Source organism: Cyprinus carpio, chromosome A11 (genome assembly GCF_018340385.1).
Source record: "Cyprinus carpio isolate SPL01 chromosome A11, ASM1834038v1, whole genome shotgun sequence".
Lineage (NCBI taxonomy): Eukaryota > Metazoa > Chordata > Actinopteri > Cypriniformes > Cyprinidae > Cyprinus > Cyprinus carpio.
Window position 1 is genome coordinate 10,630,135 of NC_056582.1, and position 111,554 is coordinate 10,741,688.

At 35.9% G+C, this 111,554-nt stretch overlaps 1 protein-coding gene and 1 long non-coding RNA gene across 3 annotated transcripts; one reads left to right on the forward strand and one right to left on the reverse strand.

Annotated features, from left to right (window-relative positions):
• Positions 1 to 3,938: 3,938 nt before the first annotated feature.
• Positions 3,939 to 101,158, reverse strand: LOC109055013 (succinate--CoA ligase [GDP-forming] subunit beta, mitochondrial). 2 transcript variants are annotated; one of them, XM_042766190.1, is made up of 11 exons: positions 101,034 to 101,158; positions 79,493 to 79,634; positions 62,323 to 62,422; positions 61,201 to 61,291; positions 58,176 to 58,328; positions 56,941 to 57,030; positions 54,348 to 54,444; positions 49,943 to 50,104; positions 47,983 to 48,125; positions 10,152 to 10,272; positions 3,939 to 4,608 (listed from the first exon to the last, which is right to left on the reverse strand). In XM_042766190.1, exons 1-11 carry the CDS (start codon positions 101,115 to 101,117, stop codon positions 4,493 to 4,495), a joined length of 1,299 nt encoding a protein of 432 aa, XP_042622124.1. In that variant the 5' UTR covers positions 101,118 to 101,158; the 3' UTR covers positions 3,939 to 4,492. The 2 variants fall into 2 exon arrangements, with proteins under 2 accessions (XP_042622124.1, XP_042622125.1); XM_042766191.1 differs by lacking the exons at positions 3,939 to 4,608; positions 10,152 to 10,272 and adding an exon at positions 32,603 to 32,734.
• Positions 100,991 to 106,061, forward strand: LOC109054954. Its single transcript, XR_006161106.1, has 3 exons — positions 100,991 to 101,129; positions 102,092 to 102,213; positions 104,078 to 106,061. It is a non-coding gene; the product is annotated as an uncharacterized LOC109054954 (long non-coding RNA).
• Positions 106,062 to 111,554: the final 5,493 nt, after the last annotated feature.

Consider the following 111,554-nt stretch of genomic DNA (forward strand, 5'->3'; position numbering starts at 1 on the left):
GGGTCACTTTTAAAAGATGCAAGCTGGTTGTCCAAAAAAAAAGGTTAAAAAAAAAAAAAAAAGGTTAATCTATAGTCAACAGATCAGAATTGGGCATCAAGACCTGCAGTGTAAATGCAGCCAAAATGATCCTGGATGCTAATGGATAGAGTTCTTCAGGTATAAGCCTATAGGAACAGTATAAACATAACAGAATTGAAATTTTAACCCAAAACATTTACATTTTACAAATAGCTAGCAGATTATCATAGAAGACTTCAACAGTTCGATTAGTTAAACCACTGAATTTTATTTGGATTTCTCTAGCCATCTGATCTGAATGCATCAGCAGCGTGTCGGCTGTTTTTCCAGTGCGTTTTTTGTGTTGCGTGTGTGTTTATGTCATCCTCGCACCTGCTCCAAACTCCACCAGGACGCTCTAATATCTCATTATCGGGCCGTTTTAAACCAAACCCTCCTGCTTTCACTTCTGTTTTAATTAGAGAGGCTTTTTCAGAGGTCACATGAAATGAGCTTTTAATTAGTGTCAGCCATCAGTTGATTTCCTCTTTATTGAAGCCGTCTCTCTGGATACCTCTTTGTAGTTAATTGGATCAGAGAAGCACTCACAAATACACATACAAATCACTGTCAAAAATCTGCAGCAGAAGAAAGTTTGTCAAACAAAAAGAAACTAACAAATATTTGAAAAGACGGAACGGTTGACTGCCAGCAGTTTATTCAGTCAGCACCTTTTGTTGCATCGTCGTTTAATTAATAAAAGACCATTAAGCGCTCATTAACAAAGGGGGATAATATACAGCCCCAGCTGGTGAGGGGGGAGAGAATAAAATCAGAGAATGAGAAAGGAGAGACGACCAGTTGGAAGTTTTACAACATAAATGAGGTTATAGAAAAAGGGCAATAATGAAACTATAAGAGCAGGAGTAGCTGAAAAGACTGACTCTAACTCAGTCAGACATGGACAGATAAAAGACATGACACATAAAAAATTATCCAAGGAAAAGTTAAAAAACTCAACCATCAATAAAATAAGTATAGACTAAGGGTAAAGTAACAAAATCATCCATAAGTTGAATATGGAATCACCATGATGTTTGAATGCTTTTTTAAAGTTTTTGTTGTTGTTGTTTTATTAAATCCAATTTGAATACAGCACCAGAATGGCTTTGTGATATGGCTTATATATGGTCACACTTGGCTTGGGAGCATGAGAAATGACTTTAAATCCCTTAAAACCCCAAATTTTGGCAATGCACAAAACCTACATACACCAAAATAAATGAATTAAGTATACACACACACACATTATCATTATCTTGTTAACTATATTAATTTCATCAAACTGGCATACAGCAAAATATTTGACATATTAATTTCATCAAACTGGCATACAGCAAAATAAAAAAAAAAAACAATAAATAAAAAAAAAATCAACACACACAAAAACAAAATATATATATATATATGAATGTCTTTTTTTCATCCAAGTTCTCTCCACCTAATATTCAGCATGAAATCATCATCATCATCATCATCATCATCACCACCTTATATGTATAGATTACAGCTATTTGCATTTTGTAAAAGTTTTGATAAGAGGAAAGCATGATCAAGCCACACTGATGATGAACAAATATAAAACAGAAATAACTGCAGTCATTGCATCAAACAAAAATAAAAAAGCTGGAATAGAGAAAGGATTGTCAGGTCTATTATTCCAGGCAGAAAAAGTGAGTAAAACTTCAGCAATTGAAAACAAAAACAAAATTTTAATACAAAGAATAAATGTCAAGGTTTTGTAATTTTGACTTCCTTGTCATCCTCCACCTTAAAACTCAACTCCTTAAGGAGACAAAGACAGTAATTTAAATCGATCCTAAAATGCTGCAATTACAGAATCCCAGGCTGCAATTCTATAAGAGGGAAATGGATTTCTCTGCCCATCTGTGCTATATGGCCAAACCATGAGACCTGAATATAAAGCACTGACTCGATAACAAAATCAACCACCTGAGAGCGCTTTCGGCTAACGTTTTCCCTTTAGCTTTGTTGTAAAACATGTCCATCGTTGTCTTTTATGGCTCTCTGCAATAATGCCGCACAGACTCCACGAGACAAGCCTCTTCGTGAAGCTTAACAATGACGTCCTTTAGACGACGATACCTCCTAAAGCTCAAGGACAGAGAGAGGTCAGGAAACCATGGCAGACTTATTTCTCAGGCAAGTTTTCAGGAAACTTCTACCTGACCTTGAGAAGTACCGAACAGTATTAAACTCATATGAAAGAGCTCTAGACATCCATTTTAGACTCCCACAATAATGTACTGAACTGGCAGCACATAATGAGTGAATAGCCCATGTGTCTGACAACCCAAATACAAGAGCGACACGTCATCTACAAGCACATTGCTGGTTTATAAACTAATAAATTTGTGGCTGTTACCTCTAAACGACACAATAAATAACCAATATTCCTGAATGGATGACTTGACCTTACTGTCCAGGGAGAAAATTGCGCTTTTCACCAAGATGCTGGCGATCAGTTTCACGTTAAACTCAAAAGACAGATTCCCAAAGTGGCAATTACCGTTTTGACATCCATTTTGAGGGGAAAAAGTGAACGCAATCCTTTCAAAACTCCAATTGAACAATTACAAGGCTGTATAAAGAAAGATGGCTCTTTAAAATGCAGTTTACGTAATGAGACCAGGATACAGAATAGCTTTTAAACTACTATATGACAGCTAGCTATTATTATCTGTTGTCTTCACAGTCAGTATCATCTTTAGGGTTTTCAGCTCATCTATATTTATACAAGAAAGCGGTGTTAATTTTGGTCATTACATTTATTTTCCCCGACAAACTTTCGATGACCTCTGAATTATACAATGATGCCACAAGAGCATATTCTAAAAAGACTCCACTCCACAGTCTAATCCATCAACACACTTGTATTTGACATGGTGAAGGAAGAGCTTGAAATAGGCAATTATAGAACCATCTCCTCGATTTACACCCATCCGCACTTCACCTTCACATGTAACTTTGTGGATACGTGCGACATGACATGGCATCGCTTGGTCAAAAATCAGCACTTTGCAGGCCGCGTAGGTTGGTTTCGGGGTTCTCGCGGATGCAGATCAATTTGACTGTGGAAGAGTGAGAAGTGCACGTACGTAAGGTAGAATGAAAAAGTGCAAGATGACAAGGAGAAAGTGAGACAGAGGTCTGTTGCTCGAGGCACTTGATCCGGTCCAGGTGTCCTCTCGGATCAGCTGACAGATAATCCATTAAATCTTCCAACCCACTGACAGGGATAGATTTCAGTAAACGCCTCTGAACACACACTCACACACACAGCCTAATGCTGTAATTATCAGTAGTGGTTTAAAAACACATTTCTATTGAGGTACTCTCATTTACAGACAATTACTGTAAAGCTCAATCAAAAATAAGATTAAAATAATAATAATAAAAAAATCGTTTTTTTTTTTATTGAAATAAGTTTTATTTTCAACAGTTAACTCATTTTTAAATATACATTAACTTTGAAAATGCACAGTATAAAAACTACACCACTCTGTATTTTAAAAAAACTAAATGCAAGTGAAAACATCTTCATGACAGGCACAGTATAAAAACTACACCACTCTGTATTTTAAAAAAACTAAATGCAAGTGAATATACATTATGATGCATATACGAATCACATATTTTTTTTAAAACATGTAATAGAGATTTTTTTTCAGTATTGAATTTACTGTTCAATCAATTATCAAGGCAGAAATATTGTAGACAAACAATACTTAATCTAGAGTTTTACATTTTATACCCATAAAAAAAGTCTTATCACATTCTTATAAACAAAATAAACCTTAAATCAGACTGGGACGGCGATATCATATGGAGATTAAGAAATCAATATCAGATTTGAGACTTATTTCACAGTTCAATCATATATAAAAAAAAAAAAAAAAACCTAGATGCTCTTCCACCATATGACACTTTTAATAGTTCATGGTTTACTTAAGGCAATAAAGATTTATTGTTGGGGATTAATATGGAATGCAATTAAGCTATTTAAGTTTAATTAGAAAAAAAATAAATAAATAAATAAAAATAAAAATAAATCACACTTATGATCAATAAAGGAAACTTTCCATTAAAAGGCTTAAAGTAAGGCAATGAATATAACACAGTTATTTATTGAACAATTAAAAAGTCACATCCCCAAGACTGCCCCATATTTAAGACCCTTTGAGAAGTTGAGACCAGTGACAACTATTGTCACACTATTGTCCCTGGAAAAACTGGACAAGATGCCCAATGACTCTAGCAGGCTAGTACTGTATGTTTCTGTGGTTCACCCGGAAGCTTTTCAGGTGTGTGTGTGTGCATGAAGTGTGTAAGGCTCTGTTTATGTCATGGTGACTCTGGCCACAGCTCTGTAGGTGAGGTGTATAAGAATGGTGTTTATGCATATATGCCTTTATTTCTTGGCAATGGCGGCAACAGCTTTCTTGGCGGCATCATCGAGGTCACTGGCAGAGGTGATGGGCAGCCCACTCTCAGACAGAATACGCTTCGCCTCCTGAACATTGGTTCCTGAACATCAGAACACTTTGGTTAATGGGGATTTTTAAGCCTTCACTTTCATTTTGACTCACACACATTCTCAGAACCAGGGATGCATGATATATTCCATTGGATATTTTTTTTTAATTGGCATTGGTAAATACTGGATATTTATAATATCCACTGTTGGATATTTAACTGGACTCCCACTTCCCATGATAGTTAAAACTGGGTTTTCGCCATTGTGTGCTCAATCATGTTTTTTAGCTTAAACATACATATGAAGTATTTTCATCTCAGGTTCTCAAATAATACAAATTGTAGTAAGCATTTAAATAAATATATATCTTTATAATTATTATCCAATCCAAAGACAAACTTGAATAGTTTGTATAATACCAGACTGTTCATTAAAATCAACTGCTTATATCTAGGTCCACACAATATGAAATATTAGAAAATAAAAACATAGATTTGTGTGTGTGTGTGTGTGTGTGTGTGTGTGTGTGTGTGTGTGTGTGTGTGTGTGTGCGCTTGATATGTTTTTATTTAAAAAAATACGTTTAGGTCTAAAATATGATGAATGACATAATTCAAAATATAAATATAACAAAAAAAAATAAAAAAAAAAAATAAACAAAAAAAAACCAATACAAAACCCCCAAAAACCAAACAAAAACCAAACCTAAAATAATTTAGTTATGTCTAGACCTGCATATTATAAAAAAATACTTGCAAATAAAAATACAAATTTTTGTCTATAATATCACCCATAACATAAAATAAATATTATTCATGTTATATTAAAATATAAATATATATAACATAAAAATATATAAATTCAAATTTAAAAATAAAATAAAATAAAATAAAATAAAATAAAATAAAATAAAATAAAATAAAATAAAATAAATCATGTTGATCAGTATCCATCCTTACATTAAGGCCTAACAAAGAAATCTGGCTAAAGTTAAAGAGAAAAAAAGTCACTGTTTTCTCAAAATGCTATGCCTGGCAGGGCTGAGTTTGGGGAGTGTGTCTCTGCTGGTTTGAAGGAGCAGAAGTGTTGAAAATGCTTTGGGGTCGTTCTATTGGCTGAGAAGGACAGGAAATGTTCCATTGGCTGAATTGTAATGGGGCTGTTCGTTCCATTGGCTGGAAATGCAAGTGCTGCGTTCACTGGCCGGGGGGACATGTTGGTGCCAGCTGCAGACGTCCCGACTGAGCAGGCACTGTATCATTTTGCTTGGGCTGCCCTTGTGGTCTCTACAGTAACTCTGAATGTCACTGAACTCTGGCCCCCACAGGACCAGGGCCTGGGGCCAACACCATAAAACAAATCAGAAAACTAATCCACAGGGGTCAAAAGGATGAAGATAGATTGAGAAGAAAAGGCAGAAGGACAAGAAGTAAAGGGAGCGGAAGTTGTGAGATGTAAGTGAAGGAATAACAGACACATGTGAGAGGTGTGTGACTTTGCTGAGCATCACCGAACAGCTGTAGATGACAGACGTGCTGATTTCACAGGTGACTGTGGAGCTTAGGGAGAAAAGCTCTCACTCACATAATGTGTGTGTCAAAAACAAGCCTATAAAAAAAGATTAATTTCAATTTTTTTTTTATATACTTTAAGCCTCGTACACACCAGGACAATTATCGTGCGTGCTTATCGCAGACGTTTTTCGACGCGTCTTTTGTGTTCATACCCAAGAGATTTTCGCTGGCGATGAGCCAAGCGAACGTGCAAAATTTACTTTTAAAATAATAATAATAATAAAAGAAATCATATTTAAACATTTTCCATTTACTTTTAATTTCTGTTTACTTTCAATATTATTTCTATAGACATTATATTTTGTTTTAAGTTCATCGACACTTATCTTAAATATAAATTTGTAAATGTATTTTTGTTTTTATGTATTTATGAATTAAAATTTACATTATACAGTTTACATTGTAAGGTGCTAGTGTAGATAATGAATAAATACATAAATGAATTAATAAATAAATAAATAAATAAAAGAAAAGGGGGAATAGGATCAGATCATAATGCGAGTCAGGCTAGAACTTGCATCGTCCACATGAGCGCTTCAACACCATGGATCTACATGCAAACTGCTAAACCACGACTCCAAATATCCATTCTTTTATGACCCATGTGGCCGTAAAAAGTGTTTGCATGAATGCATCATCCTGCATATTGGCCTGCATAAAAATCTGAACCTTATCAGATTGGATCTGCAATTCTACATGTGCCAAAATATGTTTTGTTTTTTATTTGTTTGTACAGTATATCTGAGTTACAGTAAGTTTAAGCTACACACTTATAAATCTAAAATATCTTTATGCCAATGTACAAGTACCACTAAACGTACAGGTGTGTGTGTGTGTGTGTGTGTGTGTGTGTGTGTGTGTGTGTGTGTGTGTGTGGTGTTGTTGTCCTGCAGTGTAATTATGACAATACTCGCTCTCTCAGAGGAGAGAGGATGTTCTAATCAATAGCAGTTTCATGAGGAATTCAATTACCAGCACCACTTAACTACTGATATTTCAGTGCTTTTGTCCACTCGCACAATAACTCATTTCTAACACGTCTCCCACATTTGGCAGCACAAAACAATCAATTGTATAATTTCATTAGCGAGCAGGGCTGGGAGTATAGAATATCTGCCGACCGCCTCTGCTTGACAATGCTGAGTCGTCTGAGGGCAGCGAGAGCAAACCTAAACAAAAATACTCATACACACACACACACACACACACACACACACACACACACACACACACTGAAAGGTATTTTTTTCTTGGACTGCTCTGACTGGTGGATCTTAGATGGCCTTTTGTGAGTCAAATCTCTGCATGCTATGAATGTGTCTGAATAAGTTCTGTATGTGGTAATGTCTCATATACTGTATTGATCTCAGCATCTAGGATCTGACACACACACAGGTCTGTACTCGCTCACTGCCACTAGGTGCTGCAAGAGACTAACTTTACACCAAAACCAAGCAGAATGAATCAGTATGAACTGGCCTATGCCTCTGAACAAAGCTTACATTAGAATATCTAATGTTTAAACATACATACTCATTATGGAACTGACAGAATATGATTATGAATAAGCATGCGCATATAATAATAATGAGTTTTGAAAGAAGCTTTATCAGAAATCTACTGAAATGTGAGTTATCGTTTTAATATATACAGTATTATCTTGACACTACCATTCAAATGTTTGGGATCAGTAATTACGTTTCAAGCAGCGCAACTGTTTTAAACATTGATAATTTATGGATCATGTGACACAGAAGACTGGAGTAATGCTAATGAAAATTCAGCTTTAATATCACAGTAATGAATTACATTTTAAATATATTAAAATACAAAAACAGTTTAAAACTTTAAACTGTAACAACATTTCACAATGTAACAAATTTTTACTGTTTTTAACCTTCAAAAAACATTACAAAATCTTACCAATCTCAAACTTTTGAATGGTAATGTGTGTAAATATCTACTAAAATGCACAATACTGTCAAGTCTAAACAAATCCAAATTTCATTATATCTGCTCTGTTATGATTGAGATAGAAGCTTTCTAAATATTTTTTGTCCTCTTTTAGTCATATGTGACCCTGGACCACAAAACCAGTCTTAACCAGTCTTAAGTGAGATTTATACATCATATGAAAGCTGAATAAATAAGCTTTACATTGATATATGGTTATATATCCTTGTTAGGATAGGACAATATTTGGCCAAGATACAACTATTTGAAAATCTGGAATCTGAGGGTGCAAAAAATTTAAATATTGAGAAAATAGCCTTTAAAGTTGTCCAAATGAAGTTCTTAGCAATGCATATGCATATTACTAATCAAAAAAGTTTTGATATATTTACGGTAGGAAATTTGCAAAATATCTTTACTTAATATCCTAATGATTTATATTCAAAAAAAAAAAAAAAAAAAAAAAAAAAAAATAGAAGAAAAAAAAAAAAAAAAAAAAAATATATATATATATATATATATATATAATATATATATATATATATATATATCATTTTGATCCAATGCAATGTATTTTTGGCTACTGCTACAGATATCCCCCAGTAATTAAGACTGGTTTTGTGGGCCAGGGTTACATATATACATATGTAGAGAATACTATTGCTGGTAACCAAAATAGAGTTTTGGACCAACTGTAATAATAATAATAATAAACTTTATTTTCGATTACTCCTTTAAATGTAAATCTCAAAGCGCTTTACAAAAACAAATAAAACAAAGACACTGTATAAAATAATACAAGAAGCAAAAATATGAAAAGAATTACAATCAAAACAACGACAAATAAAACAATATAAAATAATACAAATGTTTAATTAAAAGCTACCCTAAAAAAGCCATTGATCCAGCATGTCGAAGAACAAAACCAGGATCTTATACCCAAACAGGATGCTCTTTGTGTGTCTATATAAAGGAGCTGATTGTGGAAAAGTTGGAAGATGAGAGTAAGTAGAGGTACATGCACACACACTCATATGTACCTGAAGTCTTTCTTGGAAAGGTGGGGCTTATGGAGACTCTGGGGCAAGAAATGGGCCTGAATCAATAGGGAGCTAATACAACTAAACTCTAAGCTGGGAACCATCTTATAGCGATCTGTCAGACATCAACAACCACAGACAGAGAGACAGAATAGATGATCGATCTGTAAGCAGCATGCTGCCTCTTACACCCATTACTGAGGCCTTTCAGGCCACTGTGGCTAATTCACTTTTCCATAGAGGGCAGGCGAATTTGAGCCACTATTGCTTCAAGGCATTTTCATTTGGATGGAAAATGTTTTGTGAAAATTGGGTGCCAGTAATTACTTTTGCACTATGTATAATATCAAGGCTTTTAGCCATTTAATTTAAAGGAGTAATTCACCCTAAAAAAGATGAAATTATTTGTAATAATTTAATTTAAATGCATTATTACAATTATTTTAATTAAACTGAAATAATTCCATTATTAATTAATTATTTATATAAATAATGAATACAAATATATTTATTAAAATATTCAAAAGTGTAATATTCTGAAAGTGTAAATATTATCAGAAACTTCAAACAATACGCATTTAATGGTGCTTAATATCTTAATGCTGCTCTTGTCCTATATTTAAGCGGTCCTCAGAAAGACAGGGTACAGTATGGACAAACGAGGGGCAGAAAATTAATGGAGTGGAGTATATGTCTCTCTCCGGGCAAAATGACTCCGCTGTTTTCTGCCAATTATCCTAATGGCCAGATGGGAGCAGGCCGAGGCCCAGTGTCACATGAGCGCATAGCATTAGCATACACAGGTGAAAGGTGCCTGGCTCCTCTGCTCCTCTCACTGCCACCAGCAAATGCTGTGGCGTGATACGTTTGCTAACCAAAACCAACAAACTACACACTTGACAGACACGGGCTTGAATACAGGCAATGGTTTTAAAGGGCACATTTTAAAAACTAAGAGTTACATGACAAATTTTGATTCATAAATTGCGAATTTTGATATAAATGTTATTGTTTGGCCACACCCACCTTCAAGCCTGACCACCAGGGGAACCTTGAGCTCCAGTTCTCTGCAGGCCTTGGTTATACCATTAGCAATGATGGCACAGTTAACAATTCCTCCGAAGATGTTTACCAAGATGGCCTCTACCTGTGGAGAAAAAGGTTGAAAAAAATATGGATCAAGACATGTTAGCAAATATTATTATTATTATTTTTTTTTTTTAAATGCATTGTTTAAAGGGATAGTTCACCCAAAAATGAAAACTACCCCATGATTTACTCACCCTCAAGCCATCCTAGGTGTAAATGACTGTCTTCTTTCAGACGAATACAATCGGATTATATAAAAAAAACGTCCTGGCTCTTCCAAGCTTTATAATGGCAGTAAATAGGGGTCGAGATTTTGAAGCCCAAAAAAGTGCATCCATCCATCATAAAAAGTGCTCCACACGGCTCCTGGGGGTTAATAATAAAGGCCTTCTGAAGTGATTCGATGCATTTGTGTAAGAAAAATATCCATATTTAAAACTTTATAAACTGTAATCGTAATCGTCATCCTACGTCATCCGCTGGAGCTCCACTCTCTAGTGAACATGTGTACAACAGTTAGTGGAAGCTACAAATTTTGGTTTATAAAATTCTAAATATAGATACAATATTTTTCTTGCACAAATGCATTGATCTGCTTCAAATGACCTTTATTAACCCCCCACCCCCAGAGCCGTGTGGAGTTCTTTTTATGATGGATGCACTTTACTGGACACTAACACCCATTCACAGCCATTATAAAGCTTGGAAGAGCAAGGACATTTTTTAATATAATGCCAACTGTATTCATCTGAAAGAAGTCATATACACCTATGATGGCTTGAGGGTGAGTAATTTTTTATTTTTGGGTGAACTACCCCTTAAAGAAGATAAAAGGCAAAAAGCAAAACCTTCAGGGTTCTCACATATTTTAGCCAGCAAATGTTTTAAAAATCATAAAAATAAATACATTTCAATGCAATTAAACAGTTTAGAGTTGAGGATAACAAGAAAAGCTTATATTCGAGATAGCCAATCATGGAAAATTCATGAAAAATTATAAAACTTTCTATTATTTATAAAATTTTATAACAGTTCTAATATTTTCAGGATTTCCATGACTGGAGAAAGCCCTGAACCTCATATTAATAAAGACCAGCTGCCTAATAGGCTATTAGCACTAGCATGCTAAAAACCTTCATGGGGCTGGAAAAAAGATTTGAGGTGCTTAATTAAGTCCTGAAATGAGCATTCCACCTGAGGAGAAACTAGATTTTTGAGTCTAGCGCTATATTAGCTGTGCTAACAATGCTATATAATGTCCATAATTCCTCAAAAGAAAATAAGCAGATTATACTTCACACAATCCAACAACAATTTACATAAATTTATAGCATCAATCAAAGGGATATTAGCGTGTGCAAACACACATGTATGTCCATAGATGTACCAAATTGTTAACAGCTCATGAATGTGTTATCCTGGTGTGAATGTGTTACTAGGTAACAATTTAAATTGACAATTCAATTCATTTCTGTTAAATTAGCAAGTCAACAGATCGGATTAATTTGGCATGTTTACTCATTATCTATGCCAATCTGTGGCAGTGACTCTGGCTGCATTCGGTTGAAATGATGTTTACATGGTTAGAGAGGAAATCTGAGGATCAGAGAGATACTGGCAGATTCACCCATAAATCCTGTTATTCGCCTTGCTGGCTAGAAACTGGAGTTCCTTATTTTGTGAATTTGTATATTCTGAACATGAATTCAGGCACTAGGCAAGGTTTTCTAAACACTGCGATTTTATGAACAATTATTTGTTGCACTATTACTATGTCACACATTACATTAAATGCTTAAACATTTTAATTGAGCACTGTTTCTGCATTACGCATCATCGTCATAGCTATATAAAAGGACTGCAACATTATTAACTTATCCTGCATTAAGTAAAATTATCAGTAAAAATGTAATAATAATAATAATGTATAATTAAAAAAAAAAAAGCAATTATTCCATTATGGGGTGTGTTTATTTTGCATTGTCAGTAAATCTATAATAATAATAATAATTAGTGCTGTCAAATGATTAATCGTGATTAATCACATCTAAAATAAAAGTCTGTGTTTACATAATATGTGTGTGTGTACTGTGTATATTTATTATGTATAAAAAAACACACATGTATTAAAAAAACAAATAAAAATTTTTAAATAAAAAAAAAAACATTTATATACACACACAAATAATAAAAAATATTTATGTGTATATATATATATATAGATATATATATGCGCTGAAACAGTGCTGGGCCATGGATATAAAAATATACAGCACACACACATGTATTATGTAAACACAGACATAAATATACACAGTACACACACATATATTATGTAAACACAGACTTTTATTTTGGATGCCATTAATCACGATTAATTGTTTGACAGCACTAATAATAATAATAATACTAATACTACTACTACTACTACTACTACTACTACTACTACTAATAATAATAATAAAAAGTAACAACAATATAAAAAAATAAATAAGATGAAATAAGGCAACTATAAACTGTTTTTAGACAAACATTTGTTACTTTAAAATAATAACTGTGTATTTATTATTATTAATAAGAATAATAATAAACATAAAATGTGTAATTAAGAAGATATTATTGTACCATTGTGAAATTAAACATTTATGTCACTGCGCACATTACAGTAAAACAAAAATAATAAATATAAAAATGAAAAACATATCCTAATTTTAATAACAACTCAGATTACTGTATAATACATAACAAATCAAACACAATTAAGGTTTAATGCTTTCCAATACTAAACATTTTAAATAACTAAATATAGTGACTAGATGATGCACTTTTTTTTTTTTTTTTTGCATTGCATTGCATTCTGAGAGGTTTTAGGCAGGTTCAGTGCAATGCAATCATCTTGACAGCCCAGAATGGCAGACTCCCTAGTCAGTGGTCTTACTACTGACTAAGACAAACCCAGGCACAAAACAATAAAAAAAAAAAAAAAAACAACATCACAAAAAAAAAAAAAGTGGAAAAAAAAAAAAACAAAAATAAACACGACAGACAGACAGAAAATAGAGGTGAACAGACTGAGACAGAAATAGATACAGGCCGAGACCTGCAGACAAGCAAGACAATACCTCCACCAACAGGTACATCCCCACCTGGCTGAGCTGCCAGATGGCATATCCACATCTTTACATCCTGAGATATTGCAGGCATCTAGTGTTTCATTGTCAACTTGTGATATAAATAAATCCACACTAAAACAAATGAAGGAAAACATGTCTGCTGTAGTGTTGCTGACAGAGTAAAGGGCGCCCAGTGTCAGAGTTTCCAGCATGTGACCCTGAAACAGCACATTCCCTCTCACACAGCAGATGAGTGTGGGGTCTGGTAGTGGATCTGACAGGCTGGATGGAGACCGAAAGAGAAAGTGTCTGTAAATTCCAGCTTCCGATGCTGGAACTGGCAGGCATTTACCATGACTGCAGAATGTCTACATCTACTGCGTCTTCCCCATCAATGATAACATCTGAGCTACTGCAGTTTACACATTAATGCACAACTCTAACAGGATACGGACAGGAAGAAGCATGATATGTAGAGATACAGTCACTGCTTAGCCAAAGGGAGTAATACTTGACCCAGACCTTTCAATTCAGAGCTCTGCTCAATCTGAGATGTCTGAAGCATGTCACCCTGACTGTGTGTGACAGACTACAACTATTACAGCATTAAAATCACCAGGTTTAAAATGTCTGAAAACAAATATGTATTCATTTTTTTTTTCTATTACAAACGATATTATCAGCACCCCAAAATGAAGTGAAAAGCTGATTCAATTGTATTATATTATTGAAATGAAATAATTAAAATTAACAAACTATTTATTAGATACAAAATTAAATCCCAGATTTTCAATTTGTTGTCTCAAGACTTTTGGGTCCAACTGTACATAAAATATCTGACTGAAACACAGGTATATAATTAATAATAATGCAAACTCAAGGTAACAATAAAATATTAAAATATCAAATGAAAATAAATAAAAAGTGATGAAATTTGTGATGTAAATTAATAAAATGAATGTGGAGAAAAATAGGATGGTCAAAATTAAGGAAATAAATTGAATAAAAAAATATGTTTTTGAAATACAGGAAATTTAAGGTGAATGCAAATTGTTAGAATACAAAATAAAAAAAGAATAAAATATGTGATTAAAGTAAGGTTATAGTATGTAGAAAAAATTATTTGTCACATTGAAATACAGTTAAATAACAATTAAAAAATTAAGGTGACAAAAATATATATTTTTTTAAATTAAAAAAAAAAATAGAAAATTTGAAATGCATGAATGATACAAATATTTTACTGAAATACAGCAAATTAAAGATGAATGTAAGGTGAATATATATATATACATAGAGCGAGAGAGAGAGAGATCATAAAAATGTATGTTATTCAAATCCAAGCAAATCCAATTAAACCTGATTTGTGATGTAATTTCGTGTCACATTTGAGTCACATAAGCTCTTTGTCATTCCCAGCAGCTTTAGGTTTTGCTGCTCTTCAGGTTTTCCCTACACTCCTCAAACTGACACTAGAGGGCAGCACAGATCCAGGAGCAACAGCACAAGGCCTCATTCTCCACACAATAGTGTCTTCAGCAGCAACAGCGCATTTTTCAATTCAGCCTTTATTGTGCACAGTCATATTTCTTCCAGTCATGCATTTTCTATTGACATCTATGTATATTAATGATACAGTAGGCATGATTTATGCTTTCTCGTACATGAGTAAATGCTGCTTCGTAAAAATATAGTGCACTTCACTCAAGCTGCCAGTGGGATTTAGAAAGAAAAAGAACAAATGCGATAGAAACTGTCTGAGGGGCAGGATTTTGTTTTCTTATTTTTCGCAAACAAACTCATTTTGCTGTTGGAATGTCAGACTGCACCTCCAGGCTCCCACATTCTGAAGCAAATTTCTAGCATAATGCATTAATGGTGAAGTAGAGCATATGCAACTCTGAAAGCTTTGCTTATGACAGTGACATGAAAAAATGTCTGAATGCACTACAGGTAATGACACTACGTAGCAGACCACAGATTGATCTAGAAAATAACTTTGGGTGTGCATCTCAATAAAATGGAATGTCGTGGAAAATTTAATTTATTTCAGTAATTTAACTCAAATTGTGAAACTCGTGTATTAAATACATTCAATGCACACAGACTGAAGTAGTTTAAGTCTTTGGTTCTTTTAATTGTGATGATTTTGGCTCACATTTAACAAAAACCCACCAATTCGCTATCTCAACAAATTAGAATACTTCATAAGACCAATAAAAAAATAAATTAAAAAAAAAAAACATTTTTAGTGAATTGTTGGCCTTCTGGAAAGTATGTTCATTTATTGTACATGTACTCAATACTTGGTAGGGGCTCCTTTTGCTTTTATTACTGCCTCAATTCGTGGCATGGAGGTGATCAGTTTGTGGCACTGCTGAGGTGGTATGGAAGCCCAGATTTCTTTGACAGTGGCCTTCAGCTCATCTGCATTTTTTGGTCTCTTGTTTCTCATTTTCCTCTTCACAATACACCATAGATTCTCTATGGGGTTCAGGTCTGGTGAGTTTGCTGGCCAGTCAAGCACACCAACACACTGGTCATTTAACCAACTTTTGGTGCTTTTGGCAGTGTGGGCAGGTGCCAAATCCTGCTGGAAAAGGAAACCAGCATCTTCAAAAAGCTGGTCAGTAGAAGGAAGCATGAAGTGCTCCAAAATGTCTTGGTAAACAGGTGCAGTGACTTTGGTTTTCAAAAAACACAATGGACCAACACCAGCAGATGACACTGAACCCCAAATCATCACAGACTGTGGAAACTTAACAATGAACTTTAAGAAACTTGGGCTATGAGCTTCTCCACCCTTCCTCCAGACTCTAGGACCTTGGTTTCCAAATTAAATACAAAACTTCTGAAAAGAGGACATGGAGCACTGGGCAACAGTCCAGTTCTTCTTCTTCGTAGTCCAGGTAAGACGCCTCTGATGTTGGCTGTGGTTCAGGAGTGGCTTAACAAGAGGAATACGCCAACTGTAGCCAAATTCCTTTGACACGTCTGTATGCCTTGACCCCAGCCTCAGTACATTCCTTGTGAAGTTCACTCAGATTCTTGAATCAATTTTGCTTGACAATCCTCATAAGGCTGCTGTTCTCTCGGTTGGTTGTGCATCTTTTTCTTCCACACTTTTTCCTTCCACTCAACTTTCTGTTAAACATGCCTGGATACAGCACTCTGTTGTGAACAGCCAGCTTCTTTGGCAACGAATGTTTGTTGCTTACCCTCCTTGAGAAGGGTGTCAATGATTGTCTTCTGGACAACTGTCAGACCAGCAGTCTTCCCCATGATTGTGTAGCCTAGTGAACCAAACTGAGAGACCATTTTGAAGGCTCAGGAAACCTTTGCAGGTGTTTTGAGTTGATTAGCTGATTGGCATGTCACCGTATTCTAATTTGTTGAAATAGTGAATTGGTAGGTTTTTGTAAAATGTGAGCCAAAATCATCACAATTAAAAGAACCAAAGACTTAAATTACTTAAGTGTGTGCGCATTGAATTTATTTAATACACAAGTTTCACAATTTGAGATGAATTACTGAACTTTTCCACTACATTCTAATTTGTTGAGATGCACCTGTATATGCTAAACATGAAGTTGTCTTAAGTTTATTTTGCTAATGTCAGCTGTCCACTTAGATAACAAACCAGTTCTTGCTATTCATATCTGCAGTAATCCAATTCATCTATTCTTTGTGCAATCTCAATTTAGATTCAATTTATAGCCGATTAAGCTAGTTTGAAGTTAAAAACATGTTTGTTCAATCAAAATAAGCAGTACAATACAGTAGCACAAAGAATGCTTCAGAGTAAAAAGCTTCAAAACCATTGATTTGTCTTCTCTACCTCTCTATAAATTCTTTTTTTTTTTTTTTTTTAAAGTTGCACAGTAAACTATCTCTGCTGCTCTCAGAGTTGCTGTTTGTCTGCATTAGCTGCCAGTGGGTCTAGTATCACATGCTTGTTTTAGTTTACATGAATCATGACTTCTAAGAAAGCTGTGAGAGACTGCATCAGTATAGTGTCCCTGTTGGTTTTCACTTTTAAGAAACCAGCCTACTTTTGATTAGGCCTTTTCATCTTTGTTTGCTTTGGAGTATCTTTTGTTTCAGGGAACGTTCTCTGTGACACGAGACAGCTCTGGCGTTGGCAGCGGGTTTGGCCAATTGCTTGAACATACGCACCCACTGGTCTGTCATTAGTTTCGTCCAACGTCCCTCTGTGATGTGTTTTAAAGCATTGGAACAATAATCCCAAAAACAAGATGAAACAAAAGCCGTTTGATTTAAAAAAGGAGGCAAATCTCCATTAATAAGCTGCTCATTATAAACACCGTAGTGCCGCTATCAGCGCCAGGACGCCTGTGGTGTGCTCGGGGAGCCCTGGCATTATCATCCAACCACACATTGGCAGCTGTGCTCTCAGAGAAAGGGCCGTCTACCACATTGACCAGTGCTAATCAATCTGTGGAAGTGCATCGGTCTTTTGTTAATGCTTAAAAGAGTGAAAACGTCATACCATATTAGCACCATTGTTCTGGTTTATTTGCGCAACACAGGTTTCTTGCGTTAGCTTTCGGATGTTTTTGCACCTTAGTCTCTTAGTTGATGTGGAACACTTCAATAAGCTAGAAGTCAGAGGTTAAAACCCAACATTTTCCAATGATGAGGGGCAGCTGAAAGGAGGAGCGAAGGGGGAATTGTTTGTTTGTGCACATTAGAGAGGCAAAATAATGGCGTTTCTATTAATGTGTAGACGGTTATAGATGGATATCATACAAATTGCTTCCTTAGCATTAAATATTAACAGTCAGAGCTTTTGAGGAAAAAAGCCACGTTATCAGAGCTGGGAAACACTTCTAATGGACAAAATGCTCTAACATGTGCCATGTGAACAGATTGGGCTTCATATCTCTTCATATCAGTCACCCAAACTTGGCATAGTCATAGAGATATGAAAATAATATTCACATATTTTGGCAAAGTGTAAGCTTAGTGACAGCAAAGACAGATAAGAAATTTAATATGCTTTTTCCTTTTTGATATCTCCGTCTTTTGGCTCTCTTCATTTGGCACAATCTTATCAAATCTAGAGGCTATTTTTCCCCTTCTGCTAATCCATTGCCAGTGATTCTGCCATTCCTCTGTTGCAAAGAGAAAGGGAAAAAAAGGGATGGGGGGACAGAAAGACGTGGTTTGGCCCCAGGCTGTTATTGAGGGCTCAGATTAGGCCTGGCACAGGGGATAAGAGAGAAATAATTATCCAGCCTCCTGAAGCATGACAGCTTCTCTCTTCACCCAGAGTGAAGGAGACGAAGCATTATGTCAAAAAATCAGCTCGCAAAACACAGACACATCTTGACACAGCTATTCCGAGTATCACTTTGTGTTAGGAGACACTTGAGAACTGCCGGTCAACTTTTTTTGATTGACAGCTTTAACGGGATCTTTCTTCCAACTTGTCCTGCTGGAGCTGAACGTATCGAATGCATCTTGGTCAACACAAGTTTCAGGATGTACAATCGCATGGGAGAAATGGTCACATTTGGGATGGCCCATCTTTCTCAAAAACACAGATTCATGTTGGTACCACAGTGACTCTTATTACCCTATGATTTCCATAATGCAAAAAACATATTTATATGGATGTTTGGGAAGAAATAAAACAGATTTTACAGGGTCCAATTGTATCCTGAAGGTCCCTCAATTTTCTTTGTTCTAAGAATCTTTCTTCTCCGTGAGACGTCAATAACTCGCTCTTGAAACGAAATTAATTATTTTTCCTTCTCAAAACTGAAAAATCAACAGCGGCTATGGGTTCCCACTGTGCTAACATCTTTCATCCCCCCACCACATGAAGTTGCGGTCAGACGTGTGTGCCTGCTCTCTCCATCTTTGCAGGAAAGAAAGAAACCAATCAAAGCTGAAATGGATTTGCAGCCAGAGACTACAGACATTGACGGAGGGGTATGTGGTGTGTCCTAGTGAATTGAATCCTGGCGATGGCCATATCCGCTTCAAGGTCTGTGTCTCTTGTGCCTTAGTGGCGGGGTTGTGAACTGTGACAGCTACCGTTTCAGGTTGAAGCATATCAGAGATGAGCTAGACTATCCTTTCAGACGGCACGCCATTCAATTCTCTCTCAACACACACGACTCAATACGGTCAATAGAGAAAAGGACAGACTGAGCTTCATGAGGACGGGGACACTCATAACGGTTTTGATAACTCAAAATGCACATGCATAAACACTTGAGACGATGATAGCAGCAAGTTTCAACTCTGTTGGTAGAGAGATCTAATCGTGGAGATTTGAATCATTTTACTGGAAGATCAATAAACTGGCCTTTTCCTCAGACCTGTAATTTTTCAACTTTTGACAAGAATGGTCTCTCATCTAAAGTCACTTTCGACTGCTGATATGATTTTCTGTTATATGCACCCAAGAAAATAAGATCTAAAACAAAAGTTCACCCAAAAGAAAGACTTTTAATTAAAGTGACAGTTGACCCAAGCTGCTTTTCGCTTTCAGTGCGGACACGCCTGGTTAGGACATCATGACTTGTGCTGTTTGGCATAAAGGGGCTATAAAAGCATACTGCTGTCTGTGTGTCTCTCTGTGTACAAACACACATACCCTACTATGAAACACACATACCCTACTATGTCTGTGCTTTTAAGTCTTATGTTTTTAAGTCTTATGTTTCTTCCTGACCACCTAAAAAAAAAAAAAAAAAAAATGCACGGAAGCCAAGCGAATGCCCATCAAAGCTCAATTTAAAATCTGAACTTGGATGCAGGTTCATTTATGAGAGAAATCTAGAGGTCTCAAAGGTCTCGAAAGACAATGTGCTGCAGATATGGAGGTGGAAATGGAGAAATGGAAAACTGATTCAAAATTCATACATCACTGCTCTTTTCCAAAATCCAAAATAGTGAGCTGTCTAGTGAGATGGCATTTTGAGATATCGAGGGTATGGCGTAGCCTTTAAGACAACTAATTTTGGTTCACTTTTAAGCCAAGACAAGTATCCTTTGTGTTGGAGACAATCCCAGAATATACTGCAATGAGCTCTGTAAAAAAATAATTCTATTATGGTGGATTAAGTGAGAAAAATAATTTTTAAAAAATCAGTTCAGCATGATTAAATTTGTTTATTTTATATAAAATTTGTGTAAAATATCATAGGCATTTCAAGACATCATGGATACAGTGATGTGAAAGGCTCTTAAACACCCAATTTTAGTCAAATTTTAAGCCAAAATGAGTAACCTTTGTGTTGGAGAAAATCCCTGAACACACTGCAACAAGCTCTGCACAAAAAACAAAACAAACAAACAAAAAAAAAAAACCCTGTTGGTGGACTCAGTGAAAAATTCTAACTAAATACTGAAACGTAAACAAAAAAAGTTCAGTGTTATTAAAATTGCATTACTTTACATAATATTTGCGTATTCTACATATTTTTATTGCATATTAGAGTATCAAGCTGTTAGCTGTTAAACATGATAACAACAAAAACTATTGAATATTAATAATAATTTAGAAATGTAAAAACTTATAAAAAAAGTCATCCTGTGGCCCCAAGTTTTCAGAGTCGTCTTATTTGAGAACCACTGATGTAGAGTCCAAATCAGTCACTTAAAAGGGTTCCATGGTGGTTATAATGCTTCCTTAAAAGGCAACTCCCTACTGTATGTAGCCACTAGGCAGCTCACTATGATTTGGGACAGAACATCTTTCATACAAAAGCTGTCCTGATATTTCATCAATGAAAAAATGAGAGTGGAAAAATTGTGACACTCAAAAACATGCAGTGACACTTTAAAATATGCAGAAATTATAAAATGACGGGACAAAAAATGATAGCGAGCAACCAAGCATGGCGAGAAAGCTGACACATGTCAGTCAAGACGGCAGATTTCATTTTCTCTCATGAAGACTTTCGCTCATGCTCACACACACAGAGACGCTGTGTTGAGCGGCTGACATCAGCAGACAGTGGCAGGAACATTATTCATCCCGGAGAGAGACAAGTCGTCAGGGACAGACAGACATAAATATCTCATAACACCCTCAGAGGGGTTAATGTGTGTCGATCAGAGAGCATTGAGACAGGGGAACAGAGATGTTCAACAGACAGCAAATGTATCACAAATGAACACATGCAACATCACAATATTGTTTGTTGAATACAGGAGAGCAGAAAAGCACTGTGGAAAAGAAATCCTGCTAAATATAGGAAGATGCATGCAGAATCAACTTACACATTCACAGACCTAAGAAGTCCTTCAGCCTTGGGATCTCACTAAATTTGAACTGACTTGAATTGTACTTCGTATCAGAACAGCTATGGTATCTGACTCGCTGTCATTTCTTTAATTTAGGAACTTGTTGATGGTATTATATCTCTTACTTTAGTATATATAGGTGGTTGCACACTACAGTTGCATGGCACAACTACAGAAAACAGGTGTTTTACCACATGGAGAGATGTAAAGTGAAGTAAAGTATCACACAAATTACCTTCTTGATACATATGACATGACTTTCCTTTTTTACTGACATCACCTGGCCCAGTTGTAACTAGAGATGGGAATTGTAAAGAATTTAAGAGATTCAGTTCCTTAATTGTTCCATTGACATTTATTTTAGTACTTGTACTGATGATAATTAAAAAAAAATGAAGAGGCAGTTTTTTGAAATTTTTAGAAAGTAAAATACAAAGAAATATTTTGTAATTTTGTAAAAGTATTTACTGTCACTTTTGGTCAATGTAATGCACCCTTGCTGAATAAAAAAAAAAATATATATATATATATTTAGATTTAAAAAAATAAAGATTTTTGGCTCCAACTGGACTGGTGCCATTGGTTTAGTTAAAATACTAAATCTGAAGAAAAAAAAAAGAAAAAAAAAATAGCTGCTATTCACTAATCAACAACCTGCATTTGACTGCAAACTCTAAAACATGAAAGTCTGCTTCTTACATTCCTGGTTGATAAATGAAGTCACATTATGAAAGTAAAGTGATTTGCACATGCTGTTTGCTGTCGACATGGAGGTGCATGCACCTTTGCATCTAACTCACCTAAACCTTCCTGAAGTGAAATTTATCAACTACTACACCACACATGAAATCTTTGTGTCAGACAACCAAATTCAGTGCAGACAGACTTAACCGAGGCCACACGGCCCTCGCACACACACCGCATACTGCTGGCCTTGAGATCTGCTAGCTGTACTGTAGCTTACCTGTGCGTATACAGACTGTGTGCGTATACAGTTTTCCCTTGATAGGCCTGGGAAGAAAAATTTATAGCAGTGCATATCCGCATAAGACATCCCCAACATCTACTTCAATCATAGAGTTCTGCCGCAAGTAGACTGCGTTACTGAGCTTTGCTGCGAGCCAGAATTACTTTATTAAATTGAGGAAATGCATAATGCACACAGAATGGCATACATAATCACCTCTGAGATTCATCGCAACAAACCAACACTGCATATAAAAGACAGTCCCTCCTACTTTGTTCGCGACGCTCCGTGGCCAATCAAAATTAATTTATTCTAATGTATTCGTGCAGAAGGTCAATTATCCAAATGATTCAGATTCCAATTGCTCCGGACCTTAGGAGCCAATGAGGCATCTAAAGGGCAGCTGTGTGCTTTTTTGCAAGGCAAATCAGCCTCTTTTAGTTACAGTTTAGAGACATGTCTCAGCCTTTGTAAAAAAAAATGACACTTGCTAATGGCCGCAGCACCAGTCTTTAACAACAGCCGTAAAAGTAAGCCTATTAGCCATTAGCTGGAAGTGGTAGCTATTGCCGGACAAGGACGGGAAGCGACAATCAATTATGTTCTATTAAAAATGTATGAAATGAGTTTGTGAAGTAGTAAATAGTATAAGATACTTTGTGTTTATTAAGTCTACACAGTTCTTCTTATCTATAGTCATATATGGATTATATATTTCACAAGGTGCATTCAATAACCTTTCCCTCATAAACTTCCAAGAGTTGCACTTTTTATTTATTTATTTTTTTATATTATAAGTTTTTTTTTTATGTAACTAATAGAGGTTGACATATAGATGACCACATAACCAACCGAATGCAACTCACTATATCATAATACATTTCCTGTTATTGGACATTTGAGGGTAATAAGTAATTAATAATTAATAAGAGCAAGTCTAAGGGCATTAATAGACTTTTTAATATATTTTTCAAATATACTGTAATCCCTCACACATACAGTACGTGTGTGTGTGCACACTGTGTTTGCCATATGCATTTATAGCCATGATGATAAAGCAAAGAAAGAAAGTGTGCACAGGGACTGGATAACTCACTTTACTGCCACTGTTTAGCATGCAAGGCAATTTAGCAGGGATGAAATAACCCCAGAGCGTTTTAATCCAGATAGATGGAATACTATTTTGATATGGAGCTTTGGCCCTCAGCAGAGCCCACTCTAAAAATAGGACCTTTTAAGACCACTAATTTGTGATTCATCTGTGTGAATCACTGTATCACTGCACTTATTGAAATGCAGTGACTGGTTTCTGCTGCCTCTCCACCCAAACCAAATGAGTAATTTAAAAATTGATAGAATTTTCTCTCTTTCACTCACCGTTCCCCCTCCCTTTTTCCTTCCTACCCCTTTCTTTATCACAGGCTGCTTAAGGCATACAGAAATATCACAAAACATGTTGATCCATAAACATCAAATCTTTGAAATAATGGACACACCGATTGCATGTGAACTCCTATCAGTGCATCAGAAAATGTCATGTTAACACACTGGCACAAGGAAACATCACCATTTGACATTTTTCCACACCACCAAATTCTGAGAAAACTTATTGATGCTCTGACCTTCCTTTGAAGCCTTTTGACTTTGTATGTCTTTTTTTTTTGTATGAAAATATATTTAAAAAGCATATTTCTTTTGTTTAAAAAAATTACAGAAATGTACAGAAAATTGTGCTTTGACCAATAAACATCACTAAGCAACATTAACCTCGTAAGACTAGGCTGGTATTTTAGAAATGTGTATCTATTTCCAATTGTTCATTAAAAATAAGTGTGTAAAGAGCACGGAGATGTTAAAATGGGTGAGAGTCTCTCCATTCCCTGGTGGTCCGTGGCAGGACCAAATGCCCCTTGACAGACACTTAAGACCTGCGGACTGAAGCTTCAATCTGCATAGCTCAGAAGCCTATAAATTAGCCATTGCAGCTTTGCTCAGGTATTAAAGGGATCAAATAGTCTAGCTCAGGTTGAGATGAGCTGTGGCCCTCAATCCATGAGTCAATGAAGTTTTCACACTGAGCCTGATCCCCTGTCCAACAGCCATTAAAGTGCAGCAAGAGGGACACACTCTCAACAGGTGGCGTCCCCTTCTCATGTAACTAAGTCTGGTTAATGAGACTGGTAGAATCTGAAGGTGTTAATCTCTTTGATATACAGAAGTTGGACACAATATTGCAAACACCTGGAAATAGGCAATATTTGTTTGTTAAGGTGTTTTACCATGATTTTATCATTGCTGTGGTATTTAGTTTTAGCAAGTGAAGATCTTTCATGGATGTTGGCTTTGTGAGTTTCTTTTGGTCAGTTTTAGTGGAAACAGTGTCTTTAAGGTGAATATTGACTAACCCTATCCCCTATAATAATGGGTGTTTACATTTTTCGTCCAACCCCTATATAAATACTGGACATAAGCCTATCACTATCCTACTGTCCACAACAATCCATTTTACAATCCATTTTGTCTGTCCATCCAAGATTTAGATCTAAGTTAATAAAGGACACACTTTGCAATGCCTTTTAACATTTTGTTTGTCAAAGCAAATATGCACAATATAAATGTCAAGATAATGAAAGGGGTTATGATTAAACTCATATCTTTTTTCTGGACTAAATAAAATGAATGTGTTAAATTTACAGTGCCAATAATTTGTAAAGAAAGTAAAATATAATACATTAGAAACATGCAACACAGAAGCATTTTCAATTCTCAGACTTTCGGATCTCACTGATTGTGACTGAAACACAAGCTGAGCAAACAGTTTTAGGTTTCTGTCTTTCTTTAATCAAGTAAACAGGAGCTGAACTTGCATGACTGGGAATCACTGCCCAGGGGCATCACCAAGATGGCCTGACTTGCTTTAAAAGGGACCAGAATTCACATTCACTCCCATCGACTATGCTCTCATCTACCTCTCATAAATCATTTTCCTTTTCAGTATTACCCACAAACATACACACGAACAACAGGTTACCTTCCCATCAGCCTCTGATGGAGGCCTTTGAAAGCGTTCCTAAAAGATGAGCTTCAGTGATTACGGAAGTGGACAGTTTTCTAATTATTCTGTCAAACATCAATCCGACAGGCTGATGCGGACATTCTAGCTGCTGATGGACAATGTAATCACTTCTGTACTTCCAAACACAGGAGCTGGAGTGCAGACAGGTCGTGACAGAAGTGGTGTAGAAAATGGGAAATGTGAGAGACAGAAAACCACATAAAATGTAGCTGAATTCAGGAGGAAGATAAAAAAGGAAGCTCTATTCACAGAGTAATGGATGTAAGAATCCATTGAAAAATTGCAAGAACAGTTTGATTAATTTAACCAAAATGTTGAACACTGAATGCATGGATGTTACGACCATCTTAAGAATCCCAGAGGAGGGCTGTAGTACTCGGACCGAGACCGGACTTGAAACATTTTTCTATCGTCTCTGACTTGTCTCTGACTCATTGGTGTTTGCACTCGGACTTGGTCATTGGACTCGCCAAATGTTCTTGTTGGTCTCGACCAAGTCCAGCAAAATTTGGTTTTCGCCTTCAAAACAAAACCAAATTTGCATGTCGCGCCGCTTTCTCCTTTTTTCCAAAGTACTCTGTAGCCTGCGCTCTATGCTTGCACTCCCCTGGCGTCTGCCGTTGCTAGGCAACCATGACCTGCTCTCCATGAAGACGCAGAAGTTTCAGCAAAAAATAAATGGATTTCCAGCACTAAAAATCCCTTGCAGTAGCTCTGCTAATAAATTTATTAAAAAAAAAATGGCTATCCTTGTACAGCTATGATCAGCTGTTTCTCCATCTTGGCTTAGCTTTCAATTTTGTTATGGGAAAGGACGAAGCTGATTTGTTGATTTTTGTCACATGACCAGCGGTGCACTTGCTGCATTCTGAAAAGTTTAGATGTTTCAAATTTAATTTAGATTTTAGATTGTGTTTTATTAACGACTACACCTACCCCAGCCTTAAACTTACCTTTTACAATAATGAAATACTAATTAATGTTGTACAGTATGACAAAAATTACACTGCATTTATGTGCGCATGCCCAGTAGTGCCAAACTTATCCCTTCTAGCTTTAACCGCGTGAATGCGTCATAACCCGAGATTTGCGTGTGTGCGCTGTGCCAAGGCATCAGTCATTTTAATTTCTGACCCCAGACATAATGTCAGCAAACAGCAGCATTTTAAAGTAAATAAAATGTAAATAAAGTACATAAAAAATAATTTGACCCTACAGCCCTAAACTCGGTTCTAGAGGGCCGGTGTCCTTTAGAGTTTAGCTCCAACCCTAATTAAACACACTTGAACCAGCTAATCAAGCTCTTACTAGACACACTAGAACACTCTCTCATTTGGACTCAGTCTTGACTTGGACTCGAAACTTTTGGACTTGGACTTGACTTGGACTCGACAAAGCTGGACTTGACTACAGCTCTATCCCAGGGTGATCATGTTGAGGGGGCTACACTGGTGTTAACATCAGTGGTTATGTGAGGTGCTGCTTGTTTTTTAGAAATGTAGAGCCTCCTTAAACAGCGTCAGTAACAGATGCCATGGGGCACATTCACCTTCTATTTTTCTTCATCAGACTGTAAAACTCCTACACCTCCGCACATAACAACTGCAGAACATTGTCACTTGTTCTCCCTGAGGATTGGAAATCCCAGCTGTCAACAAAGTATTTGCAATTCTAGAGACAGAAATATTTTCAGATTGAACTTTTGCTGGGTGGTTACAGTGCAATGGCACCAAAAGAAGCCTTGAACATACTGTTACTTAACTGGAGACCAGCCTTGAATTTTGTAAGAAGATCAGAAAGCAGGTACTCTACTGGGTACTGGCCAGAGCATTCAGCATCTCCACAAAGGAATGCAGAAGTAGAACAACAACAACAACTAGAAGGCATAATATCATAACTGTGAATCCTCACAGTGGCTTGAATGTGTTCCCATTTTGATTTTGAAAGAATTAAGTCCAGAAAGTTCAAAAGTAAAATGGACTCTATGTATTCTCAATACATGTTTCTGGTCTTATTGTGCAAAATACATTGGAGCACATTATTAAAAAAATCATAATCTTTCATCAAAATGTAATAACTTGGCAGCACAGATGACATGAAAATAGTGAAGTCCACAACACAACTATAATGATACAGAGGAGCTATACTGTTGGAATCACTCTATTTTTTTCCAGTTGATGAACAATAAAGGCAATGGCAGCCAATCAGAATCCATCAGACTTTGATGAGCTTGAGCATTTAAGTGGCAGACAACATAATGACAGCATGCACATGCAATAAATGGACCGTTAAGAGTCAGTTGATGATGACACTAATATAGTTATCATTCTTGGTGTGAATGGGCCTTTAGTCTACAGCCTTTGGTAATACATGTTTCTCAGACATCTTGCCAATAAAATATGCAGTAATTTAATGCTGTTAACATCATATGTGACAAAGTGCATGGCAGTAATAGTAAATAATGATAGATTTGAGAAAGCAGCATTACTACTGTAAGATGTCAAAATGCTCTGGAGGGTGAACTTGACCTTCAACTTCCATGTCCTGCTCAGAAAGCCTCAATAAAATGTCACTTTATGGTAGTAACCCATTGTGGAATGGCCATTTGGGAAGTAACATGGCTTTGAATGTTTTCTCTTATTGATTTCTATTTTTTTTTTTTAACAGAGGAGCTGCTGAAATACAACGATTGGGGCTAATGTCTGGCACATGGTTTTGTTTGACTGGAAATCATCTCTGTTGAGTGTGAAACTGACCACTGTGGCAGGCCAGATAGACAGAGAGTGAGGGCTTGACCTGAGCTATGAGAGACCGCGTGCTTCAGCAGCCACATAATGAAAGAAATTTCATGCAATTCTCATCGTCTTTCCATTACAAGGTAAAAAAGATGTGCTGATCAGACATAAGCCTGATATCAAACCAAGCCCCTGCAAGCCAAATTACGCTGACAGTAATCTCAGTGAACACATCTCAGCATGCTTCATCATATCATAGAGAGAGAGAGAGAGAGTGAGCGGGATATAAGTGGGATATAAGCATAAAACTACACCAACCCCAATTAATATGGTTGCAAAACCAATCTGAGGTTACAGTGATGCAAAATATGATGTGACATAAAGATTGAGGAGTCCTGGTTGAGGGTGATGGCTCTGTCATTAGCTTAATTATGGCACAGGCCCAGGCCCTTGTCCTCAGAGAGTCACTTCAGGACCAGGGTCTCCACCTGGCCCCCTACTAATAATAAGTGCAAGAAACTGTCGCAAAAGTATCAGCTACAGGCAAATCAAGCCCTAGACTAAGATGAAGATGCAAGTGGCATATAATAAAGTACCTAAACTGAACAGAAAGATGACTGTGTGCAAGTTAGAGGCAGAAAGACACAAAGTACAACTATTTCAACAAGTGCTATCTTTTTGAATATCTGAATATAGGAATAGGCTGAAAATAAGGAACACCAAGATTTTTCCCAGTGGGCCAGTCATATGTTTGCTTATCAACTTTAAAAAGGGAGAAAAAAACACATCTCTTATCTTATAGAGAGAGTTCATCCAAAAATTAAATCGTCAACAATTACTCACCTTCATATCGTTGCAAACTATTTTTTTTTTTTTTGGTCTATCCATTGAAAGTACATACACATACAAAGAGCACATCAAACATGGTAAAAACAGAAGTTCAGCTGAGTTTGCTTCACACGTGAGAATCACTTACTGTACGTTTTATGGTTTTGGAACACCATGAGAGAGGGAGGGAAAGTAAATGACAGAATTTTCATTTTTGTTTGAACTAACCCTGTAAGTTGTCAACGGCCAAAACAATTCTCTATTATTTTAGTGCTAATTTGTCAAAAAGAATCATATAAATCCTTTTTAAAAAGTTACCAAATCTAATTTTTAATTGACCCAAACTGAACTGTTCTGAATTAGAAAAAAGTCCTTAGGAACCAAAACAAAACCCAGTGGACTGTAAATCAAAACAATCTGCAGTCAACTTCAAGATTCCCGTCCCTACAGTATACGGACAGGTTCTGTGACATGCCCTCATCTGCAAAACATGAACACAATTTGTGATGACCAGTGTAAAACTTGAGTCCTGAAGTGAAATCTGTTGAGAACCAGTGCTGTAGGCAATAGTTTATTATTATGCAGAAGTGACACATATAGCATGGGATGATGTGTTGTGGGTTGTGATGGGACAGCTTTAATCTGAATTGATTAGAACTGTTCTGCTCTCCATTCTCAAACCATCTCTGCTTCTTTGGTCTCACAAACAAATGACTAGCTTACTATTAAATTACAGAGGCAAAATTTACATTCAATTGCAGTGCAAGACTCACATTTAACTTAAAGTCATACTGCACACTTTAGTGAGCCATAACTGGCAATGGAAATCTTTACTGGCAGACATTCAGATATCAGGCTTACTAGGTTCATTTTAAACACAAAGTGGTTGTTTGTGAACACACATGCAGTCAGCTAACCCTAACACGAGCTAACCCCTGTGGCTAGTATACAGTAATGGGTTATTAGCTTAAATCTGAAGTTGTATTAGTAGATAATGAAGGATTGAAGAACACCAGTCAACTTTCTGCTTTATAAAGCACAGCTGAAAGCACCATAATGCCTTTGACTTTAGAGCTGTCAGCAAAGAGAGAGAGGTCTCCTGAACTTATTCATCAATGTAATCCTCATGCTGAGGGCTTCGAGGTGACTGGCAACAAGGAACGCAAACATCTGCTTCATTGCTTCTGAACAAGCAATAAACCACAAGTGTTCATGCCCTAAGATGGTATGAGTGTATGAACGGTTGGAGGCAGATTTAAGGATGGATTGGAAATGCTAATGATGCAACTGGAGGGGGTTGGAAGACATTGCCTTTATTAATTGATCTAAGACCAAAAACAGTGAAAACGACTAAACAGAACAAATTCTGCTATGTATGTGTATGTATACAGTACGTGTGTGTGTGTGTGTGTGTATGTATATACATATATATATATATATATATATATATATATATATATATATATATATATATACACACACCATCACTGAAATGTTCATAAAAAATAATAAAATAATAAAGTCGTTATAGTCCCAAACTCATTATGATTAGTGTAATAATATACAGTATAAAGAAAGAGACCAGAGAAGTCTAAGGAGTCTCCTACTGTCTACCTTCATACGTCGCGCTGCATTGTTAGCATTGCATTGAACTCAATCAACAGGGAGCTAAACAGACAGCAGTGAATTTACCAGGTTTATAACTGGAAACTCTTTGATATGATGAGCTACTTCAGGAGGACTGCACATCATAACCTTGCTAATGTCCCATTTAGCAACTGAGGTAATATTCGCCAACTAAATAGTCTGGGGTATCATGTTCGGAATTGTCAACCGTAGGTGTTCATATAATGATGGAAGTGCATTGCAAGCTGGTGAAATGAAAATTAGACAAATTGGATCTCATCTTTATGCACCCCAGGATCCAAACTCTGCCCATTGTTATTGTTTTGTCAGTAGGGAAGTATTGGACATGATCCACGCTAATGAGTAGAATGAAAAACCAATCAATGCACTTCACAGTCTCTGAGTGTATAATTCACTTATTAGTAGGAATCAGTAGCTACGTTCACATGCAGGCTAATAATCCAACTGACAGCTCACTCAGAATGAAAACACCTCATTCAGAAAATCATTGGACAAAGTGCAATCAAATGAATTTCTATCCAATTGAAAGAGGTGGTGCAATTGTTAAATAATGCATTAACTAGAACAATAACTGCCAAGTAAACTAGCTAACTGAATTAAAAAATATCATGTACACGTGAAAATGACTCTCTCCCACCAATCTCTGCTCCAGACTCTCATGCAAAAATGACTTGGAAGATTGGAGGTTTATTAAGTAAAGTTGGCAACATAATAAGCTTGCTTAGCATATTTTTAGATGTTAACAAGACAAACACGCCAGTTACGCAGTGCGGTGCCATGCTGGGTTGTCTAACGTCTTTAGTCAGTGGACTGTGTGTTTATTTATTTTTTATTATTTATTTATTTTTATTTTTTTCTGACAGGACACACAATCTTCTTGCTGTTATGGTAACATTAACAATACTAATAATCTATACAGAATATGCGGTGGAAAAGTAAAGGTAAACCAGAGTTCATGGAACATGCATGAGATGATCATAAATTTAGAGATTTAGACCATTTAGAAATGCATGATTTCCACTGCATTTTAGAGAGAGCACATGCTTCAGTTTGAATGGCCATGACACTTCTGACAACACTGAATGTACAGAATGGTACTGCTAAATATACGCATTGCTACCTCATCATTAAAAAGTTCAAATATTCATGGTGATAATGTAATGCAGGAATTGCTGAAGGTCAGGTAACCCACAGCAAGTGACACACTCATAAAACTGAAGCTTGGAATTCTTTATGAGGCATGAGACAGACCGGAGTTACTAATCAAGATACATTTGAAAAGGGAGAAAATGTCATATAATTGAATTATGACACAGTGAGTTGGGTTTTATCACAACAAAATTCAATAAAAGGCCGCACAAGAGAACAATAATTAAAAACAAAACAATTCATTCATTGCTTCCTGTCTACAAATGATTCATGAAATGATTTGATACACTGTCCTTTGTACTTTACATTGCAATTGTTGTTTGGAAAATTATGTTCAGAAAATCAGAAGTTAAATAACCAAATAAATTTAAGATATTAAAAACATCATCAGTTAGTAAATTAGCAAATGACAGTATATACATACACAAAGCTGTTAACATTACAAGAAACTCCCTTGTAACCTGAGGTGTAACATAAAGCTTACATAATAAAATTTTGGTAATACATACAGTATGCAACTCTCTGTAAATTATTTATTTGCCAAACTACTGAATGTTTTGATTGTGAAAGCGGATCCACAGGCACTTAATTGCTATGAATTGTCATTATCGTTGCACCTTCTCATTGGTTTGCTGGCATGTGGGTGATTTCTGTTCTGGTGTGCAAGAAAAGTTGTCCTCGAATTGCTCGCCCAAGCAGAAAACTGTGCTGTTGCACTCAGCCTACAAGGTTAAAAAAGTACAATAGTCACTGATATATATACAGTATTTATACCAGTGGCGTTCCGTTCATATAAGCTGCAAATGTGCCGCATACCCAGGCTGTCTGAGAGAATGAATTCAACCGCTAATTAATTAAAAAAAGGTTGTAAGTTGATCCCTTGTCATTTGAGATGTGAGTTAAAGCTTAATAAAGTGTTGGGAATAAGTATGTAAAATTCTTTATTTGAAAACAGGTGAGCGGATTCTCCACAGCTTTCTTGCCACCGGTCTATCGCTATGATTTTCAGGTTTATAGTGCGTTCTCAGTGTTTTTCTGGTATGCGGCTGATTTCATGCGCGAGGTAAGCTGTCCGCAAAGCACTCGCCCAAGCAGAAAAATGCGCTAGCTGTTGCTGCCAGATATCAATTGCTGAAAATTACATTGTGTTTGATGCAAAACTAACTCGACTAAAGTATATGAAAAAAATAAACAACAACAAAAAAAACATCATAACCGCATATTTTCAAGCTTTCTCAAGCAAATCAAAGTTTGAAAGTCCACTAAAATCATATCTGGTCATAGACAATGTTCAAGCGGGAAACAATAAAAAAAAAAGGTTTATAAAAATGCACATAAAATTTATAATAATAACAAACATTAGGAAAAAAATAGGAAACAATACCTTTGTTTTCTGTATACTTGTGTCGCTTACAGTTAAAGTCCTTCTCTGATTTTATTGTTGTTTGCAATGTTACTTGGCAATATTTTAAAGAATTTTTTTTTTTTTTTAATTTTTTGGTATTTTGCATGGTCTATTATTGTTACCCTGGTGGGAGCTTATTCCCTGGGAATAGAAAATAAAAGAATAAATTAAAAAAATCATTCAGTCCATGCAGAGACATATAGAGTGAGGGAATCCCCCATCTCTCCACCCTCTGAATATTACTTATCATAATGTATCATAATCTTTGTACTCAGCATACCTGGTTAAAAAAGTCACCACTTGCCACTGATGTGTACCATAATAATGACATGAGTAAATGATTTTTTGTATGACATTTTTAGTAAAATCATTTAAATATGGTTGTTACGATATCTGATGGATGGTCATGCAAAAAAAGAGAGGAAAAGACAAGAAAACAGAGAAGCTGGAGAAGTAATAACTTTTTCTTCACCGGCAGTGCTTTGGAGTCCAAATATGACCATCCATTGTGGAACACCTGGAGAGGAACTAGGAAACTTTCTCCAGAAAATACGAAACGTTCAGCTCACCACGCATGCATGGTTTTCCATTTTCAATGGTATAATGTTTTGTAAAAAAATTAGAGTTTGACTGAGAAGAAATGGTCCGCACTTTTGCTGGTGGGAACGAGAAGTGCTGGGCCGCGACAGACTCACTTCATTATGGACTTAATTCCCCTTGGTCCCTGTGAGGGAGAGCGGAAGATGAGAAAGGCTCCGAGAGAGACATGAGAGGATAGAAATGGAGGGAGGATGAAAAAAGAGAGAGTACTGCTGTATCTGGGACAACCGTTGACATGACAAAACGGTTCTCTACGCAATAACAGTAAAAGAACGACTCAATTAGTGTAGCTCCAATCTCAGCTCCTTTATCGATCTTCTCCAGATGAAGAACAGCAGACGAGAGAGTTTTCAATCAACCGCTACTTTCTGGAGAAGGACAGCGGCGAGGTTCACAGCAGGTGAAAATCCATGGCTGGAAATATAAATAAATATGCAAAGTGTATAAACCGATGATTGGTAGGCGGTGTGTGTAGGCTGTCTGACCTGATTTGGCGCTACTGAAATGCCACTTCTTTCATGATTGTGTCGAATACTATTGCCGGGCCTAAGCTGGACACGAACGGAGAGTGTCCCTGCGGATAGATCAATCGGACACTCATCAGAGGCAGGGGGCACTCAGGACAATTCAATCCCTTTCAAAATTAACCTTCAAGATAAGAAAAAAAAGCTGGCTATGTTGCTGAGATGTCCTCTATGGGAATGTTTTTCGGATGGCAAGCTGAGCTTAAATGCAACAGCAATCTTTTTAAACGAAGTGGAAAACAGCATGTAATGAACGTAACTGAATTTGAGACCGTTTTCACGACGTAATTTCAACATCATTTAAGAGACCAGAGGACAGATGGTTTCTTAGTCTCAGCGGTAATACGCATATTTTCATGCATTTTTCAATTTGAGGACTACACATGCTTCCCGTAATTCACGTCGCCCTCTTGGTTAAGGAAGTAATGGAGGTGCAAATTTTCAAGAGATGTGTGGATGAGAATTTATGTTTCTATTGTTACACATGTGCGTATATGAGCCCGAGTTGTTCTGCTATCAGCATCTGGCCCCAGCATTACATGAGTGTTTGGGTGTGTGTGTTTCTGGGAGAGCTCCAGGCAAGGACTCATCTGCTTCATCAGGCCTCCATTAGTCCTTTGACACTTGAAAAGAGCAGCAGGAAGTGCCCGAAAGCCCAACAAGGCTCCCTACAGCTGAGCACCTCATCGACATCGCCTTGTGTATGTGTGTGACGGGCATGAGCTGACGGAACATGTCTAACATAATTAGATGAACCTTGTACCTTTCTTAGGTATCTGTAGTTACATTTCATTCCCTCTTATAGTTGATATAGTTTATTAATAGTAGAAAGACCCAGAACTCTCGATTTTTCTTTTTTGTTATGTTATGGAACATTCTTTAGTTGGCATGCATTCATCTCAAGGATGTGAAGAACTGCATAACATGCATTCCTCCTGACGCATACAAGATAAAGTGCTCTGGAGAGGTTCTTCATTATGATCTACCACTATATGAAACCCGCAATCCCATAGACAACTGATAAAATAATCACATTAATGCGATGTGACGCGTGCAAAAGACGCACTGCAAAGCTTCAGATTCATAAAAGCTTACAATTAAATAATGTACAGTAAAGGATACATTATATTGATTAAAAGTGACAGTACTTTTAGACTTTCACATTTTTAGAAAAGATTTCTAATAAATGATGTTCTTTTGAACTTTCTATTTATCAAAGAATCCTGAAAAAAAGTGTAATATTATTTCGTAATAATATTTCCAGTATTCCTGTTTTTACTTCACTTTAAATGCAGCCTTGGTGAAAAATCTCACAGAAAACATGACATAAAAGGATCAATTTAAACATTTTTGCAAGTGTAATTCAGCTGTGCTTCATTAATTCTGGTTCATCATGTCTTTTGGTTAAACTCTGAATAATTTGCATAGGCAAACATGAATATATGATAACGTGCACACGCGTGCACACACAAACCCAAGGTAAGCTGAGGAGAAGAATGACAGGAAGTGACTAAACAACACTAGAATGTTTCATCATTCATATTACCACTCTCTGCCATAACCAAGTCCTTTCTTACCCGTTTTTTCCCCTCATGACTTCTTTATCCTCATTGCTATGCTCTCTCGGGTCCTGGCACACCATTATCTGGCAGCCATTGATAAATGAAGGAAAGAGAAGCTAATTAATATCAAGAAGAGCTCCAGGTTGTTCATCGATACAGTGCCTTAAAACACGTTCTAACTTAGGAGAGAGAGATAGACAAAGAGAGACACAGGGACAGATAACGAAGAGCTCAGGCAATGCAGGCCTCCTTTGATCCACGTGTGTAATGATCGCAGGAAATAATTCGGAGGAGATAACAGGGAAATATCGGAACAACATTTTCACTTTGCGCCCTCTTGTGTGATGTATGCGCTTGTGTACGACCAGATCAGATTTAGCATCTGTATTGGACAGCTGTACACTTAGGAATACAACAGACCTTATCTGACCAAGATTTGTGTCGGAAGGGAAAAACAAAGTGGCCCAAAGGAAAAACTTCATACACCGTAATCAATACAGAAACCAAATTAGACAAGGATATAAAACACCAGAATTGCACTTAATGAATAAAGTGTAACCTATGGTAAAAGACAGAGTGATAGTAAGGTTATCTAATGAAAATTTCATGGGGATGGTTGAGCGAGATAAACCCAGCATCATTCATTATTTCAAAGGTTTAGTATACAGATAACAACTTAAGTCTGGGACAGATCCTACTTGTGTCCTTGTACACGAAAGTAGAGTTGAAAAAATACCAAGTGTTGGTAATCGATGCCAATACCAGTGAAGTTTCAGAATTCACCATACCATTTTTGATAACACCAAACAAAAAGTAATATCAGGAATATGCTATATAAAAAAAAAAAAAACAAAATATATATATTATATATAAATCATATGGCATGGGATGTGCTGGAGAAGACTTTGCAGCGGTAACTCTAACATCATCAATACAAGATCCTGGCAAAAATTAATGCAACTCTGGATGGGAATAAAGTACATTGCAGAAAGCTTACGAAATGAAACAGCGAATTTCATATCAAAGCTAAATCCAACAAAAATATTATATGTGACTTTTTTTTTTATATGGGCAGTGTATACATACACACACACACACACAAATATTTACACATGCCATACACATACACATACACATAATCACTTACCCCCGCTGATTTGGAGAGACACAAAAAGTGCTACGCTGATTTGGAGAGACACAGAGGAGAGGAACTGTTGAATAAAGTCATTATTTTTGTTTTCTTCGTGTACAAAAAGTATTCTCGTCGCTTCATAACGTTACTGTTGAATCACTGATGGCAGATGGACTATTCTGACGATGCTTTTCATACTTTCCTGGACCTTGACACTGTTATTTATTTGACAGTCTATGGGACAGTCTCAAGCCTACCTGTTTTCATCCAAAATATCTTAAATTGTGTTCCGAATAGGAACGAAGCCTTTACAGGTTTGGAACAACATGGGGGTAAGTGATTAATGACAAAATTTTCATTTTGAGGTGGAGTATCCCTTTAAGACTGTAGTAATGGCTGATGAATTCAGACTTGATACCACAGGAATAAACTATATTATAAAGTATATTAAAACAGGCACCATATTTATCAGTATGTTCTGATATTTGAACGTCTATAAAAAGCATAGTGTCTGTTTGAATGGTCTTTTCTCATTGCATAAATGGACAGGACAACCAAACAGCCACTACTAAATTTCAGTCACCATCTTCTTGCACATGGACCTATGCACATGTTATTTAAACTCAACCAAAAATGTCAATGAGCCTGCAAGAGTAGCTGTACCATTAAACAGATCAAAGTGAAAGTCTAGATTGAGGCAGGCAGCACTTAACCTTTCTGACTAATAATAATAAAAAAAAGATGACACAATTGTAAGCAAATTATCAAAAGCATCTGTTGAGTGTCTCTTCCAATAAGGTCTTGCATTAGTCAATGAAAAGCTAACAAACAGAGGCTCTCTTACAAATTGGATATAAAGTCCTCTATGAGGTTTCTCAGAAAAAAAAAAATCAGAGGCCCAGGTTAAAAGATTGATATCAAAAGCTAACATTTACGCAGAACAACCTTCTTTTATTAAATACTGACAATACAACACTGATATTATTCTGAATGGGGGTTATTTATGTATTCATTCTTTGCTAAAATGCAGGCATTCTAACTAAAAGGGATATTTGGTGCTGTTTGATCTAATAGAGATCAAAGCCCACTGAACGATGTGTTTGTATGTGGACATGAACATGGATATTTTGGTGGAGGTTGATGGCAATTGTTAATGTCATATGTCCATTAATGAGATTAAAGAAGTTTGTAACCTTTGCTTGCTTGTTTCCTTACCTTTTTCACCATGGTTCCACTCTCTTTCTTCCTTTCATCTCTACCTTCTTCGTTAATAATATAATATAATATAATATAATATAATATAATATAATATAATATAATATAATATAATATAATATAATATAATATAATATAATATAATATAATATAATATAATATACCATTCAAAGTATATTATTATTTTTTTAAAGATATTAATATTTTTATTTAGCAAGGATTAATTAAATTTGACAGTAAAGTGTCAGTAAAGTAATTTATAATGTTACAAAAGGTTTATATTCCAAATAAAGGCTTTTGAAATTTCTATTCACCAAAGTATCCTGAAAAAAATTGTATTAAGGTTTCTACAAAAATATCAAGCGGCAAAACTGCTTTCAACATTGATAATAATAATGAGAATATTCCTTGAGCATCAATTCAGCATATTCATGTGAAGAATCATGTGACACTGAAGACTAGAGAAATGACTGCTAAAAAATTCAGCTTTACAGAAATAACTTACATTTAAATATATTAAAATAGAAAACAGATTTTTTAAATTGTATCGATATTTCACTATATCACTGTTTTCACTGTATTTTTGATCAAGTAAATGCAGTGTTGGTCAACAGAAGAGACTTCTTTCAAAAACATTACAAAAATGTTACTGATCCAAACTTTTTATAGTTAACTATGTTATATAAAACAGTTTGGAGTGGGACAACCTGGAGGTGTGTTTGAAACTATGTTTAAAACTACTATGTTGACCGATATATCGCCAATGCCAATATGTTGGCCGATATTTAAAAAATGGCCTTGGGGAATTATATTGCCATTGGCTGTCAAAAAAAACTATATCGGTCGACCACTATGTGAAACCAGTCATTAGTTTTAAAGTTTGTGGCACAGAAATTATACACCTTAGCTTTAAATTTAACATTACAAAGTGCTATTTATTGTGTCAGCAAGGTAATTTCACATTTCTGGTTGTAACTGGCCAATGACTGCAAATTATAGTTTATTCTTATCTCATCACTGCTTCAATATAGCAGAAGGTGGACACAACAGGGAGGGTTGTGATCTCACCACATTTCTACTTCACAATAAATCACTTTAATCTTCAGCCCTAAGACTCGGACCACTACAGTGCAAAACACCCCATTAGACCCCAGAGCTCAAACAACTAATTAAGTCATTTTACAGTTTGCATCCCCTCTAAATCTGCAGAAAGTTCTGCTGTGAAGATTAAATAATTACCTGGACTAAAAAAGAAAAACTATTTTTCTACCTCCAAGAGATCTTACTGAAAATCCAACAGATATTGCCTCATTTGGAAAAACCAAAATGCAGGATTTGCATTTCTGAGCACATTTTTCAATCTCGAATTTGCATAACAAGCTCTGAAACCTTTTTTGAGAAACGCCTTACGTGAAGAACATTTTCAAAACAAAACAAGCATACTCCAGAGACTTCATGCACGCAAGGTTATACTGAAAGCAGCTTCTTTGCTGCTCACTTGCTAGCACATCAGAAAGAACAGAGCTTAGTTTTATTGGTTTTTGTAAAGCATCATCCATCATACTCATTGGGGGGGAAAGAAAGCTTTGAAACAAGTGTTGACAATATTGAAAAACCCCAAACTCCCGACCACTTAGGAGCTAACTTGTTTTGCGGGTCTACCAAACCAGGTAGACTGATTACTAGCGAGTAATCGCATAACAGAAAACATGGGCTACGTGTTTCCTTTCAGGGATCAGAATGATGCAGGACTGCGGGCACCATACGAATTCAGCACGTGTGGAAAGATTAGTTATGGTTTGCTTATATATATACTTCACTGTTCCTTGAGCTTCAGCAGCCCGAACACAAAATAAATGTGTCTCCTGCCAGCTAGACATTGTTCAGTCAGCATTAATGGTCTGAGTGCAGGGGCCGAGGATCTGGCGATGCGGGGCTCCGTCGAGCGGGGACCGGGGCCAGACAGCCAGGCGCAGGGGAAATGAGCTCCATTACTGAGGTGGCCATGTTGGGGCTGGGAGATTGGGCTGGCTCTTATTGCCTGTGTTTGGAACAAATGGGAAATGTGATTCCCCCAGGCCTGAGACAGCCGAGAAGGGACGGCTGATCATTATACACAAACATCACCAGCACAATGGAGATGACAAGGGCATGGAGGCCCCAAAGGATACAAATGATGGAGTATGTGCAAGGTGGAAGCGAGAGTATATTTGTGTGTTTGTAATGATAAATAAAGGCCAGAGTTGTGTTTAATGTTGAGCAGACAGTGGCGTAGACAATAATGAGGAGAGCAGAAAGAGGGTTTCTCATCCTCCAGCATGAACCTCTCTTTCACTTTTCATTACCCTACCATATCTTTCCATCCCATTTTACTCACTAGCATGCTCTCCCCATGCTCCTCCCAGAGTCCCTGGCCGTGAAGCAGGACACAACAAGTCAATAGGATTTTGCAGCACATCCACTGAGGATGCTGGATAAGATATGGGTGATTGTGGAAACAGAACACGTATTGAAATGACACATTTTCGGATAAAATAAGTTTGAATCCATTTAAAATGGAACATAAAATATAATCTAAATTATAAAATATAATATAATAACTGAATATAAAAAATACTTGAAATAAAACATTTTATATATGACATAAAAATGATTAAATATAAAAAAAAGACATTCAAAAGTAAAAGACATTCAAAAAAATCTGCATATTATTTTATTCTGAAGGATCATGTGACTTTTTTTTTTTTTTTACCATATTTCTGATCATAAAATGCATCCCTGGTGAAATAAGAAATTTTTCAAACATCAAACACACCCCAAACTTAATAAACTATAATATATAACATGTTAAAAACACGCTATTCAATTAATTTTATAAAGATTTGTATTTATTTATAAATATTACTATATATATATATTCATATATAAACTATTCATTTTCGAACCTGCTTCATTTCCCATTTAAAATAAAACTATTTACAAATATTTAAAGATGTAACATTTCACTTAACTCACGATGCGATTCACGATATTGATTTCACAATACGATTTACTTTTAATTTTTTTTTTTTTTTTTTTTTTTTTAATAAAAAAATTGTATATACTCAACCCCAAAATGAAAATTTTGTCATAATGACTTACATGTCGTTCCAAACCCGTAAAAGCTTTGTTCATCTTCGGAACTACAATTCAAGATTTTTTGGATGAAAACCGTAAGCTTGCGACTGTCCCATTGACTGCCTAGTAAATTACATAGGTCCAAAAAGTACGAAAGACATCGTCAGAATACTTTTTTGTACAAAAAAAAAACAAAAATAACGACTTTATTCAACAATTTGTCTCCTCTGTAACGCTCACGATTACCGATTCCGCCATTTTGGAGAATTCTGCTGAACGCAAAACTGCGTGATATTCTGTGTCAGCCGCGACACAAGGATATGTTTTCTATGTGTAGCTACACTTGGATTTGAACGAAAACAGTGCATTCGTGCAGCATGGCTGATACAGAAAGAGCGTAAGCTGCTTGCGTTTAAAGTCATATTCTCCAAAATGGTGCTACAGTTATGCGGAAAGACACAAAGGAGACGAATTGTTGAATAAAGTCATTGTTTTTGTTTTCTTCATGTACAAAAAGTATTCTCGTCACTTCATAAAATTACAGTTGAACCACTGATAGCAGATGGACTATTCTGACGATGTGTTTCATACTTTTCTGGACCTTGACAGCTTGGCAGTACTGCTGGTGGCAGTCTATGGACAGTCACAAGCCTCCCGATTTCATCCAAAATATCTTAAATTGTTTCATAAACTTTTACGGGTTTGGAACGAAATGTGGGGTAAGTGATTAATGACAGTTTTTATTTTGGGGTGGAGCAACAGTTTTAAGACATTTTATAAATGAAAAGATGTTGAATCTGCTGGTGCCAAAAATGCTCAACATTTCTTTGTGAGATTGAAATATGAAATTGTAAAACAAATCCCAAAATAAAATAAAAAATAAACAAATAAAAAATAACACAATCAAAATAAATCTCTTCATATAAACAAACCAAGGCTTTGCCTGGGCTATTTCCACCCAGCAGTTTTTAACCTAAATTATAATTTATAAATTATAATTTCGAAATTGACTTTCAACCGGCTGACGGTGCATCATTACATCCCTACAAATATTATTTGTTAATTAATTTTATTTGTAATACTATATAAAGTGTATGTTCTTAAATCTCATAACTCATAAACTCCACTTTATTTTCCCTGTTGGTCTAAAATTAAATGTTATGATTTACAAATATCATAAATATCTAATTCAAATATCATACATTTTATTTGTTATAACTTTTGATGTAGTGTAATACAGAAGCGAAATTAAACTATTTTGGAAGTTACAAAAAAATATTTCCAATAATTTCAAACTTGTAAAAAAAAAAACATTTACAAGTTTGAAAGTATCAAACTTGCAACATACAGCATCTTGCATCACAGGATGATGTATGTTACAAGTTCAATCCTTTCAACTTTGCAAAAAAAAATAAAAAATAAATAAATAAATAAAAAATAAAAAAAATGTGGGCACTTCATGGAGTCAGTTACATCATTGTCCGTCTTTCAATATGGACCAGTTCTGAGAGAGGCTGGCAGATTCCCTGGTCAAGCACCAGCACCATTTCAGTGTAAGAGAGGCATATTCAATCCCATGATGCCCTGAGCAAACATATGTCATCTCCAGGACAGAATGAATGAGTTGTATTGTATCTTCAAGATAACACATTAACGTGGCCTCTAACATTCATGTTCACAGCGGTTCGACCAACAGAACTGACACACAACAGCATTTGTTTCAGATTTACCTTGCAGTGGCCAGCAAATAATATCAAGCCCCAGAGCTGGCTCCTAGTTAACCTCAAATACGCATCACACAACCCAGTGCTGCAGCCTTCTCTACCCAGGGAAGGTGAAATCCCCACCGGTCACAATTACCCAGCCAAGCACCTTCATCAAACACCCAGTGCCTGGGAGCACGTCTGACGCGCTTCAGCCCTAATTCACTCCTACTCCAAAATACACTGCATAGGGACCAAATAGCCACGAGCAAAACATCTATCCATCCACGTCTCCCACATCTAACTTCGGAGGGAGGGGGTGGGATAATGGCGTTGTTTAGCTGTTTCCATTTGGATTCAACTAGCAGGTGCTTTCTGCTTTTTCTAAAACTGTGGCAAATGTGTAATGTTTAATTCATGTTCTGTGATAAAATTTTGCTATGCACAGTGTATGGTGCGTGTTGACAAAGTTTAAAAGTAAAGTGTTCTCCATCGCTCTTTTTCTGCGTTTCAGTGTCGTAAATAAAGAGCCTGAACAATGCCTATTGACGGAGACTGACTTATGTGTTCCTGTTGTTACAAAATGTGTCCACTCTGCACATACTTCTATGGTAATGCCTTCATTTATCAACCTAAGCATTATAAATATAAAAAGAGAGTATGTTTTAATAGGGTTGGGATGGGAAGAATAAAAACTCAGGGAGCAAATGCCCCATGTCCAATGAAAAAAAGGAGAGAAACTAAGAAAGTGAGAGTGGGAGATAGTTCAAGAGTGCCTCCTTTGAGCTGTCAGTGAAGGTAGCTTTGGTGATAAAGAATAAAATAAATCTTGTATATCAAAGGAGTGAATATATACAATGCATTTGCCTCCCTGCAGACTCTAAAGGAAGGCAGCCTGAAAGTACATCAGCATCATCTCCATGCTTCAAGTCCTCAATTGTACAACACTGCAATTCTATCTGTACTTGTTCTGGGTTCAAAAAATATCACAATATTATTTTGCATAATGTTGATTACTTCAGATATACAAACCCAATTCTAAAACAGTTGGGACACTGTACAAATTGTGAATAAAAACAGAATGCAATGATGTGGAAGTTTCAAATTTCAATGTTTTATTCAGAATACAACATAGATGACATATCAAATGTTTAAACTGAGAAAATGTATAATTTTAAGGGAAAAATAAGTTGATTTTAAATTTCATGGCATCAACACATCTCAAAAAAGTTTGGACAAGGCCATGTTTACCACTGTGTGGCATCCCCCTCTTCTTTTTATAACAGTCTGTAAACCGTCTGGGGACTGAGGAGACAAGTTGCTCAAGTTTAGGAATAGGAATGTTGTCTCATTCTTGTCTAATACAGGCTTCTAGTTGCTCAACTGTCTTAGGTCTTCTTTGTCGCATCTTCCTCTTTATGATGCGCCAAATGTTTTCTATGGGTGAAAGATCTGGACTGCAGGCTGGCCGTTTCAGTACCCAGATCTTTCTTCTACGCAGCCATGATGTTGTAATTGATGCAGTATGTGGTCTGGCATTGTCATGTTGGAAAATGCAAGGTCTTCCCTGAAAGAGATGACGTTTGGATGGGAGCATATGTTGTTCTGGAATTTGGATATACCTTTCAGCATTGATGTTGCCTTTCCAGATGTGTAAGCTGCCCATGCCACACGCACTCATGCAACCCCATACCATCAGAGATGCAGGCTTCTGAACTGAGCGCTGATAACAACTTGGGTTGTCCTTGTCCTCTTGAGTCCGGATGACATGGCGTCCCAGTTTTCCAAAAAGAACTTCAAATTTCGTCTGACCACAGAACAGTTTTCCACTTTGCCACAGTCCATTTTAAATGAGCCTTGGCCCAGAGAAAACGCCTGCGCTTCTGGATCATGTTTAGATATGGCTTCTTTTTTGATGTATAGAGTTTTAGCCGGCAACAGCGAATGGCACCGTGGATTGTGTTCACCGACAATGTTTTCTGAAAGTATTCCTGAGCCCATGTTGTGATTTTCATTACAGTAGCATTCCTGTATGTGATGCAGTGCCGTCTAAGGGCCCGAAGATCACGGGCCTCCAGTATGGTTTTCCTGCCTTGACCCTTACGCAAAGAGATTGTTCCAGATTCTCTGAATCTTTGGATGATATTATGCACTGTAGATGATGATAACTTGAAACTCTTTGCCAATTTTTCTCTGAGAAACTCCTTTCTGATATTGCTCCACTATTTTTCGCCGCAGCATTGGGGGAATTGGTGATCCTCTGCCCATCTTGACTTCTGAGAGACACTGCCACTCTGAGAGGCTCTTTTTATACCAAATCATGTTGCCAGTTGACCTAATAAGTTGCAAATTGGTCCTCTAGCAGTTCCTTATATGTTCATTTAACTTTTCTGGCCTCTTATTGCTACCTGTCCCAACTTTTTTGGAATGTGTAGCTCTCATGAAATCCAAAATGAGCCAATATTTGGCATGACATTTCAAAATGTCTCACTTTCAACATTTGATATGTTATCTATATTCTATTGTGAATAAAATGTAAGTTTACGAGATTTGTAAATTATTCCATTCCTTTTTTACTCACAATTTGTACAGTGTCCCAACTTTTTTGGAATCGAGTTTGTAATTTCACTCAACCCTAAACTGAAAATTGTTGCATCTCTCCTTTGTGTTACAGTTTTAACATTTTTTAATTTTTTTTTTACGAAATGTATATTATTTGAGCTATACAAGTTTTTAAATCACTTTTACAGTAGGACTACAGTGGAGGTGGATAAATTAGTAATTCATCAACAATGTAATATCTTCAAGTTACTTCATGTTAATAAGGAAGTTACATAACATCTCTTCATGCTATCCTTGCACAATCATTTTGCATGTATATTATAGGCGTTAAGTTGTCATGATAATGTTTAAAGTTAGCTATTACTTTACACAGTTTAGTAGGTAAGTCTGTTTGTCTCATGTTAACATGTATAATATTTATTTTAGTGGCTATAAACAGTGTATTTTAATGTGTATTACCTTGGTTTTTTCTCTCACATTAAAAGTATATTTTCCCAAAAAAAAAAAATTTACAAACAAAAAATATTTTATTTTCTGTGGTAATCAACATTATGCGACAACTGCTGTCAGCTAAGCTTAATTTGTATTGAACCCCAGAACATTCCTTAAATGAATACATTCCTATACAAGAGAAGCAGTATTCCTCAGGTGTCGGTTTTAGGACCATTTGAGTTATTGGTTTTCTATTTCACTTTTGGAGGATTTTTTGACAGGCGTGGGTGGGTTGAATCCTACCACCAATTAATTGTTAAATTAATGAGAATGATTTGAAGGAGGCAAGGGAAAAGATTCCCATAACAAACAAATCAAATATTTCCGATGGAAGATAGAAGGCAACTGCGTATTTAATAGTGCCAGAGGATCCAATAATTAACATTCCGATTAATATTCCTTCCACGGAGCCTGGGTGGCTCTGAACGCTTCTGTGAAATGCAAATCGCTGTACACAGAGGCTCCAGAATGGAAACTGTGTGACTGCAGGGGAGGGCCGCCACTCTACCCCAACAGAGTTCAGAAAATTTCAGGTACCCCGTTGATGACAGGAGGGCTGGAGAGACAGGAGGAGACTGGAACTACACACTTCACCTTGTAGAGAAATATTCAACACAATCTTCTTTCTCTAATCAAGTTTGATTCAGTGGGCAAAATATTATCACATAGATCCTTTTTTTGTGTGTTGTTTGGCAACGATGAATGTTTGACTCTCTGGAAAAGATTTCATGGTTTTCTTCTCTGTTTTTCTTTGTTGATAAATTCATAGAAAAACAAAAGTGCATCTTCCATCTGAGAAGAACCCTATGAATATGTAGTGATGCAATCTTTAGATGAAATCACTCTCTGCATGTGCGTAGTCTTCCTGCTTTGAGCTGAAATACTCAGAAAACAAGGTGTGCTATTAAATCCCAGCACTCCTGTTTACTGACGCACAATGAACCTGACACTAGATGAATTCCATGTTTCCCATTATTGTAAACAGAACTTTGTTATGAAGATATCAGTGTGCATCCTGAATACAAACACACGGAGCTGAAACCAAATAAAGTGCATATTGACATGTGTGCTTACAACAAATACAAGCAAATTATCAGCAACGTGCCAAGAATTCTGGTCTGCTTCGGAAAAGGATCATTATCTGAGAAACAACTCCTCAGCTCGTAAAAGCTGCAAGAAAAAGGACCTTACGCTCCAGAGCGAGTAATCAACAGCAAGTGTGTGTCTGGGGGAGGAAAGAATTGCAGAAAAGATGAGTTATGAGGTGTGTGTATGTGTGTGTGTGTGTGTGTGTGTGTGTGTGTCTGTGTCTTGGTGTGTTTACAATTCCAGAGCTGAAAAGTGTGACTGTAGCGAAGATATCGATCAGACAGGAAGCTCATAATGACGGTAAAAAGAACTGGGTTCGGGCCGCAAGCCCACAGTCTTTTGTGGTGCCTAAGGAGTCAACAAAATCTCAGATGGAGGAAACTTCAAAGAGCGGAAAAGTAGTACTAAATTGAGAACTGTAATGAAGTTAAAGGAGATCAACTTTAACTTTTTATTTCTTATCACACTCTCAAAACACTGTTATATAAATATTTTATGCTGGAAGTAAAGTAACTTTGTGTTTGAGGGGTATTTACATTTTTGGTTTGGATTGACAGAGCCATTCCTACCTTGGGATCGGCAGTGAGAAGCTTGAAGGCTACGTACACCTGGTTCTCCTTTACACCTCCACCCAGGTCCAGGAAGTTAGCAGGCTTTCCACCATGCAAGTCGATGATGTCACATGTTGCCATAGCAAGGCCAGCACCATTAACTATGGATACAGATCATGTTTTGGATATTAAAAAAATTGGATCATTTCATCAACATTTACTCACCCTCATGTCATTCCAAACCTGTATGCCTTTCTGTCTTCCAAGGAACACAAAAGGAGAGTTAATAATGTGTTTATAATGTGCCAGTCAGTTAATAATAAACAGTTAATAATGTGCCAGTCGCTTATTTGTATGTAATTATAATTTAAATGGACAGGAGTTTTCAGGCTTCAAAGGTGACATAAATGCATGATAAAAATATCATACAAGTATAAAACATAAAAATACAAATATATCTATACAGCTATATATAATAAAATATCCCATGGCTTCTGAAGCCATATAATAAATTTGCCTGTTGAATATATGGAAATTAAAGTCATCATTCACTTATAACTAAAGCAGTCGTTAAGATAGTGAGTCGAAATCATTAATCACATATGTGAGATCTGTGAAAGAATCATTGGGACAAAATGGATCAACTGATTTATTGAAAGGATCTGAAAATTAGTTTATAATAATTCAGACATTGCTAACTCCATCTTGTCAAGATTTTAAATCGTCAAGACAGCTTGAATTTCAATATGTTCTTCATACAAAACTATTGTATGAACTGTTATGACTCTTTAAACATTTCACAACTCAGTCCTAAATCACCTTTATTCTATTGAAAAGAATATACACTATAATGATTCGCAATATAATTAGATAATATTCAATATAACAGCAATAATAATGTATTGTGTTCCATGGAAGAAAAACGTCATACAAGTTCGTAATGCAAGTAAATAACTGCACAATTCTCAAAAAATATTTCTTAAAGGTAATGGCTTTAAGTTGGTTCCAAATTATGAACTATATACATAATTATAAATACTACAGCCTTGTGCGTACAACAAAATTACAAGAAAAACACAGGCAAATAAAAAAAACATCCCAACCCTATAGTGAAAACACAACTCAGCTCTTAATCAGCTGCCCACTGCTTTCCAAGGAAAGCAAATAGTGTTTGACTAAAAGTATACAGGGTGTCAAGAGTGGTTGTTGTATCTCTGTTAGCCGGTGTGGTGAGTCGTCCTGCTTTGAGCTGTAAAGCAGCCAACTGATTCAGCCATTTCCTGTTCATCCCACCTCTCCCGGCTTCACACATCTCCCCTTATTCTGTTCTTCAGTGCTGAGCTAATGTGTTGTTGGCACAGGCTCTAACACTCCACTCAATAAAGTGAAATTCAGCTGAACAGCTGTCGCTGTGCTGCTTTACAAAGCTTTTAAGGTGCAAACTAACTGCAAGTAAATCGTGCGTGAGTGCGTTAGTGTCTACACGACAAGGTCAGTTAGAGTCACTTCTACACTCTTCCTGTCTATACGGCTCTTTCTTGGCGCTTTACTGTAAGAGCTGTCATTTATAATGAGGGACCACTTAAATGTGTAGACTAACAATCATCTTGGTTGAGTCGTTTTTTCCGGAAGATTCCTGCTAATTAGAGCCCATCGGTTCAGGCAGGTCCCTTATGGAGCTGTTAGAGAGCTGCTGGAGATGATGAGTGGATCGGTGCCCATTTGGTAACACTTTCACAAAATCGTCTTCTCAAGACCAAAATAAACGTGTTGGAAACTACTAAGAAGAGCATTTCTAAAGCTGAATTTGAAATATCCCTTGAGACATGAGCTTGATGTGGAACAGGTTTCTGAAACTTTTGAAATTTGAATGCTTTGAATAAGTTAATTTGGTACGTTGTTCATTACTTAATGTGTAAGTTAATCTAGTATACTGTATTTTATAACAAGCTAATGTATATGAAATATTAAAACAAACCAAAACAGGCTATGTTTCCATCCAGTCCGATGTACTTGAGATCATATTTGGCTGCTTCGGTCTCCAAGGGGTCGCTCTCGGTGGTATCGTCCATGGCAAACACAGCTTTCTGTCTGAACTCTGCATTGTCGTCGAAGTTGATTTTAGCATCAAAGCACACTACTGTGGACAGACAGCAGAAAAGTTTTGGAACTCAGGCACAGTGACACATACTGTATTTCCCTGCAATTTTGTGTCATACAGGGGAAATATATACATACAGCATAAAAAGTAAAGTCAAATTTCAGCTCAAGTTTACAGGTCAATTTATGTTATTTAAAAGTACAAAAATTGCAGTTTGCACAAACAAACTGAACAAATCTTTTCTCTAATCTCATTAATTCTGTAATACTTTCTGGATTAAAATCAATTTGATATTTTTATAAGGATTAAATGTAAATATCTATACCTCGGTCAGTCAGTTTTATCTTTTAATTTATTCTTATTTATTTACTTAATTATTGATTCATTTTATTTTTATTAATTTTTTTTGTTTGTTTTTTGAAAAAAGAAATAAATACTATTATTCAGCAAGGATTCATTAAACTGATTAAAAGTGACAGTAAAGACATTTATAACGTTACAAAATATTATTATTATTTATTTTATTTTATTTTATTTTTTTACCAAAAAAATACATCACATATAATAATACAAATGATTTCTGAAGGATCATGTGACACCGAAGACTGGAATAATGATGCTGAAAATTCTGTTTTGCCACACAGGATTATAATAATTTTAAAATATACTAAAATATATTAAAATAGAAAAGATGTATTTTGGTCAAAAATAAATGCAGCTTAATTTTAAATGCAGTTCATTTTAAAATACTGAATATCTCAAATTTGATCATATTGGCTAATTTGTTGTTTAGTTAAAAAAGTTAATGATTATTATATGACTTTATAAAAACCCATCCATTTGGGATACATTTCAGAAGGTACAGTGGGGGAAATAAGTATGCAACACGTCAACATTAATTAAACTGAATTTAATAATTTAATTAAACACAGTTACAGTGCAGCAATTCACATGAAATTTTGACCAGACATTGACATTAACTCAAGAAATTGACACAGATAAAGAATAATAATATTACAATCCATAAAAAAAAAACACAACGCGCGTACAAGCTGTTTATTAAACACAGGGACGCACAGCAGCACACAAACATGCCAAATATTAAAAATTAAAGGATTGCAATGCATAAGAATTTTTTGTAGGCTAATTAAATATAAAAATGCCTACATGTCATAATGAATAGTCATCGCATGTATCAGAATTAGGCTATCAGACGCGTTCTGTCTTTGCGCTTTCCAAATTCCGCCGTGTAAATAGCAAATCCGTCGTGGCACGAGCGCAACTGGCTCTTAAAGGGAATGGAAGATGAGACTCCGATTGGTTTATTGCACGTTACGCCCAAAAAACACCCATTACTCATTAAGAGAATGGGGACAACCCATTTAGACCATGCGCCCGCGCGCGCCGACCGTTTTTCCGTCGTTAAAATAGCAAAAGTGGATTTGGACACGCCCTGAGTGCACCTGCGCCGTGCGCTTTACACTTTGCGTTTAGATCGTTAAAATAGATTTAGGTTAAATAAAGATGTCAGTCTTTTTTTTTGTTTTTTTTAGGAATCAAATCAAAGAAAAAATAAACAAATTCTACTGTTTCTAATATTCTGTATGTTGCTCGAAAACAAAATATACTGTGTCCAGCGGACACAGTATATTTTTTACCGAGTCATTTAAAAATAATACATTTCAGAGCTGTAAAAACAATACCGTGAAACCGTGATATTTTTGCTTAAGGTTATCATACCAGCCCATGTAGTTGACATGCTTTAATGTTCAAAAAACACATTATTTTTCAAATACTGTACATTATTGTAGGTTTTAGGGGGGGGGGGGGGGGGGGGGGGGGGGGGGGGGGGGGGGGGAGGCGGGGGGGGGGGGGGGGGGGGGGGGGGGGGGGGTGGCAGAGTCTTAACTTTGTTAAAGAATCTCTCTTTGTTTTTCGAGACTGTAGTCTTTGCAACTTTACAGATCTTCTTTATTCACCAAGAGCTTGTAACACTCCAAAGAGAAAATAAAAATTTAAATCACATCATATGACCCCTTTAAGTCTTCTTTGAAGTATGTTTTAGATGGTTGTCCTATACTGGAAGGTCCATCTATATCTCATCCTCATCATCCATCAACAGATTCATCTTAAGAATTTCCCAGTACATGCTTCCATTAATCTTCCCTTCAATAATATGGCTTTTGCCAATACCATGAGAAGAGAAACAGCCCCATACCATGATGCTTCCACCTCCAACCTTCACTGTTGGCATGGTATTTTTAGAGCCATTTCTTCTTTAACATAGCTTGTGGTATTATAGCCAAAAAGTTAAATATTTGACTTGTCTGACCAGACTACATTCTCATATAACATATACATATATTTATGGGTTGTAATATTTTAATTTCAGTTAATGCCAATGCCTGGTCAAAACTGCATGTGAATTGCTGCATTGGAACTGTTTAATTAAAAAAAAAAAAAAAAAAAAAAAAAAAAACGTATTTCCCCCACTGTACTGTATGACATTCACTGATTAAGAAGAGCGTTCCAGTGGTCAATGTTTCTATTTTACAGTTGGTCACGATTCAGACATGCTCAATTTGTTCAATATGAGTTTCTCAAAGCATCTGTTATTATTCAAATATGTATGTAGTGCATGTGGCAAATTGGTGACAGCAGGTCCAAATCCAATCATTTACACTGAGTGAAAGGGAGCTGCATATAAGTTAACACGGTCATACAGCTCTAATGACAAAAGACCATAGTTACGACATGATTTTTCCTGGTGCCATGTATGTCTATATATCTCATTTTGAACAGTGGTAGCATCTTATACAACAAATAGCCACACAAATACAGAAGCTGTATCAGAAAATTAGCCTGGGAATAGAGTTTTCTTTGACTGTCTTGGCTGTATGTGACTAGACCCAGCAACTCTCTCATTTGAAGTGTTCTGCAGCCTCTCGAGCCTACAAGGGCTTGGCACTCACTAACAAAGATAATCTTTGTAGGGAAGTACACTGGGTTCACCGAGATGTTATCAAACTCAACTTACACTGTTACCAGGAGAGTTTTACTTACTTTTGCAGGGAATTATGGTTATAGAACAAATAAAGAAAGAAGGTGAAAGCAAAGCAGAGTCATGCCAGCCAGACAGCAACAAAGAACTGGATCAGTTTCCCCACCACACAAGCTGCCAAAACAGCGTCACAGCTGTTTTTTTATATTTATTGAAAACATGCAGCCTGATAATAATTTTCAAAGTGATTTAAGTTGGAGAGACAGACAGTTATTGTCACTTTTGACAAATTAAAAAAATAATAATAATAAAGTAAACAATACATCTAAAGACAGCCAAAGCCATTTGTTGACTTGTTTTGATGATGCTGTCAAGAAAAATACCACATTTAATGTCAATGTTTGCTGAAAAGCTTTATTATCATTTTCATAGAGAAAACAAACAAACCTAACATAAAGAATAAATGAAAGCCTGAAATAAAGACACAAATACATAAAATATAGAGTTAAGAACAACAGATGAATAAATACATTTAGAATTCAAAATTAAATAAAATGAGAAAAGACAACACAATAAAAAGAAGCAATGAAATAATAAAAGAACAGACAAAATACAACAAAAGGTCAAAAAAAGAAAATAAAAATATATATAAAATAAAAATCAGTATTAAAAATAATATTAATAAAATGAGAAAAGACACAATAAAAATAAGTATAAAAAGTTAAAATAAAATAAAACGAGAAAAGAAAAGAAAAGAAAAGAAAAGAAAAGAAAAGAAAAGAAAAGAAAAGAAAAGAAAAAAAAGGTGGCGGCACTTTTGTGACGGGCCCCTATGAAGACTAAATCATTTTGCCATTATGGTGCAGGGCAGAAATGATTTCTCTCCCCTTCTTTAATTTGACAGGCTAATACTGCAGGCATTACCCTCTCTGGACCAACTGTATATAATTTCATACCTATAAACCTTACAACATCCTACATCATTTCCTAACAGGTACCTATATAAAAAAAGCAAGTGTAAATGGTATTGGGAGAAGTATTTGGTCATATTAAGGACATATCTGTGCCAGTGTTACATAGGTAAAGCGCTGTAAAGTTTTGCTGAGGCAGCACTCTCCATTTCCATGAGTTTGATAACCATTAATATGAAATGACATTTATCTTTGGAAGCTGCAAGGTCCTATTTGGATTTTTACAGGAGCTCTTATGCAATCTGTGAGGAAGTGTTTTTGTCTGTCATTCATGCACAAACACACACGCACGCACGAACGCACGCCTTACCTTGTCCCTCAGGTGTTTCTCCGAGCGGATTGACTTCGACTTGAGTGGCGTCGACTTTGAGGAACAACTCATAAAGTCGCTTAATCTGATCTGCAGCCTGTGACAGAACCACAGAGAGCACTAATTACCCAGCTGCACACTTGCGGCAGAGCTCTGAGAGCTTACAGAAGCCATTCAAACTACCTTGACATCTCTGAAGCACGGCTAAACACGTATATACACTCTGGGTCATATACTGTACACAGTCCAATAATGAGGATGCATCTCTGACTGGACATTTGCTCTGCTGGTCAGAACGGTCACTGCCAAGACAATGAGAAGTTCCCTTGGAAAACTTCAAACATGACACAAATTGATTTGGAGTCGGCAGGGCCATTAACTCAGCGGGGAGTTGTGGTGGCAGTTAATGCGTCTCCCTGCTGAGAGACACAGAAACGTCCAGCAGCTCTCTCCAATTCCCAGCGGCTATGCAAATGAGCCTTATGACTGAAAAAAGGCTGGAAATTGGATAGTGAGATGCTGTTGCTAGTTACAGGAGATTCTGTACTTCTGTAAAACTTTGTTGATGCTTTCTTATTTATTTTTTTTTTTTTTTTTTTTTTTTTTTTAATCAAACCAGATTTTTTTTTTTCTATTTTCATTAAAATAAATAAATACAACTCAGGACCATTTCATTATCAATGTAGACTTTAATGCTCTCAATCTCCTAAATTCACAAAAGGTAAATGCTATTATTTCTAAAAGATCCATAAATCTATCTACAATTGTTTATTCTTTCCATTAATAAAGGCAGCATCTGAATCGGTTTGACGAGAGGTTAAGACAGGAGAGATAACCGACTGCTTTTTGCTTTACACTTTGCTATTTCATGTGCTTTCTGAAAGCATGTCATCCTAACAAATTCTACTTTCAAAGCATTTAAGAGCTAAAATGACATCTCCCTTTTTCATAGCCAATGGAAGCTCTTTTGATAATGAGTGCATGCTGACAGAAAACATTGTAGCGCCGCTCTCATCAGCACGCACAAGCGAGCGCCGGCTCTTTGTCATATCGCAGCACATCAAAGTGGTGAAGCTAAGTTAACGGAATACTGCATCCCAAACATTCTAATTAGCATTGACTCAAATAGATGCTCGCAAAAGATGCACAGTAAAAGGATGACTTTAGAAGAGCCAAACCGACAAGCCAGACATCTAGCAGTAAGTTCTATAATGCCTAGCTTCTCAGATGTCTATACAGAGAAAATCACACACTTGTATACAGATAAACAATGTTGAGAGATTCTTTAAGTTAATATAATTTTATTATGAAATGAACTAATACAGACTCTTATAGTGGTTATTGTGAGTGAACAAGAGATTCTTTACAAACTCTACCTGCCGTTAGTTTTAATAAGAACATTTCCACTATATATTATGAAGGGAGATGAGGTGAATATTAAACATTTTAAGAGGTTTCATAGATGTTAGGTAATTGTTGATATGTACAGATTTTACAGAATTCTACAGAAATTAGATAAAAATCTCTCTCTCTACACACTCACACACACACACACATACATATATATATATATATATATATATATATATATATATATATATATATATATATATATATATATATATCAACAAATTAATCTGAAAATAACTGTCTGCAATCATATTGTTATTCATTCATTCATTAAACTTAAAGCTTTAAATATACATTTAATACATTTTCATATTTCAACTTTATTTGACAATTTTGTAGATTTTGCTATATTTTTGTATTTGTGATACTTCCTTAGATTGTGTGATACTTTCATATTTCATACTTTTTAACACTTCCGTGAAAGATTTTTGTAATAATATTTTCTTTTAGTAAAATTTTTTTTCAGATTTCCATGATGATGATTTCTACAGTACTTTGTAAGATATAATTAGTCATATTTTGACTTTCCGTAACAATTCTTTAGATTTTGCAAAATTGATTTTCATGCTTTTAATCACAGCAATCTCTTAAATTCTCAAAAATATAAAGAGCAACAGGTAATAGTATGTACAGTAATCTGAATGCTAGATTTATCAATATTTAAAATACATTATCTGACATATTGTTTTCATATCTGCAGGTATAAGAACAGTGACAGGCTATGATTAAACACACATTTAGGGAAAATAAGGAAGCAGGAGATTAAACCCAAACACCGGTGCAGAATCTCCTGTGCTAGAGTCATTTAGAGACCCTATACGAGGCCTTGGTATAAATGTCATTGCATTTTAGAGATCTAAACTTGCTTATCGTTTACGGTGAAGGTAGTCACAGCAAATCTGTAACCTGTTTATATGTAGCAGTTTATGTGGACGATGTACCAGCACGAATTGTTGATAACCGGTGATGTCTGCTGAGGCCTAAAAGCGTACAAGAAATGTTTAATGACTTTATTGGCAGAGTCATCATGTCCATTACTCTCACTTTTTCCATGAGTGGAAATGGAGACATAGCGGACGGTGGAGGGGGGGGGGGTGTAAGGTGAGGGCCGCTGTGCTTCTGTTAATGACCAACACTATAATGGCACAATCTCTTTGGCAGCGATTCAATCCAAACCCATTACCTGTTTTTCCAACGGTCCTTTGAATCCCAAATTAGCTGCCATACGTAGCGCCTGGTCGTCTCGGACCCCCTCGAAGATATCTATGACTTCCTGAGGCAAGAGATGGAAGAGAGAAAGCAAGAGGAAACTTACCATTAGCCAAAATTTGACACAAAGCGGATGTTCGTATTAAAATCAAGAGAGATGCAATTAAGCGTTGGCACGCAGCCAACCTCAAACGAGAAAAAGACGAGAGTCGGAGAACAATGGCTTACAATGGCTTTGCAATTATAAGGCCATCTCTAAAAGATCACTCATATACAGAGACAGACACACAAGAGAGATAAAGGAAAAAAAGACATCACAAACAGCTACAAGAATGAGAAACAGCTGCTAGGTGTCTTAATATGAGTCTATCTGTGGAAGTCGTCCATTAAAGGAGTCATATCATACATCTTTTTTCTATTTTATTTTATTTTTATCTGTGGTTTACTTATAATGGTGGACAAGGCTTTATGTGCAATTAAGCCTTCTGCGCAAAAAAAAAAAAAAAAAAAGAGAGTATGCATCCTTTTTGACAAATTAAAATCCATGCCATTTTCAAGACATTAGTGGTTTATAATTACTACATTTTTAAAGAGATTTCAGGGCATTTCAACTCTAAAATGTTAAGCATATTATATTTTTCTATAAAGTAAAAAAAAAAACCCTGCGATTTAAATGGCGTTTAGTGAAGGATCTGGCTTTATATATTTCAATGGGTATGCCAACAGTGTGATTATCTGCGCTTGAAGTGTTTAGCTCTTTTTGTAAATGTATTGTAATGCATTGGATATTATTTATTATTTTTTATTATTTATTATGTATTCATATATATAATCTCTGGCATTGTTTAGTGATGCAGCAGTTCACTAAACAAAGAAAATTTCTCCTGTGGGAGACAATAATAATAAAAAAAAAATCTTAACCTATACCTAGACATTAATTCTAGACAGAACCAGAACTTTTAATATATAACATTGCCATGCATTTTTCAGATCAATTTAACAATTCTAAAATTTTCACTTTTAAAACAGTTCATTCAATAAATAAATAAACAGGATATTTGCTACTATATTTTGTTTTTAGAAACTTAGATTTCTGTACATCTTTTTTATAAGCAAGTTTATTTCAAAACATCAAGAAAAAAAATGACCCATTGAGCACAAAATCACAAAGAGAGAAGATACAAAAGTTAAAAGATACAAGTGAGATACCTTGAAGATGAGCTCTGGTGTGGTGGCAGCCACTTCCTCAATGTCTACACCACCCTGAGGGCTGCCCACCATCACGGGTCCATTACAGGAACGGTCCATCAGGATGGCAAAATATGTTTCCCTGGAGATATCCAGAGCTTCAGCAACCATCACCTGCTCAGCAAAAACACACAAACACCAGATTAGACTGGGATTCATCACTGTGTGTTATCTATTCATTATGGTCTGTTAAAAGGCACAAGTTTACTGGCTGCGGGTCTTGTTTCTAATACAGGATAATCAGCCATTGTTAAGCTCAATGAGAAATGACAAGTGGAAGATAACAACTAATAAAAAGGTGATGAAAGGAAAGTGACACAAAAGAGGAGGAAGGAAGGAACCAGGAAGAAAAGTAAGGGGAGACAGAGGTGTGGTGCAGGCATTTGTGTACTCGATATGTTCCATAAAACTTAAAAGAGCTATAACACTTCGATAGATTATCCAGGTTTGAGTATCGCCAGCAACACACGCAGATCTTATTACTCACCCTCACCTTATTTCTCAGGTGTTAATGTTCCCTCTTCACTGACAAATAAATGATGCCAAGGCTAAAACAATAGAGAACACACAAACCATTTTTTTATATATTTTTTTTTGCATTCAGTAAAAGACTAATGTCCTCTCCTCAAGGCCAAAAAAATACTCAAAAAAAACACACAAACATAAATAAAATAAAATAAAATAAAATAAAATAAAATAAAATAAAATAAAATAAAATGGATGTGAGGGGTATTTAGGCATATTTGTAACGTTAACATAACCACACACACATACACACACAAAAAAGTTAAAACAGAATAATAATAATAAATAAAATAAAATAAAAATGGGAGTTTAGGCATATTTGGCACATTTCTACATTCATTAACAGACTAATGTCCTCTCCACTCTGCCAGAGAGAGAGAGAGAGAGAGCAAAACAAAACAGAACAGAACAGAACAGAACAAAACAAAACAAAACAAAACAAAACAAAACAAAACAAAACAAAAAGACACAAATAAAATGTGGGGGAGACTAGTTGTGCCTGTAACTTTTTTTGCATTCAGTAACAGAATAAAAAACAAAACAACAACACACACACAAACACAAAAAATGTAGAGGAGACTAGTGTTTTTGTAACATTTTTACATTCAGTATAAAACAGCCTACTGTCCCATCTTCACTGATAATATAAGACAAACACACACACAAAGGATGTAGGGGACACTAGGCACTACTGAGCATGTGCTGAATAAGTGTCATCACTCTTACTTGTATATGACTGAAGAAATGTAGAGTGTTACAATTGCCCCAGCCTCCCCTACACTCCAATCTCCCGCAGTCATGTCCATTTTTATCCCTTTCAGTTTAAGGAGGCAAACGTTTGCACCCTCGGTTCATTCTATTTCCTGCATTGTCCTTCCATCCATTTTATCCTTTACTCTATTTCCTCGCTTCACAGTCTATTACGGCAGAAAGGAAAGAGAGAAGGCCAACAAGACAGACTGCGCTAACATAGTTGAGTGAAACATGGCACATTAATGTAGAGTCCTGACGGCACACTGACAGCTCATTCCTCTCTGAGACTGACAACACAATTACATCCTTTTAACAAAAGCCATATTCAAACCCTCATCCATATTCAACTCCCTCCAGGGCTGAGAGCTATAAAGAGTAACAAATAAATATTACAAATTGATGTTTTTATTTCAACCAAAAACCAAACAACCAACAGACATACACATACATGAAACTTATAAAAAAAAAAAAAAACAAACAAAAAAAAAACTATTATTTTTTTTTAATTTATGTTTGTGGTGGTAGTTGCATTATCTGCTTCATTACTACAGTCTTCAGTGTCACATGATCCTTCAGAAATTATTCTAAAAATAAGAAACATTTCTTATTATTTTCAATGCTGTAAACAGTTGTGCATATATGTGTGTGTTGTATGATTAGGACTTGGATATGATTCATATGATATATGAGCAATTTATTTATGAGCACAAACACACACACACACACACACACACACACACACACACACACACATATATATATATACATATATATAAATTTTTGCTCATATATGCTATGAAGTATGACAACATCTTTTGAAGGCTTAGAGGAGGACAGATTTTTCCTCTCGAAAAACCAATACTGTATTCAGAATTCATGAAGAAAACCTCATTATACAATAACGCATCCATGTGAGAAGGAAACCAGAGGGCTCAAATGCTGTGAGAGAAGTTTGTGGGGGGATGCCACACGCTCGGGCTGGCATTTCTAAAGCATTTATTTATTTTTGCTGATATCCCACCTCTGTTCCTCCTCACCACCTCCCTTTATGAATCCATCCTACTCTTCCCAACACTTCCACCCCCCGTGGCTGTTTCTCGGGCAGGAAAAAGATAAAAATGTGATGCCGTCATTGTGAAAAAAGTTTTGGGGCGGTTGCATGAGGGGAAGCTTGCAGGAATAAAAGCGGGTGATAATGGGGAGCTCTAGGCCGTGTTTAAAGACGAGAGGACAAATGTGTGCTAAGTGCAGAAAGCCATCATTACCTCCTGAAGAAGAGAGAGAGATAAACAGTGATAAACATACGGGTTGTTGGTAGGAGTACACCGGTCTGTGTGGGTGTCAGACATAGAGGGAAGCAAAGAAAGAGGGAGGAAAATGACATTTCTGCTTGTTACAGACACATGGAAATGGCTGTTTATGTCTGACCCACACAGTTTATTCATCTCAATGACCTATGACAACCAACTCAGCTAATAGCAAAAGAAGATTTCTTTAAAGAAATGACAGAAAGGGGAAAAACCGGCATCTTTAAATTATACTCTAATATACAGCTTTATCCTGCAGCCAGGAAGACAAGGAGAATGGAGAGAGAGAGAGAGAAAAAGATATTTTCATTTCCAAGTGCAAATGTGATTATTTATTTAGTGAAACAACATTAAAAAAAGAGAAATTATGCCAGAGATAAACAAGGTGCTTTCCTTCGTACCGTTTTTACTTTCACTCCTTCCTTAGGGGTCTGTTTGGTGGTCAGATTGAAGCCAAGCATCTTACCGGCCAACTCTCCAACAGCAGCAGGTCTGAAATAGAAACACATTTTTACACTTTAAATTCATTGTGACTTTTAAATAACCAATTATATATATATATATATATATATATATATATATATATATATATATATATATATATATATATATATATATATATCCGATTCGAATTGCTAACTCATGAAAAAGCTTGACGGTTCTGTGAATCTCTTTGACTACGAGAATTAGTTCGTAGGAGTCATTTTTCCCAAATCTGACATTGCAGCTCACGCTGTGTTCATTGTTGCGTGCAGTAAACATGATAATATCTGATCAAACTGATGCAAGGTTTCCCAGACTGTTTTACTTTTTTTTTTTTTTTTTTTTGATGCAGCTGCGATTATTTTATTCAATTTATGCATGTGTGCTGAATGTGCCGTGGTGCTCATGCTAGCAATGCAGGTTTAAATTGGGCTCATTTGCTGATCATGCTGTTCTATCTCTCCGCATTTCTTGCCATCTTTTTATTGTACTACAAATAACAATGGTACAGGCCAACTAAAAAAGTTTAAGAAACAGACACTAGCAAACTCTCGACGATCTCTCAGGGACACAAAAAGCGCTGTGCTCATTTGCTAGATAAAACCGATCAGGCTGCGTTTCAGAGTGTTTTCTCTGGACGATTCTCTTCATCCCGAATGCCAAAGTACACTGCATGACAGTGATACACGACACAGGCATTCAGTCATAAATCAGACCCTACTTGAGGAAAACTCATGGCTTTCTGGTAAAGTTTTCAGAGATTGCTATATTTCAGACGTCTCCTTCATTCTCAAGGGTTTTTTCACAACATTTTTAAAGGTTCTATAACACTTTTAATTTGTTCAGCTGGGGAATCCATCACTCCACATTACCACTGAGTTTTAAGGACAACACAAACGCTGAGGGTACAATGATGTGCTGCTCTATTTTCTTGATGAGAAACACAGGGTGTCAAGGAATGACAGGAGATATAAGAGGAATGAAATACAGGAAAGCATGATCTATTCTTTCTCAGAAAATGGGTCTAGGAAGGTACTCACTCTTTGGTTAAATGCACCCCTCCTTTCAGGCCGCTGTCGAACACTCCTTTACCTCTTCCTCCTGCTAAAATCTGAGCTTTCAGGACAATCTCCTTCACTTCTAAAGTGGAAAAAGGGATATATACAAAAAAAAAAGGTTAGAGCCACAAGATGCCAGAAAAAAAGGTGCTCCAGACACAATGTGACACTTAGCAGGTGATTCAGGTTTGAATCTGGCTTGCAACAATCCCATTTAAGAGACTCTCACAGTACATAACCTCAACAAACATACAGATAAACAACCAAGCCAAAAAGAAAAGGAGTTGGTGTTTTCAGCTGTAATTTGATTTTAAATATTACGCTGATCTCCACAGGCATGTTTTGATGATGCGTCTTCCAGAGCGGTTAGCAATTTTGTCATTATTTCTTTCATCACGGAAACATCACTGAGATGGAAGCACAGGCTGAGGAAATAATAGCTCGTCATGAGACACTATGTTCAAACATTTGATCAGTATTGTGCTATATGAATCATTTTATCCAATTTTGTGAAAAGGACCATATACTGTATATCGACTATAGAGTGACAGATTAAAAGAACCTCAGAGATTTTTTTTTTATTACTGTAGAAGGGTGTGCAATTTATATGTTGTATTTGCTATGATTGACATTTTTTACCCACCTTTTATAATGGTAAGCTGGAGTAAGAAATGTAAAAAGTGTTAAAAAGTGTCTAAAAACAAACAAATAAATAAATGAGTACATAAATGAATAATTATATAATCAGAATCATTATTACTTTTTAATAATTGAATATGTTCTGTAATAAAATCATTAAAAATAGTAGTTTTATGTGAAAAAAAAAGTTTTTTACACTTTCTGTCTAATGTCATCTTTATAAAATTATAAATACTCAGTTTTGCAAGGAGTCAGAAGGAGGTTTAAATCATGTCACATTTTCAAGGCATCTAGCAAGACTCTCATCACCTCAGAGGTTTGAACTGGAACGATGAATTGGCACATGGAATAATGACTTCACAAAGTCATTAACATCTTCACATAACCATAAAAGACTGTCACGACTGAGAACAAAAAATGAATTCAAAGATGAACCAAAATGTCCTGCAGGCATCTGGGAAATAAACAGGAAAAAAACAAACAAAAAAACAAACCAAAGGAAGATGAGAAAAACCAGAAGAAGAGCAAGTGATTGACAGGTGCTGTAAACCAATAGGAGCACCTGTAAGATAAAAGGGGAGTTCTGTGAAAATGTAAATATTAATTATAAATAAATGTATAATTAATTTAGTCCTGAAGAGCACTGATAACAATAGTTCAATGTAAGCAGAAGTTGATTATTTTACCCATAATTTGTGAAACATTTTTGTGCGTTTTCGCGTTTTAAGCCATTAACTTGCTAAAGCCAAAGTCCATTAAAATCGATTGAAAGTTCAGTCTCCTGTGCAGAAGCTTTCAAGCTCACAACATCTGCACTCAAGATATGTCTTATGAAAAAATAATCAGCCAAAAGACTTGGTTTTGTCTAGCATTTTACAGGATATTTTTTAGAAGAACAACCAATGTTTGACATGGAAACGTCAATGTGCTACACTTTATATATATATTCACTACCATTCAAAGTTTGAGAATGGTAATGTTTTTGTACTAAGTCTCTTATGCTCACAAAGGCTGCATTTATTTGACCAACAATACAGTAAAAACAGTAATATTGTGAAATATAATTACAATTTAAAATAAATTTTCAATTTGAATATATCTTAAAATGTAATTTATTCCTGTGACGCAAAGCTGATTTCCAGCATCATTCCCAGCATTAGTCTTCAGTGTCACATGATCCTTCAGAAAACATTCTAATATGCTATTTGGTGCTTAGAAAATACATTTCTTATAATTATCCATGTTGAAAACAATTGTTCTACTTAATATTGTTGTGGAAACCGTGATACTTTGTTTGTTTGTTTTTCAGGATTCTCAAATGAATAGAAAGTTGAATAGAACAGCATTTATTTGAAATAGAAAAACTTTTGTAATAATGTAAAATTTTATTTATTAAAAAAAATGATAAAAAATTCATACTGACCTCAAACTATTGAACTGTATGGGTTATATTTTTAACACTTTTTATATTTTTTAACACTTTTTACAGAACATTTGAAACAAGGCAGGAAATGATGAAGAGAACAGTGAGGATTTGAACCCATAATGCCTGCAATAGCATAACAGCTTAACATGATGCAGAACGAAGGCCTAGGCTTCCATATAAGTCACTCTTAAAGAGCCACGCTGCTCTTCGCAGCCCTCGGGGTGGACATTAAGAGTTCTCACACTTTAGGTGCTGATTAAGACTCACTATCACCGCTGTCTCTTACCCAAACCACAACTCAGCCATTGACTGGAACGCATGCATAATTTATCACAGCCACACAGAGCTGATAGCATTGATCATGTGAGCGACTGTGAGAGATAAGAACGCAGAAGTGGCAAAAACAGAGATACAGAAGCCGCTGGATTACTTAATCTAAACTGAGAGAGATATAACAAAACAACTGAGGAGAGGCTGGTGAGAGTGAACCGTGAAGATTCATCAAAACACCTCTGTCCCGATAAGAGATCTGATAGTGTTAGACAGGAAAGTCCTGCACATGGGAATGTGATGAGCGCTACAGAGAGCCAGAGATGAGAGTGATATGGAGTGAGTGAAAGAGAGACACTGAGATGGACAAATTACAGAAAGATTGCACATGGACTGCAAAAAATAAAAATAAAAAAAAAGAAGGCAACAGGACCCAAAAAAAGAAAAGTCTGACATCATTTACTTACCTTTATGTTGTTCCAAACCTGACATGATGTTGAATACATTTTAACAAAGTTTTAATTTTTGAGTAAACTATCCCTTTAATTACCAGAATAGTTATGGATTGATGGTCTATGGAGAGAACAACATTACATTAACCATTCAGGCATGTAAAGTACAAGGCTAAGAAAATGTGACGCAATTAGAAAGTTTTTAAGCAGATGTCATAATCAGTTCACTGTATTTTAGGCACATCTTAAATACATTTTTAGCAGAAAAATGCAGAAATCTTTAACACCTCTGCGGATGCTGTAAATTCAGCTGCTAAGCTACTAGACTAAGCTGTTAACTAGATAAGCTCTTTTGGAGGTGGAATGTGGATTGCAGCAATATTCAAACAAACACACACACAAACTGTTGTTTGTGTGAACAACAGATGTGTTTTAACAGAAGGATTTATCCAGCCCTTTCACATCATTTAATGGGTTTTTGGTGAGAAGACTTGAGTTCAATAAACTAGCTCATTAAAATCGCCCCCATTACAACATAGTTAAAGATGCCATCACATTTTGTGAGAATAATACAGTCAAAACACTGTAAAATACTACATAGATATTTGTTTTTACTTAATTAAACATTTGAATATAATTAAAGCTACACTACCATTCAAAGGTTTGGGGTCAGTACCCTTTTTAATGCTTATGAAAGAAGACTCTTATATACTCACCAAAACTGAATTTATTTTTACAACTTAAATGAACTGTTCTCTAGTTTAATATATTTTAAAATGGAATTTATTCCAGTGATGGAAAAGCTCAATTTTCAGCATCATTACTCCAGTCTTGAGTGTCACATGATCCTTTAGAAATCATGCTGATTTAGTGCTCAAAAAAAATAAAAAAATAAATAAAAAAATAAACTTTTATTATCATTTTTAAAAACAGTTGTGCTGCTTAATATTTTTTGCGGAAACGTGATACTTTTTTTTTCAGGATTCCTTAGCAAATAAAATTGTACAAAAAATAAAAATAAAAATTTGCAATACTAGCATTATAAATGCCTTCATTGACATTTTTTAAAGTATTAATTTATAGTAAAAGTATTAATTCATTATAAAAAAATAAAATATTAATAATTTTAATAATAATAGCAATTACAATTGCGGATTGTAAGTAAAGTACTTCATGTCTGTAATATGCTTATCAATTTCTAGAAATATATACATGCATATTATCATTATCAAATAAAGTACTGGATGGTATCCAGAATCTAAGTACATTACGTGCAATACATCACTTCATGTCAATTATCTCTATTTAGCGAGTGCAGGAGTAATGCTCATGCCAAACGGTGCACTTTAATTCACAGCATCCACTTATTTCTCACAGATTAATGATGTGAGCTGCAAATTAACAAGTGGAGGAAGCACATGGCCTGTGGCTTTATCATTTTAAAATGAGTTAATACATCATGCACATTATTTTTTACACTAACTTTGTAACGCCTTACAGTTCGACACAATCATGCTGACAATTTCATTCACCCATCACTAAAGTGACACTTCAAATGCCTTCAAGAAAAAAACTGGCTTTTTGATTGTTTAACCTGAAGCTACACATCAAGTTACATCTTAAGATGATATATGAAGTTAATTCAGACATTTTTCTCTCCAGGAACAGCCTGGAGCTCCAGGTTCAAGATCTGCATTGTCTTCTCAAGATCAACAGACCACAAAAGCCTGAAAAGGCAGTTTTGTTGTTGTTGTTGTTTGTTTGTTTGTTTGTTTGTTTTCTCAACAATATATATTGTATTGTGTGTATATATCAAATGGTCAGTGAACATTCTGTGGGCTGTGTGTCTGAGGCAGAGACGAGCCAAGGGATAAATATACGAACACTAAAGATGTATTTTTAGGTAGTGTAGGTTGGTATATACTCAAACTTTGCAAAAATAAAACATAATTGGCAAAGTATTCTGTATTGCAATGTCATTCTTATATTTGAACATTTAAACTAGGAACTATAGTAAAAAAAATATATATATAGGGACCTTAAAACAGAGATGTAAAATCTATTTATCACTTTATTTAATTTTTATTTATTTATTGTTGACAATAAAAAAAAAAACTGGAATCATTTTTATGATAGCTGCGTGTTTAACAGAAGTAAGACCTTATTTGAAATTTGTTATTGTTAACTGAACAATATTTATTTAATACAATAAAATTAAGTGAAATGGTTATTAATTAAATTGTCATTAATTAGTGGGGTTCATCAGGGAAACACAATGCAATTGCCTTATGACATTATGTTATTTTAGTAACATATAATAATAGTTTTAAAAAAAATATTTAATAATCAATTATAGGTGTTTTCATTTTAATTTTAGTTAAAGTTATTTGAGGTGTTCTTGTAATTTTTAGTAGTTATATATATATATGTGTGTGTGTGTGTGTGTGTGTGTGTGTGTGTGTGTGTGTGTGTGTTTTAATATGTATTTAATAAGTGTTTTTTAATGTGTGTATATGTAGTATTTTTATTCATTTTTATTTCAGTTTTAGTTTAAGTTATTTTAGTACATCAAGGTTAACTAAATTTAAATGAGAAATGTCTTGGAAACTAGCTGAAATAAATATATATATTATTTTAATATATATTTTATTTCAGTTAATGTTTATTTTAAGTAACGCTTTTTTTGTATGCTTTTGTTTTTAGTTTCAGTATTTGTATAAAACGCCTGAATATCTCATTTCACTCATATATACAACACTGTTTAAGACCGCAGAGAAAAAAATAAATTACCCTTTTTAATACTATATTTAAGACGTTTTATAAAAGAAAGACAGTTTAATGCTTTTCAAAGACCCACAGATGCCAATAATAGATCCATATCCATACTAGTCAATATTTTATTAAAACATATTTCATTAAATATTTCATGACGTTATCTTGTATAATAAATTACTAATGTGTCATTGTGTCAGACATCTAATGACATGGAAATCCTTTTTCTTGAAAGCTAGCATCATCCGTAAGCGTCCCAAGTTAACAAAGGTTGACTTCACAAACAAAACATCCAACATGGTGTTTGTCCAGAACACTGTTTGATGAACTGAACTGAATGCTAAATGAACATACGCCATTAATTCAGGGTATAATTTTCATTACTGTCATTTAATTATTTTAAATGAGGCCAAAAATAAAATATATATTAAAGAATCTCCTATGAGCAAGAGTTTAAAATAAACAAACTACTGCCTACTGAAGTGAAAGCTAATATTTTCTTGCCCTAACATACTCTTTAGCCCATCTCGTGTAAGAAAAAATAAATAAATTACATGCAGAAGAAAATATGTTTGTACAGTTCATATGGCATCAGAAATAATTGCAGTAATACAGACCTCGCAATTCCTCATTAGTTCAAATGAACTCGAAACGTACGTACAGCTCAGCGCTGGGCTGCTGTTTCAGCTTCACCGTTTCTTATTTTCTAAATCCCTAATGTCTCTCTGGCTGTGGACATGACTGCAGGGTAAGAGACACAGAGGTGTCCTGTTGTTTGATATTCAGCGAGAGCAATGGGGCTGCAGTAATGGGGTGAGGAGCGAGGTTCAGGGGAAACTGTGTGCTTTTAGACTGCTGAGAGAAAACACAGGGAAGACAAGATCCCTCATGTGTGTTTAAAGCCATAAAATGGGTCGAGACAAAGAAAAACATACTAAACAGGAGGACTGAGTTGGGAGAAGTACTGTTTATTCAAGATAATGTTTTGCTATAGGGCAAATATTAGTAAATGAAACATCCTACGATAGCAGGGTTACAGGATGTACTTCTGTGTGCATTACGGTCACTGCGATTACAGCAAATTATTGCATTATTTTTACTCATGCAATGGAAAACATCATTATTTGCCCAGGAAAACCAACATCAATACACACACACACACACATATATATATATATACACACATATATATATAATACTGAATGAAATCCTTGAGAATCAGAGTCGATACATAGGCCTAACATTTACTGTATACCCTAATGCAGTGCTTCCCAAACCTGTCCTGGAGGCCCCCCTGCCCTGCACATTTTATATGTCTCCCCAATCAGACACACCCAGTTTAGTTCTTGCAGTCTCTACTAATGAGCTGATGAGTGGAAACAGGTGTGTTAGATAAGAGAGACATACAAAAAGTGCAGGACAGGGGGGCCTCCAGGACAGGTTTGGGAAGCACTGCCCTAATGTATAACGGTCTCTTTCTGTCCTAAATCCAACTAATTGATTGTTTGATGATAAGCAGAGCACAGTTCACACTCGAGTGCTTGACCTGTAAAGGTGTCGTGCTGCAGTGGTTTCCACCTCTAGACATCAGCGTCTGCTCCTTCCTGCACAGGAACAAGTCCGAGCGGAACAATGATTTGGCTTTAACTCCTGTCTAATGATGCCTGTCTGCTTGAAAACAGAGCAGAGGTTGATAAGAGAGGGGCAATACTTCTGTCTCAAGTTTCGTGTGTTATTTCAACTTCAGCTGTCACCACATCACTGGCAGCTGAGTTCTTGTTAAATTCATCCACCTGCTCCTCATAACAATCCTTCATAATGATCTTCCACCTCCATTAGAGTGCTGCCGAATGCAGTAAAGCAAAGAACCTGCCAGAGTTTGGCCACAAGACCTCACACACCACCTGAACAGGCTGGAGAAGAGGGCAACTAGGTTACCTGGAGTCTCTCGAGTGTATTCAAAATCTCACAAGATCACATTACAGAAAGCCACACAGTGAGACAAGGAAAAGAACACTGCATACTAATGTATGTCTTGTCTCGTTATCATCCCACATAAATGGATCCTTAATTTGCAGTTACCTAAAGTAATTGAAAAGAATGTGAATACTGCACATTTTATGAATACTGTATGCAAATTAAGGAAACCAAAATTCCTTTTTTCCCAATATACTTTTTTTGTGCTCTTGTGCTTTGTTTTAAAATACTTTTAAAATACGGCATACTACAGATTAGTTTCCTGAAGAAAATTCTAAGGAAGGGAGCTAAGGAAGTTTTAGGTAATCTAAAAGTTTTAGGTAAACAGTACCACCTTTGCAGGGTAAAGGCTTAAACAAATGAGAGAAACAGAAAACATTCATTCAGCAGAAAACCAACATTCTAGCAATAAGAAAATGAGAGATTAAGTTATTTGTTAAAGGCATAGCTCACCCAAAAATGACAATTCTGTCATTAATTACTTACCCTCATCTCGTTCCAAACCCTTAAGACCTTCGTTCATCTTTGGAACACAAATTAAGATATTTTTGATGATTTTAGTGTGGTCCTGTGGCTCAGTGGTAGAGCATTGCATTAGCAGTGCAAAAGGTTGTGGGTTCGATTCCCAGGGAACACGTTAGGTAAAAAAGATTAGCCTGAATGCACTGTAAGTAGCTTTGGATAAAAGTTGTCTATATTCAAGGTCAGAAAGCTCTCATATTTCATCAAATATATCTTAATTTGTGTTCTGAAGATGGACGAAGGTGTTAAGGGTGTGGAACGACATGAGGGTGAGTAATTAATGACAGAATTGTCGTTTTTGGGTGAACTATCCTTTTAAGTTAAATTGTTAAATTGAGTAATTTTCAATCTAGAAAATATTAGGAAAAGGCTGTAATTATATAAGGGTTCAATAAAGCCTGTATGTTAAGTGGTTCATGACTTGTTTCCTATTAAAAAAGAAAGTTTGGGTGGTATATATTGAAATAAATATATATATATATATATATATATATATATATATATATATATAAAAGAAATAGGCTATAGGCTTTAGTTATGTCACAGCAATCGACTATGATGTCAGGAATATCTTTAGTGCAGCTTTAAAAGCCTATACGAATAAATGACAAGAACAAAGGTTAAAAGTTTCAAAAGACAGGAGTCGGTACTCTTACTCAATACTTTAATTTAAAACCTGTTAAAACATTTTAAAATTCCACGTTTTACAAAACATAATCGCATCCATCAGTCCACACGAGTCCAACAAGCACAGAACTGCAAATCTGCTTCCACAATAATCTCCGTCTCACACAACCTCTAAAAAAAAAATCTATATTTAGCATTCTAGACTCCATCCGTAAGCATTTTCCGTACTTTTTCATCATCTTCTCTCTTCTTATAGCCGTCTTGTCCTCCATTCTCCGCCTGTCCACAGCAACATCTGGCAGCGAGAACATTCTGCTGCTGCAGGAAATGGCAAACCTGTTCACCGTGCCCTTGAGCGTGGCACATTAACCTTACCTCAAATCTCACCCACCCACATCAGACACAGTGAATGGAAACACGCCGGGTGCATGGCATGCAAATAGCATTACAGCTCGCAAGTGTGCTTTTCTGTGAGAAAAAGAGGTTAAATTAAACAGAAAATTACATGTGACTTAGTTTAGCATGGCGAAAATAATGAACTAGCACATGAATGGTTGTTTTTCTAAGGGTTCTAGGTAGGTAATGTTGTTAAGAACATTCCACCCACCACTCATCTTTCCTGTATGACAGCATTGTGTGCTGAAATCCTGTCAGTCCTGATGCATTCTGGGAACTTGTGCAGCGGTACAGCTTCATAGAATGATACCGCTGAGTAGTCAAAATGTCAGCAACTTTGCTGTAGCTCATATTCACTCATATAACTTTAGCTGACTGACATGTTACTTTCAAAGTAGTTACCTCCAAAGCTTAGGTGATTTTTCATGTCTAGATGATCAAACGGAGGCCTAATTAGTTGTTAGTACACTACATAAACACTAGCCAAACTAATTTAAGCACTGAAACTTTGTTTACAAAATCTTTGACGTGCCTTGCCTCAAATTTAACGTTTTGAGTTAATTCCACAGATGATCAACTGTCCGTTTCACAAGAGCTAACAAGATACAGATTGGTTATATTCGGTTTGCTTGTATGGTAAACATCAATTTTGTGAGGGATTAATCCAAGAGAGATTGCGCTGGCTCCCAAAAAGCATTTTTCAAGCTCACCAGAGGAGGCTGAAGTAATTAAGTGAGGAAAGTTTCCTCAGGGAAGCTGAGAGGCTTTCATTATCCTTTCTGATTCATTGTCCCAGCACAATATCAAACAGAGGAGAAGTAGAGAGAGCAAGAGAACGCCGCCTTGCTTCTGAGGCAGGCCCGGCTGTGATTGAGCCAGAGCGAGTGTGTAAATCCTGCTGCGGTATCTGACCTCCGGCTGGCTCGCTGCTTTATTCCACTCTCTGGAACACTCCACAAGCTGTCAACATCCATGTCCACGTCAATCAACATCGCCGTGTTGTCCCCAATCTCTCTTCAGTTCCTTGTGAAGAGCAGAGCTACTGCTCAGATTTAACGGGCACATAGCAGTTGGTGCTGGCAAGGAACTGAGCGGATGATGAACACCCAGTCTAAACAAAATCAGATAATTCAGTGTTTAGAAATGCTATGGTGGACATTAAGGGTAATTTGGAAGGGTAGGGAGTAGAGATGGGTCACAGTGGCTGACTAGTCATCCAACAACTGGCTAGATGTAGATTTTTTTTTCTTTTGGTTTTGATATTTTAGGTGGCGGCGCTAATTAGCATGCTAATGAAAACATTTCATCACTGTGCAAACTAACAGCTGAAGCACAGGATGCTAATTAAAACATGCAAAAAAACAAAGAAAGAAAGCAAAAGAAAAGGGGGGAAATATACCAATTTCTCTAGTCAGCTAGTTGGTTGCTGGTTAAAAAGCCAGGGGCTTTCAAACTTTTTGGGAAAAAAAAGAAAAGCATGTTATTCTATATCCTTCAATTGTTGACTTTTATTACATATAAAAAATCAAAACAAATGTTTAGAATATTAAAGATGTCTGAAAAATATACATTTCCTCTCCCCGTCATGTTATAGGCCTATGGAAAAAACCTTAAGAGAAACATTTTTATTTACATTTGTTTGCCACTTTTCACAATAAATGTGAAAATAATTTTTTAATTTTTTTAGACTATAGATGAACACTGTGTTATATAGCTTGCCAACATTTTGACAATAACTTTTGGGTTCCACAAAGAAAAAAAAAAAAAAATAATATTAGTTTCATTGTACGAGTTCATTCAAGTATGGTTTGTCAAAAAAGAAAGGTCTAATTTGCTCTGTCATCACACTTTTTAATTTCTCTTTTCTCAGCAGTTACACATTATCTTACGCATAATAAGCAGCAATAACGTCATTTTCTAAATACTTAAAAGGAACATTTCGCCTCAGTATCTGGAAAAATGAAAGAAAAATCAAACCTACCATATAAAATCAGTACAGAAAGGGAACAAAAAAAGTATGTATTTCTGTATTTCTTCTTTTAAATTTGGTGCTCAATGGACCATGGAATAATTCGAATAAAACATACGATTTAGTCACCATCACCAAAATAATGGTGTCGCACCTTCTGCTTGTAGAACGCTGGCAGCACTGTGAGGTCTGAAGGCGTGAGGTATGATAATGTGCCATGTGTAATATAAACGCAGCCGAGCCGTCAACAAACCAAAATTACATTTTGATTTGTGAGCTCCTTCAAATGCAGCTTGTATTCCCTTAGTGTGTATTTGTACAATAATTTAAAAGGCATTTCTAACAACCACTGCACAAATCATTTCTCCAATTACGATTCTTTATGATCCATAAATGTGGAGCTTTCTGTATTATGAAAAGACTTTTCCATTAGTCAGTCAGGGTTAAAGTATTTTGGGTTAATTTTTTTTTTTTTTTTTCCTTTTCAAAATGCTGTTATTGGACAGGTGATATGCAAGCAAGTATTTATTTTATCTTTTTTTTACAAAATAGTACATAATTTTCATGTTGCCCATTTATTAGCCGTAACATCAAAATAAGATACATCACATTATGGGATACTAGTCAGTTTCTAGTCAACACAAGCCGGGAGTGAGGAGGCTTTCGGAGCGAGGGAAGACTCGGCAGATGGCACGTATGTAGCAGAAAAGTGGGTCGGCGGAGAGACATATGGTGTGATGCCACTGATGAAGAGCCTGGAGAAGAGAAGTGTGAACGCATTGATGCTCTGAGGCCCTCTAAGAGCCAAAGCTGACGATCTCACCACAACTGGACACGACTGACTGCAATTCAAAATTATTGATCATTTATAATAATGAATTAAATGATAAAAAGCATATTTAACACTGTGAATTAATTAAACTCTCTGAAACTCCAGTAAAAGCATTTATCCACAGTTATGAGGAACATTTTAAAACCTCATGTCTGCATGCAAAGGTGTGATGATAGAAAATGGGTCATGGGTGCAACAACCTTGAGCTTTTGTTTTTCAAAAACTGCTACCTTGTTAATTATTCCCCACTAAGATGAAAAGCAGTGGTCGTGATTGATAACGGCCTCAATCCAGACGATGTGAAAAGCTGTTAAGAAAATATAATCAGCAGCAAGACTCTTGCTCTCAACTCTGTGAATAGCTTGACAGTAACTTATGTCACCTTCATCAAATTTTCCATTAAGGCTTTGATCAAAACCTTTTCTCAAGCCGAGTCAAACTATATATGTAAACCACTCTGCATTGTGCCGTATACTTCTGCCTCTCTTCTAAGGTTTGTTGAATGTCAGGGTAATTCAGCATACCGCTGTAGGTTGACATATTAAAGTCGCTGCCTCTCTAATAAGGACCCATGAGTTTTGACTGCCATGCATAAACCATTGCTGTTTATTTTGAATATTCATACCTCTGTGAAATGTATTAATACATCCCTCTCCTTCTAATTTCTGAATTAATAAGCGAGAAAAGAAAAGCTAGTACAAGAAAAGAAACAGCGGAACATGTTTGCCTGGATTTGGTGAACAACAGTTTGTGTAGACAAAGAAAAGGTTCAATATTTCTCCATCTATGCTTCTACTTGGGTCTGAATAATGCAGACAGTGGGAAAACCATTCTGGAACATTCTAGCAGACAAATCCATCAACATTTACCCAGCAAATGCATCTGTCAACATGACCTGTAGCAGAAACAAAACAGGTGATTCAATACAATATGATTCAGCGTTCTCATTGGCTGAGAAATATCTGTTTGCGAGTACCAGGATGGAAACGCGGCAAAAGTAATGATTAACATTTATTTTCCTTTCATGTCAGAAGACGGTGTTCTGGGAACAGGGGTTATACTGGAACCTGCATCATCCTGTGTATTTATTTTTACCTATAAAAAGGCCTCTCTCTGAGGTGAATTCACTTTTGATTACAGGTGTTGAAATCCTCTTGTTTTCCAGCCAAAAATGAGGAACCTCTCCAATTCCCCAACCTTTCAATCAAGACAAGACGGGCTCACAGAGAGCCTCCCTCTTAAATAGGACAAGAGCACGGTGGAGATACTCTGAGAGAGTCTTTCTATGGTTGAGCTATGCAACCATTCTCACTTTGATTTATTGCACTGTCTCAGTTCGGTGGCAAAAAGTTCCCAACTTATCGTCCAATCAGAAGTCAGCGGTAGCATATTTTAGCTATGCTGTGTGACCCCGCTCTCAGTCTCTCTCTATCTTTTCCCCTCCTGTATCTTTCATCTTCTCTCTTGTTGTTCTTTTGTTTGTGTGTGTGTGTGTTAATGTGCACACGCGTGTGTCTTGGCAGCAAGCAGAGCTGCATAATCGAGTGGTGGTTGGTGACTGATGAAGGTAGCATCAGACTTGCCTCTTTGACAGTCAGATTACTTAACGGCACAGGGGGTTGTTTAAAATGGACAGCCCCCCTGCCTCCGTGCCAAACACAGGGCCAACTTTAGGGACAGGTGTGGGATCATTAGCGCCACGGCTTGCAGTCAGTCAACACATATAGAAAGAATCTCAACAAAGAAACTCACCACTACCTTCACAGTTTCAAACTGTCTCTCAGTATTTTTCCATCTTTCTTCCACAGAAGTTAGTATAATGAATTCTTCCTACTATCTTTAAGGATAGTTTACCTAAAATTTGAAAGTTCAATCATTATTTCCTCACTCTCATGTCTTTTGAAAGCAGTATGACTTCCTTTCCTATGTGGGACACAAATGGAGATGTTTAGCAGAGTGTTCAGGCTGCTCTTTTATATACAATCAATGCGAATGGTGACTGTAGTGGTCATTTTTAATGAATAACGACTCAAATTTTTGCTTGTTTCTCATAGAAAGCTATTAAAAATCTATATACATATATACTAAGAATTTATGAATGGTCAACAAAATTATATAAAAAAATAATATATAAAAAAATTACTAAAAAAACAAAAAAAAACTAAAATAACACAAAAATAACATAAAAATAATATCAAATTAAAAAAAAAATTATGCACAGTACATAACATTACATGATAATATTGCAATTATTATTTTCCTGCAATGCACTGATACTTTAGATCTTAATATAAATAAAATAAAATTAATTTAATTTAGCGTAATAAAAGTGTAGCAAGATAAGACGCTGAATTAAAGCACACATTCACTCTCTGCCAGCAGGTGGCGCTGAACAGCAGAAATGCAGCCGTTAACCCGTAAACCCGTAAACAAAGCAGCTGCAGCACTACTTTCTGAAACGTATTTAAATAATTTAAACAGCCATTCAGATTTGTGTATTTGCTATGGTGCTCATCACAGCGCCAAATACTGAGATATTTAGACCTAATAGGCTATTTATTCTCAAACATTTTTTTACATTTTAATCTGGACTACAACATGCACTAGATATTGTTTGAAAATGTTTTGATTCTTTAATGTTAAGTCACACTTTACATTAAGGCTCCATTAGTTAACATTACTTTATTCATTAATTAACAAACTGCCAATGGAAAATTCTTCTAAACATTCATTAATCTTAGTTAATTTCAATATTTAATAACACAAAAACAAAATCAAAAACTGCTACATTTAAAAAAAACCAACTAAAACTAACAAAAACTAACAGTTTTAAACAAAAAACAAAAACTAAAAAATCAAATAGCAAATGTAGCTATTGCTAATTGTTCATGTTTGTGCATTAACTAAGGTTAACTAATGAGATCTTATTGTAAGGTGTTACCTATTGGTCTTCATAATTCTTTAGTACTTTAATCTGTGTGAAATTATTTACTTTATACATTTTTAAACCTGTTAAACTTTACTATGACAACACTTTTTTGCAACTAAATTTCAATATCGTGATACCGTCGTATACCGTGATAAAAGCATAAGCAATTAATCGCATCATGAATATTTGATAGTCATATGCCTAGTGCAGCTGTATATTTTCAACACTTCTTCGTATTGCAAGAAAATATAAATAAAAATTTTTAAAAAGCATTGCTTTCAAAAGCATTGTTTGCTGTGGTTGAGGAGAACAAAACCGCAGCCCTCGAATTGAGCTGTCAGCCAAATTGTCGCATGGGGGGTGGCATCTCTGCACTAGGGAGAACAGCTCACTGCAATATCGCAGTCACAGAAATCCTTCACGCCTTGCCTGGTTGCCTCGTACATGTTGCCCAGGCCCGGGCCCTGCCCTATCCCACAGGAACCAGACTGAAACACTCAAATATGTCTCAATATGTTCCAAATTAATTTGGAAAAAGATGTCATTGTCTCATCCTCAACATTTGACCTGAAACAGCACCTGGGCTGTAAAAAACAAACTCCTATGAACAACAAACCCCATTTGAAAGAAAATATTTAGTCATACATGGTAAGGGCCAGGGGCGGACTGGCCATCTGGATGTTCTGGAGAAGTCCAGAATGGTCGTCCATCTGACGGCCGTTGGTCTGGCTGGTTCATCATCAAAGAAAAATTGTCTGATTAAATAACATTGACGGCCAACAAAAGGAGGCGCTAATGCAATCTATTTTTGCTTATAAGAAACTGAAACTGACGCGAAGGAGATGGGCTCGTGATGGCAAGCAAAAGACGTGAAGATAAAGACGGTTGGGAGAAGCTAAAAGGAAAAAAGTGAACAGATACATCAGGTAACCTTTGCCCACCTCTCTCACTATACACAGCATGTAGCCTATAGCACCATAGTAAAATCCCAGGACAACCCTAGTCTGAGCATTCACTGCTATTTATCACTCTGCATTGTCTGGCATGAATATTTCATTCATTCATAAAGAGACAGCAGTGATTCTACAACGGTTACATTTGAGAGGTATTGAGTTAGAAAATAGAGTAAATGAAGTAGCCTATAAGGTGATTAGCTTGATTAACATGACACACGCACAGAGATATATATGACGACTCAATTTGAAGAATTCTGTTGTTTCAGGTTCCTAGATTCTATGTTTATGTTTATGTTTATCATTGTCATTGGCATTCCGCTCTTTTTATGTAGATTTCAAGAATTTTAGTTCATGCAATAATACATTTATACATGAAAATTGTATTGATTTAATTGGTTTTAATTGGTCACCTTCTATGCAAATGTCCCAAACAGCACTACAGGAAACCATTATTTAATGGTTTTAATGGTTAAAAGCTGATGGTTTGTAATGATTTTGATGGCATTTGTAGTGCAAATCATTCAAATTTCTGTGATGGTTTCTATTGTTTTTGTCAGCAGGGTCACCATGGGTTTTGTTATGTTATTTGCTATAAATGCAAAAGGATTGCTGTAATAATGTGAGTGAGATAGTAGCGACTGTTTGTAGTCGTGGTGGGCCTATTTGGGAGAAAATCCATGCTCGTTTTTTACTCCCAGTCCGTCCCTGGTAAGGGCTGAAGAAAATGGAAAAGGGCTCGAAATGGAATGCTAAAGCCTGTTGTGTACAGTGAGATAAGAAAAAGATTACAGCTGTGAGCCTCTGGAAAGCATCCATAGTCTCTCATACATGAAACCATATGAGGTTTAGAAAACCAGCACTAACAGATTTTAGTCCACCTCTTGTACTTAGCCCAGATTGCAAAGGTGTGATCAATCAACAGAAATGCCACATATATAAATGGTGCTGGTCTCAGAAACAGAAGCTCACATGCTTAGAAATAAATAAAAGGCATGAAGGAATACAAGAATAAGCATGCTTGGATAAAACAGTGAGGGAGCAACAAACCATGTAAACAAAAGAAAAGCAGAAGAAATAAGAGAAGATCTTCAGAACTGTTGACCCTTGAAGGCATGTCCACCAGAATAAAAGCAAAAACATCAATGCAATTTGTGTTCTTCATTCTCACTGGCTAATCCCATATGCCCCAGCTCACTGTGTGGGAGGCCAGATCTCAGATTACAAGCACCAATCGAGTTAACAAATAAACATCATATCATTAGCATGTAATCAATGAAGTGTTATTCATGTCACACTGCTGACTGGAAGCTATTAGAGACTTCAAAAAAAGCTGCACTATGTTAAGAGACTTAATAGCAGCTGTTTAGAATGAGAAAGACACTTACTGAGTCTCTTGGCGGCCTCCAGGGCTTCAGAGGCAGTGTCAGCCACAAAGAAGCGCTGTACGGTCACGCCGCTGTCCTGCATTAGCTTCTTGCTCTGGTACTCTTGCAGGTTCAGCCATCTTCTGGGACTTACCCTCACTAACTAAAAACACAAAGACATAAACAGTAGTGATTTAATTTCTTATCACAATTATAGTAACCTAAATTAGCATGGTAATCAGTATTATCACGGTTTTGTTAAAATGTGCTGGAAATGTTCAAAAAGTACTGACACATAAATTGTGTTCCCTTTCGATACTACACTCGTACTGCATCGTGAGCCATTTAGACGCTACAGGGAAAAATATTTTTTCTCTGATTTGTGAAGCCTTTTTCAATCATGCAGTGAAACTGCACGACAATCGTTAAGTTCAATACAAAAGAAACAATCCAATCACGGCACAGTAGAGCCGCGCAAGCCTATGGTGAGGGGCGGGGCATCGGGCCATATAAGCGGCCGTCTCACCCAGGCAAACTGATTCATTCTCCTTCAGCGATGACTGATATCTCTTCGCTGGATCTGAGACCTGAAGCCGATCAAGCAGCCGAGATCACCACTGACCAGCTCGCTGCTTTGCGCAGCAGATCAGCCACTTCTCCCAGCTCTCCGCCCTCTAGCAGCTCGCCGCTCACAAGCTGTACGCCGCTTCGAGCAGCCTGCCGCCCTCGCGTCTCTTCGCCTCAGCTCACCGCTCCCGAGCAGCCCCTGATCGGCTTCCGGCAGCTGGATCAGTACGCCGCTCCCGCACCACTTCACAATCGCCTGGTCAGCACAACACTCGCGAGCCACCTGCAGTGTCGATCGCACTTCGGCGCTTCCATCTGCTTTTGCTGAAGTTTCTTAAAGAGCTAATTTCCTAGAGCAAATTTCGCAGCTTTGTTGCAAATGTCACGCCACAGCTGTGGCACGTGCAGGGCCCCCCTGCATGCTGATGGCAGGCATGATGAGTGCGTGTGATGCCTGGGGAAGTCCCACGCTGAAGCCACGCTCATCAACACGACCTGTCCAAATTGCTTAGATATGAGTCTGGCCTCCCTGCACTCGCGGATAACTTTCTTTTCAGAATCCCAGGGCTCGGATGGGATTGAGCTCACATCGGCTCAAGGCCAAAACTCACCCCTCACACATAATACACACCTCTCCCCTTCCCCCACCTAAAACCAAGACCAGCATCCTTCTGCCAGCGCAAATGACATGGTCTCATTCGATGGGTCCGAAGACGAGCCGCTAAACAACAGCATGTCAATTGCGGCCTCAGACGCCGAGGAGGAGCCGTACTCCCTCTACCCTTAAAGTCTATGTTGCGGCTATCACAGCCTTTCATGCTCCCATAGCCAGGCAGTCCGTGGGCAAGAACAACTTGGTTGTTCGTAGGGATAGTTCATCCAAAAATGAAAATTATGTCATTAAGGACTCACAAAAATCCTATGTCATTAAGCCCCCTTCATAATCCCCACATGGGACCTATCCATGGTTCTTAGGGGCCTCAAAGAGCCGGCCTTCGAACTGCTTCAGACAGCCACTCAAGACTTACGTTCTCTGTCACTGAAAAAAAACGCTCTGCTAGTGAACCCGTTGCTAGCATCGATTAAGCTTTCGACAGTAGGAGACTTTCACAGGCGCTCTCTGTGAGCCCCTCTTTACCCGCGAGCTCATAACATTGCACAGAATCGACTTCAGAACCAGCGGTTCAGACGCGCTGGTGACTCACGCTGAATCACGCAAGGTCATCAGCTCCTCGGTTCCCTTAGATATGGAACGAGTACTGCGTACTTTGCTGTGCTATACGCAAGGACACCTCATGTCGTTTGCCTGGGTGAGTCGGCCGCTTATATAGCCCGATGCCCCCACCCTCACCATGAGCCTTCAGGCTCACCATACCATTCCGCCACTCTGCCACGCCTCCATTGAACACCACGAACCAATGGTCATGCAGTTTCACATGAGTTTTCATATTGCATGATTGAAAAAGGCTTCAAAAATTGGAGAAAAGAGCCGGCCTTCGAACTGCTTCAGACTGCCGACTTTTCCCCGTCTGTGTCTAGCCTAAATGGCTTACGATGCAGTTACTCGTTTCAAAAATCAACAAACAATACATAAAATACTTTTTCACAACACAAAAACAAGTTTTCATATTCAAAAATCAACAAACAATACATAAAATACTTTTTGTTTGCATAAACACTAAAACAATAACATTAATGATGTTGTCCGGATTTTAAATGACCACAAGACTGACAACACAACACAAAATTACTTTTTATTAAGTATGGAAAGAACATAGTCTCTTTCACACACACGGAAACGTGTTGTCAGCACTGATCTGACGATTTTATCAGTAAAATAGTTTAGCAACTTAAAAGCAACATGACATTTCTCACCAGCGATGTAATAGTGCTGTTGATAGAAGATGAACTTACAGTTAGTAAACAATAAATAGTAGTATTTCATGTTTTTCATACTATGGTATCAGATGGTAATACCATGGTATTCTGATACATACAATGGCACTGAAATTCATATGTCATACTATTTGCATGGTACTCCAACATATTTCCAAAATACCATGTAAAAAAAAAAAAAAAAAAAAAATGCTAGTACCATGGCATATATGTACTAAAACACAGTAACGTTACTCTTTTGTATGTGAACCTACAGTCAAACTGTGTCACAATATGTTATTGTATATGTGACAGATCAGAGACTAGACCGAATTTCAACCAGCATATTAACATACCTCTACTGTCACATGGGATATACCACCAATACTGTTCCGTCCGACCTACTGTACAGTACCATGAATAAACAGTTGGGTTAATTTTTTCAGGCAAGTCTTTGAAGTCATTTCTCAACAGACATCAACTGTAATAAAGCGTCTTCAAGACCATTCATATCTTGTCTTACATTCAGGAAAAGATTTCTAATCATTGCAGCTCAGCACTAGGTTAATATTCACACACATTCATGATCACGTCCTTTGATGAGCATTGAATGTGATAGTTAACAACCCATAAGACACTCATTAAATAGGCAATTTCCCATTATTCACCACTATAGAATGAGAGTAAAACAGGTTATCAGAGCAGCACAGTGCCTAATGCAGTTAAGCACCTTATTAAGTCATGCTTTTGAACAACTCTCTATGGCTTCTGCTAATTGAGCGTCTACATGTCTCAATGGAGAATAATGAGAGAGCCCACCAAAGCTGCCTGGCTGTGGAAGAGCACTGTGGAAGGGTAGACTCAGAAGTGCATACTACAGAAGTACACATTAGTTGTTGTGAAATCTAAACACCTATGGTGACGAACAGGCTATGAAAGTACATACCGAAGAGAATTCAACAAAACTCTACACTCAGAATTGTATACTAATGAAAAACATCAGAACTGCACTCTATTAAAGGTTACAAGAAGTGTACACTTTGAAAGTATACACTCAAAATTAAAAACTACAGAAGCACACACGTAGAAGTGCACACTATGGGAGCATAATATAGGACTTGTCTCAAATGCTTACAATTGAAGTGGAATTGAAAACCAAAAAAAAAAAATGTGCACAAGGAAAGTATACACTCAGAAGGGAACACAATTATAGTGCATTCTATAAAAGTCTACACTTAGAATTTCCTAGCATGGAAACGTACTGTCCATGTGGACTTGCTTTCTTGAGGCCTTTGCTCACTCAAGCCCATGAAGTCCACAGGAGGTGCTTGGGAGCACAATTTTGATTCTAAAATTACAATTTGGACACTCCATTGTCCTGTGGATTTCACAAATGTCCACTAGACCTCAAGTCTACATGAAGTGTGCCATTTGGAACAGAACCTGAGAGAGAGCCAGAAACAGCCAGAAACATGGTACACAAAGAAAAGTTTGTATGCCTTCAATCCACTCATTAACTTAATCACTTGCTCTTTGATAAGAGACAGATGATTCAATACTCTCATTCTCGGCAGTGTTCTTCTGAACACCTGCATTTCATCATTTCACTTCTATACATCACAGCACACTTTGACTGTGCATGGCTACACTGAACTAAATAAACTATGATTCATCATATCATTGCATTTGGTGCTCACAGCACATTTCTCATAAAAGAAAACAGATCACGAAAGGATTCAATTGGTAAGTTTTGTCAGAACTTTGATATTGCAATAATTTCCTGACATTTTATGCATTGTACAATAAATGTTCACTTTCTCAGTGAGCACAGAATATGACATCTGTTACAGACTTTGAGTTATCAGTATAATGTGGAACTAATTTCTAAATAATCACTAACAAATAAAGTGCCAAAAGGTTCAGTGGTATATGTATTTTGAGACCGTATACTATAGTGAAATTGCTTTTATTTATTTTTTTATTTTTTTAATTACATTGAAAAAAGTCAAACAAACTGTTTAGTATATTTTTTTTAATTTTTTTTTTTATATTTTTTAAATAATTTATAATGTTTTATTATTTTATTAATAATTAAAAAATCAAATATTGATATAATATTTGAATCAAACATAATATAACACATCATATATAAATATGTTAATATGAATATTTAATACATAATTATTGCATTTACATTTTTACTTTTGCATATTTATATTTAGCATATGTATATTTTACTTGTTTACTTAATTTAAATGTTATATTAACTAAAAAAATAATAAATATTCATAATGAAATTTAAATATGTAATCTGATTATTTAATTATTGTTAATATTGAAAGATCTTGGTTGACATACTATATTTCATAACATATTATATATAATTTAAATTTATCAATGTTAATGATTAACAATTATTAAAGTTAAATATTATATAAAGCAATGGTTAAGTGTACTTCAGTATGCTTATGTATAAATATATAAAAATGCATAATGTGTCAACGAAAATCTAAGTATGCACTAAACACAATGCCATTGTCAGCTATTGAACATGGCTTTTTCCACAGAAATGTATTTTTTCATGGTTAGCTTCTGTTGAGTCCTCTGAGGGTCATTCATAATGGCCACTGTGTAGCATTCGATGTATATTTTTACCTCTGTATGGGGGTGGATACCGTCATATTTAAAACTGGAAACAGCTCCCTGTTGTACAAGCTAGCTGTTGTTAACATAGCAATTTATGAAAGGTTCAGTGAAAGGACATTGGGTAATAATGCTGCCTCACATACAAAACTATGCATATTGTGCACTTTAGTACTTTTTATGTCATATTTATGACAAAACAAAGTTGCAGATAACCTGAGAAATTTCTGATTCTTTGCATAGCATGGTAACATGCTGATATATAAGGTGTGCACTGACAGACAGAGCAACATTTACCTTCAGTCTGCCACATAGCTGAAGGTTTTTATTTAGACTTCACAGATGACGGTTTATTTTCTGACTGTTTGGGCACAATGAGCTTATGGTTCACTGCTTGTTATTCATTCATATAGGAAATAAGCACTGTTTTCTCAACAGATTAAGCTTCATTGAATCAGCAATAAACAAAAAGTGCGCTTTACATGAATAAAACTAATATTAATAGAGACATGAGAGATAGAGAGAGAGACACTCCTAGAAGGGTGGATTGTTCAGGAGAAAAAGAAAATGTGAGAGGAAAAAAAGTAGGTCAACAACTAGAGGTGAGCAAAGGTAGAGCTGAATTAATTATACAGTCCAGGGCTCGACAATAAGGACTGCCCAATGGCACGGGGCCAGTGTGAAAGATTTTCGGGACAGTAGACGGATTTGTCACTTGCCCGTTTGGGCCACTGCAGCGTCATCACGAAATGTTATCATTTGCATGTGTTTTTAAGACTTGTTAATTAAAATAATTGGCCATTCAGTCGCGTCTCTTACACGCGCGAGCCACCTGAACGGGCAAATACAGACAATAGTATGTCTAAATACCCGTCCTGGCAAGTAACTTTGTAACTTAAACAATGATTAATCTATATTGAATTTATACACTGGAGTACAGATGCAGAGATCTACTGGACATTTTTTGTAATATTTCAGACTGTTCCGTGCTTGCACACTAACTGCACTGCAATCATTTTCCCAAATGCCATTTGTGTAGAAATAATGTTATTATTATACTTGGTCTGTAAACAGATGTTGACAGAGGCCAGAGATGCTGAAGACGGACACAAAGAGGAGAAAATATTGTAGCAGACAGAACAAGATCACTTTTCACGATGCACGAAAAATAGGAAGAAAATCTAATCACTGAACTTTATATGTATGTGTTTCTGAGGGGGACGGAACTGGCTGTTTTCAGAAATAGCGTTTTCTTTTCATTTTGTCTCTGTATGATGCATTTAAATGTTAATTTGCACAGCGCTGCAGTGTTTACATCAGTTACCAAGGAAACGCTGTATCACTGTTCCATAAGCGCCGCCTGCTGTCAGAGAGTGAATCTATGTCTCATTAAGCCCGTCTACTGTTTCTGTTTCATACTGATGTTTTATGTAGCATAACTTCACAAAGCTATAGTCAGGTTATTCTTTTTTAGCTTCGGATTTTGAAATTTGCAGTCTAATATAAATCAAACATTGCATTTTTTTTAAATTCATGATTAAAATGCAGTGGTTGCCTCTCATTTCAAATGGCTATTAAAAATAATTGTGCAACACAGAGTGAAGAATATGCAAATGATATTTTATATGTGATTTTTCAATTTCTGTACCTCAACATCTACAAACATATAAACCTAAAGCATCATTTCATTTCTATTTTCGTGCTATTACTTGTCATTTGTTCTTATTTACTGGCTGTCATTTGTCTTTAATAATGCTTAAACTTTATATTTATGTTTATTTTTGGCTAGAGATTTTTTGCTGTGGTATCGAAATTGCAATAGAGAATTGTAAAATTTAATTGGTTACTAAAAATTTTGGTGTCATTTATTAGAATATAAGATAACAGATTAAAAACAATGATAACAGCAACTATTTTATTTTTGTGGCAGGGCCAGTGAAAATGTTGGCAGGGCAAGTAAAAATTTGAGTTGGCCCGAGGGCAAGTAAAAAAATCTATTTATTTGCATTTATTTATTGCATTGGTAATGTGACTTGTTAGATATGCTAAACTAACAGGCACACAATTCATAAAAAGAATTTTTATGATTAAAAACTCAATATAACAATGTACTCACATATATGAATATCTAACAATATTATATATATATATATATATATATATATATATATATATTGGTAATAGTGTGATATGTGGCACACAATTCAATCCAATTTTTTATGATTAACAGAATGATTACTCCACACAAAGTTTTATTCCAATATAATATAACTAAATTATGGTCCACACCACAAACAAAAATAAAACAATAACAAAAAATATTAATAATCAAATGATAAATACAACAATAACTACAACTATAAACTGTTAATTCTTCAAATTCTTTGAGAATAGATAAGTCCACACCACAAATATAACAATAACATCACAGAGGAATGATCAAATTGGAATCACTTTTTTAAATGATTTTCTGATAAATGATAAAAACATTAATAGTCAATAAGAATTCACCTGACTTAAAGAACTTAAGCATGTAAAGCGGCTGTAAATTTATAATCAGGCACCGAATAGAGCACCCTGTCTCTCAAATCGGTCTCCCAAACCATAGATTCACAGTCCTTTGCTATTCAAAGGCAAGAAAAGCAATGTAGCATCACATACCAGGTGTCAGGTGTATGAACATCTAATTCTGGAGTCTAATGAGAGAATTATAAGCTTAAAAATATAAAATGTCTTGATCTGAGAAGATATATGCCTAACAGTTATATTTTTGTGTTTCTGTCTGTCAGGTGTTATCGGCGTTCCCGGTTCCGGCCCCGCTTGATTAACTGGACTGTGGAAGTGCTAAAAGAGCTCCATGGCAACCTCTTTGCAAATGTTAGCAGTAATTGTTTTCCCCCTTCTCACTAAATATAGCAGAAGCCCACTTTGAAGCTGTACAGGTTATTAGTTCACTCAAGGGAAAAGGGAGGTTGAGGTGCATCCGAACCGGGAGGTGGGCGTCAGGGGCACGAGCGCTGCGCTCCAGGAGGAGGCAGTGAGAGCGGGGACGGCAGGTGTCTGATCTCTCCTGAGACTCTGCCTCAACAGTAATTATCTTCATCAGCACTCTGGAGACACCACCAGTTAAATACCAACACACACAAACACACACACACACACACACACACACACACACACACACACACAAACAAACAGACTTCTACACCCACAAACACATATGCAGCTGAAAGCTCAAATATACAAAAACATACATACATACATATATATATATAGAGAGAGAGAGAGAGAGAGAGAGAGAGAGAGAGAGAGAGAGAGAGAGAGAAATGCAATAGAATAGGTGTACTCATGTAAAAACAAACAAAAAAACAAATTAAAGTAAATAAGTATGTAGTAATGTGGTTAGTTAAAACATGTCTATGAAAGCATATTTCCACCACACAAGGAAAAAAAAAGAAAAAAAAATCATGCTTTGATAAATCAATTATGATGTGAAATGTCAAAATCTATGAGTTGCTGTGTCATAGTTATGCGACGTTGTAAGTCGTTGAAATTGACATAAAAAATTCATAATTATGATATAAGTTAAATTTTACATACTAAGCATTAAAGTTGAAATTCTGAAATTTAGATAAAATTGTGATGTAAAAATAGCCTTTTATGTCATTATTATGACTTATTAAAATGTTGAGAATTTATGTCAACTATGACTTGCCATAATTGTTTTTATATCATTGTTTTGGACTCTTTTCCATCTCATTTTATTTCAGATTTATGACTTTTTATGTAAATCAAAGCTTGATTTATTTATTTATTTATTTATTTATTTGTGGTGGTGGAAATGGGCTTCCATAGCAAGCTATAGTATAATGAGACAACTTATATGTGATATGCGAAATAATGTTGCACTTTAAGCTAAAATGTCAAAATGTTTTAACACACCAACTGACAGCAAAATCCAAATAAAATTCAAAGCATTTTTTTCACTGACTTTCATTTAATGGACAAAAACAGTTCAAATTGTTCCACAGATAACTTTTTTTTCCAATGAATAGTCAATAATTTCAAATTCAGAGAATTAAAGCGACAAAACCATGACATTCTGCAGCAATTGTTTAAATGTCAAAGAATGCGGCCATAAAAATTTAATTCTCTATTTCCTCTCACAAGTCATTCTGGATTAAAAACCATTCAACTGCTCAGATCAGTCCAACAATTGTCTCATCCTCTCATCATTCAGTGTCAATGTAAATACAAGCATTAATAGTTGTAAGAGAATGTTAATTACTTTAATGTCTCAGGTAATTAATTAAACGGTGTTTAAAGATGCTGTGTGAAGTTTAAATTAGTTAAACTTTTAAAGCCATGTCTCAGCACACTGTTCTGTTTCAGGTTGGTTACACACAATCTGTTTGTGTGTGCGCTGTGATGCTTCCTTGAACTACCAAAGTTGATGATGTAAGTCCGTCTCCCTCTAACCAGCCAGGCCACGGGGAAACACAGAAATGTCACCATTTAAAAAGTTTAAACAAAAAGAGATAAAAAAATAAGGTGCTTGTTTTATCACAATGTTTGTATTCTTGTACATTTTTCTTTATATTATCTATGATAATACAAACAATCAGTGGGAAAAAGCAAACAGTGGAGCCTTAAAGGGACAGCTCACCTATTCTGCCAACATTTTCACCCTCATGTTGTCCCAAACCTGCATGACTGTATTTCTTCATCAAATAAGATATTTTGAAGAATGTCTCATTTTTCACTGACTTTCATTTAATGGACAAAAACAAATCAAACACTGACTTTCATTTAATGGACAAAAACAGTTCAAATTGTTCCACAGAAGAATTAATTCATACAGGTTTGGAATGACATGGGGGTGAGTAAATGACAAAATTTTAATTTGGGGGTAAACTAACACCAGTAGGCCACACCACTCCACCCTACTTGGAGAACATCTGAGCCACATAAAAGCGGACTGACCTCACAATCCAAAAATGACCTTATTCTCACCTGACCTAACCAGAAACATCTGCTTTCCTTTCAAGTTTCTATCTTTTATTAGCATTGAAAGAAACAGCTTCTCTGGATCCTCTGGGAGGCCAGATGTCTCTTAAGGACATGGTGGCCCACAGCAGATCTTGACTTATCGTTGTCCTCACAAAGGTGAAAGGACGGAGGAAAGCTGTGGCAGCAGTTGCTTCAAATTCCACAGGATAGCAGATGCTCTGTAAGGCCCTCACATCAACTTTAGAAAGTGGGGCACAAAGTTAAGGTTGTAGAACCTTTTCTTGATAATTTATTTGATAAAAATAATGAAGTGTATGATATGCAATCACAGATTTTCATTATTCATATATATATATAAATAGCTAAAGAAAAGCGTGATGAAACTATATTTGTGCATCTGGCACACTTTGTCATGGTGGATCACAGATCTACTTATGTTCAGATTTAAGTGTGTAATACTCCATTGGAATGAATGGGCCACTGCACTGCAGTGATGACGAGGTCTATGCTAATCCAGCTGGATATATGAAGGTAATGCGTGCACACTTCAGACGAAGGGGAAAAAACACTCCAAGGTGCTAGAAAGGGTCTACTGCTCTTGAATGTAATAGACTCCTGGCTCAGTCATTGCTCTTATAATCCTATTCTGATACCTGCACTGCTTCTCATCAGCTGTGATAGATAAGAAAGAAAAAAAAACCTGCATTTTGAATTTTATTTGTGTGGTGTTTATAAAATGTGGAGTGGGGTGCAAGTAAACAGTGAGTTTGAAATGTCACCATATGTTAAAGACAACCAACTGCAAACAACATTTGCAATATATTTAACTTCAATACCAACGTTTTCAAGTAAAACAGGATGTTTAGTGCAAAAAAATGTAGGATGAGGCTTTTATGCATCTGGATGTGACTGGATTATGAAAAGTATGCAATGATAAGCATTGCAAGGAAAAATTGTAATATATATATATATATATATATATATATATATATATATATATATATATATATATATATATATATATATATATATAAATATTTTTTTTGTTTTTTTGTTTTTATTTTTGGCTAATACAGATGACCACTATGTATGAAATTACAAAATTATTTTGTTTAGCATTTTTTTTCTCCACACTGCAGGTCCAATTTACAATAAAAATAAAATAAAATAAATAAAAGCGGTTGAACTGCAAACTAAATCAAACCAACACAAAATGTTCCCAACAGCTTAAACACACAGCAATACTGCTGTTTCCAATAATGACAGATACTGGTATTATCATGGATACATTGTGAATCACTAGCTATGCTATTATTATTTAATATTTAGGGATGCATATACCGAATATTACAATTCAAATGTAAGAAAACAAACAAATGGCTAATATTAAAATTCTAAACTGTTATTTGTAAATAAATTGAAAACACTAAAATTAGTAATTTTAAAAAGTTTAGAAATAGTAGATGCAGTAAGTGTTAATGTGTTCAAGTGTTGATGTTTATGTGGTCAGCTGTTTCGACTCTTATTCTGATGGCACCCATTGACTGCAGAGGATCCATTGTTGAGCAATTTTTTTTTTTTTTTTTTTTTTTTTTTTTTTTTCCAGATCTGTTCCCCATGAAGAAACAAACCCATCTTCATCTTAGATTTTGTGAGGGTGAGTACATTTTCAGCACATTTACATTTCTGGGTGAACTATTCATTTAAGTAAATTGACACATCACATTGTTTATATACATACCACATAAGAATTACAGTGTGCACTAATGAACCATACATAATAAGACTGAACATGGATTATAGAAATTCATATAATCCATTCTGATTTCACGTCATCTTTAACTAACATTAATAGTCTGCCTGACCATATGCACCATTACCAATGTGCAGCAAGCAGCTGCTTAGAGATCCGATCTCATGGCTTCTTGCCAGACAGACATGAAGTGTTAGAGTTACTCAGGAAGATATGTTTAAGCATCGAGTTGATGGATGAGACACAATTACTATGCAAAAGAAAACAAGAAAGAAAGAAATCAACATTCGTCCTTACAAAACCACAAGAGAGGAATCACATTTAATCACTCATCCACTAACCGTGAAATCTGCTGGGGTTTTCACGGATTTTACAGACAGGCACAAATATAACAGAATTACTTAATGTGCCAAAGACCCAGACAGTAAGTCAATGGAGACTGCATTTAGTACAGTATTAGTCTGCCCTCAATATTAGCATGACTTAGACATTAGCCTGCTCTATCAGCCAGACAGAGAGAATGGAAATCATAAGTTGATGAAGGACTGATTCCTAAAAAAGTTCTTGAAGAAAGACAAAAAGAAAAGAAAAAATATTAAGCAACACAACTGCTGTCCCCACTGGGAAAAATAGGTTTTTACCTCAGCATATTCATGAGGGGATATTTACAAATCTGTACTGACCAATCCAATTCTTCCGAGAGAAGGAAGAGGAGCTTAGGAGCTCAAACAAGAAGATTTTCTGAGGACGGGCTCATGGGAGCTTTTCTTGAGGTCTTTCAGAGGGCAATGCTGTTTCATTGTGCATAATAAAAACATTAAACCAGAGAGATCATTTTTCATGCATTTCCATGGCACAAAAAAAAAATTAAAAATGCATATATCGTTTGTATAATCACTGCATAATTTGCATTCATAACCTACTGTATTCCCATCTTCACCATATATCAAACCACCATATATCCCTGGGTAAAAGAAATTTAATAAGAAATAACTTTAAGTTGGTGAACTAAAATTACTAAATCTAAAACAGAAAACTAACATATATTTATACAAATGCACATAACAAAATAACTAAATGAAATTCTAAAAATAAAAATGTAATTCAAAAGATTAATAATTACTTTAATTAGTATATAAATAATGCTAAAATAATGCTGGTAAATATAACAACAGCTATCAGATATGTTTCCTGAAGATTCAACCCCATTCTATTTTATGATCATTTAGTTACTTTAAAGTCACAAAGGGACTTTCTTTATTCATAACATGATTATTCATAAAATGACTGACCAATCTGTACAAAAAAAAGTACAAATATACAATGAAAACCTCTGAATTACCTCCACATTTCTAGTCGCACAGCAAACCACATGGACCTCCTCAGATTATATGTTAATTCTTTCCCTAATTATCAGCATCTAATGTTTCAAATCTTCAGATTCTTTAAAAAAAGAAACAAAGTTTGTATTTTGGGAGTTTTTTTTTTTTTCTTTTCATAAAACAAATTAAATATATGTACAGTATACTTCGGTTAGAAAGAGTAAAAAAAAAAAAAATCATTAAGTTATGTACTATTTGCAGAAATAACAACATAACATAAGGTTTCTACCTGTTACACATTTCTAGTCACACACTAAACCACCCGGACCAGCTCTGTTATATGTTCTTTCCCTAATTATCAGCATCTGATGCTTCGACAAACAGTGTTTAAGAACTGTATCAGATCCTTCACAGCGCAGACACAGGCCAGCAGTCTCCAGGGGTTAAAATCCTCATTACTAGTCATAGCTCTGCCCCAAACCCTTTGAAATGACTCTTCTTAATTAGCACCTCCAAATGGCCTCACATTTAATTAACTTGCGGAATCCTTCAGGGGCGTTTTGATTTAAGAAATTTACACATTTTCCCATTCCTGATTGTAACTAATTGTTTTACTTCATTTAGAAATGATAGCTGCCATTTATCATGAATAATACAATACCAATGTTAAAACTGTCCCAATCAACGAAACAGTGGAGCTGATAAAATGCTGTTGATAATTCAGGGTTCATTACTGTAAGATCATCTGAGATAATTCAAAGATTTAATAAGGTGTATTTCCATAGTTTTAGCGTTTTAGAGAAATTGAGAAATAATTCGAGAAATGTTGTGATTACAGGAACAAATGGTGAAACAATTTTAATTTAGAACAGCAATATATCTTCGAAGTCACAATGTTGGATAACAAAGCAATTATTTAATTATTGTGTGCTAGGAAAAAGCCAAATAAAGTTAGTTTGTGACCTCTAAATGCTCTAAGCTCTATTTCATAGTCTGATTTTCACCTATGACTTCTGTTCAGCAAGGTCAGATGGGCACTGGATGAGCAGCAGCCTTTGATAAGCTTACAAGAGGGCTCCGTTAGGCCATGACGTGTGTGTGTGTGCGCGTGTTACTGTAGCAGAGAGTTAGGGGGAGTCAGCAGAGAATGTCAAAGGATTTAGATCGCAGAGATTTGCATCATGGGATATGCTTTTGCCTTAATCTCTTAAAGACAGACACGGGCTGAAGGTGAAGGAAACTCTCTGCAGATATGAATTTAGCAATTAGCATAGTTAATAAGGAACATCATTCAGAGGAGAGAGGTCAAGTTTGTGGACAAATGGAAGTGGGCATTAAATCGTTCATTATATGATTTTATAAAAGGAGTTCACTTATTACTCACCTTAGTGTTGTTTCAAAACCCATTTGAGTTATTATTTTTTTCTTCCTGTGGTACATACACTTTTCTAATTGCAATTACAGTGAACTTTCAAAGAACTGAAGCTTTCAAGCTTCATAAAGAATGCAGAAGTTCCATAAAAGTGGACCCTTTCTGAAGGGTCACACGACCCTTCAGAAATCATTCTATTATGCTGACTTACTGCTCAAGAAACATTTTTATTATTAGCATTGCTGAAAACAGCTGTGCTGCTTAATACTTTTGTGGAAACCTTTAAATGGTAGTGTAAGACAGATTACAAGATTTAGTAAGATAAAAAAAAAGAAGAAAAAAAGTGACTTTTAAATTTCTGTTTCAAATAAATGGTATTCGTTGAACTTTATCAACATTGATAATAATAGTAAAGACCATTATTAATATCTGAGAACCAAATCAGCATATAAGAAAGATTTCTGAAGGATCATTTGCCATATCTAATTTTTGTGTTAGAAACGAGCTGAAATTAAAATTACTTCTCTATCTCAAAAGTATTTATCTGATTTATCTTGAAATTGACTTTAGATCTCAGTGTGTTGGTGGGAGAAGCAGCACTGAATCACTGTATCTCCTGATTTGGTAAACTAAAACTGGTTTGAATTATTCATGAATCCGAGTAATCTGGTTCGCAAGTTCAACTTACTCAATGATCCAGTCACTGTGGCTTCTTGAACAACAATATATAACCACGTTTCCACCACAGGAACTATACCCTTTAATTAAGGACTTTGGGCTGGTACTCGGTGTGTTTCCACCGCAGGAACCAGGATCTAAATAAAGTTCCGGGTAAATAAATGCCCCTCAAAAAGTCCCTGCTTGCGAGGTAGTACTTTTTCAAAGGTCCGGAACTTTTGGGGGTGGGACTTGGGCACTAAACATGCTGATTGGTTGAGTTCACACAGCACTGTGATTTCAACCACCATTTATTCGGATAATTTTCAAAATATTACTGTTATTGTGTCATCAATTGTAGTTTTGAACTGAAGTATTTCAGGTGAGAATGTAGTTGTTTAAAACTCGGTTTATTTATAAAAGACAGCACCTATTTAAAAATGTGTTTCACCGATTTCGGAGACGATCAGCTCCACACGACTAGTGGGAGCTCGGTGCTCATGTATCGGACCTAGAGCAGTCTCACCTCAGCTAGTCCTTCTGACATTTGCCGCTGGCTCTGATGTCTCTTTAGTGGTTAAACATAAGATATCATTCGTTTTGGGTAAATCTAACAGGTAATCTTTGGTCTTTATTCAATTTATCTATGTTAAAATGAAAATAAAAAGAGGCAATTGATATAATATTTCGTTTCATTGTAATGTAGGCTGCATATATACACATTTCCCTGAACTAAGTACTTTTTATTATGTTTAAATGAAAACGAAAGGAGGCAGTGGTATTTAATATCCTATTTCTTATTATTGTAAATATACAGTGAGGAAAATTGCAGTAGCCAAGGCGAGTTGACTGATGTTATCAAGTACACTGCCGTTTGTAGAATTACCGGACTTGCGTCATCCCGTCCGCGGGAGATCACACTCCCGAGTCAAACATGCAAAGTCCAAACTAACGAGGATGCAAGTCCGAAATTTGCATACTTTGTATTGAGAAATGCGCACAGACCTACGTCACCAGACTATTTGCCTAATCTTCACGGTACTTCAGACCGCGGTGGAAACACAGCAACAGGTCTGGGGGGAAATAGTTCTCGTGGAAAAAAAGTTCCTGTTACAATTGTTCCGGGTAATTTCGGTGGAAACGCAGCATGACTTTCAGTCTATTTTTCACACGAATACTACTTTTGTGACATTTAGAGTGCTTGTTTGACCTTTTTGAAACTTGAATGTTCCTATTGTTACCATTCATTGTAACTGCATGGACAAGAACAACCGGCAGAGTTGAAGAATTTCTCCTTTTGTGTTTAATGGAAGAACAAAGTGATACAAGTTTGTAACAACATGAGGTTGAGTGTTAATGACAGAATGTGAACTTTAATAAAATGTTTAAAATGCTCTTTACCTTTTAAAAATGAGCCTTTGGACATCCTTGGGAACACAAACCAACTGAATAACTATCAAGCTAGACAGACAGACAGAGTTTTTCACAACTGTCATTGGCACAGCAGTTATTGTATAACAACTTTTAATTTTCTGTAGCACTAAATACCACCTCATCATAATCATCATTAAATAAGAATTATCCCAAATGGACCGGAATACGAGTCCCAAAGGAGTGTTCAAAAGAGGCACCTCTCCTTCAAAAGACTGCCGACAGAACTCTAAATGATTGCTGCCTTCCTAAATTATTGAAAAAGCCTAAATAGCCCTCATGAGTTACAGAAATGGTTATTAACCTTGGCGAAATGATATTTAAATCCGGTTACAGCAAACTTGCTCTACTGTATCCCTGGCGGCCAGGAAATGTAAATACGTTCTCACTGTGGACAGATGGGAGAGACGCCTGCTGTTTGAAGTTCTTGCACCAGAGTCGTCGCACCCTCCCACCCCTCGTTTAAAATATTCAACAAGCAGCCTCATCCAGCAGACTCCCCTGGTCCTGTTTCAACACTCCAGTCGAGCTTTTCAAGCTGCTGCAGCACTGTGAGGTGAATTAGCTTTGACGTCTTCAATCTTTGCGTAAAGATTTTTCCCCGCCCTGAAGGAGAAACGCAGCGGCAAACATTCCTTTCAGTTTGGAGATGCGGCCTTGGTGCAGTGAGGGCTGTGCTGGAGAAAACAGCTCTGGGATTATCTCTAGGTCCAGACAGGAATTTCTGAGGCGGTGTTGGCGTTATCGGCCATCGCCTGTCTTAAATCCATCTCTCTTTTTTTGCTGTTGTCATTGACAAGCCATCTCTAATTTTCGAGCTGTCATAAAAGATGGGAGAGAATCGCTGTGATACCTACCTGCCAGTCACGGCTCCTGAGCTCCAATACAGCGGACTGGCAGCTGGCTAATCACTGCCTCTTGTCTCTGTGGTAAAAGTCCAAAAAAAAAAGATTCTGTAAAACATCAGGCTCGAGGAGAAAGAAAAAAAAAGTGTGCAGTTCTGTGAGACGACTCAAGCAAACTAAGGGCTGGGTATCTATACAAATTTTCCAATTCAATCTGATTCTGATTCACTAGTGCTTAATTCAATTCTGATTTGATTAAATCGATTCTGATTAATACAGGTATATTTCAGTCACAATATGTCTATTTTGCTTACCAACGAGAGAAATGATCTCTAAGGCACTGGGGTTAATTATACAGGGAACTTTTAAAATATGAAAAAGTAATTGCATTTATTGCATAGTATTAAATTATTATTAATAATCTATAGAAAAATATTACTATGTAAGTATAATCTGATTCATGAACAAATGACTCTTATTAACCAGCTCTTTTTAGTGAATAAAACACATGGAGCTCAAACAGTCTGATTCACAAACAAATGACTCTTTTAGACCTTTTGCTTAATTACACACTAATAATTAGTAATTAACACTGTTAGATTATTAAAAATACTTCAATGAAAGAGTATAAAAAAGGTTTAAATACGCTTACGCTTGACAGATTCAGTAAGTTAATTAAGTAAAGGATTTAGCTGACTCATTCAAAGTATGTCCTGAGTTTGTAAGCCTTTTTGAATGATTTGTTAAAGAACCGTCCCAAAGGAGTCATTCATTTGTGAATCAGACTGGTTTAACTTTGTGCGTTTAAATCACTAATAAGAACCGGTTCATAAGAATCATTTGTTCATGAATCTGATACACTGGTTATTGTGTGCCATCTGTGGTAACACTTAGAGAGACTTGTAATTATTTTGCAGCACACATACAATACATTTTCTCTAATCACATTTAAATTCAGCTTTAAACTGTACTGTATATTCGCTGACGGTGAAAAGCGCTAACACTGGCATAGAGTAAAAGATTGATCCTGGGATTTCAGCAATTGATTTTGTGATCGATAAAGCGAAGATCACGATTAATCGGAAAATGTACTTTTTTTTCTTTTTCTTTTTTACTCAGCACTAGTGCAAACTTCAAAGTATGCAGTCACTGATTAATAAAAACCAGCTCATTGATCGTTGTCAAGAACTGGCTGGCAGCCAGATTCCTAAGGAGATGGTGAAACATGGATTTGATCCAAACATGAGAAGTCCAAACTCAGAGAAAAATGGAAAAAGCTGCCCCAATCTGCATCTCATTACTGTCAGTATCACATTTCGACTTGAGTGCTTTAAAAATATGCTTTTTTGAATTACTTTTGACCTTCACACATACAATCTGAAGGTCCTTAATGTCTTTACAAACAGCTTAGATAAACCTATCCATTAAAGATCTATTACCATAAAGATGTCACTTCTCCCAGATATCAAACGAGACTTAAATAAGTCATTTTATTAAAAAATAGTATAACTGCACTCGGCACTATGTACTTTCTCATTAGAGCAAGCCCTCTCTCAGATGGATGAGGCTTGTGCCCTGTTGCAACGGGTTGCATCTCATTATACGACAGAAATGAAAATATATGCTAGCTAAGCACTCTGCATGCACTACTAAACCACATCTTATGGCAGCAGAGTGGACTGCACAAAGTAATGAAGTGATGCTTTTACACTAAATTGGTGTTGATCCAATGTCACGTTCCAGCACAGAACCTCCATATAACTTTGAAACTCCAGTTCAGGGACAAAATTAATAATAATAAGGTCAAAAAAGTAACAGATATTAGAAACTGAGTGTATTTAACGGTTAAGTAACTTAATTAAAAATACATTTAAACTGAAAAGCAGATTTTCATGATGACATCAATGCTGCATTCTGGGAGTTGAATCAATAAATTGACTGAAGTCACAAAATCAGGTCAGGCAGTGCTTCAACTAGCTGTGTGTACTAAAGGCTCTGGAAAGATGTTTTTTTTAGTCAGAGAACGTCCAATGTTTAAAGTCTTTGTTCTGTGTGCAAACACGGCATACAGATTTATGAGATGCTGTGCCTTTGTCTGTGAAGTAATTTCAGAATAAAATTGTTTTAAGACGGTATTGATGTCTGAAGGAAGCAGACATGACATCTGTGCTGTTCAAATGGGTTTATTGTGAAGCCAATAATGTGTAAACAGAATTTTGTTATTAAATTACAGCTGCTGTTATTATCAGATGCCTGTAGATGGGTTATATTTTAGTATGAATGCGTTACAACACACCTGATAATTTATGGAGGTTCTGATAAACTAAACCCTTTCTAGGGCCCTATAAAACAGCTCTTTACAAGTAAGAAATATTTATGCATGCCTTATGCTTTGATTATTCCATTGATTCCAGTGCAGTATTGGGACAAAAACAACCATTCTTAAAGAAACAGTAAAAAAGACCTCAAGTCCATTCCAAGATATAGAGGTGTTTGTTTCTTTGTTAAAGAAGACCTGTAGAAATTTAGCATTACATCACTTGCTCACCAATAGATCCTCTGCAGTGAATGGGTGCCGTCAGAATGAGAGTTCAAAGAGCTGATAAAAAAAAAAGTCACAATAATCCATATCCAGATGTGATGTTTTCAAAATGTCTTTGATGAGAAAACAAACTCATCAGACTTTTCAATAGATTGAAGGATGGTAGGTTTTCAGCAAATTTTAACTTTTGGGTGAACTGTTCCTTTAAAGAGGGCAAGCCTCTGTCCTCTAACAACCAACACATTTGTTTTATGTGCCAACAGCCCCTGAACTATTTAGGGATATCAGTCAGGATTAAAACAGAATGGAAGGCGCAGCTCAGATCTATTCAATGACCTACTTGAAACTTTTCTTCTGAGTTTTGTTCTATAATGTCAAAATATAGCCTCTGACTTTCCATACGACTGAATTTCCATTGAAACTGCAGAGTTGATCTACTTTGTCCTGTTGTCCTGGTTTACGGTCTGTTTTCAGTACACAAGTCAAATGACACCCAAAAGAAGGAAACATTAAAAATCTCTTCATGTTGCAAGCCCAAAAGAGGACCACAAGACAATCGGCCAAAAAAAAACTTACACTGCAGAAAACACAAACATTATGACAGCAGATAAATCTGCGTATACATGAGATAAATATTTAAAATGACCTTTAAACCGCTGCCATTGACTGACAGCACATTGTTATTGGCCAGCTCAGCAGAAAAAAGTTTCATCACTGATGGGTCAAAGGCTGATACAGATGGGCATGATTCTGGACTATTGCTCACTGACTGAATGAATAGAGGACAAACCTGAAGGTGAAACAATCATTTCTAGTGAAAAGAAAGAGCAAAAAAGCCCCCAAAACACTCAAATGTTATTAAAACGTATCAACTTTAGAAATCAGCATTCCAGAGATGATAGCAGAATACAAGCTGACATACAGAATTATTATCTTACGACTCTTCATTTTGGTTAGAATCTTTAGAATAAAATCTTCAGATTATTAACTTTAGAACCGAACCTTTAGAAAAAAGGTATTTAAGAGTATAAAATATAAAAATAAATAAATATCAATTACTAACAACAGAAAAAAAAAAACAAAACATATATTATAAAAAAATAATACAAATCAAAAATAAAAAAACAACACTATCAAACACCTTGTTTACAAAATCAGCCCGCATTTTAGATCACGTATTGTGTGTGTGTTTTTTTTTATTTTTTTTTTTTAACATATTTATATGCTGACGTCGTTATCAAACACCTTGTTTACGTTTAAAATTAACAAGTAGAGTAAACAAACTGAACAATTCTCCAAAGCAGCACTGAGCTGGAGGACAGTCTGTGTGTCATTCTATTAAAGCATCTGTTCATATCGCTTGTTAAATGAAGCCATTCCAGGTTAAATGAGTATTTGTGCATATATTCACTGTCATGTGCAGAATAATTCATCATTATCAGGCGCTGTGACCAGACAGACAGCAGCTGCGGCACGCAATACTACATTCTTCTGCTGGTCACATCACGCACTGGAGGAGAAACGTACAAATCCGCGATCTGTTACCTGGTTTCGGCTCACAAGCAGTTGTTTAGTGCTCGCCGCTCGGAGTCCTCTCACAGCCGCCTGGGATGCCATGGATGCCGCCATGTTGAACCGGAAGTAAGTCCTGCAGCGCCGAAACGTGTGTGAGGAGTACTGGTGAGCGTTGGCTAGCTTTTGCAGTGTTTAATTGCAGGTCTTCAAAAACCTGTCAGGCAACTAAAGAACAGGATTGGACTATTTGCACTGTAACATTATCTCATTTACCTCCCTAGGCGGTAGCACAAAAGTTCATCTGCACTGGTTGTATACAAATGTTCAATATAAGTTATGCGAACGTATACTATAAATTCTTATGTATACATAAAGTGCAGAAAATTGCAGATGCAAATGTAGATAATTACATAAATATTATCATTTATGTAAATATTGTTATGGAAGCACATTTGAGTAGCTGTTTAATAACAAAATTTTATGTAATACAATAAAATGTACTTCTGTTATTGGTATAAATGCATCCCCTCCCATCTTAGTTTGTCATAACTTTTCTATGTATTATTTTTTATTAAAATACATTTTTCTATTATTGGCAAAAGTCCTCACATATTAGATAATTTATGTTATTATTGTTGGATGAAAATTTGAATAGTTGTTTAATAATGGATTTTTATTTTTTTATTTTTTGGTCAATATAATAAACTAAAAATACTGCCTATACAAATCTAAATAAATTATCTAAATTATTTAGAAAATTATTAAAACTAAATTAATTATTGCCAAAAGTATGCTCTGTATGTGTTCTGTTTTTCTTTAATAATTTAGTATAAACATAAAGATAACATTTAGACATCTTGCCTATATAAACATGTAAGAATTAAGTTAGACCGTTTGTGTCTGATTTCATTTATTTAATCTTGACTGAGTACATCTTAATACTGTTTAGTCTTGTGTCTTTAGGTCTTGTCTTGTCTTGTGTGTTTAGGTTATTTAATATTTACATACTATGCTGAATGTTTTCATCATTCAGCTTTAAATGATTTAATCATGTCAGCACTAATCAAATGATCTTTTCAACAATACAGAAGATAAAGAAGATCAACACAAAAGCAGGATGCCATGATGGATGTTTGATGGGTTGGATCAGATGCATATCAGGTTCCCAAACTTGGTGGCGTGTTTCTTTAGCGTTGATCAGAGGGAGGAGGTTTGATTCTCTCTCATACATACACACAATCTATCTATCTTTTCTCACTCTCTTCTCAACTCTCTAAAAGCACTCATTACTCTCTGACACTGTGAAAGGGCAGGAAGGGCAAAATGATCATAAAAAGCTGTGGTTATGACAGAGAGACATTTGCTTCAAACTGATGTGTGTCAGCAGAAACCCATTGAGAGAGGATGATGAACCACTCCTGGAGAACATGAGAGCATCTCTCTCCTTCCCCCAATTCTTTTTCTTTTTCTTTTTCTTTTCTTCACACTGTGGTCACATAAACAAACCTCTGCCCCTTCAATACATTCAAACCAAAACATGCAGATCAGCACATATTGACATTTTGCAATGGCAGAAGAGCCACTATTGCCTTTTTTATTCTGTTATGTATTTATTTCAACCCAAGCTCATTGGGAAAACGTGCCTGAGATGACATTTCTGCAAACAGATTACGTTGCTTCTTGCACGTTTCCCAACACTTTTAAAATGTCCAGTAAATTTTGCTAAAAGCAGTTTTATTTATTTTTTTATCTGAAGTTTTATCCAAAACAGATCAATGTGAATCTGGCAACATTTTATTATGCTGGTTGTTGTAAATATCATGGTAGTTTGGAAATGAAATGTCCGGTGAGTAGCGCAAAAAAGGTTAATAATGGATCGCATTTAAAAATAACATACCACCTGCAGTAAACCTTGCCCTAAACCAATAGAGTTAACATGAGATAAACAAACATGAAATATAATTTTTTTTGACTTGTGTTTTACCAGACTTATACCCAAGCGTTTCGCATCACACGCCATACTGTACCAGGTGGGCTACCAAGCAAGTTTACTACATCAGAAAAGCAGTATGTATGCTGTTGTTTATGTGATGCAAACATCAAAATGTGTTAGTTTATAAATGTTAAAACAGTTTTTGCATTACAATATGTTATTTTGCAAGAAAACCATGCAAGAATATGCCTTTTTTAATCTATAAATCTACCCTTTTAGCATAATTTTTGTGAAAAATGTATAAAAGTTGTTGGTGTTTCAGCTGGAAACTGCAGTGAATTGTATGTATTCGTAGTTATGTTTTTTTATAGTTTTTCAAAGATACAGGTATAGGCATGTTTTTCCAATGAGCTTAGGTTGATTTATTTCACAAATTACTTACTCTTTTCCGGCTACTTTTTAATGGGAAGAGATCCATATTTTCATTGTGTGGTGTATTCTTTACGTTTCACCTTTTTTAAATCCAGCCGTCGTACACAAACAAAACTTGCACACTATGCACAATATTCTCAATCTGTCGACCAAGCTGTCTTTTTGAGGGAGGATGTTTGTTTCATGGTATAAGAGCTCTGTATTATGGTAATGAAGCTGACCTGAACTTGGATGTTTAATAAAGGACGAGGATTCTTCTCAGCCCACCGAACAAAGCTTTTTGCTTCTCATACCACATTGATATGCAGCACTTATTGAAACATTTATGCTGCTGTCACATTTACTGCAGAAGCGTTTTGTATTTAAATTTAAAAGTGTTTCGACTGCAAACTTTTCCAGTACAGTGGTCGAATCCCATGAATGCCATTTATCGTTTCAGGCTATCGTTCTTAATCCCATGCCATTGTAAGACTGTGGTATTGCATCACAGTTCCTGTTTCTAATATTTCGCCAGTATTTTTCCTTTTTCGAGAACAGCTACTTTCTTTCTGCAGAGAACGTGTTTCATGCCAAACTTCCCTTGAGATGTGAAAACCCCAGATGTTGCGCTGCAGTGATAACACCTCCTCTGCTTTCAACACTGTGAGCAGGGTGCAAGAGCTTGTGAATTCTTTCATAAGTAGTTGATTCTGCTTTCATTTCTTCTCAGTTCCTCCTCGGCTGGCCCTAGGAACATCAAACATCCAAAACCAATGCCTGCCTGAGGACGGTGGGACCAATTCCATCCTTTCTTACAAGCAGCCCAGTTGGAGGCCGTGAAGCTTTCCTGCATGAGCTTTAGATCACAAGGCTGTCTCTTTTTATGATCAATGTATTTAACCCCTTTACGCAGGTAGCTTTATTGATCCCCACTGCGAAACTGAAAACATCTGGCCCCCTCATTGGACGTCAGTATGACTCTGACAGCTAGGATCTATTGGCCTCATTAGCTAAAGGAGAAAGAGGGAAATGTGAGGGACGCCTAATTTCCCTTCCTTTCACAGTCTGGTTCTCCAAACACCAAAGCCCTAAAGCTCGCTAAGCCTCTTACCTCTCTCTGTCTCTCTCTTTTTCTTCCTCAAACTGGTTCTGCTCCCCTTCACCCTAACCCACTTTAAAAGCTATTCTCCTCCAGCTCAATGCAAATAAGGCCATTTCATTTTACTATGCTGGCGGTACATCTCCCACTAAAAGGAATGGGAAGCGGTGGCACACTCCATCTGTGCACGGGATGTGGTACCTTTTAATGCCGTGGCGATTTTTCTTTTAGAGTATTACCACACTGAGCACCGAGGGCTGTGAATATTTCTGAGGAACTGCTAGTATATAAAATGTAGTTATAATCTGCAAATGGCCTTGAGTTCACATTCAATTTCGACACTGGTTTGTGTGGCTTTAGACGGCCGTAAGAAAGTCTTGTTTTTTTTGTTTTTTTTGTAATCTGTGGAAACAAGAGTATGATGCAAAGAGCTGAATGAATGCGTTTAACTGCTGAGTCAACAGCTCAGTCCTAGTCGCAGAAAGCATAAACTCTTCATCTGAGTGAAAACTCAAACTCATGGGGTTGCTAATTTTCACATTTTTAAAGAAAGAGAGAGAGAGATGTTCCATTTAAGTTTGATTTCTGTCTTTGCTTTCTCCCTGCCTGTCGCGTTTGTTGTTAATTACTTTGGTTACTGATTTTATTAGTCATTTCTTTCAGTTGTGCTCTATTAGTTCCCTTTGTTTGTTCGATGTATTTAAGTCCTTGTGTTTTATTTGCGTTTTGTCCGGTCCTAAATCATGTCATTTGCTTGCAAAAACATTTATTTTCTCTTAAAGTGTATGATTTTTACAAATTAGTATAAGCTTGAAGGGCTCCCCATAAACCCAACCGTGAATGGGGAAGAAGATCTTACAAAAACATCACCAAAATTCACCACCAATTCACTAAAATGAAAAATAGTTCTCAACTGCTTTAGAGAATGTTAAGAATAATGCAATAATGCATCTGTCTTTAAATATGGGTAAGTGATCCAATCACAGAAAACACAGTTTTAAATGAGGCTTTTGTCAACAGACATTTTGATCAGTAATTTTGTTGGCATGATCAACACTGATTTGATATTCCAAGCATAGATAACAGTTATTTCATACCTCTGTTTCTGAGAGAAAGGAGATGTACATTCCAAGAGGACAAAAAGAATATGAGCCACTGATGTTGAATGTGTTGAAGTTGTCACACAATCATTAACCTCTAGTGCCAAATCTTTCAGAAGTGCACACTAAATCACTCTCATTGCCACCAGGGCATTGATTCTAAACTCAAGTTCAGCCACTAGATGTGATTTAATATGGTAGTGTACAGTACACGTATGCAAGAGCAGCGTGCATTTATATTCAACACAGATGATTCAACCAGCTGCATAGCCGTATTATAGTCCTGCCAATCCATGTAAACAAATTTGAGCTTTACCATGGCAGAGCTGCTAAACACATATCCACAGGAGAATTCAAAAGGCACAGTGTGCAGAATGGGTATATTGCTTTCTGTTGATGTGACTCAGACGTGCTGTTCATTATCCAATTTCTCGGTATCCGTTTAGTCTTGCATATTGACTTTTGCCAAAAAAAAAAAAAAAAAAAAAAAAAAGAATTGTATGGGTCAAATACGAAAAGGGGTTTTCAAGCATCAAAACAGTAAAGGTTAATAAAGCTTCTTTTTTTTCGTACATTAGAATGTGTCCTGTTTAATTGTTTTTTTTTTTTAGAGCAAAAAATAATAACTATTATGCATTTTACTGTGATTTAAATTTAATTCAATTTAACAGTTTATTTACAAAAAAAGTTATAATAAAAATGTATTGTCAGGCATATTTAGACTAATAATCATTAATAGACTTAATTGTCAATTTAAATCTTTAATAATCTTTGTCTCTATCCTTCAAAGCGGTTTTACCCAATTGTCAGCAAAAATAAATTTATTAATTAAAATACAGTATAATAAAATTTAGTATGAACACTTTTACTTATACAGTATATGTCATTTTTTATCTCTCTCTCTCTCTCTCTCTCTCTCTCTCTCTCTCTCTCTCTATCTATATATATATATATAGATATATAGATATTATATATATACAGTATGTATCATTATAAATGTTTTTTACTGACACTTTATATGTAACCTTGGAAAAAAGTCATTTTTATTTATTTATTTTTTATTTTTTTAAAGTACTTATTCCAAACTTTTTGAACAGTAATGGCTTTTTATAGTTACACATCCTTCTCTTACGTTGAATGATGTAACCATGGTCACACTTCTCAAAACGTAATTGCTTGATATTTTGAATCAAAAAAAACACAACAACATATCTATATCCACATAATATTTTTTCCCCCAATAACCTCATCAGCAAAAAAAATAATCAAACAAATTAAAACAGTTTTCAAATCATAGACTTCAAAGCTGCTACAGAGCACATCACCTGCAGGCTTGGTACATTCCCCTGCGTTCAAGCACAAAAGAAGGCTTAGAAGTGCACATGAAGGATCCAACAATATGAAACTCATGCTCAAACCTTGCACACTTATACCTGCTTTTATCTTCAAGTAACAGGTCACACTATAAAATTCTGCCCCTTTCTGCTGTCCTCAACAAAGCTTTCCCTCTCTCCATTTTACCATCACCTGTTTGTACAAACTAGTTTAGTAGAATATGCAGAACATTAGAATATGACAGTGAATGAACATATTTGATTGTATAGCTTTGGTATAATTTGAACACTAATCTGGAATCTTAAAGAGGAAGAGGAGTACCTGGATCTGGTTTTAAATATGGTTTTAAAAACAGGATGTTTTTGGTATATGAACTGTTGTTACACTGAAATACTGATGTATGATAGTCTTTTATATAATAACATTATAATAATAAAGTAGGCCCAACTATTTAAGGTTTTCTTTACAATAATTTATTTCTTCATCTTCATCTTCAATCTTCATCTATTCATTTCTTTCAAAGAGGTTTTATTTCTTCATTATGATATGAAGTTTTATTTCAGAAATATATTGTACAACATATATTAAAGAGGCTTATTCAAGTCATTGTAACTTTGTCTTTAACTTAAATAAACTAATATAAATGACAAAAACATAAATAAAAATGAATGTCACATCATTGGCCCAAATGAATAATCTTTTGTTTTCTTTCTATGTTCTTCCTGTCATTTGTGTTGTGAGGATATAATTCACCTTGCTTAAATGAGGAACAGCTGCTTGAGGAACAGACTGCACATTGAATAAAAAAAAACTGAGAAAATCATCTGTTTCAAAAACAGATGTGGCTCTCGCTACAGAGCACAGAACCTGCTGCTTTAGTGTTTGAGAACTAAGCAAAAGAGCATGATTATTTATGATTGCACATCTCAAAGTAACTTAATGGCTGGTTCAGCATTGGGACAAAACCTGCTTATTTATAATAGCATGGCGTTCCCAGGCTCAGCATGCTGACAAAGTGGGCAGTAGTGCAGGTTGGCATGGATGAAAGATATGAGAGACCCATTAACCTTGTTGTGTCGCTATGAGCCGAGGAACCTCTTTCACTATCTTAAGCTCTCATCACTTATGGGCCCTCAGGGGACCTGCAACTAATTAACCTTTTGCAGACAGGCTCTGTTGTAGTGGGCTGAGGAGAGAATATTAAGAAACCTTTCAGAGGGCCATTAGCAATGAGATTAACATATCCAACTTTCAAGTGTATTTTTGACACAAAACCAATATTTGTTTGAACACACACCACAAGCGATCCCCCTTCTCTGAATTCAAAGTGACACAGTGGTTTTTATTTGTTTTGTTTTTTGTGGAATGCAGCACTCATGGGGTCAGCTGTTTGGAAAGTCTGTATGTTTAAAAAGTATATAAATATATATATATATATATATATATATTATATATATATAATATATATATATTTTTTTTTTTAAGAAAATGACCGATCGTTTCATGAGATAAGACCTTTATTCCTCAGCTGGGATCGTGTAGAGCCCTTGAAGCTGCACTGAAATGCAATTTGGACCTTCAACTTAATTTCTTTGCGACTGAAAAAAGAAAGACATGAACATCTTGGATGAAAAACGCACACAATCAAAAAAATCAATAACAAAACTAACATAATTAAAAAACAGATAACCTTACAACATTCAAAAAGCAATTGAAATACTTTTTAGAGTTGTTTCAGTTGACTTACTTTTCATAATTTAGCTCCAGACCTTTGAAAGTATTTGCCGTCTTGAAAGGATTCTTCTGATAAAGTTGGTTAAAGCAATGATGTGACGTTGATGACAGTAGTTTAAGTCTCTCTGTAAACTTAAAAATAATCATAGCAGTGAGCTCTTTGGGAGTTTTCATTTCTGCACCTGTGATGAGCAAATAGTACACAAGTTTCTATGGTAACATGGTCTAAGTGAATGCGGCAAACTTTATTTAATCTTACCTTCATTTTCTCATTGGCTCTAACTGCTCCTCGCTAGTTCAGTCAGAGAAGTCGGCTATAATAAAGATGATATTGTAAAGTATTTTATTTCTTCAGCTTGCGGTGCTTGTGTCCAGAGGTGTCTGTCATTTCTTCAGCGATGATAACACTTTTCTTCTTTTTTTTACTACAAAACTTTGAAATATTAAAAGCAATTTGTGGCAAGTTATTAGAAATAATTAGTTATTCCTGAGCATAGGTGAAAAAGCAACTAAAGTAGCAAGAAAAGTGATAAACTGATGCTGTGTTTGTGTTGTAGTCAGTTACACGTTTTAGCAGTGGTGAGCATCTGTAAATGTCAAATCTGTTTACATTTAGCAACTGTAAAAGGACAGAGATAATGCAGATGATCTCAGACATACTGATGCATATTCATTTGATTGCAGTACATTGTCATAAACGATCTCTACAAATCTTTTTCCTTGTTTGCAGATTGGTGTTCCTCGTACAAGTTTAGTGCAGCGTAAACAGGCGAGACCCACATAATAATACTTAGATTAAGCATTGTTCATTTATTAGTTTTAGTGGTAAGCATACCGAATGTTTTCAGCCTAAGCCTTCATTGCAATCTCATGATGTTACCTTTTTGAACCAGGCTGAACATAAACCGAGGGGCAGCTGACCTCGGCCGATAAACTTATAAACCATGAACTAAAATATGCAAACTATATTAAAATATTTTTCAAATATTTAATATTTTAAAACATATATTAGACAATAATATTTTGAATGATTTAAACTTAAAATGAAATATTTTGGCCTAGACACAAGTGTGATTATTTCTTTTTAAGTGATGAATTTCTGAAGGCAGTGTTAAATATTTGAATGTTTTAAAAATGTGAAAGCTTACCAGTTATTAAATTATATTATGAATCTTTTGCAGATAATATAAATCCTGATAACAAACTGAAAGCAGAGGGAATTAAAGCAATTTTTGACAAGTAAACGTTTCTGTCTGTCATGTTTGTGAGAACTTTATTCAAACAAACCAGATACCTTGGTTTGGGACATGGTATTAAGGTAATTATTTCACATTGTCCTTATTACATATTTTACATGATCTTAATGTAATAATAACAGTAAAATGTGTCTGTGTGTGTGTGTGTGTGTGTGTGTGTGTGTGTGTGTGTGTGTGTGTGTGTGTGTGTGTGTGTGTGTGTGTGTGCGCGCGCGCGCGCCCGTGTGTGTGTGTGTGTGTGTGTGTGTGTGTATATGTGTGTGTGTCTTTTAATTTATGTTAATAATAATAATAATACAATACTATTTTTTTCTGTTACTGATACCATGGTAGTGTCACAGTAAAGTTAATTACATACAGCACAAATTATTATTATTATTATTTTTTTTTTTCATAGAGATCATTCAGCATGAGAGTCTGAGTTAACCCAGTAAATTGCTTCACTATGATGAGAATGGTAGAGGATAACAAATCTTTTTTAAGGGGCAGCTGTGACATTGTGTGAAGGTTGGGTAGAGGGGTGGCAGGATGGAGCATGTTCACAGACCTTCTGGGGCTCATGCATAATGCTCTTTGTGTTCAAGGCACAGGTTGGCCAGGCGGAGAAGAGCGGCGGAAAGATGGAGGTGATGGTAGGGGCGACTCCTCCAGAATCTCAAGCAGCTTCCTCTTCCCCCCTCTTTCTTTTTGGAAACGGCCAAGTTCGTTAATGTACCCTGTTTTCTGTGGCAGCAGAACAGAGGCGAACAAACATCTCCCCTGGGTGCTATTTTAGCTCATGTTCATTTTGCTGTCTTTTCCATCCGCTCACTGTTGTCGAGTCTGATGCATTAACTTGCAATCTTGTGAAAGCGAGGCTGAAAAAATGACTGTTTTGACACAATCTTAATAGTCATTTTCACGCAAGATTACATTCTCTGCATATCGTGAGTCGCTGTGTCAAGAGAGCAGACTATAAAATAGGAAAACTAATAAATCTGGGTACGATTCAGCAAATTCTAATTCACTTGTGCTCATCTAGACCCAAAAACAATTATATTCTAATTACGGCTTTGTAAAGTATATATTTTTCGCAATGATTATATAGAGCTAGGACAGATGGAAATAAAGAAATTCATGTGCTGCAATAATTCTGAAATTCGTCATCTGTTTCCGGCATGTATAATGGACTACAAAATATTCTTAAAACATAATTATAGTGTTTTATTACATAATGCCACATGGGCCATTAGCCTATGCTCCTGCATTTATAACCATATGAATAATTAATTATTATCCCTTTTATCCCAGCTGAAGTTGTTTTTCCCCGCTGCACAAATTACGCTGGATTTCAACAAAAAGACCCAAACAGAAGCTGGGTTGATCTTACATGTCTAGATCTCATGCAAATGGCCTAAACTGAATCTTATGCAAGGGGTGCAGTTCACAGACAGGCCTACAGGTGCACCCCGGGCTGAGAGCTCGTATCACCATGCCAAGGGCTGTGTTATGAAGGACTCATATTGGAGGGAAGTATCAAGCGTTGCAGCCCAGCCATGACCCATGAATGCATGATGAGCATTCTCCAAGAAAAGTGGTAGAATATTAATTAAAAGAACAGGAGACTATGCAGTCCATGATGTAAATCAGAGACCATTAGGAATTCATTAAACACTCTCCAGAATATAGAGCTGAAATATGACT

Bases quoted from the DNA above. Each gene is read 5' to 3' on its own strand.
- LOC109055013 (XM_042766190.1), bottom strand. From the start codon at position 101,117: ATGGCGGCATCCATGGCATCCCAGGCGGCTGTGAGAGGACTCCGAGCG. The intron at 62,423-79,492 runs GTAAGTGTCTTT...TTTCCACTTTAG, and splicing joins GGAGGCCGCCAAGAGACTCA to AAGTGAAGGAGATTGTCCTG. The intron at 4,609-10,151 runs GTGGGTGTGGCC...TCTGATGTTCAG, and splicing joins CCTGGTGGTCAGGCTTGAAG to GAACCAATGTTCAGGAGGCG.